This window comes from Sceloporus occidentalis, unplaced genomic scaffold, assembly GCF_023333645.1.
Source record: "Sceloporus occidentalis isolate IW3139 unplaced genomic scaffold, rSceOcc1.0.p SCAF_66, whole genome shotgun sequence".
NCBI classification, from domain to species: Eukaryota; Metazoa; Chordata; class Lepidosauria; order Squamata; family Phrynosomatidae; genus Sceloporus; species Sceloporus occidentalis.
Genome location: NW_028317046.1, coordinates 2,015,361 through 2,130,835, shown reverse-complemented (window position 1 = coordinate 2,130,835; position 115,475 = coordinate 2,015,361). Strand labels below are relative to the sequence as shown.

The window sequence follows — 115,475 nt, the reverse complement described above, 5'->3', positions numbered from 1 at the left end:
TAATTAACTGGACACATAAAAAATAATGAAAAATGTAATACAGAATTGGGCACTTTCATTCATTTTATGGTACTGTTTCTTTTAAAACCCTTTTTTTAGGGGCCCCTCTTCATGTATTTATTTTGTTTTGGCTCAAAACATTATGGGGCAAATAAATGCAATAATTAAAAGTATCAGCCAATAGAATGTCAACAAACAACTTGTGCATGATCAGTAATAAAAAAAAAAACATAATTAGGAAGCGATTGGAGATATATTCAAAGGGCGCCAAGGAGCCTTGGGGCCCTTACACATAGGGGCCCCTGCACTGCAAGGGGGGGGGTGCTTTATGCCCTTGGATGGAGCGACTTCTGGTTTGTAGGGTGTGGTTAGAGGCGTAGTTATGGTAATAAATATATTCCTTTTATATATATATATATATATATATATACTCCTTTATTTAATTTAACCCATTGTGTGCTGTTTCTATACATATCATTGTGGCTTTTAGATATTTAATGAGTGATCAAAAACAAAAATTATTCAAAACTCTTAACAGCATAAACGTGCAAATTTGTGTTATTGTCCTCAATTGTGACAAGACTGGGAGAGAGAAATAAAGTCCTGGATGCTAATGTGACCCCCGAGTTCACAAATACCAAAGTATGGCGAAGTCACCATGCGCACACCTACTGCTCCACGTCTCCAAGCGGGGTAGACGAGTCAGGACCATGCAAAGACCACCGTGCTGCAGACCCTAATTCGGGCAGATCTCATCTAAGCCGTCCTCTCCTACCGTTTCACTTCCCCTCAACAGCCGGCTAGATTGTAAGCTCACAAGATCAGGGCCCTCTTCTCCTTTTATAGCAGTTTGTTATTGTGCGTGACTTTAAATTATTCCACCGATTGTAACAGCGCTACGGAATCTGCTGGCGCTACATAAATAAATACAATGTAAATGTAATGTGCCAAGGAAGTATCCGTCCGATAACGAGCTCGAAGCTGCACGCAGCAATCCTTTCCTCATGGCGCACACCTGGTGATAACGAGGTGGCGCTGGTACTTTAAGGCCGGTGGCCAGCTAATGACCTTCTGTGTAGGATGCACGCTACACTGTGCCCGATGGCCAGTCCCTCACATCCAGAGCAGGGAGGTAGCATGGCTTATGACAGCGGGGCAGCTCAGGCTACTACAACACTACAGGACAGGGAGCTGAACCCCGTCGTCAATACCCCACTCTGGGGCAATTGCTCCATGGGCCCCTTCTTCCACACTTAAAACAGCTGCACTTTTTGTGGGCGGGGCTTGTGCGGTTGCATAGAACGCTGCCCGGGCGGGGCTTGTCGTCATGGGCGGTTTTCGCACTAGTGGCCGAACTTCTGTGTGGGCGGGGTTTATGGTGTATGCTGTCTGTCCGGTGCTGCCCGTTCTCGGTCTCCGCCATGCCGCCCTCCGCGCTCCTCTCCCGGTTTCTTGTGCTCGTCGCCGCGGCTCTCCTAGGGCTGGTGGACGCCATGCTGGAGCCCTATGATTCCCTGTATGACAGTGGGGTCGAGGCGTATCACCGCGGGGACTGGAACTCCGTTATCCTAAACATGGAGAAGGCGCTGCGGAACCGGGAGACCCTCAGGCGCCACCGCATCTCCTGCCGCTTGCACTGCGCCAACCAGACCGGCTTCACTGAGCCCACCCCCGCCGGCTGGGGGCCCCTGCAGGACCTGGCCTTCTTCCAGAAGGTGCTGGCCCGGACCGAGTGTCTGAAGAGTTGCGAGCAGGAGAGGATCGGGGCCCCCGCCATCCAGTATGTGGCCGCCGAGGAAATGGAGCTGGAGTTCAAGAGGAGGACCCCCTACAACTACCTGCAAGTGGCCTACTTCAAGGTATGTGGCCCCCTGCCTAGGGGCTCTCAGACCCTCAAAGGAGATCTTGTCTTGTGTTCCTGCTGAAACGATTGCAAGCTCTGCGGGACAGACGTGATGAGCTGCATCAGGTAGCTGTAGAGCTTTACATTTGTTGTAAAACTTCAACTCCGATGATGCTCAGCCAGTCGGTGCCATGGTCTTTTTCTTTTAAAATGCAAGTTGGAGTTATAGGAGTAGCAGTCCCCGGGCTGTAATGATGGATCGCATGCATTAAATTATTCTGGGTCATCAGCGGTTAAAGGGACAGCTCTGCAGATTTACCCGCGACGTGGGGACTTAAGTGCTCTGATCTGATTGGTAACGTGAATAAAGAGAATATAAGGGGTTAACATAGTGACACGTGTCTTCTAGTTCACCCCAAAGTACATTGTCAGAATATGTTACTGCTGAAGACGACTCTCAGCATCCTGAGCCAGCCAGATCTTGGCTCAACACGCTGGGAGCTCTGGTCCATAACACTGGAATGCCAGAGGTTGCTGTGGTTTAGGTGATGCCTCTTCGGCCAGATGTGTTATCGCTATGTGGGAATGCAGTTCTCCTGCTTGACGTCAGGTGTGCCCACTGGGTCTGAGGGCTGCAGGTCTGGGCTGGAATCTGCTTTCCATGTGTTAAGATGATGCTTCCCTCCCCCCATTCAAAGCACTGCCACGTATTGAGGTGGGGAGAGCCTCCGGAGCAGGCTGTGGGCTGCCCTCCTTCCCACACTCCGCTGAGGAATGTTAAAGGGACCTTCCCCACGCAGACACCCCCTCCCATAAATCCATGGCATGCAGCCGGCCATCAAACAGTTAATGTCTAACATTCTGATTCACCCTTTCATTACCTCCCCCCCATAAATTGTTTCCTTTTTTTGTGTTTGTTTTCAAACTGCCACAGTTACAATTGTTTCCAAATAAAAGATACTTTGTAACGAATCCTCATTGTCCTGCCTGACGGGTCACATGACTTTGGGCTTTAGGGAGCCCTGATCCTCCGCTCTCTATCCCCATTGGGGTAGTATAGTGGTCAGTTTAACCCTTCCACTGCCAGGGGGGTTATTCATGTTCTACAGCCCCTGCTGCTCAAAGAGTGGATGCCCATATACAGTGAATGTTGGTTAATCTACCCCCCATACCCCCCCCCCCGCACTTTCTCTGTAAGTTTTGTCCATAAGGCACCAGACAATCATTTTCACCCTGACATGGTCCTTTCTGTGCTCCTTTTATGTTGTTTCTATGCAGCCCCTTTTGGTGAATGTACGCAGGTTGGGGTAGATCGTGCTCATTCATTATATTGTCTGCCAAATGATGTTTGGGGCTTTTTATTACAGAGGGGCAATTCGATGGACTGGTCCTTCCCTGACCTTCCTGCAGATCATTGCACCATCAGTTAATGGTTCACATACCTTCCCCTGGCACCTTTTGTGATATTGGTGATAAAACTATTAGAAAGTATGGGTCTCAGTGACAGTCCCTGAGATAAGATCACTTGGAACGCTGCAAAAGGGGGTCTGTGCGCATGTGCGGGAAGTGCTGCCATTGCTTTCAATGGAAGTACTTTCCTGTGATTGACTGACAGCTTTAAGCAGCCAATCAGTGGCAAGAAATGTCAGATCACGGAGGAGGGGGAGGGCAGATTCTCCTGCTTTAAATGCATTCTTTTATGGGATGTCATTAAACTGTCCCTTTAAATATACCCCCCCCATTGTCTTTAAATTTGTAGATTTTAGGGTAAATAACATCTATTTTTATTTATTTTTTTTAGATCCACAAGATTCAGAAAGCCGTAGCCGCCGCTTACACTTTTTTTGTGGGAAATCCGGATCACATGGAAATGAGGCAGAACTTGGAGTATTATCGCATGATGGCCGGCGTCAAGGAGTCCGACTTCAAGGACCTGGAAGCCAAGCCGCACCTGGTAACCGCGTGGGATCCCACGGCTGCCGCTCGGCGTAATGAAAGCGGCTCCGTCTGAATGATCTTCTCTTGTTCTCCGCGCAGGAGGAGTTCCTCCAGGGGGTGAGTTTCTACACCGATGAAGAGTTTGCTCCTTCCGTGACGCACTTTGAGAAGTCTCTGGAGGGGTATCTGGTGGCGGACCTCGAGTGCCGGAGTCTGTGTGAAAGCCCCTACGACTACGACGGCTACAACTACATGGATTATAACGCCGACCTGTTCCAGAGCATCACAGGTATCCGGGGGGTTGCCGGGTGCAGTTTAGTTCCTCATCGGTTCAGGACCCTCATCGCCTTTTGAGCCCAAATTATTATTACTTAAGGAGCTTTGGGCCCTGGCGCAATTATACACAAAGGGGCCCCTTCTCTGAATTCACTGGCATAGCGGTGGCCCCCACAGCCCCTGCATTGTCGGGGCCCCCAAACGCCAGTGCAGCCCCACCGATCCCATTCCCACCCTCGCCTGTGCGTACTGCTGGGCTGGAGAGGTACGCTGAGTACGAGTGCTGGGATACGATGCCATTTCCTTAGTGTGTATGTGTGCAAGCGTGTGTGCAAGCGTGTGTATGGTAGTATGTTACTGTGGTTGTGCTAGTGTGTACATGTGTTATTGTGTCTGGAATGTGTTTAGTGTGTGTGTGTCTGTTATTATATTACGAAGTGTGTGTTTGTATGATAGTATGTTACTGTGGTTGTGTTAGTGTGTGTGAGTGTGTAATATGTTAGTGTGTGTAAGTATGTTACTGTGAATAGGAGCTTGCCCCCCCCCCCATGTAAGTCCTGGCATTTTTTAGGGGGTATTTTTGCCCCCGTTTTTCTGCTTTCTGCCCCTCGGGGTCCTCCCCGTTCTGCTCTTCTTTTGCTGGTCTCTTTTTGCACCTCGCTTGCCGACATCTCTTCCTCACTTTTTTTTCATTAGCCTTTCTTCTCTGCCTTTCACATGTGTTCTCGCACGTTGTACAGCGCTGCAGCATACGGCGGCGTTATATAAATGTATAAATAACGGACGGTCGGACTCTCTCTCGTTTCTCAGATCACTACGTGCAGGTGATGAGCTGCAGGCAGAGCTGCGTTTCTGAACTGGCTAAAAAACCAGCGGTTGACAAACCCATCGAGGATTTCCTCCCCTCGCACTTTAACTACCTACAGTTCGCGTATTACAGCAGTGAGTGCCCGTGCCCTTTATATGTCGGGCGAGTGCCCGCTTCCTATTACTGTCCGCACATGTCGCGCAGTTTTACATAAAACATTCATGTCTGTTCCGCAGCTGAAAACTACACGCAAGCCATTGAGTGCACGAAGACGTACCTTCTATTCTACCCCGAAGACGAGGTCATGAACCAGAATTTGGCTTTTTATAATGCGGTTCTTGGAGAGGATAAAGCGAGTTTAATCCACGCGAGGGAGGTGAGCAGGACTGGATGTAAAAACCTGGGTTTACTTATCTATAAACAGGGATTCTAAGGAATCTGCCTGCGCTATGTAAATGGAGGAACAGCCTCTCAGCAGAGGTGGTAGAGGGTAATACAGTGAGGGGATTTAAACACGCATGGGATAGACATACGGCTCCTGAATCTAAGACGAGACCAACGGCTGATTAAGGTTCAAGTCTACAGCGGAGAAACGGGCGACTAGACGGGGGCCGGATGGGGCCGATCTGCCACCAAATTCTATGCCTATCCCATTCCTTTTTAAATCCCCTTACTGTATTAGCTGCTACCACTTCTGTTGGGGGGCTGTTCCACTTATCTACCACCCTCTCAATGAAGTAAAAAAAAAAAGCGGTTGTAAAGTAGATGTTTAAAGGGGAAAATGCCTCCCAACAAAGATCCGCTTATGAGAGCCGCGTAGAGCCTGATATTTAAATGCTGCTGCTTTTTGGCAGGACGTGAAGAAGTACATTAAGCGCAGTCTGCTGGAGAAAGAATTGCTCTTCTTCGCCTACGACAGCTTCGGAATCCCGTTTGTTGACCCGGTGAGTCCCAGTACGTTGTAGGATGTGTGACTTCGTGGAAGTCCAATTTTAAACGGCAAAGTTGGATCCAACAATTTATCTGACGTGGAAATCCTGCCCCCCCCCTCCCCCCCCCCGCGGGAGAAGCTGGTCAGAGGTGACTCTTCGGAAATGTGGGATTTAATTTTCCTCTGTGACTTTTGTAGGACTCGTGGACTCCTGAAGGTGTCATACCAAAGAGGCTCAGAGAAAAACAAAAGTAAGAACGCAACGTGTCTGCCATGTAAGGAGAGCTTGTTGAGTGCAGAGGATGGGGTTGGGGAGGACCCCCCCCTGCAGCACTATATACTGTATCAGTCATGTGACTTTCCTGCTCAAACACCACACTGAGCTGATGCTTTATGGCAATGCTAATGAAGTCTGTTCCTCCACAGACTTTCATTAGTCAGAAAGTCCAGCTGAGTGATTAAGACCTAGCTATTCTATTTACCACAGGCAGTATAAGGAGTCAGGGTGTTTGTCAAGTAGATTGGGGCTCAGATAACTAATAACTCATACAATTGGCTAATAAAAAGGAGACGATTAACTAAATGCCCCTTTGCCCCCTCAGGGTTCAGTTGGTTTTAAATACCCCGGGTATGTTTCTAAGCAGTGTTACTCCCTTAGGGCCGAGCGCGAGACGGCAGCCAGAATTTCAGAAGAAATCGGGAACTTGATGAAAGAGATCGAGATCCTCGTGGAGGAGAAAACTAAAGAAACCTTTGATTTGTCTAAATCGCTCGTACAAGAAGGTACGTCTCTCTCGTTTATGTCATGCGGTCGGCGACTAATCAACTAAAACGGAGACACTTGTATTGGGTGGGGTGCGTTCTGCAAAGAGAAATAGGGACTGCCCAGCAAAAATAGGGACTCTTGGCAGGTTTGACTATTGCTAATCATCCAACCTCTCTTTCAGGGGGGCCGGTTTTGTTTGACGAAATCAGCGTGGTTATGAACTCCAACACTCTGAATGGGTCTCGGCGAGTTGTGGCCGATGGGGTCATCTCAGAAGAGGAGTGCAGAGACCTTTTAAGGCTGACCAATGTAAGTCTGTTTATTCCTGAAAGGGAAACATGCGCAGAATGCCCTGCAAAGACATTCAAAGGCACATATGATAACCGGGGGGGGGGGGGGGAGCGGGGTCTTTAAAACGAGTCTTTAACACCTTTTAGTAGCCTTTGTAGAGACTTAATACGTATATCTGGAGTGGAGGCTGCATCTACGGCTTTCGCTGACTTCTGGAAAATTCCGGTGCTTTCTGTGACCTCGTTAATTGTTTTTATCCCCCCCCCCCCCCCCGTCTCCCAGGCAGCTGCCTCAGCCGGTGACGGCTATCGGGGTACGACTTCCCCGCACACTCCTAATGAGAAGTTTTACGGGGTAACCGTGTACAAGGCGCTTAAGGTAGGTCTGGTTGGGCTTAAATAGTCCTTTTATTAACAATTTATTTGCTGTATATTTCCAGTCTCTGTATATTTTGTAAATCGAGTGCAAGCGTGTGTGTGTGCATGCGTGTTTGGCTTCTGTGGCGTGTGCGTGTTTGGCGGTGTGATATTTAAATGGGTTCCATTGCTGGAAAGAGATCCGATTTGTTTGTTTTGATGCACAATGGCTTCTCTTTCATGAAATGTATTTATTATGACAGAATCGGTAGTTATCAGGGTTCTCTCCTCTCGCTCCTCCTCCTCTCTCGTCAAGGCGATAGGGTTCCCTTCACACCCCATGCGATGCGTTCCGCGTTCCGCTTCTCTGTTTACTCTCTTTATATGTGTGTTTTGGTTTTTTTTCTGGGTTCTAGATGGGGCAAGAAGGGAAAGTCCCCTTAAAGAGCGCGTACCTCTACTATAATGTCACAGATAAAGCGAGGCGGGTGGTGGAGTCGTACTTTCGCTTGGACACCCCGCTCTACTTCTCGTATTCCCACCTGGTCTGCCGAACCGCCATCGAAGGTACCGTAACTACTTCTACCTGGAGCCTCCCAGAGCTCGCCCTCTTCTGGGGGTGTGGCCTCATAAAGGGGCAGGGCTGTGGGCTGGGCTAGCTGTGCATAGGGTAAGTGGGTGGGGAGTAGGCGTGGATAGACGCAGCTTCCTCTAGCTGGAAAACAGAGAGGTAACCCGGAGACTCCAGGTCAAACCCCGAGTTAATTAACTCTTTACGTCCACGAATACAATGTTTCTTCTGCTTTAGGTTAAATTATACTTTTATTAAATATATTTTCTTTTTATGTCCTATAACAATTCACACGCCGTATTTTTTTGTGTTCTGTTAAGTGAGCTGCAGATGCGACTTGGGGTAAGAATAACGTCTCTACGTTTTGCCAGAAAAGCAAATGTTTTGATCAAACCACAAATGAATGGCGTTCCTTCCGAGACGTTTTTAATATTTCCGTTAAAATGTATTATTTCAGACAAACAGAAAGAGAGAGATGACCTCAGCCATCCGGTGCATGTTGATAACTGCATTTTGAACGCGGAGGCGATGGTCTGTAAGAAGGAGCATCCCGCCTATACGTTCCGGGACTACAGGTAACGCCGTCACGCCTTTTACAGCAAACTCGGGTTTTTGGGACATTCTGGTTTGATGACATATTTTGTATTTTTCTTCCTCCGTGTCTTTCTTACCTGCTTTCCCCAAAAAACGGGCTGATTTGAAGTCTGAACTCATCCCTTAAAGAGTTATAACTAAATACCTGTATAATAATAATTTTTTTTTTTTTTTTTTTTTTTTTTTTTTTTTTTTTTTTTAGTGCTATATTGTATTTAAACGGAGATTTTGAAGGAGGAAGTTTCTATTTCACAGAACTTGATGCAAAAACTGTGACTGTGAGTATAATGCATTTTTAGTGTACTGTTTTTAATACAGATATGGAAATAAAAAGATTATTATATATTATACTTTTTTTTTTTTTTTTTTTTTTTTTTTTTTAACCCTTTTGTTCCTGCGCAGGCTGAAGTGAAGCCGCAGTGCGGGCGGATGGTCGGGTTCTCTTCCGGAGAGGAGAATCCCCACGGTGTGAAAGCGGTGACCAAGGGCCAGCGGTGCGCCGTCGCGTTGTGGTTCACGCTCGATCCCAGACACAACGAGAGAGTAAGTATTTAGGATCTTCCAAGCGCAAACCGACAGATTCCTGGTACTTTATATATAAATATTCAACTTTTATCACGTGTTTCGTCTCGTTCGCCCGTCTCGGAGAGCAGCTACATTTATATGTTAAAGTTTAGTAAGTTTGAATAGGGTTATAACATTAAATAATATTAATTTGTCTTCATTTTAATACTGCCTTATCCAAACTCTAGTGCGTGTCTCTTATTGCCTACTAAAGAAGTATTATTATTATTATTTTTATTATTATTATTATTATTCATTATTTATTCATTAATAATAATAATATTATTATTATTGTGAAATATGAAAAGAATCTTGACTACAAAAAAAGTTTTTGGTGAAATTTTATATATTTTTTTTTCCAGCCGTCATAGATCTCTAAGCGTAGATTAAATTCACACGAGTAAATAAATAAATCGTTATAACCGAAGGATCTCCTGTCCACGACTCCTGAAGTCGTATGCCTTAAAGCATGGTTTTGTGAATAATGTGAATCGCCCCCTTTTTAAGGAACATTATATATAATTATATATATATTCTAATTACTTAATTCATTTTTTTCTAGGAACGAATCCAAGCTGATGATTTGATTAAAATGCTCTTTAATACGGAAGACGTGAATTTGTTTCCGGAGAACGGGCAGGAAAAAGCCCCGGCAGACGTTTCTCCCCCTGAAGACGGCGCAAGACAGCAACAGCCAACATCAGAATCGTCTGATATCGACCGGAGTCCAGATCCTATAGATTCCGGTGCGATCCAGAACCAAGAAGGTCCAAAAGAACCCGTGTTGAGCCGTCCATTGGACTCTGTAAAAACAGAATTATAACATTGACATGGACCTGCGCGTGACCCGCCGATTGGTGCTTTATGGAAATCTGTGGATCAGGGACGTAACGTTTCCATGGAAACTAGAAAGGAAGAAAAGTTTTTTTGGGAGATTTTTTGTTTTTTTTTTGTATCCCCCCCCCCCCCCCCCATTTAAGAAACTCAAAGCATTTTTTCCAACCATTATACGATGGCTGCTCACAAAGTATTGTCCAAGCGGCTCGAACCAGCGTTTGGCACAACATGGGTGCTGCAGGCTGTAGATGCGTCCCTTTATTAATTAACTTGTTAATTATTCCTTCCAGATGTATTTGGACATCGATGAAAGTGTCACGCCGTGACAGAATGCAACGTTTCTGTCGTCTGTCCCAAGATGCCGCGATCTGGCAAAAAAAGCTATTCAAGGTTTTAAATACAGACAAAGTGTGTTTTTTTTTTTCTTGCAACAATATGAAAATTACAGTATTAGACTCGACCAAATGAACTTTTTTTGCTGTTTTTTTTTTTAAGGGTTGAAAGAAAATAAAATGTTTTAAAACTTTTTTTTGGGATAATTTGGGTAAGGAGGGGATGCACTTGCAATTTTTTTTTTTATTTTGAAAAACTAATTTTATGAGGGGGGGGCTTTTTTTTTTTTCTTTTCTGCTTTAAATTAGGTCTGGCCTATCTCTGTGACATAAGGTCAATTGAACAGAGTATAATAAAAAGAAAAATCTTATCGGGTTTCAACCCACCCGAGGATATGGCGCTTTGAAATACCGAAATAATTAAAAATAGTGGGAACGTTGTGGTTATTGACTTGTGCAACTAAAAAGTCATTTTCTTTCATAATCCTGTTTGCATGTTCAATCGCTTATTTAAAGCCATCATCATTTTCTGACGGCACATAATAAATGACTAGGATAATAATTATGGGATGTAGTCCAAGATCATCATGTCATTGCTGTCATCAAAAGAAGAACGCATGACCTTGTAATAGGCATTGATATTCAGCAACTAAGATGCTACTTCAAACCCATTTAGTGTTTAATGCCCTTATAACTCAATATATCCCCCCCCCCCCCCCGCCCCGCAGATTTCATAAACTGTGTTTTGGAATCTGGACCCAAAATATTAATCCTAGTGGCCTCTGAAGGTTACGTTTTTTTAATGCATGAAAGATGTAGAAGTTACATAAATGCAAGACTTAGTAGCCACATTTGGGTATTGCCATAGGATGCAGTTTGTGTCTCCTTTTCTTTGGGGACGGCTTCGCAAATCTTCATGGCTGGCCTCCTTCAAGAGGTCTTGTCACCATTTCTAATCTAATGTTAAGCATGTTTCTCTGGTGAAATGGCAATTTTTTGGGCCTTATACAAGTCGTTGGGAAATGTAACTCGTAAACCTGGCCATCGGGAACCCAAAGCCACCACCTTCGGGGGTTTCTTGACCTGCAATGATTGGCAGGGGGGGGGCATTTTGGGCCAACGCGGTTCCAGCTATTGTTCCTTCCTAATGTAAGACCAAGGACCGAGCAGGAAGGGCCAAGGGGGTCTCATCTGCCTTCAAATGATATGTTTCTAAGCCTGCACTGGTTCACCCAGCTCCGTCCATATACAAAAAACGCACATAAGAAGTTCCCTATGGATACCGTATATAATTATTCCCGCAGTCTGCTATCAACCAGTAAAAAATGTTAATTCAGGGAATACATGATCGGGAGCCTTCAGCCAAAAAATGTAGGCTGGCTTTGACCATAAACTATTTATTTTTAACTTGCTTATCTTGCATGCATTTCTTACTTTATTTTTTTTCCAAATTTTATTAAATTTTTGGAAATTTTAATTTACACTGGAAAAGCCCCAATAAATAGTAATTAGTGATACCAGTTAAAGAGCATTCCGTGCGGAGATTTCAGGTTCTAGACTGAATGAGAGGTATCGGCGGAGTCCACTAGGGGGCAGTAAATCTTCAATTAACCTTCATGCAAAATGAGTTTTAATGAGTTACCCCTTGAGACCCTTAATCACAGTAAGTCTTTTTGGAGCAGAATTTGTGAAATGTGTGAAAATCCCGCTTCTTTCATCGTGTCTCTTTTATTTATTTGTGTATTTTTATTTATTTTTTCACCGTGTACTCTGATCTAATTTTCACTGATAATAGAGAAATTTATTTAATTTTAATATTTTAGGGTTGATTGGATGTTTTTTTTTAATTCCCATTTTTCCCATTTGTTTAAAGGTGTTCTAAGGTCTGTCCGCTAAGACCATGCGCTGGGTTAAGTTCTTGCTCCCTGCAGGGATTCCGGAGTCTTTGTTAATGGGAACTCGTAATAGTACGGCCGAAAGGATCTCTGCGATTTACCGACAAATTATAGTCTAGAACAGCGGCTTTCATATTACAGACAATGGAAACATTGAATTCCCCTCAGATCGGACCCATTCGGCCCCCGTCTAGTCTGCCTGTTCTTCCTGCTGTAAAGACCCTAATCAGTCGTTGGTTTCATCTTAGATTCAGGAGCCGTATGTCTATCCCGCGCATGTTTAATACCCTCACTGTATTACCCTCTACCACTTCTGCTGGGAGGGTATTATTTAATAACCCCCAGCGCTGTATACAGTAATAACCCCAGCGCTGTATACAATAATATAACCCCCAGCGCTGTATACAGTAATATAACCCCCAGCACTGTATACTGTAATATAAACCCCAGCACTGTATAGAGTAATATAACCCCCCAGCGCTGTATACAGTAATATAACCCCCCCAGCGCTGTATACAGTAATATAACCCCCAGCGCTGTATACAGTAATATAACCCCCAGCGCTGTATACAGTAATATAACCCCCCAGCGCTGTATACAGTAATATAACCCCCAGCACTGTATACAGTAATATAACCCCCCAGCGCTGTATACAGTAATATAACCCCCAGCGCTGTATACAGTAATATAACCCCCAGCGCTGTATACAGTAATATAACCTCCAGCGCTGTATACAGTAATATAACCCCCAGCGCTGTATACAGTAATATAACCCCCAGCACTGTATAGAGTAATATAACCCCCCCAGTGCTGTATACAGTAATATAACCCCCCAGCACTGTATACAGAAATATCACCCCCCAGCACTGTATACAGTAATAACCCCCAGCACTGTATACAGTAATATAACCCCCCAGCGCTGTATACAGTAATATAACCCCAGCGCTGTATACAGTAATATAACCCCCAGCGCTGTATACAGTAATATACCCCCCAGCACTGTATACAGTAATATAACCCCCAGCGCTGTATACAGTAATATACCCCCCAGCACTGTATACAGTAATATAACCTCCAGCGCTGTATACAGTAATATAACCCCCCAGCGCTGTATACAGTAATATAACCCCCAGCGCTGTATACAGTAATATAACCCCCAGCACTGTATAGAGTAATATAACCCCCCCAGCGCTGTATACAGTAATATAACCCCCCAGCACTGTATACAGTAATATAACCCCCAGCACTGTATACAGAAATATCACCCCCAGCACTGTATACAGTAATAACCCCCAGCACTGTATACAGTAATATAACCCTCAGCGCTGTATACAGTAATATAACCCCCAGCGCTGTATACAGTAATATAATCCCCCCCAGCGCTGTATACAGTAATATAACCCCCCAGTGCTGTATACAGTAATATAACCCCCCAGCGCTGTATACAGTAATATAACCCCCAGCCCTGTATACAGTAATATAACCCCCAGCGCTGTATACAGTAATATACCCCCAGCGCTGTATACAGTAATATACCCCCTGCGCTGTATACAGTAATATACCCCAGCGCTGTATACAGTAATATAACCCCAGGGCTGTATACAGTAATATAACCCCCCAGCGCTGTATACAGTAATATAACCCCCAGCGCTGTATACAGTAATATAACCCCCAGCGCTGTATACAGTAATATCCCCCCCAGCACTGTATACAGTAATATAACCCCAGCACTGTATACAGTAATATAACCCCAGCACTGTATACAGTAATATAACCCCCAGTGCTGTATACAGTAATATACCCCCAGCGCTGTATACAGTAATATACCCCCTGCGCTGTATACAGTAATATACCCCAGCGCTGTATACAGTAATATAACCCCAGGGCTGTATACAGTAATATAACCCCAGGGCTGTATACATTAATTTTGATCGGTGACAAAAACCTGGTTTTATCTCATTGTTCCTATAAACTCCCTTTATTTGCAGACCTGGGGGCCGCCATTGCTGTCAGTCATGTGATATTTTGGGTGACTTTCCCTACTGGTTCACCACACTGAGCTGACGCTTTATGGCAATGCTAATGAAGTCTGTTTCTCTCTAGGCTTTCACAGTCAGAGAGTCCAGCTGGGTGATTAAGACCGAGTCATTCCATAGCACAAGCAGTATGAAAGGCAGTCGGAGTGTTTGTCTAGTAGATTGGGGATTCAAATGGCTGATATGCAGCTGCCATAAAAAAGGAACCACATTTTAAAAATGTATTTTAATCTGATACTTAGTAATAAATATAATATATATAAATAAATATAAATAAAGTAATAAATGATGGGAGCGCCTCTTTAAAAATCCTGCTTATGGAGTGGGAATGATTTAAGGCCGCTTCTTCACACACAACGCGTCTCCCAGATTGCAAGCTCTTTGAGCAGGGCTCTCCTCGCCGTTCTGTTCCCCTAAGTCCACGTTGTTATGTGATGCACTACTTATCATGGTTCTGTTTCCCCATTGTACATCGCTACAGAATACGACGGTGCTATAAAAATCAATGAATCCAATAAAGTCACTAGTATTATCATTAAATGGCCACGGGGGTCTCCTCTTCAGTAAGTAAATAGAAACACTTTGTTTGGATGGGGGCGATAGTAAATATATTGTGTTCAGTCCGGTTTCTTTAAACATTCTGGCATGCTGGGCTCTCTTCGTCCTCCCACCATCCGTGCGTTGGAGAGGGAAATTCTCCACGGGTTATAATATTAGCATTGTTACCCCTCTGAGTACAACAAAACAATGAAAAAAAAGAGGATTGTTAGCCTTCTGTCCAAGTTTACATAAAAATGTGAAAAATGTGGGTTAATGACTTATTAACGCTCGGCAGCTCGGTGATTTTACTCCAAATAAATTTATTTCAGAAAAAATTATTTATGGTCCGTAATAATTTCTATACAAACTTGGAATATCTTTATATTGGGCTTATCCAATGTCCTTTGTACCGCGCCGCGGAATATGATGGTGCTGTATAGATCTATAAATATATATATATATATCAAATAATATTTAGATTTGACTCTTTATGTTCTAAAGAGCATTCTTCTCTCCAGTAACAAAATAGCGAAATGTATCCGTTGGTATAGTAACGTTCTACTGTCGTGAGGTCATCGTGAGGTCATCACTGAGATGATAAGGTTCTACTAAGAAGCCTGAGTTATTTTTTTAAGTAAAGTTGGGCAAAATTTTGAATTTTTGAACTCATCGTCAGACCTTCCAGTGCCCTCTCGGCGTGACGGGTGACACCAAGATGGTATTCAGGAAGCCCGGGGCGAGGAGCTTGGCTTGGTGGTGTGAAGTCACTGAACTCAAGGCTTTTTTTGGCCTTTTTGGTGGGATTCAGTACAGAACTGGCCTTGGGACAGCGTGTCCACAACACTGATGTGTGGTAAAGGCCAAGGAAGGATCCAGTCTTGGCGTCCAATTCTTCAATTGTCGAAGCAGCCAAGGTCCAACCAAGTCCAAACTCCGACGGACGGGATCAGGAGATACTGGACCTTCTTCTTTTCTACGTAAACCCTTAAATAATAATAAAAATGTAATTTGAATTCATTTTTAAATATCAAATATGAATGGCGGACCCTTTCAGTGCCTTTTTATCCTCGTTTTTAGGGTACAAACATATATATTTTTTAATTGATTTGTTATTTGTTATTGGTGTTTGAAGACTCAATGACAGACAGGCAGAACGAAATGAATCGAAATGTCTTACACGTGTTTGCACGAGACACGGGCACGGCTTGGGTCTATACGTGGATTCCTGGACATGCTGTTTTTTTTTCTTTATTATTCCTGGTTTTTAGGTTCAGCGAGTCTCGAGGCGATTTGTTTTCCACGGTTTATTTAGCTCGCCATTAAGTGCTTTTCGCGCACATTAACACGGGACGTATTCTAAATCACGTGTCAATGTGCCCATCGGTGCGGTTACTGGAGCAGGGAGAGTGTGAGGGGATTGCTAATGGAGCGTCCGGCCGGTTAAACATTTCCAGATCAGATACTTAGAAGTTGGCTTCATTTCATTAAAATAAATAAAAAAATAAATACAATTACGGAAAAAAAAGAAAATAAATTCAAATTTTTGCAAAATGAACCAAAATAAATGTCCTGATATCTTGTAATTCAGACGCCTCCCGCCGAAGAACTCCCTGGGGATTCTAGAATCTTTTTTTTTATTAAAATCCTGTTTTTGCCTTTTTTTTACTTAAAAGTTTTTATTACTGTCGCCTAAAACATCGTACATAGTGAAGGTCTCATTGCAAGGACGTTCTACCATGCATGATGTCATAGGTCCATCTTAAAACGGAGGTAGCCTCCCACGTTATGACTTCAAGGGGAACCCCATCTCTGCCCTCTTTTTCTTTACACCAGACCCGATTTCACAGCAGACCATGCGCGACCTTATCCAGCCCAACTAGAAAACACTGAGCAGCTCGGGACGTTATGACTTCATTCCCGGGAGGCAGACTCCCTCTTTTACGTCATTTCCAATAATAATAATAAAACATGATTTATCCAATCGTTCCCCAAGAGTCGTCTTCCGCCCCGGCAGGTGATGCAGGTCTAAGGGGAGAGGGTTTAGCGTTTACCCTAAACGTCCCATAATTGTCATAAAATATATATATATGAACTGACGAGCCATGGAATGAAGTCGTTCCTTTCTCTGTTCGGCTGGGGGTTTGCGCTCGCCCTCCCTATTAGCAGTTCTCGTTTAATGTGATAGACCAATTACTTTTGAGAATTTCACGAAACTAAGATTTCGGTTGTCACGGCAACCCTTTGAACATGAAAGGTTTAGATCTTCACAGCGAGTTAAAGATTAATTTAATTCTCAAGCTGCTCGAGAAAATAAATGAATGATGGACAAAATAATAATAATAATAAATAATAATAATATTAATAATAATAATAAATAATAATAATAATAAAATAATAATAATATTAATAATAATAATAAATAATAATAATAATAAAATAATAATAATATTAATAATAATAAAATAAATAATTATAATAATAATAATCCCTATTTAATTAGAGTTAGAAGTCATTACACATACACTGGTACCGAACGATTAGCTATGGAGGAATCCTCGTGATTAGGAGGACATGTTCTGTTACACGTTAGTCATTGTTTAATATGTAATTGTGTAATACAGGGACACGCCAGGCATAATACGCACTTTTAACACACATGTTCCTTTTACATTTACGTGGGTTGTCTCCTTGATCTCCCCGATCTCCACCAACCGACCGATTAACACTATAGAGGGTTTTGTCGAGCCGCCTTCCTTCCTCTCCGCGTTTCTTTAGAAGTGGGGCGCTGATTTATGACATCATATCCTGACACTCAGAAGTAAGGACAGAGGCTTGGAGGGGACGGCAGGCATCACCACCAGTAAGCTCCGGGGCTGGCTTCACGAACGCTTGGAGGGATCTAATGAGACCCCCTGTGCATCAAAACCTCTATCATTGGGCCCTTAAGTTGCAGCCCTGGAGCTGCAGCTTCTCCTTAAAGTTCTTTTAAAACATGGAAGGCCATGCTTAGGGCACCAACAAGCATTGGGGCCCCCGAGCCTTCCGACCCCCCGGCACCCAGCGAGCGGCTGCCTTGTGACGACGAGGTGCCAGACGTGGAGTCATGAGAACGCCCGCGCTCCGATCCTCGCTGCCTCTGTAACTGCGCTGACCGAGCTCCTCGCTCCACCGAGTCCGACGTACAATAAAGCCGCGGGATGTAAAGTCTGTCGGGGCCGCCAGCTGGAACCCAGTAATCCCCCATAACTCAACCGCTGAACCACAAAGTATTCACCCCGCTGGCCGCATGGGGGGCCCCGGCGCCTGCGCCTCCCAAAATGCAGCCAAAATTCACAAAAACACCATTTCTTTTCATTAAAATGCTTCCAGCCCTGCAATGTTTTTAAAGGTTCTGTTCCACTTAGACGCCCTTCTCTAACGTGAGTCTTCATAGCTCTCTCATTGTATTCTTTCCTCTGGGGATTAAACCACAGAAACAACAAGGCATGTTTATGTTTTATCATTTTCTACGGCAATAGCCAATCAGTAAAAGCGTTTGTGTCACATGACAATTGAGTGTCCCCCACACAATTAAGCGATCCGGTGAATATCTTTAAAGTTGAGGCATATGTCAGGCTCAGATCATCGGCATATGAGGTCATAATCTAAAACAAGAGGGTCGGAGGCTTAGATGGAAAGTGAGGAAGATTTACTTTACTGAGGGGGTGGTGGATAAGCGGAACAGCCTCCCAGCAGAAGTTGTAGAGGGTAATACAGTGAGGGTATTAAACATGCATGGGATAGACATACGGCTCCTGAATCTAAGACGAGACCAACAACTGATTAAGGTTTGAGTCTTGAGGCGACTAGACGGGGGCCGAATGGGGCCGATCTGCAGACAGAGTCTATGTTTCTTTTTCATACTTTTTCTGTAATGCAGATGCTAAATTAACCCTTTGAGTGTCATGCCCCCCTGCCCCTTATTTTAATAAGATGAATAATTAAAGTTGAAGTTGTGTAAATGAAGTAACCCCCGCTTACATTAACCCCGTCCTCTGCTGTGATTTCATTTTGCGAATCGCTCGGACCGTTTAGTAAATCTCTTTCAAAGGCTGGCTTTGTTGAGTGAGTCTGACGTGACTGAGTTTTGCTCCCACTCAGTTTCTTTTACCCACTCCGTGGACAAAGCGAGTGTGTGAGCACCGGCAGCAGGGGCTCGAGGTCACGGATTATGCCACCCTGTCGCCGGCACACGTCTTCACTACATTTACATTCCAGACACTATGGATCGGGTAACGTTCTGATGCCAAACCTCCTATAACCGGCAAATGAATTATTCATCATCATCAACGAGGGCAACGAGTAGGCAGAGAAAAAGTCTACAAAAAATATTTTTTTTGGGGGGGGGGCTACGCGATCAAAAAACTGAAATCTTAAATCTTTCTTAATATGTAGGATCTAAAACACAGAATGATCCAATTTCAAAGAAATCTGCCAATTTATCTGTTGGGTGGGTATATTGTGATATAAAACCAACCGGGGTAATTATGTCTTCCCTTTTGACTGAAAGGGTGGTAGAATCAAAGGAACAGCCTCCCAGCAGAGGTGGTAGAGGGTAATACAGTGAGGGTATTAAACACGCATGGGATAGACATACGGCTCCTGAATCTAAGATGAGACCAACGACTGATTAAGGTTTGAGTCTTTACAGCAGGAAAAAAAACGGGCGACTAGACGGGGGCCGGATGGGTCTCGTCTTAGATTAAGGATCCAAATGCCTATGCGGTTTATTTTTTTAATTCTCTCACTTTGTTAGCATCTACCACTTCTGTTGGAAGGCTGTTCCACGTATCTACCGCCCTCTCGGTAAATTACTTCCTGACGTTGGGTCCGCGCGTCGAGCTGGGGGTCCGTACTGTAGACCAATTTCCAAAAGAGTTAAATGGAAAGTCCTGGTGTTCCGTCCTTTGTTCTGTGGGAGTTTCCATGAAATGCCATTAATCTGAGGACCGGCCCCCCCTGCATTCTCCAAGCTGCTTACCCCTCAAGACATTAATGTGTATTTTCTTCTTGATAACCGCTTTGTCCCCTGAGTGCCCTCGACAGAGACTCACTGGAGTGTGAACATGAAACACTCAACACCCTACCGTTCCTTTCACATCTCAGCCTGGGACAGCCTTCTCCTCAACTACTTCTGAAGCCGGGTCATCCACTTTCATCGATTTGTGGACAAGGTGCCTCTTAAATTGTTGGAGAGAATCGTGTGACCTGCGTCCGACTCGCAGATCCCCCGAAAACCAAGCGGATATTTCTGGACTTCAATCTCCTAAACTCAGCCAACGAACCCAAATATTCATCAAAGAGAACTTATGGCCAATTCCGGGTTCCAGCTTCTTGGCTATTTCCTTGCCCTGGGGGGCTGGATCGGCATCATCTCCACCACGGCTTTACCCCAGTGGAAGCAGTCGTCCTACGCGGGGGACGCCATCATCACGGCGGTGGGACTCTACGAGGGGCTGTGGATGTCCTGTGCTTCCCAGAGCACCGGCCAGGTGCAATGCAAGGTCTACGACTCTCTGCTGTCCCTGGACGGTATGTACCTCGTCATGACTTATATCATATGTGCCCACAGACATGTATGTCATTTGGTGCAATCACCATAGCAACCCAGAGATACCCCTGCTCCAGCCAATTGATTGATAAATGCATAGATGGTAGATAGCGATAGATAGATAGATAGATAGATAGATAGATAGATAGATAGATAGATAGATAGATAGATAGATAGATAGATGGATGGATGGATAGATAGATGGATGGATGGATAGATAGATAGATAGATAGATAGATAGATGGATGGATGGATAGATAGATGGATGGATGGATAGATAGATAGATAGATAGATGATAGATAGATAGATAGATAGATAGATAGATAGATAGATAGATGGATAGATAGATGGATGGATGGATAGATAGATAGATAGATAGATAGATTTACTTACTAATTGAATGTGAGTGATATATATATATATAGGAATCTGCTTCAATACTATTTATTAATTAGATCTCATCACTTATTGCGCTAAGTTGTGAAGATCAATTACCTGTTTGTGATTCTGTATAGATTTCTTTACTTATTTAATTAAATTAATTACACATGGACATCCCGCCGTGATTACAGGGAAGATATTCTTGTAGAACTACACAGCACAGAAACTTTTTTACAGACATTGCTTTGTTTATTTGTTTATTTATTTATTATTATTATTAATATGAAACAATAGTAGCTCTGATACAATGTTGCGCCTGAAGATTTGGTGTCAGAGTGATGCGTTAGACATCTTTATTCGAAGGGATCATACATATACTGTGCAGTTAGATTTGTATCTTGAGGATCCTTATGAATTCAGTTAGGTTTTTATTTATTAAAAGTTTGTCCATTTTTCATTTTATTTAAACATCTATTGTTAAGAAGACTTTTGATATTTTGGATATTTTGAGTTGCTGTGCAACCTGCTTTTTTCAGTCATTTACCTGGAGAACACAGACATTAAGTATGGCACCCAACCCAACCCTATGTGCTTTTCATTGATTCTAAGGGGTTCCTCTACCAAATATTGACTACCCTTTCTGTTGGACAGGGGGTTTCATGTTCTTGTAGGGTCTGGTTCCAGTTTTGGCTTTGGCTCGTGCTCCACCCAACGGCACCGAGCAAAGTCAAGTGGGACTCAAGCCCAACTCAAGCCCAACACAAGCCTACACCGGTCGACCCGGTAGGCACGAGCAGCTCACCAGTTAGTTAATCACAACTGGAATACACCAGCTTTGCTACTATAAAACCAGTATGATCTCTTTGCCCTACTGGTTTGCACTTTACTATGGACCATATGGTGTGTGGACACATACGTTTCCTATCGTTGGGCTCCATGGCCAACTTCCACTCATGGCCTCACTCACCACGCTCACTATGGGCCACCCTGACTACATTAAACCCTTAACTAAAAGAGTTGAGTGACGTCTTGAGCAACTACCCGGGTTAACGTACGGCTTTGCGTGTCTTATTAATATTTTATATACATAATCCAGGGGCAGGGCAGGTTAAATCCCTCTGGCTTGATGCCCTATTCAGTTTGCTACTCCATGATCCGGGGATCCTTTCCCCAAAATTAGACTAAATGTCTCCCTCAGATCTGTGCCTGAATTCATTAAAAAAAATTAAAAATTCCTCCGACAAAGTTCAAGAAGTTTTGCAAGGGAGGAATTATAAAAACAAAGAGATTAATTCACATCCCTTCAGCCTTTACACAAAGGAATTTGCTTTATACGGAGACCAAATCCATTTCTACTATAATACCCTTTTTTGAAGTTGGCAAGCATAAAAAATTAGCGGCGTTCTAGTAAAATTAGCACATTCCTAAAATATTTTCTCTGGCGGAGATATCGCTGAGAAGTAGTATGGCGGTCAGCGTACCTTGTGACGTTAGATGCTATTAATCCATTTGGGGACCAAACGCATGACTTTTGGCTCATAATCATAACTTTACCCGCTAGTGCTAGAAGCTCATGTTTTATCGGTTCAAAAAAAAAAGTTATATTCCAGAAAGGCGATAATGGGAAATTATGGAAAATGTTCATAAAATGAGCTGATTTTGCCCTTTTTTGGAGGCACTCAAATGATTGCCCAGCCAGAAAATAAAAAACTGAAAGAAAATCCCTAAACAATTGTATATTTAATAAAAATAATAAAACGTTGGAAATGGTTTTATCTCGGATGTGATAGTTTTTTTTAAATAAAATGTATCCATTTTTTTTTATTTTTTTTTGCAGGTCACATCCAGTCCACGCGAGCGCTCATGGTGGTCGCCATGCTTTTAGGTTTTATTGGCATGATTATCAGTGTCGTGGGGATGAAATGTACAAAAGTCGGAGACAATAATCCAATTATTAAAAGCAGAATCGCTGTGTCTGGCGGGGTCCTCTTCGTGCTGGCAGGTAATGAACGCTTGGAAGACATTAGGAGTGATCTTTATTATTTAATAAACACATTTCCTGGTTATATCGGCCAATTCTACCTCGTTTTGGAGCAGCTGTCACTCCCTGATACCCAAACCCTCTTTGCCTCTCTGTGTATTCCGCTGTCTCCTTCCCTAGGAGGGCAAAAGATTTGTGGTGCAAGAGTGTATCACGGTGTTCTACAAAAGTAACAAAATAATGTAAATCAGGTTAAAATAACCCTGTGGTTAAAGTCCCAAAAGGTAATTATCGCTAAAGCACTCAATGGCCTAGTGCTCCACATCTGGCACTTAAACAGTTAAAGCTTTTAACCTAAATACTAGTTTCTAGACTGAAAATATTAATATTTCTTTGCATTCTTTAAGGAACAGCAAAGTATGTTGCGAAAAAAAGTGGAGCGTTTTTATTCATTTTTATTCTAAAGATGGACGTCGCACTAATGGGTTAATAAACTCCAGAGAATAATAATCCCAATTATTATTATAGAGGAAATGTTTCTATAAGGCGGATCTCCAATATTTTTTCTCTCTTTCTTTGTTTTTCAGGTCTTTGTACATTAATAGCTGTTTCGTGGTACGCCACGCAAGTCACCCATGACTTCTTCAATCCAAATACACCGGTCAACGCTCGGTATGTGGTGTTCTTTTGTTATTTTGTTTAGAATGTTGCTTTTGACCACATTCCATTATTTGTTTTTTGTTCATAGTCGGTCTGTAACACGCGTGTGTCCGGTGGCAGCCCAAAGTATATATATATAAATTGTAGGGTCCCACTAGTTAATAAACCTGGGATATATGTGAAAACGTAATGACGTCAATAGAATTGGCCGGTGGTGGCCACACTCGTCACAATGTTACGTGTTTGTATTGGTCGGTCAGGAAGTGATTTTCTAAGTACATAAAAATCTATAAAAACAATTCTAGGTCTCATCAGTCTGGGCTTTTGTTTTTATTGCGGAAACCTTTGTTCACCCCAGCAGTGTCGTCTGCAGCCGTTGTCACTGGATTCCAAGACTGGGATTTTATAAAGGAGCTGATTACGTTTTATTAATAATTATATATTATTACTAAATTAAATTATTATTATTTATTTATCATTTCATTATTAGTGGAAATATATTTATGAATAATGATATAAAGTTATAAAAGAAATTTGAATCAGATAAAATATGTAATATAACTAAACTAACTTTGTTTAATGATTTATGACATTTTATTTGACATATTATAGAAATATAATAATGTGCCGGTAGGACTGACCAGTGACCCCCCTCCCCCGTCTTACCCCACAAACCTTATTTTTTTGTGCTTTAGGTACGAATTTGGCTCAGCTTTATTTGTCGGATGGGCCGCTGCCAGCCTCACGATGCTCGGAGGGTCTTTTCTTTGCTGCTCGTGCCCCAATGAACAAAGAAGAGGGCAACAGTACTACAGACAGTCGCAGCCGTCCGCCACGACTAGAGAGTACGTCTAACTCACAGCCCGTAGCTAGCCGCCAGCGTCTGCAGGTGTCCCATTTCAAATAATAATACCCATTCTTTTTACTTTTTTTTTGTAAATAAATCTATATGTTTAACAATCGTTTTACTTTTTTTTTTTTTTTTAATCAATAGAGCAAGATATATATTTTTTCAGAGTATATTTTAATCTTAAATACTAACAAATAGGGACGCCGGGCTGCGTGCGAGCCGGTCTATAGCCACCAGACATGGAGAGTCCTCCAGAAGAATAAAGGGAGGGAAGGGGGTCTTGGTGGTCTAGAGGTCAGTTTCCAGATCTCCTCAACGCGAGCACAGGTGGACGGAGCACCATCTCAAACTCAACTGTGCTTGTTACATTTCATGGTGGTGCCCATATAGAATAGATAGATATATAGATGCTGATGGGCGTCCGTGGCTTGGTCCATTGAGCCGCAGTTCAGCACAGAAGGGGGATTATTCTACAGTAAGGGCAGTTGAGACATAGAATTTACCGCCGAGCAAAGCGAATTCCATTGATATCGTCACGGAGTCTTTAGGATACTTTTATTTTGATTAGACACGGCGGGCCATGAAAGAATAATTCTTTAAGTAGCTTCCCTGCGTACAGAAGGACAGCCATATGTCGAAGTGGTTGATGAAGGGTTAATTCGGAGTGGATTCATTTAATGGTTTTCTCGAATATAATAGAATGGTGAATGGGGCACAATCCCCACCCCCCTTCCCAACGCGGATCAGATATTTCCCCTGGTTTTGGGGTTACCGGGGAAAATATTTATTTTTTATATGAAAAATATATTAGTTATTTCTCCGGACGGTGTGACGGACGTCTCGTTCCTTTCTTAATTGTTGGAGGGTTTTTAGATTTTAGAACCGTGCGACCAACAAGCAAAAAAAAAAAGGCAATTTAAGAAAATGTTATGCAGGAATTTCATGCATTTTTTAAAACCTGATTAACGGCGCGCGAGAGGGGAAGTCAGAGAACGGAGAATAATGAAGCTGGAGAATTCCCCATACACAACGTCCAAGTTTTTTCGGCAGAGACGTTCCGCAGGCAGAATTTCCATATTTATGACCCCCGGCGTCTGTGACTAAGCTTCTAGAACCTCGTGGACTTCGCAAAGCCGGTTATTACCCCCGGTACGGTCACTCGGTGATATCGTCTCGTGACGGGCATTATTACAGACGAGTAACCGCAAATAACAGGATCTGTCCCAAGTTACAAATAACAGGTTTCATACTGATCCACCGGGGAACATTTGGTGCAGCGCTGCACACACTGTCCACGTAACACAAAAAATTTTTTTTAAAGTAAACATAGAGACTGCCGGCAGGTCGGCCCCCCATTCGGCCCCCGTCTAGTCACCCGTTTCTCCTGCTGTAAAGACTCAAACCTTAATCAGTCGTTGGTCTCGGCTTAGATTCAGGAGCCGTATGTCTATCCCATGCATGTTTAATACCCTCACTGTATTACCCTCTACCACTTCTGCTGGGAGGCTGTTCCACTTATCTACCACCCTCTGAATAAACTTTCCATCTCAGTCTCTGACTCTCTAGTGTTGGATTCCGGTCTCTTGTTGTAATTTTTCTCCTCCTTTGAAATAAACGTCCCGTCTGTACTTTGTTAAATACCTTTATGTATTTAAATGTTTCTATCCCACCACCTCCTCTTCTCTCTCTCTCCTCTCCTATTTTTTCTCTCTTCTCTACCTCTCTCGTCTCTTCTCTCCTATATTTTCTCTCCCTTTCTCTTTTCTCTCTCTACTGTCCCCCAAGCCAGAGATATTGAGACCCCTTAGCCTTTCCTCATAATTTTTATAAATATTTTGAAAATCTTAATCCAGATACAATGTTACCATTTTTATTTGCGTACAGATTTTTTAAATTAATTTATTGTTTTATATAGAACTCCAAAACTTCCTACCAAGAGAAAAGAAGAAGCGAGTTAATCCCAGGACTCAACCAGATTCGCACGAACTATCAGCTTCTGGAGAGAGCTGATCATTTTCTGCTGAAAGGGCAATGGAGAGGAATGCGAATCAGGATTCAGATGCGTTCAGTCTGTGTGAAGCCTGTTGCTTTTGCAAGGACTGTCAGGCCAGCCAAGCTTGTATGAATGCCCCCGGTAGTCTGCAATAAGCTTTAATATATGGGGAGGAACCAAGTATTTCCGCTGGAAATATTGGAAGATGTGACCTGATTGACACGATTTCTTCTGCATTCTTTTTTTATGATTTTTATACGGCTAATTTATTAATTCCAATTTCATATTAGAAGACGCACGGGAGTCTGATATTTTTTTTAACACAACTAACTTTTGTATCGATGCGAGCGATACATTGTGGATGAATACAGGAAGGGGGGGTTGTTATACATGAAGCTTCTCATTTAAATAACGCTATGACTTATATGACTTTTTCATATTATTTGTACATTATGGATTTAGAATCTTGTAACTTGTTGACTAATAAAAATAAAAAAAAAATTAAAAAAACGTTTTATTTCAATTTTTATACACGTAAAGTATTCTCATTGTACAATTGCTGCAATGTTATATGATGACATAATAATATTAATAATAATAATAATAATAAGCAAATAACAAGTAAACCAGACGTGTTAAAAACAAGATTAAAAAAAGGTTTAATAAAATAGAAATTGCACACAACGGGGAGGGCTGGCAATGGTGCAAGGTTGGGGGAATTGCCCTCCGGGATGCGCTGATGTGAAGATTTGGGGCAACTGTCTGGGAAGCTTTTTCTTCTTAATTGCAATACCACACACAGCCACCAGGGTGTCCAGTATTACAAAGATCTACCCCAGACAGGATCCTTTCTGTGCTCCTTACATGATCTCCCTTTTGCTGAAGGAGGGCATGACAAGCCCGGAAAGTGCCCACTGGGCATGATGTCTGCCAAATGTTGTTGTGAAGACTACATTACTGGGCCATTCTGTGCACTTGCCCCCTGGGTTGAGTGGTGGCAGCTTTGTTTGCCCAGGGAGTCTGGCTGAATATAGAACCAGTTTGGTCTTTGTGAATACCATGTCTTGAGGATATAACAAAGACCCAAGTGGGTCTTAACATTGACTATTCGGTTATGACGATGGAGGGCATCTGTTTTGTCTTCTGGAGTTGTCTTCTTTTCTTTGAACATAGAGACATAGAATTTGACGGCAGATAATAACCATTCGGCCCCATCCAGGGCATTTGTTAATAAGTGTTTTGGGCAGAAGCTGATACCCTGTCTGGAATACAGAAAGAAATCTTTGTCCAGTGAAGAGCCATCCAAGCAGCAATGATGGAGTCATTTCCAGGTCCTACCATCAAAGTCTACTCCCTATCGAGAAAATGGGACCCTTCGTCTTGCATTAACCTGAAGACCACTGTGAACTCCAGACGTGACACGCTAACACAGACAGGCTCCACGGGACAATTCATCATCTAACTAACAGAGCAAAACTCCGAAACTCTTAATTAAAGCAAAACCCATCCCCCGCCAATCAGCTACGCCTTCCGCATCATTATATCCTTCAGCAGTTAAACCCAGGGAACTCCTCTTGGATAAATGATATACCCGTCCCGGGGGATGCCGGCGTCGTGTGATTTATATTACAAATAACTTTCTTCTTCTGTAGATGAAATAATAAACCCGGCACCGACGATTTCATTTCATATTAAGGGACGCTCACGACGTTCTGCCTGGGAGATGACTTTGTATCGGGAGCCAAGAAGAATCGTCCATTGTCCGTTCAGACATAGTCCTAAAAAAATCTGCCCTGCGTGCCGAGCACCGGGATTACCCAGATTATTATCTCGGGACATGGCACAGAATTTTGACAGTCATGGAGTTATATAGATAATTAGGTTAAAAAATGGCATTTAGCCCATCAAGTTCAACCATCCCGCAAACCCATATTAGTTGGTCCAGAAGAAGGCAAAAAAACCCCCACTGAGACAAAAAAATATTTCTCGACTCCAATTGACGATTAAAGAGTTTTCAGTGGATTTTCTTCCGCCATTTTGTGTTTCATTGGGAACACGAGCATTATTCCCAGATATATTTATGATAAACAGGAACATGATGCAATCCATTCTTCCGGGGCGCCCATTTACTTGGTCAGGTATTCACTAAAGAGGAGTTAACCTCAACGAATGTGGAATTGGTGACAGAGAGCATGGGCTCTTCCGATGGACCACGAATGAAGGCCACGGAGTTCAGGTCCAGGGTTTTGTCGGATGATCATAGTCGTGACCCTAAAAGTTCCATCTCCTGCATTTAATGCCTCATGGTTCCACGAGTGTCATAGGAGTTGTTGTGAATCGGTAACCCTTACCTGTTCCAGAAGGTCCTTTCATAGGCTGGAGGAACGTCATAAATATTATCTACATGGACTTTTGGGAAAAAGCAAATTGATAAGAAAGCTGGCAATCCCCCACCTGTTTGCAATATTTAACTCTCCTCGAAGTGCCCTCATACATTATTAAGCGTCTCTCACCTTTCCAGCTGTGACCAGCACTGACCGTCTGCACAGGTGACACAGTTCGCAGGTATAAAGGGCTGTTTCTATAAACAGATAAGAAAGTTGCGTTTTCCAGTGAAATTGGTTCTTTTGTCTTAATTGAAAGGCCGTGAATTCAAAAGGTGAAGAAGTGAGTAACGTAAAGTCCCAGAGAGACACTTGGATAGAGGAATACGTTGGAAGTATGATTAGGGAGGGTGTTTGACGAGATAAGAAGGAAACTTAGTTGGGAGATATTAATAATGATGTCATCGTTTGGAAAAAAAAGAATAACGACACCAGAATAGTAACACCGAGGGGTTCAGATGGCAAAAATGGGTCCTCTCTACCAGGGCTCGCGGTGATGGGGCATTTCGGGTCATTTTGACATCTTTCACAGGGACCTTTATGGTTATTTATAGAAATGATTCTTTGGAACCCAAAATAATAATAATATTTTCATCGGAATAATGTTAGCTCCTCAAACCTTTTGTGTGGAACCTTCTTCTGTGTGGCCCCAAAGACAATGTCCTGGTCTATCCTTCAAACCCAGGAAAATAACTGAGAAGGAAGTCCCTTCATGTTGGACCCTCCACAATCAGCCTTCGCCACATCATGGGTTCTCGTGCCGCTTTTATAAAGATGGCGGCCGGCGGAATTTCCGTTGGATTCTAGCTCTGTATACGATATCTCCGAGATCGATATAGGAGGCTGTTGGGATTTTAAGGCAAAGGATCATTCCTTCCCATGACTCGCAGCAGTTAGTCCAACCTTTCCAGATGCCAGGACATGTTTCTCTCGGCATTGCACGCAATTTCCACACCATTTCCATGTTAATTAGGCCACAAATCACATTGTGAAATGCGAGGCACATCAGACATGACTTGGAAAGGCTTAAAATAGCAGGACGCGGATATCGGCCTCCGTAACTGCCCACCCCAGGTAAGTTTGGGTTTTTTTGCCCCATCCCCCCTCTCTACGCGCTCTCTACGAGATCTACTCGTTGGCTCTGCCGGATTAGTCTAGTTTGACTTTGTTGCCAATTTGACTTTTTCTGAAACAAACTCTCGTTATTACCGTTCTCTGGCTCCCGAGAGGTCAAACAGATTAGTTTTTTGCCATTTCGAGCGCATGGAATAGCGACAATGAGTCCTGTTTCCAGAAAGTGGAGGTAATTTAACAAAATTCCTACTTTCTAAAAGGATTCCAATAAATGTGGTTTGGATATTTTCTAAATGCACGAATCAGCTAGATATTCCACAGTAAATTTTTGTCTTCCAAATCTATAAAACAATCACTTTTTGTCCATAATATCTACAAATTCTCAAATTAACTTAATATCCAAATGGAAACAAAGTTGCTATCTGGAACTTCTTATCAGAACTTCATTATTTAAAAAAATATATATTTTTTGTTACAATAGCAATTCCGAAGGTTTCCAGTTATGGGGAAAGTTATAAATTTTCTTTGGAATCATTTACTACTAATACCATTCATTATTTTATATTGATTTTTTTACTGTTCAGACAAACAGTTCAGTTTTGTCGGAAACTTTGTGTTTTTATCCTTTAAATTTTAATAAAAATATTTTGTATTGTATGCATTAACACAGAGGTTATAAAAATACTTATATTACCCTTTTATCTGATTTATTATTATATTTCACGTTCATATAAGAATTTCTCATTAAATCTCTAGTTCCTTGGAGAAAATGATCTGATATAAGCTCACTGTAAATGTTTACTAAAAAGCAAAAACCAGATTATAATTGTACATTTTTACTAAAATTACTTGTATTTACTAAAAATATGTTACATAAGCATTAAATATTTTACCAATTGAGTTTTTTCTGGATCGGAGGGCAAAAAAAATATATTACAAAGTTAAATTTAAAATAATATAATATATTCTGGATTCTGTACGGGTATTTTGTCTACTTGTTTGATTTGGAAACAGGCGTTGGCTGCCTTTTAATGCTAAACTGCAGAAAACATTGAGGTCTATAGTATCAGAGCAAAAACTGGATTGACCGTTTCTCCGTTGTCTCTTCATCCCTGAAATACACTGATTTATTTTTTTAAAATATAACTAAAATTCATCAGCTTAAAAGATGAATGCCAGATTTATTAAAATATGTCTTCAGAGTTCAGATTGTTAATATCAGAAATTTGTATATAAGTATTAACCATGTACGAAAAAAATATAATATAATATATAATATATATAATAAAAAATAACATCCCAACGTAAACTGTTAAATATATATATAAATATGTAATAATTTAATTTTTACATTTTTATATTTAATTATTATTTATAATTTTATATATTTTTATATAAAACAGGGATCATAAGAGAATAAAATTAAAGATAGATAGGAAAAATAGATGACAGATAGATAGATAGATAGATAGATAGATAGATAGATAGATAGATAGATAGATAGACAGACAGATAGATAGATAGATAGATAGATAGATAGATAGATAGACAGATAGAGAGAGAGATAGATAGATAGATAGATAGATAGATAGATAGATAGATAGATAGATAGATAGATGGATGGATGGATAGATAGATAGATAGATAGATAGATAGATAGATAGATAGATAGATAGATAGATAGAGGGATAGATAGATAGATGGATAGATAGATAGATAGATAGATAGATAGATAGATAGATAGATAGATAGATAGATGGATGGATAGATAGATAGATAGAGGGATAGATAGATAGATAGATAGATAGATAGATAGATAGATAGATAGATAGATAGATAGATGGATAGATAGATAGATAGATAGATAGATAGATAGATAGATAGAGGGATAGATAGATGGATAGATAGATAGATAGATAGATAGATAGATGGATAGATAGATAGATAGATAGATAGATAGATAGATAGATAGATAGATAGATAGATAGATAGACAGAATGATAGACAGACAGATGATATAGATAAGCGTTTCTTTCTTGTATGCTCTTTTTGCTCGGTGCCCCCACTGCACAGAACTCCTTGGCAAAAACAAATGCAGATACAATAGACCGTTATGACTTGAAATTGGATTAGAACGTCCTCAGTTATTACTCAATGAAGCTTTGATTAAAATGTTCTGAATCGTGGCTTTTATTTTTTGTCCTTTCATTGTCTTTTCTGAAGTCGGGCAAATGTCTGCCGATTCCCAGAAACATTTACTTACGTCGGGCAGACACGGATCTCACACTCATGCTGATTTCCCATGAAATAATTGACTGCATTCTCCGTTCCTATTTACTTTTAGTCTAGTATAAGCAAGCATTGAGATGTGTGCTTTTAAATCAATAACCGATGACATCAGGCTGTGACGTCATACCTAGTCACTCTTAGCCACTGGAATGAAGACGTTTGGCACAGGGCCCTCCCCCGAGGAGTCACACCTCCGTCTTGAAAACTGTAGCTTCCATTACAAAAGTCCAATAGAAACGATCAAAGAAATATGATTTTGTATAAATCTTTAAGGTCGTTCCTCAGTGTGTAAACATTTATTTGTGTTTTTGGAGTCCTCCAGGCTTGAGAATGATTGTGGTGCTGCAGTTCGTGGCTCTTTGCCTGGCTTTTGTCTCCACCGTCTTCCTGATTGTAGCCACGTGGACCGACTGCTGGATGGTGAATGCCGATGACAGCTTAGAGGTCAGGAAAATGCAATGAAACATGCATTCTGTACCCTCCTAAATATTTTGTCTTAGGACCCTAAAGTATTCTATGCCTCTATTGTAACAATACTATACAATATTGAATAATTTTTTTTAAATATCCTTTTTTTACACAAATGAGTCGCCCCCGCACCATTTAGCTTCACTGCGCCCATGGGTTAAAGTTATACCGACAATCCATATAGATAGATTTCATCACCACAGGAACTTTTTAAAGAGGGGGCAAAAGTGAACATAGAAAGTTGATTTATTAACAGTCAGGTTGTCGTTCGAGTTTTAAGATAATTACTCCAACTCAACACCGCCCGGTGGCACCAGCTTGGACCTGAGCTGGAGTTTTCGCCATGAGCTGATTGGAGTTCTCGGTGACCCAAGCTGCGGTGAGCGTAAAATACAAAAGTTGTGGCCAAGTTCAAGTGAGTTGTGAACCTGATTTGAACTTGAGCTCAATCACCAGTTAACAAATAATAGACCTAGGCCTTAACGTATAGAACGTTGGGAGTAACCCAGAATTCAATGTTTTATCTTTCATTCTAAATCGCTTTGATCTTAATAAAGGAGTCATTGTTCACCGGAGTTTCTTCGGAGGTCATCACCATCAACGATATTCACTGTAAAACGTTCAGTCCTCCTCATTTATAAACAAACCACGGTTATAAAGCATGGCATCAAAACTCTATTATTTGCTCAGGAAGTTCTCTTCTCCGCAGGTCAGTCAGAAATGCCGTGGACTCTGGTGGGAATGCGTCACCAACACGCAAGATGGAATCAAAACGTGCGACCAATATGATTCGATTTTAGCCGAGCACCCCTGTAAGAGTCCTCACGGGAGGGTAACAGAGCGACGTCTGCCCTGCTTCATCAGTAGCACGCTTCTTTATTATGAATACCTTTGTAGAATATGAACATGGTTGACATTGTTACAATGTTGTCGACCACTTGATAGATAGATAGATAGATAGATAGATACGTGAGCGTTTTGGTCTCTGTATATTATTCTAGAACGTTACATTTGTATTATACGCTGCATTGTGCTTTATCCTCAGTGAAGATCGTACTCACCAGGGCCCTGATGATCACGGCAGATATCCTGGCAAGCTTTGCTTTGATCGTCCTGGTCCTGGGTTTGGACGCCGTGAAGTTCCTGAAAGAAGAACCTCATATTAAGCTACGTATGTGTTACATGGCCGGCTTTATTTTTGGAATTGGAGGTATGAGATCTCTGATACTTCTGTGTTCTCTCGGCTGACCGATACGTAGCCATTACATGTATAGCATTGGCCACCTCTCTAGGTTCTTTCCCTCTAGTCATCAAATAATGATATGTGTATAAATATGAAAACATTTGTTTATTGTGTGTGTTAATTGTTAATTGTTAGACATATCTGTGTCTCTATGGACGGCCATCAAAACTGCTTCTAATAATTACCCCAGTCATTAACCCCTTAATGACAAAGCCCGTACATGTACAGGCTCAAAGTGCATTGTTTTCAATGGGTTTAGGGACTGCCCATGGTCCTTAAGGGGTTAACATATATTATTACAAAGCTCGTCGGGGCAGTTAGATCTGGGTTCTCGGCTTGGCTGCCAAAAATCAGAATTAAAGGGGAAATATATATATAATGATATTCAATACTGGTGTATAATTTATTCAAACTGTTAAAAAAAATTTGAAATTGAGGATTTTTAATTGCGTCCATTTTTTTTTCTTTTCGGTCTCTTCCTTTTCTTTTCATTGTAAAATATATTTAATAAAAACAATATTTATAAAGATTAGAATTAAAGGGAAGGTAATTATAGGGATACAGAGTAAAGTACGTACGCGTTCCGTTCGAATGCCGATAATAAAGTGGCGTGGTTACGTGGTTCTACGCTGTGTTGCTATCTATACGAAGGGTTAATCTGAGCGGTTTCTCTCCGTCTCTGTGGTTAAGGTATCCCGGGCATGATCGGCTCTGTGTGGTACGCGGTGGACGTTTACGTGGAAAGGGCCACCCTCGTATTGCAGAACGTGTTCCTGGGAGTTCACTATGAGTTCGGCTGGTCGTGCTGGCTGGGGATGGCTGGGTCTACGGGCTGTTTTCTGGCATCGATAGTCCTCACGTGCTGCCTTTATATATTCAGAGGTCAGTGATGTCATAGTTCTCAGCAAATCAGTTCGGAGAGGTTAATTTATGGGGGGTATTTCTTCTTGGCCCCCTTAGTGACCAACCAAGGGAAATTGGTTGACGTTGACTTGCATCAGTAGACGGGGTCCACCGGGTCACTATACATGTGTATAGAAGTAAAATATTCTTGAGGGTCCACTTGGTACCCTGTTGACCCGACTTTCCACCCGTTCTTAATCCTTTCTGTTCCTTCTTCATAGACATCGGCTCATCCTCAAGACACCAACGATCTATTTATAAATACGGAAGGACCGCCACCGGCAAAATGTACGCCATAGACTCCAGAGTGTGATCGATAAACCCCGCGGAGCCAAACGCGGCTTCCAATGTGACGATTCGTCCCGCGCGCATCTGAACGTCCACATGTATGAAGATGCGACGATGTAAATGTCTGATCTCGTGCTACCCGCATAGTTGTCTTTTATAGAGACTCGCGCAGTGAAAGGGTTACATTGCATCCTTTATGATGGGATCTCCGTTCCTTTATTGATATGAATATATTGTTACGGAATCATGAAAATGGGAATGTATATTATGTGATCGCTGTCCGTTAATTATTGAGCTGCGTCTGTTTAACGAAAATGATTGGATGTATTTTATATCGCAATACGATAAGAATGAGAATAAGAATGAGAATGAGAATAAGAATGAGAGAATGAGATTACACAATTCGTAATTGGCTGTGGATTGTGTTATTGTGAAGCTGAGTTTATGGAAAGTAAAATGTTGTCTTCTATTCCGTTTATTTATATAGCGCCGGCAGATTCCATAGCGCTGCACAATTGAATTTCCCTTCGAATAACAAATCTGTGGCATGAAAGAGATCTAAAATGCTTCAGGATTCCAATGTTCTAAATCAGAATGGTTTGTGAAGGCCAAGTAAGCAACAACACACACACAATGTGTCGCCAACGTCCATGTGATGGGGTTCATTTGAACCCCGCTTTGTCCCTTTCTCAGCTATTTATGCCAATGCCGTCGAAAATATGTAATTTCCATACAATGTGACAACTACCCATTGAGTGGTTAAGGTTCAGAAAGCAGTGAGCTGATAAGATTCATGCCGTTCTGCGCACAAAATCAAACAATATCGCCAAATCTTAAGATAATTTATTTTGTTTACATCATTTAGTACACATTATCCGGGCTTATAGGGCAGAAGAACTCTGAGATACCCTCATACCAGCAAACATTCTGCGCTCCTAGAAAAAAGGGGCATCAAGGGAGGAAAAGGGCCAGTGGGATCTGGGGGGGACAAAGAGGGACTGTGCCTCCTGAAAAGAGACACTCGGAAGTTATGCTGGTATTCCTAATCATTACACTTAAGTGCTAATTGCTCTTTAAAGAAGATGCAATAGAAACATTTAAATACTGAAGAAGGGTACAGGAGGGAAGTTTATTTCAAAGGAGGAGAAATGTAACAAGAACTAAAAACTAGAGGGTCAGAGACTAAGATTAATTTTGCTTTACTGAGAGGGTGGTAGATACGTGGAACAGCCTCCCAGCAGAAGTGGTAGAGGGTAATACAGTGAGGGGATTAAACACGCATGGGATAGACATACGGCTCCTGAATCTAAGACGAGACCAACGACAATTTATCTGTTGGGTGGGTATATTGTGATATAAAACCAACCGGGGTAATTATGTCTTCACTTTTGACTGAAAGGGTGGTAGAATCAAAGGAACAGCCTCCCAGCAGAGGTGGTAGAGGGTAATACAGTGAGGGGATTAAACACGCATGGGATAGACATACGGCTCCTGAATCTAAGACGAGACCAACGACTGATTAAGGTTTGAGACTTTACAGCAGGAGAAACGGGCGCACGGGGGCCGAATGGGGCCGATCTGCCAGAAGATTCTATGTTTCCGTATTTTAATGTAACCAAAAAGTCTTGTTTTTCTGGCCGGGGCCCGGATCTGAAGCTTCTCTCCGTGAGTTTGTTGGTAACGGCGACGTTTCATATTCCTTAAAGCGCGATTGATAATTTATGTGAAATGATCAGAAATCCGGGTTTTTTCCTCTCCCTCCTGCTGGCGTTAAAATATTATATTATGCATATTATTAAGACGCTGAGTTTATTAGACGGACCTAACGCTAATTCCCCTTGTCCCAGCGTTAAGAAGCTGAGTGCTCGCCGCGTCCAGCACCGGCCCTCCGCGAGTTCAGGGTGAATTAGTTGTGTGTCCCGTGAAACATCCGATTTCTTTGATTATAATCGTTACTTAAAGTTACTTAATCTCCTGCTTGCGCACGTCTCGATTCCTGCCAAATACCGCAGGAGGCGGCCCGGCGGGGCATCTCGGCCACTACAAATCTGTCCGTTTATTCATCATTGATGTGCATGCGCTGCCGTGTCCGAGCTACTCGATGGCGCGTCGTTAGGAAGGTTTTTTTTATTTTGTCTTCTCCGAAAAAAACAGCGACGTTCACAAACATAAGATGTATTAAGGCTGGGGAACCGTAGGCGGTCGCCCGGTCCCTCAAATTCTACTCTGATGGGATCCGAGCGTCTCTTTTCTCTCTGCTATGCCACAGCTGAAATCCCTGCTTGAATTCAGGTGACTTCAGGATATATTTAGTGCCCAATAAATCACGACTTTCATAGAACTGTTTGGCTTCCACCATGAGTAACAGTAGAACTTTTGTGATGAGCGTAGCTGGGAACTCTCCGGGGGCCGCTTCTCCGGGTCGACAGAATTTGTAGCCGGATAATTTGTATTCTCCAGAAAAATCCAAACCCCCCTCCTTCCCGGCAGTGGATGGTCAGAATATATGAGGGAGCCCCATCGCCCCCTCCCAGCCTCGCTTCTCGTCGAGTGCGCGCTCTTTCGCGTGAGTTCGCGCTCCGCGGAGTCACAGATAGGTCGCCGCGTTGTGATGGCTTCTACATTGAGAAGCGCGGTTGGCTTCTTTATCCGCCGTAGGATTCCTTCTGCAGTTTAAACCAATCAGCAGCAAAGCCGGAACGCAGGCGCCCGCGGCAGAAGCTGCAGCCAACCAGTAAGAGTAGCCAAGCTCATAGGTGATACCCGGCACTGCCAACCCCACCTGAAAGAAAACATTAAAAAGAGATCAATTAAAGGGACAGTTTAGTGCCCCTGCCCCCTCCCCCCACTAAAGAACCATGCATTGAAGTGCACTTGATCACTGGAGTGTCCCTTTAAATTTTAACTCTTTAGAGAACAGACCCAAAGAGTTGGAATGCCGGATTCATACCCACCTCCGCCCTGTATTTCAAAGCCGTGTCGACCGCGAACCAAGACACTGCGACTGCCCCGGCAATCCCTGCACAGAGAGGCCAAATATCACAATACAGAAAGTGCCGGATCGCTGCCAGCAAGCGATCACAAGCGTCATCTGAGCAAAAAAATACTTATTATATGTTTATAATCATCTCCGCCTGTCAATATACCGTGTCGATTTCTGATTATTTCACACCATATGCTTTTTATTGATGTTTTCTTTATTATGATTTTTTTTTCCTTGAAAAAATAAATTGTGGAACAGGAAAAAAAAAATGAAAAAAATAATTAAATAAAAATAAATTCCATGAAAATTAAATTAGTACGAATAAGGAGGAAGCCAACTTAAAAGTCCCAGCTAAAAGATATTCAAACCAATCCTTCGGGATCGTCGTTTACCTCCGACTAGAAGCATTATTCCTGCCGCTCTGGAAAAGCGGACTTTACGGCGGTCTGCGCTGCTGATAAATGTCGTGCATTTCATGCCGAGAAGCAGAACCGGTGCGGCCGCGATGCAGAGAACGCCCTTTATAATCACCAAAGCCCGAGTGATCACCAGACCAACTGTCACACGAAAAGAAGTTCATAAATTATCATGGTTCTTAATTCTGCTGATTATGAGTTTTTATAATGAGTTAAAAAATATGGTTTTAAAAATATTGCGCTGTTTTCTTTTTTAACCCTGTTGTAGTTTTTGCCCCATAATATAATATAACGTCTTCAGGCCGCTGCATAGCAGCCATTTGTATGGTTCTCGCTCTGTTATCTGATCCCCAATTTACTTAACACCCCGACTCCTTATCATACTGCCTGTGGGGGGCAATAGAATGGCTCAGTCTTAATCGCCCAGCCGGACTCTCTGACTAATGAAAGTCTATGGAGGAACGGACTTCATTAGCATCGCCATAAAGCATCAGCTCAGTGCGGTGTTTGAGCCGGGAAAGTCACCCAAAATATCACATGACTGCCAGCGACGGCGGCTCCAGATCTGCAGATAAAGGGAGTTTATTGGAGCAAAATGAGATAAAACCAACAGCGCTGGGGGGTTATTAGAGTATCCAGCACTGGGGGTTGTTACTGTTCACGGCGCCAGGCGGGGTTATCACTGTATACAGCGCTGGGGTTTATTCTTAAGAAGAAATAAATTCCACGCGACTTCCTCGTTTAAGGCGAACGTACCTGGATGGTCACTCAGGTAGGAGACGGGAATATCACAGGTCCAAATATCAGCCATATTATCATAAACGCATTCGCTCCAGAGGCCACGGCAGCGAGAACTCAAACCCACGGAGGAGAACGGATCCTTCGCATCCTCCTGGGTCAGAAATCGCATGGTGTTTAGTGAATGGCGCGCAGATGAGTTGTTATTCGGCTTCCAGGCAGATATGAGATAATTGCATTTACATATCACAGTCTGCGAGCGCCATCCTAATCCCCGCGGGGAGAATCCAATTAGCGGATCGCGCAGATAAAAGGAGAGTTCTGTGCCGCAGCCCCTACCAGGGGGGAATTATGGAGGGGGGGGGGTTTATGGATCAGCGTTATAGAGGTGTTTTTTTCCTGCGGGAGAAGAAAAGTTGTGGGATAGAAGCGAAAAACATTAGGCGCGATAGAAGGTGGGGATGAATTGGGGAGGAATAAGAGGAATAGTGAGAGATTTACAAGAGGTGAATGAATTAGACGCAGGGAACAAAGGGACATGTTGGGTGTGGGGGGGGTAATTCTATTTGAGACGCTGTTGGTAGAGGATTATTTTAGACTAAATGGCACCCCAGCTCCGGAGCACATGGCACCCCAGTTGGAAGTAAGCCCAGGACATCCCCCCGATAGACAGGAGACAAATGCGACGCACGACCCACTCCTTCAACTAGCAGACATATTAGGTGTACTTTGTGCCGGTCACTGATTTTATACAAATTAGCTTTTATGAGAGTGGAGCCACAGCAGGGGACACCTGCATTCAAGCAGGGATTTCAGCTGTGATATAGCGGTGAGAAAAGCACCAATTGGGATGCTCTGATAGCCGTAAACCAGAACAGAATATTATTAAGAATGGTAGATGTGTGGAACAGTCTCCCAGCAGAAGTGGGAGAGAATTGAAACTGCAGATTTCATGCAGGAGAAGCTCTGTAATTGGTTTGATGAATATCAATGCGCTGATAATTAGCCTGGAAGCGTCAGTCGCCTGCTACAATGTAATAAAAAAAAAAGAAAAAGGACAAAAGGCTCTCAATATGCAATCAAGTTATTCCAAAAGAAGCCAAAAAACACTAATTACATTTTTTTTAACTCCAAATTAGCAATTAGCCGCATTATATTGATATCCGTTACTTTCTGTAGTCATTCTAGCGAATACGGAATCCAGGATGTTTTTAATACATATTTTCAGAATATTATTAATAATAATAATGATATAATATTATTGGCCCTCGTCTGATTGGATATTTGGATCCGTAAAAGTACTTTTAATAATAGGGTTAAAACATTTTATATCAGGAAGCCAAACTGTGTTCAAACAGCAGCTTATACCTCTGTGGGACGCCTGACATTTCCAACCGGTGTATTTAACAAGCGGACATTTACCCCTTCCCTGCCAGAGGGGTATCAAAATCTACCATGTGAAGTGCTATGACCTAAACTTAAATTCTATGTATTCCACCCAAATAAAAAACTTATGGTAATGTCTCAAAACGGTTACAACAGGCCATCCTCTAAAACTGAGAGGGTGGTAGATAGGTGGAATAGCCACCCAGCAGAAGTGAAGGAGGTTAATACAATGAGGGAATTTAAACATGCATGGGATACGACTGATTCCTGTAAAATCAAAATATCCATGAAACATTCATTTATTCCTTAAGGAACCTGCAGGTGCTTATAAAGTCTGTTTAACGATAGATTCCCTATTGAATGCGACATAAGATTAATGTTTTGTTTGGCAGTGAGGGGGTTAACACATGTTATACAACTTCTTATTAGATCCATAAGATCCCCGACGCATTTCTCATCAGGGATTTTTTTTTTTCTTGCTGCATCCGGCCAAATCTTTCTGGCATCTTTGTAGAATTATTTTATATATTAGATATTATTATATATTAAGGTTATATTATATATTATTATATATTAAGATTATATTATATATTATTATATATTAAGATTATATTATATATTATTATATATTATATTATATATTATTTTTTTTATCCCCAAGACCCAATATTTAATTCTAGGGGGGTTACTAGTATGAAATATTCAAATTTATCTTATTTCAGTAAAAATCATATAGTTAATTATAAAAATTTAAAAAAAAAAGAAAACTTTGGAGAAAGGAAGCGCAGCTCTTACCCTCCAACAGTCTGTTGTGCCGGACAGAATGAAGGAACCGATTGAGAGAATCACCAGGACAAAGCTGAAGATTTCGGCTGCCGAGTTACCCATTCCGGACCGCCGGCTGCCACGTCGGAGTCTATAAAATACCCTCCCGATAAACAGACCCGAAAGGAAGAAAATCCCAGCCGCGGCAGCGGATTCACGCTGTGTCTGGCACAGTCTCTACTACTTCACGCAAACCAAGAAATGAAAAAAGAACCTTTAAAGGTTCCAGCCACCTTCTGCACGTTAATGTATATGATGAGCCAATGTCAGATGCATTCTTTTTGGGGGGCATTAGTTGCCCCTTTAACCCCCACACATGGGATTTGTCTTTCAGCAGCACACTCCATACACCCTTTAATGCACGTGACAGCTGTGCGGCCCCTTTACATTTCCATGCAAATCATTTCAGAAAATAATTCTAACCAAATCCGTCATTTTATGATTTCTGCTAAAGGTTCATTTGCATGAAAACAACATAAAAACATTCAAGAAGCTTCCCCCTCCCCATTTCTATGGCAACACCCTATCGATGCCTGCTTTTGTGTCCCATGACAATTAAACATTCCCTAGAAAATGATAAACGAGGCAGAACTATACCCTGAATCCCACTGTCCCAAAAGCAGGACAGAGGTAGAGCTCGGTGGGATAGTGTCAGGGGCGTAACTAGAAACCACGGGGCCCTGGTTCGAAAATTGCCCCGGGCCCCCCAACTTCAACAGCTAGTCTGTGCCGTCATTGTCCCCCAAACAGCTTGTCTGTGCCTTCCTTGACGTTTGCTCCCCTTCCAGCATACAACAATTGTAGACACACTTACACAAATTACATACACTTACTCATACTAACACACATCCATGCTCACACACATACACATCCATACTCACACACATACACATCCATACTCACGACTGTTTTCTCCCCTTTAAAGTGTGATTGCCCTGACAAGAATGCATTTCACTGCCTTGGAAGAAGACGGTATGTCCTGCAATAAGGCTGTTGGGCTCGGGACAGTTGGTATGTATGACTGAGAAGAACTCATTACGGCAGAAGCAGGAGGTCTCCCGGGAACCCGCTGAGATGGCGGCTCGGTGCCGCTGCAGCCTCCGATCTACGTTAGTAACTATTTCAAAGTATTTCTCACGCATTCAGGACGTCTGTAAGCGGTTTGGAGTAAGATACATCCGTGATCCGTCTCATTTCAGGGTTTTTAGGGGCTTTTTACATATTTGAATCTGGGACGAGACTGCCACCAGGAGGCAGAATTCACACGTTCTACGGGGAACGGAACTCTCGGTCGGTGCAATCACCATCACTGTTTATATTGTTAATTCTGGAGTAAAACCACATCTAAAATCAGATTCTCTCCCAGATATGCCTTGCTTGTCCACTGCTTATGGCATATGGAATGGAAGAAAAGTCTTTTTAGTAGGAGGCCAGAAAGGTCTGATCTGCCGGTAGACTTCATAGGCGTACAGAGGCCCTTTATCACTCCCATCACTCCTGTGTTCCAATGGTCCTTTATCACTCCCATCACTCCTGGGTTCCAATGGCCCTTTATCACTCCCATCACTCCTGGGTTCCAATGGCCCTTTATCACTTCCATCACTCCTGGGTTCCAATGGCCCTTTATCACTCCCATCACTCCTGGGTTCCAATGGCCCTTTATCACTCCCATCACTCCTGAGTTCCAATGGCCCTTTATCACTCCCATCACTCCTGGGTTCCAATGGCCCTTTATCACTCCCATCACTCCTGTGTTCGCTGATCCAAGTTTAAGTTTAAAATGATAATTGATGGTTAGAAAACTTTTGTAATTATGTTACAGCCAGAAATGTCCTCGTTTTCCATGAAAACAGCTCAGTGGCCCCCAAACCTTTGAATGGTGGTGTATCGAATAAGATACATGTTTTCATAGTGAAAACAAATGTTTTTAAAAGACAAAAGGAATTAATTTACCATCCATAAATTTGATCTTAAAATGTGTTAAAACGTTTAAAGAGAAAGTACAGATTTATGAGAAACGCGCTCACCTATTACTGGTCTGTGGGGATCTCGTGCGCCAACTAAACACGAACTCGATAATCATCATTGGTGAGGATAGAATCCAGTCGCAGTTAGACGGTTCTTCCCCTTTAACTGCGAGTTAAGCGCTCCGCCGTCATGCCAAAATAACGCGATTATCTTCTTTTAGCAGGTAATCTGGGATTTGGATCCTGATAATACACGCGGAGCTAATAATATTCCTTCGCGTAAACACTAAGAACGTGATTGTCGTACATATTTTAACCTGGAGGTTAACGGAAAAACCCGTGAATATCTAACGTTGCGTGAAAAATAGCCTGCTGTGTCCCGCATCTCAGAGCCGTATCGCGACCGCCACTGCTGCGCCATGTATTTATGCCGAGTTCGCACTCACAAAAATACTCGTTTATACACGGCCCAATCCATGTTAAGTCACAAGAGCAGGACTCTCTATTATGAACCAATGCGTTAATGGTTAATATTGTAACCGCATTACAGCATCGTTGGTGCTATACAGGTTGGGTGCCGGACTCACACAGCACACCTGAGAAGCCGCCATCAGCGTGAGCGATACGAGACGCTTGCAAGGAAGCCGAGGCCATTTCTGCATAAAGGAGGGAGAGCAGCCAGCCACGGAGCTACGAAAACATCGCCTGATCCATGACGCCGCGCAACCGGGAGACCAGAAACGGGAAGTCCGACGCGTTTCATACATACGAACCGGTACCAAGGTGCCCTCAAGGTGATGTATCGACTGTTAGATTGTGAACGCTCTCCTCGTCCAATCCATGCAAGGGGATTAGAGGAGACCATTTGTTTTTTGTGTGGTTTCTTTATTTTGTTGCAGTTGGGGGAAATGGGGAGGGGGGGTGTTACCTGTTCAGTTAAAATGTTATCTACCTCCATTTGCAGCTAAATAAAAGGTTTTAAAAAGCAAATGTATTTTAGTTACCGAGTAGGCTGAACTTTTGTGCGACTTATATACGCTGCATTTCATGGTCCCAGTGTAACAAAATAAACGTTATATTCATAAAACTACTCGCACTGCATTTTGTTTCCCATTCCCCCCCCCCCGAAAAAATAAGTTTTCCCTAAAGCTTCAAAAAATGTCCAGAAATGTTACATCTCTACAGATGTTACCTTGCGACATTGATACCTTTTACTTAACACTCAGAAACCACGATTCACACAAATATTGTTATATTGAGACCTTTATTAACCGATGCTTGCAATTTGTTGACTTTGAAAAAAATCAGGTGTACATTTTTATTACAAATTAAAAATTAGGTTCTTAAAAATCTTTATAGTTTGACCAGATAGGAAACAATTTAAAAACCTTTGAAGGTACATTGAGAAAAAATATGCTTTTAAAAAATCGTTGTTCCCAAAAGGAGACTTTAGATAAAAAATAAAAAAATCATCTCTGCGAGATTCTGCGCAGGATGACGACATTATCTGGTCAACGGCAAAAAGCAAGCACTTAGGTCTTCAGTTCCAATTCTTTGTTCATTTCTTATTGCTGGAAATTTCAATCTTGTTTTGATGACAAACTGCAAAGAGGAGAACATAAAAAAGGGAACATACTTTGCTTAAAATGTACATAGGATTTTTTCACCCCAGGAGGGGTCACTTTCAGAGGGCTGTAGCCATAACAAAGTTCCTTTTACAGATTTTTACAACTGCATTAAAAATGTGCAAAAAAATATACATAAAAATATGAAATTTAATGAATTACGCAAGTGTCGCACTTGCTTTAGAATAAATAGGGTTAAAAAAATTCCCCTATCGAACTTTTTACAATTATAAATAGTAACGAATGAATGAGCGAGCGAATGAATGCATTTTGCTGGCCAGAAGCGGAGACTAACCCGGATGGTGGTAGAGTTGGTAAGCCGGTGTTCACTCAGCACCGCCCTGCTCAGCCTCGGGAGCGGACGTGTTCTCAGCTGATGTTTCGGCTGCCTTGGTCTCTTTACCATCTTGTGGCTTAGGGTTTCCTGGGCGTCTGCGTCTGTAGTTGAAATTACGGCGGTATGGACGTTGAGGTGGTTGCTGACCCTGGGATCCATCCCCCTGATTCTCTTTGTCTTCTTCGTTTCCGTCTTCTCTGGGTTGTCTCTGACGAGGGGGTCCCCTGGGAAAGAGAAAGGAGCCGGTTATCTACTGCGCGAGAGAGAAGAGACGGCCGACGGGCGCTGCGGGAGAGACGGTTACCTGCGGAATCTTGGTCTGTAGCCTCTGAACATGTTCTGTCGCACTGGTCTGCCTTGATCGCCTGCACCTTGATTGTCTGCTCCCTGAGGGCGGTAAAAACAAACATTAAACATTAATATTAAGGGCACGCGTAACATTTTAAGGTCCCCCTTTTTAACTGGGACACAAAATCAGGGGCGCAGCCGGTTTCTTCCACAACTATCTACCTAGAACAGTTGTCACCAGGAAACAGACAAGGGGACAAACGTAATGCTTAGAAGAGTTCAGGAAGAGCTTCCCATGACACTTAATCCGGGTAGCTACATTGGACAAAAGTCACATTTAACTCAAGAACTGCTCATTACAGATCCGGCCCCCCGGGGTCTCGTGGACTAACATGTTTGACACGCATCAAGTTACCTACTAACCCACAAAGTGGTTTATCACCAACATCAAGTCTAAGCACCACTGAAAGTATGAACACAAGAGCTAAGCCCAGCGAATGCGGATCAGTGGGTTACGGAAGAGAGTTTTAGAAAGTCCGAGTCTCACCTCTACAGCTTCTCCCTGGGGTGGTGCATTAGTATACTGAGGTCTGCGTATATACGGTCTCCGGAAGTATGGTGGGTATTGCCTCCTGTGGTACTGGCGCTGCTGGTTACCCCCCTCTCTCTCTGGTGCACTCTCCACTTCTTCTGGCTTCTCTCCACCTTCGCTGTTTTGGTAATTCTGCTGGTAGTTACGTGGACCCCGGCGACGTGGATAGCGCCTATAATGGTTACGGTCTGCTGCATATTTGCTACCTTGGACTGGAACACCACCAGGACCAGTTACATTAGCTGCTTCTGCACCCTGTCAGACACACAAAATCACATTAAATCCAAAGTCCCGCAGTAAAGGGAAGCGTCTGGTAACAGGTTAACGACCAACTTGTAGCCACAGTAGCCAATAACGAAGATGCCCACCCAGGCACCTCCAATATTAATGTGCCACCTGTATCCAAGCCGCAGCCAAACTAACTTTACACAAAGATCAGCCCAATGTGACGCGGGTCGTCGGTTATATGCTCAGCAGGTAAAAAAAACAACCAAATATATTATATGCACTCGAAAGTTATAACCTCACCTTCTCTCCTTCCACTACATCAAACTCCACAGTCTCTCCGTCACCCACACTGCGAAGGTACTTCCTAGGGTTGTTCTTCTTAATGGCAGTCTGGAAAGCGAATATTAAAGATTAGCACGATGTACCCCGTCAGGCTCCAGTAATCTGTTGGGGGTTTAACGGGGGTCACTCGGTACTTGAAATGTTACCCGGCAGCTTTAAACAGGAAGGCAAGCGAGCCGCAGCGTTGCGGTTGGGCAGACATACGAAATACGGTAAGATTTTGGAAGATCTGTTTTATTGATCAGTTTTTTTGTTTTTAATTTATTGGCCAATTGGGGAATTACAGGGATTGTTGAGGCCACCAACATATTATAAAGATATGCAGGGGATCGGGTGACAACCGGGTGCCGCTCACTGCAGCCGAGACTGGTTTATGACAGTTTGGACGTTGATACTTTAGTGCAAAGTGACAAACACATGGTACGTGTATTGGGGAGGAATAAGTCTTACCTGATGTACAAACACATCTTCCTTGGTGTCATTCCTACGGAACAAAAAAGGCAATTTAGCGACATGAATACACCTGAGATATGAGACCCTCCATAACCCCAACTGGCCTGAAGACGCGGCGAGTTTCAGAATTTAGAACGAGGCCCGTTAACTCGATTGTCGGACTCACACGTAACAAACCGTCACTTACAGAAATTCAAGATATCCTTATATATAAAATAATTACCGCCGGTACCCGGACAGAGTGTCGCGCCGTGTACCGCAAGCCAGACAGAAACCTACATCATTACTAAAGAAACCTAGAATATAACAGCAGATCAGACCCTCTCGGCCCATCCGGACAGCCTGCTGTAAATCCGTACATTTAACCTCTGTGCAGCGTGAATATAACGCTCGTTACAGACAATCTTACCTGTTGATGAAGCCGTATCCGTTCCTCACATTAAACCATTTCACAGTCCCCAAAACCTTGGTTGCTGGAGGAAAATAAATAAATAAATAAATGTACATTTGTATACAGATCGTGGCGATAAACTGAAACACAACGTAACACTAAACACAACGCACACAATATTATATACCGTATATAGAGGGAACCTAAAGCTCTGACGGGATCCGGGCTCCCCCGCGCTAATCCCGGCCCCGAAGCGTGCTCCCGGCCTAGGAAATGTAATTAATCTACCGGGCGGAAAACCTCAATCTAGCTTTATTAAGACAGCACATGACAGAGGGAACAATTAAACACGTGCCCCGATCACCGAAAGTCACGCTGCCCGCTCAAGCACCAGGGCCCGAAAGGCTGAGCCACCACGTGGCTGACTCCAAGCCAAGCCACTACCCTGAGCCCGCAGCGGGGCAGGCACCGGGTCACAGGGCATTCCCCCGGCCCGATATCAGAACAGGGGGGAAGAGTTGGGTGGTTTATGGAGGGAACGGGGCAATGGGAACGGGTGGGCTCAGACACAAAAGCGGCGGCGGGGGAAGAGTAGGCCGCAGGCGGCGGACATTTTGAGGCCCTGATAGCTGCGAGGACACGGGGAAGCGGTGACGTCACGGCGCGCGGGGTGGAATGTCGCGAGGGTGGGGGGCGCGTGGCAAACGTTCCACGACGGTTTAAAGCCGTTCGGTTCAAACCCAAGGACCCGCCTTAACCCCCTCAGCTCCAGGACGGTGACCAACGTTTTGTTCTTTTTTTAAATTAAAACATTTTTTTTTACAAAAAAAAAAAAACAAAAAACGGTGGTCCGACTGCGGGACGCTAAAGCGATACGGCAGAGAAAGGGCGAAGCCGCCTCACTCACCGATGACCTTTTTCTCTCCCACAGTGGCCGCCGGTTCTGTGACGGGCTTGCTGTCCAAGGCGGCTGGCTGCTGCGGCGGCTGCTGCTGCACGGTTTCGACCTCACTGCTCATGATGGTTTTCTTCTGGTGATGACTCGGGCCGGCGGTGGCTCGTTTGTGTTATCGTTATTTTTCTTCTCTTCCCCCGGGTGTTGATGGTAACTAAGCCGGCGGTGGGGGGGGCTGGTGCCTTCGAGCTCCCTCGCTTGTCCGCTTTCCGCTCCCGCTACCGATCGAACTGCCTAGAATGACGTGACAGACGGGTTAATCCTCGCAGACGGCCCCGCCCCATGCGGCATCTGGTTGGACCAGCTTTGCGTCTGTCTGAGGGGGCTGCGCGAGCCCGCCCGCTAATTGGCCGCGATGAGTTGTCAGTCAAAAAGCAGCGGGGCTGTCGTTGGGCTGGGTGTTTCGCGGACGGTCCCTATTGCCTGAAGGCTCTGTCAATCACAGAGTGGGACGGCTTAGTCGCGACCGTGGCCTCAGACGGCACCATATCTGTCCAGAATACTAACTAAAACAGAGCGGAGGGAGGGGGGCGAGCCCGCGGTACCCGCTGTGTCAGTCCGTAGCTCGGTGACACACGGACTCCATGCCCGTGACAAACGAAACCCTATAGCATTTACACATAGAATCCGGCAATTCAGCGACTCGCCGGAAATACACACGATGACTGAAGTGTCCCTTTAGATATATGATCGTTAACATGTTTCATCTGTATGAGCCGGGCCCTCCTCACCTGTAACTCCTGGCATGTGATGCGCTAATTGTTATATGGAACATGATGGTGCTAAATAAATAAATACCAATAATAATAATAAAATAATAATACATAATAACAATACTAATTGAAATAAAATAATTATGATATAATAAATAAAATACATAATAATAATTACAATTATGATAAATAATGTAACCTGGACCACGGTTTACTTATTAAGCCCCATAAGAGGGAGTGAGTGAGTGCTCACTCGGAATGCGCATCCGTTTATGCTTCCTGCCTCCGGTATCCTCCGGACTGCCCCCCCTCTCCGAATAATCTGTTTCATTCTCTAATTCTGGTTCATCCTGTAAAGGTTGATTAGTCTGATGCAATTGTTGGTGGGGGGTATTATGCATACATTGCATGATAAACATATAAAGGAGGCTCCCTGCGGATCTGGGAGCGTGAATGAGACTCTCTCGTGATTTACAAGGGGTGAGTTTGCGCCGTGTATACATAGAGAACCCCTGCCGGGCGTCCCCGCGGTGCCGTCTCCCATTGATTGTTTCGGGTTGTTATAAAGCGTGTGAGCATCGGGTTACTTTACATCCCGGAGAGCACATTTATAAACGTACAGAAAGTGTATATTTATTTAGGCTAAATCAGTACAATGTATGGACCACGGGTCCCGGCCGAGACTTAAACCATCACTTTTTTTTTTTTTACAAACATTCTGTGAAAATGATATACCTCGCGCGGGTAAAGTAGGCAGAGAATACGAACCGATCCAACACTTTGATCCAGTAAGCAGGGCCGTTATCCAGCGATAAAGAACACTAGAGCTGTAATATAGCACCGAAAAAATGCACAAATTGATTAATCGGCCGTTTACGCTCTTTTCCACAGTAAGGAATGACACTAGTAGCCAGGTACAAACTGGTGGGGACAATCATGGTGGCACTCGTGTCCCGGCTTCTATCCCAATCTCCAGAGATGTGTTTAGTGAAATCAGAGACCGGTGAAACAATATAAACTTCTATCCACCGCCGGTCAAAGGATTCGGGTCACTCATCTGTTTTCATAGAAAACAAGGACATTTCTGGCAAAAAGGGTTTCTAACGTTCAATTAGCCTTTTAAACTTTAACTTGGATCAGTGAACACAACGTACCATTGGAACACAGGAGTGATGGGAGTGATAAAGAGCCATTGGAGCACAGGAGTGATGGGAGTGATAAAGGGCCATTGGAGCACAGGAGTGATGGGAGTGATAAAGGGCCATTGGAACAAAGGAGTAATAGTTTAAAAATATCCTCCCCCTGCTGCCTATCCTGAAAGCAGGAAGCATACTTACGTACACTTCCTGCCCCTACGCGGGAGTTCATATAAGTCAACAGGAGCTTATCTGAAATCGAGGAGAGTAGCAGCAGCCAATTGCACGTATTCTATCTGAATACTTATGTCTGGGATCATTACTTCTGCTGCAAAACCAGACTGCAGTCTGCACAATTTATGAAACTGTTTCCCAGACATACATCTCATTGCCATAAAGCAAGATAATAGTTATTTTGGAAAGCCAAACCTACGTATCAACCCCTTAACCCAAGAAATATGTCCGAATACGTGGAGGGCCGCTCATACCAACACAAAACCAATCATTAAACACAAAAGTTGTTTATTAGAAAAATATAAGTAAAAAAGAAAATTCCAACACACAGTTTTTTGCTGGGATTTCTACAGTCTCTGAATCCAGAAAACGTAGGTGAATTAATTTCAATAGTCCGTCAGTTTTCCACGTGACGTACAGAACAGCGAACGTGTACATGTAATAGACATACATGTAAACATAGGCCTCTGGTATCTTGTGTAATGGAGGGGGTGATATTATCTGGAAATAGAAGCATAAAACATGTCAGCACTTAAGATCTAGAAAAAAATCATTAGACAATACATTCAAGAGGCAGATATATGAACTACCCGACGGTGTGAAGAACAGTAATCGGCAAAGTTGATGTCAAAATATAAGAAGTTTGGCTTGAGTGGTAAAAGTAAAGGGGGGAAAAACATACTTCGCACTCAGTTTGGGGTTTAAATGTTAACGAGGGCAAACGAGGTCACAAAAAAAAGGAATTACTATTTTTGATAACTTATCTAGCCCTGGAGATTTTTCCTGCCCATAGCCAAACATCAATTTATTTACCAGCTATATTTATCACTCCCATCACTCCTGTGTTCCAATGGCCCTTTATCACTCCCATCACTGTGTTCCAATGGCACGTTGTGTTCGCTGATCTAAGTTTAAAAGGCTAATTGATGGTTAGAAACCCTTTTGCAATTATGTTACAACCAGACATTTCCTTGTTTTCCATGAAAACAGCGAAGTGACCCCAAACCTTTGTAATATATATATATATATATATATAATGTACACACACATGAAACAGATTTAATACATCCAACTGAAACCTCTATCTCAGTCGTCCACATATTGCTCAGTTAATTACATATCGTTATATTCTGTACTAACAGATAAAACCTCATAGGTCTCACGTGTGCTGCTTTGACACCACAGGTTAGTATTTAACAGAGTAACTCACCTTCCGTTACATTTCTCCACACTGGGCTATCACAACTGGTAATTTGGGTTTATTGTTAGGACCCGTTGGCACGTTCTGAAAGACACAGATCAGATATTCAAATGCATTTTCAAAACACAATTTTGTTGATCCTAATAAGGTACGGTTATTGTTAGGAAGAGCTTTTTTTCGGTGCAAAGCATGTCACAGATCGTAATCTACAAGAACAGTCCAGAGGTTTCCATGGTAACTGCACCACATTTAGCCCCAGAGCGTGTTACTGCAGAGCCTGGATGCTTTCCCTGCTCAGACACATCCTACACCAAGAAACTATAATAAATGTTATTTATGTAATAAATCCTTACACGCTCCTGGTTTTAAATCCTACGGCACAGAGGTGGTTGCGTTTTTCTTTCCTTTTGTGCCACCACCTTTACCAAACACTATAAAGTGCTTTATCTGCTGAGATGTTTACTGCGAGAGGCAGCATTAAGCCAAACAATCCCGCTCACAACTGCTGGAAGGCCTCTCCCACGTTAAGCAAACAGCACAGGCTGATATAATGTCCTGTTGGAAAGCCAAGTCCCCAAACAATTCGCCTTTTAACCAAAAGACCTTTAACATGCAGGGCTTTGCGGAAGGAAAGAGGTGGCTTCAGAAGGTTTTAATTGCTTTGGGAAAGATTTACTACTATTCTGTTTGTACAAACGGAAGACTGTGTAAACATTGGTATCAATCGGCAATATCCTCTCCGTAGCTTTCTGCATCGTGGCGCAATGGTGGTCTTGCTGTCTTGGGTGGGTTTACTCCAGACAGAAAACAGACCACACGCACAGACCTCTGCGATGAGGCACAAAACAGGTCCACGACACCAGTATAATCTGAGACAGACAGGAATGCTGAATAAGACTAACCAGGTCCAAGTCAGTCCCTTGACTTAACACATCGGGGTTTATTCACCAAATTGAGAGTTTGCAGGAGAGTTATGTTTCAGCTTCTTGACTTCATCATACATTTTGAAAGTCCAACGCCAATAAGGTTCTTTTGCTGGAAGAGCCTAGCTGGTCCTATATAATATATAATTATATATATATATATATATATATATATATATATATAGTAAAATCAGGGACATTTCTTCAAAGTCTCCTTACACATTGAATTATGCATTATACAGGGACAGCTCGGCTCTTACAAGTGTTGGGCCATCATGATTAATTGTGAAATGAGAGCATTAAAAACACAACTCTCCACTGATCTATTATCAAAAGAACCGGTCTCTCTGTCTACAAAGAGTCCTAAACAGAGTGAGACGATGACTTTGAGATGGCTGGACCTGCTCATCTCCACTCTTGATGAGCTCAGTCAAGCCAGGGATTTTGCTTGAGCTCATGTTGGCCCATCAAGCAGAATAGGAGGATCTAACAAGCTGGCAAAGAACACTATAAAATAACATCCTCCACTTACTAAAGAAAGATACAAAAACAACATTGTTTCTCCTAAGGTTAATTCTATGAACATTTGGTACTCTAAGTTATCAAACGAGATAAAGCTGTTACAATAATGTTCCAGTGTTAACACCAAGTGGTAATAAACCAGTACGCTACAGTCCACCCCACTATTAACCATTTGCAGTTTGCCGTTACAGTTGCCTGTACATAATTTCTTCATGAAAAGAAACTCTCTTACCTCAATTTTCCTCATTACTAGGAGTCCATCAACGACCTTACCTGTGGACACAAACATGTTAGATCAGACACAGCATGCAACGGTTACGGGGCTTGTCTGCTGAGCAGTGCGCCTGATAAGTAAAAATGACTCGGGTGGAATTGAAAGAGAATATATTTTGAACTATACATTTTGTTATATTTTGCAAATGTGCGTTACTCATACCCGACAGCGCAGCGAGAGCCTCTGCAGAGCCGGTAATTATAAAAACCAAGAGTAACACTGATAACAATAACTATACGACTGTTCCACCAAGGTGCTGAACACTCACCAAAAACCACATGCTTTCCATCCAGCCAATCGCACTTCGAGCATGTGATAAAAAACTGGCAGCCGTTCGTTCCGGGGCCGCTGTTAGCCTGAAAACGGAAGAAACCTTTAAACCCTTCAGGACCGGCATCTTCATGCTGCGTCTTCCCTTGAAGACCGCAGTCTTATTTAAATATTTTTATTCAAAAAAACATTGAATCAAGTGGCCAGTTCTTATAAACGTGGAGTCAATGTGTAGTTTGTCTTAAAACGCCTTCACACTCGTCTTTCTGCCCAAGTCACACATATTTTTAGCAGATATTAGGTGATTATTAAGTTTTATAAAGATGCCAGTCAGAGGGCATACATTACGACAGTATTCAGGACCAATTGTGTGCAACATATTAAATTTAATATTAAATATATTATTTATTTAATATTAAATTTAATATATTAAATTTAATATTATTTATTTAATATTAAATATTTATTTAATATTAAATATTTAATATTAAATTTAATATATTTAATATTAAATCATATATTTAATATTAAATTTAATATTACATTTATTAAATAAAAAATATATTTAATATTATATTTATTTAATATTAATTATAAAATGTAATATTAAATTATTAAATAAATAATGTATTTAATATTAAATAATGTATTTAATATTAAATAAATAATATAAATATATTATTAAATTTAATATTAAATATATTAAATATATTAAATATATTATTAAATTTATTATTTATTTAATATTAAATATATTAAATTTTATATTCAATATATTAAATTTAATATTAAATTTAATAATATATTTAATATTAAATATATTATTATATTTAATATTACATTTAATATTAAATATAATTTAATATTTCACTTAATAATAATATATGCTCTAGATCTCGCCATGTTAACTAAGTGTGATTCAAGCAAATTTGGATCTTCACGCAGGAGAAACTCACCAAGTTAATGTGGCAAAACAAAACGGGTGCTGTAGTACATACCATGGACAGAAGGCCAGGGGCAGAGTGCTTTAGCTTAAAGTTCTCATCTGTAAATGGTCCTCTGTATATACTTGCAACTCCAGTGCCATCTCCCTTTAAAGGAACCAACATATTAAATAGTGGAAAGAATACTTAATGATGTAGCTTACATTGTATGCAACCAGAAATGGACACCGATGGACAAGCAATTCACAGACACATATCCATTAAAGGCATGCTTTCCAGGTGGTGGAGTGTCTGAGCCGAGCCTGACTCGTCCTCACGTAACAGACGCAGGTTTACGCCAGCTACAATTGCTGCTTCAGGAGATTCTTTTCATAAAACGTTTACTTTTTTCAACAGAAACTTACATTAACAAAGTCGCCGCCTTGGATCATGAAATCTTTTATTACCCTAAGGAAAAACAAAAAAAGGAAACATTAAGAAAGACATTGAGAGGAAAAACAATGATACAACAGAACGAGGTAGCCCCCTGTACTCACCTATGGAACGTGCTTCCTTTATATCCTATAGGGACACCGTCCTTCCTGGAACAAGATGCACATTAGACAAAATAAACAAATGGAAAGAAAAAGTGAAGTCTTGTATATCCAGTTTTTTAAGGTGAAATAAGGTCAGATTTAGAAAATGTTTAGGGTCAATCTGAACACCAAAGAAATGGCCCTTTTTGCATATTTGTTTATCGCGCATGTGGATACATTTTTTACATACAAGGGCTGGTCTTATGTGGAGCAATTTGATCTGATTACTGAAAACATCAAGCTGATAAATTCATGTCTTTGCTCCGGCTGCAGGAAGATCTTTCTCTTAATATTGCACAGATATATGAGTGAGATTCATTGTATTACATGCATTATACAGGGCCAGCCATTTGTTGCTGAATGAACCTGCTGGTATCAGCCCTTCATAATGAATTAAAGGATTCCCATACCACCCCCTTTGTGTTACCAAAAGCAAAAAAAGCGGTCACACCACACGCTCTGGATAATTACCAACAAAGACTTTCTAAGGTTCTAAGTGACAAGAAAAAAACAAAAAAACATGTTTATACTCTTATTCTTTAAAGTAGTAGCATCTTCGATATTTTTGAATTCTACAAGCACATCGATACATTGTTTCTTGAAATAAAAAAGTGGTAATAAGGTAACAGATGCAGGATGATCATTAGACAATATAAATACGTAAGCATGCAGTGATGCTGCAAAGTTTCCAGTTTTGAAGACACAAACCTAAATTCACCGGTGCAGAACTGCCTGTAATGAAGAAAGAAAAAAAAAGAAAAAATAATGGGTTAAAAAAATGTGTGAAGCGGTACAGGCGCATATAGGACTCTGCTGTGAATGGTAACCCCCGCTGACTGTGAATAAGTAATTGGTTCATTTACATATAGAAAATAAAAGACCAGAAAGACTATGTATATTTATGTTTACATATAAACATCTCCCCGTTGACTATATATATATATCCTGACATGATTTAAGTTTCAGTATAGCACACAAAAACGCACAGCATGGAGTAGTTGTAGGAGGAATGTGACTTCATGCTTCCGTCCATGTTTAACGTGGATGGAGGTAGAAACGTGCCATTAGTGGGTTTTTCCCGGTAAAATCACCTGAAATTCTCTGCTGTTTTCGGAACAATATCTGCAAAGAGTTCAATTTTCATCCGGCCGACCTCCTGGAAAAAGCACAAACATTTAGCAACATGAAAGAAAATAACACTGCAGACCATACAGTCCACGCTGTAGCTGAACATCAGAATCACTCTCTTATTATATATATATTTATACCTGTTGTATATTTTACCAACCGAAATGGCCAAAGGAGGGACACTTAATTTCATGGGGGGGTAGTGATGTGACTGCCAGACACAGACTTTTTGGCTTATTGATAGCTATTTAGTGAAGCATTTAAAAAGAATGTATTTTATCCACGCCATTTAATTGATAAATATATAGACAATATTTGGGCTTCTAGGGCTGTAGAACCCTGTGTTACCCCCACTCCCAACAAACATTCTGAGCTCCGAGAGAAGAGGGGCATCAGGGGTTTAGGGCCCAAAGAGGGACTGAGTAAACAAAACAGGGACACTTGGGAGTTATGGAACCCCAAACCGCATGTTACATGAAAACAAGCCTTTGGCGGCAAATATTTATTATAGGTGACCAGTATACGGAAAATAATGAATGAAAAGGGCTGCTAAGAAAGGCCACGGTAAAGCGGGGCAGGAACACATTGTACAGACCCCGCCACACCCCCTATACCTGGCGACCCTGACACCACGCAGGGCAATAACATAAGAAACCAGGGGCTGTCGCTAACTGCACGCCCACAAACACGCGGTCCGTTACCTGTCCTCCGATGCTGACATCGAAGAACACGATTGGATTGTTGGAGTTGGAAGCCGGTGCCGCCATGTCTATCTGTGGCAGATCCGGAAGAGGCGGGGGAAGCTAGATGCACTACATCCGGTTCTGACAGCGCGTGGCAAGCTAGAGCCAGTTGCGCATGCGCAGATACTGCACTTGTCTAAAGCCTTTCCGGAGTAGCCTAGACACGCAGCAAGAATAGTATTGGGCTGTGTGCGGGGGCATTCAAATGCTTATACTACAGCGATAGGATCACGATTAAACTCTGCATCTATGTAATATATATATATATACACACACACTATATATATATATACACACACGTGTGTGTACATATGTACGTTATTTACTCTCATGAAGGGGGACCTTGCATGTATGTGGCAGGATGTGGCATGGCATACAGTCCTTTATATTACTGCAGCATTTACATACAGTGAATCATGTTAAGGTACATGTCTACTATATATCCACTCCCACCTTTTATTCTATTGTGCTGGTCTATGTGCTTAGAACCCCCTGCCTCTCCCCATTTATATAGGGGAGTGTTCAAGACCATCTACTCTCATCTGTTGAAGGGGGCCAGGAATCGCTTGCAGCGGCATCAAAATTGCATGTAATTTCATGGATTTCTTTCTAGACTGTGCACTCTCGCAAGCAAAAAATGCTTTATTTCATATAACTTTTACTGTATGTCCACCCCCATTAAATCACACAACACCGTGAAGCAGGTAGGAACCTTCACACATTAACGCATTATTTATTGCAACATTAACGTGATGGAGAAAAGGTTTAATATTTATTAATAAAACCAATAAATTAGACGGGGTGCCGAATGGGGCTGATCTTCTGGCAAATTGTATGTTTCTATATGGATAAATTATGTTATTTAGGCTGTGGGGTCAGACAAATTGTAAATACAAGTCCATTTGTTCAACAGGTGATATATTTGGTCAATAAATCCCGGAAAAGAAAGCTGACTTTTGTGTGTTTATTAAAAAAAAAAAAAAAGGGATAATAAAAGTTACCCAAAATAGAATAGTGTTAATAACAAATCAAGATAAAAATCGGGAAAAGTTTATTTTTTAACTTTTAATAAAGTAGTAGAAAAATACAAACATCAATAAAAGTTACGCATTGTATACAATAACATTAGTGATTTCTCGGATCCTTATTCTACAATTAGCAGCATTTTGTCATCCCTATTCTCAGAAAGGCACCGTATTGCCGTCCTTTAGATCCTCGGAAACGGTTTCACGCATCCTCAGGGGCTGGGTGTGGAGTCTGTTCTGGGGAAGTGACATTAACCCCCGCTGGAGCTCCATTCAAATATCCAACCTCTGAAACCTGGGTGTGTGACAAAGACTGGGGGTCTGCCGTTTTCTCATGATTTCTGCCGCTGAGAAATATCCCGCTGTAGTTGGACAGCCCTGCTGCGGAAAAACTGAGGAAGAAGATATGTTGGAGACGCAGTCCTATGTATTTTGAATCATTTATTTTTTTTTACATATTAAAGTCCCTCCTACCCATAACCTGGGTGCTTCCCAGGGCAGGCTACCCGGAGCGCTCGCTCTTCTGGGGAGTGGCTATCTGGTTGTGTAGGCAGAGCTGTTGGTTAGCACCAGACATTCTTGAGTAGGGTGGAAAGCGGTCATGGCTAAATGCCGCTTCCCCTGCCCAGAAAACAAGGAAAATTACTGATTTAGTCACCGGGTAAAGGAATGAGCAGCATTTGTCACCCAGAACCCTCCAGAAATCGAGCCCTTCACATGGTTACCTACCATGACATGCTCGTTTCCTGAACAAGCTATACTTCAATGGAGCCAATCTGCATAAAGGTTTTCATACCACCTGTGCCTGTATGATGTCACATATTAACAAATACAACCTCGCACCTTCTAAGCGTGTGATTTTAAAAGCAATCCTTCGGCCGCCATCTTTTACGCACTTTACTTCAAAGAAGTATTTGTTCTCACCTTCCCATGGGCAGATGTAACATTGTATCCCTCAACAGCAGACATTCGGACGGTATAAGTTTTCTGATTTCCTTTCAGAGAAGAAACAAAACAAACATGAAACAGAAATAAGCGGTCTAAATAAAGCAATATCTCTTTATAAAGAAGCTCGTACATGGAACGAAACATGCAGAGGTTCCCCTACGGCTCCAAGCCTGCGGTCAGTACCCCGGAGCACTAAATGCTAGCCATATATAACTGTATAGGGAGGAGACTGTCCCGAGGGGGTGGAGCCAGAACAGGGATTAAAGTAAAATATTGGTGGAACTTTGCAGCAAGTGGGTGGAGCTCGTTTTTTTTTTTTTAAATTGATGTTATAAAAGCCAAAGGGAGTATAAAATGTAATCTAACCTCTTAAGGATATTAATGAAATCTTATTTACGTTAACAGAAAGTCTACAAAGCTAATTACTGGTCTGGGTCACGCTGATTATTGACTCACCTCGGAATTAAGGGCTTGGATCTTCTTTATAACCCGATCCAGCGAGCCAGCCTGGTTATAAAGCTGGAGCAGACATTCCTGTAACTGTTTGTTCTCTTCATCTAGAATATGAGCCCTATAAAAAATGTATATTTATATATACACCACCATTCAAACATTTGCACATCTATAATAACACTAACTCAGTGCCTGCTGACTGCGTAGCGGCCCCTCACATCCCACTGACGGGGGATCGCTCTTCCTACCTGTTTCGAAGGGACAGCAGCTCCCACTGGTGGTTTCGTTCTATGGCTTCTTGTTCATTTATCCGCTGTAACATGTGCCTGTTCTCTAGGTGAAGATGGTCATTCTCTGCTGTGATCCTGTTAATCCACTGCTGATCCTAAAAGAAAAAAAAATACCCAATTAATATAAAAGGATTGTTACCAAAAGACTTTACGCTGCCAACGTTACAACCACCCTTGGATTCCTCTGCATTCCCAATCTAGGTTTCAATAGGTTTAGGTGTTGATGGATGCCAACGTATAGGGAAGAGTCCCTCACATCCCTGCCAGGGCCTTTTTGGATCTAAAGGTTATTCACAAAAGGAGACACATTATGAAAGATCAAGCCCTGAAACTTCTCCTTTTAGTAGGACAGAGCCTGGTCCAGATAATGCTTAGATCAATAGAATGTATTGTAGGTTATACGTAACGTAAGGAAGTTTTATTGTACTAAGAGGGTTGGTAGATGAGTGGAACAGCTTCCCAGCAGAGGTGGTAGAGGCTAAACCAACAAGGAAATGTAAACACGCATGGGATAAACATATGGCTCCTGAATCTATGATGAGCCATATGTCTATCCCATAGAAGCGCTAGGTGGGCCGATTGCAATTTAATAGATTAATTGATCAATTTCATAGATTAACCCCTGACTGGTTTTACCAACCAAGCTACGTGTACCTTTTCTGCTTGGCTCCTGCACAGTGCGATGTCCATTTCCAGTTGTTTAACCCGAACGTCCCGCTGATTTAGTTCATTAAAGTGAACGTCCTTCGCTCGGTCGAGCTTGGCCTTATGCCGCAGCTGCTTCTCATTGTATTTTCTGAAGGGGAATAATGTGGGGCAGGGATACGTATTAAAGAAAGCAAGAAGTAACAATGTAAATCTGTTGCAAAATGGGAAAGTGAATACTTTGTAACATTTACAAACATTTCTGATCTAATTGGAATAGCTGGAAGGTTTTTTGGATCTTTTCTGGAAGCCCTGGATCTGACAGCTGAATTCAGGGGTCATGAATATCTGGGACGGCGGTGAGATGGGTCAAAAGGAGCAGCTGCATCAGTTCCCTTAGGGGGAAAAAGCATGTGCTCCTTCAGCCCCCTCAACAGCAGCTGGGGCAACTAACACTGGTGCACCGGGTGCCTGTTGGGTTCCCAAGCAATGCCATTCCATAATTCAGTGGAGAGAGAGGTCTGTGCAACCAGCGATAAAACCTCAAAAGCCCGTTTGGGAAACCCAATGTAAGGATATATGGCTTCCTCCTTATCCTCCTTCACCTCTGTTGTGACATCATTCCTTTTATTGATATTTGCATAATGGCTCTAGGTGAGATCAAGGACATCAAGAGACATCTGTGATACTATTCAATGGACCAACATTCATACGGAAAGCCTTCTAGACCTCAGAGGTTTGTTCTTTATCACTAAAGGCTGCCACAAAAAACAAAACCTTCAAGACATTTATATTTTAGTGAGATAGTTGTCTTCACACTTGTGTTTAATATACCTGATATATTCATCCAACTGTTTCAAGATCTTGTTGTATTCCTTATGCAATTCCTCCTTCTCTTGCTGCGCTTGCAAAAGGTCTTCAGAAAGCTTCTGGTTGTTACTTTCACAATAGATACGCTGAAAAGCCAGAGAAAATAGTTTACTTAAGCCGCGTAAAGCAACTTTGATGGACAAGAACATAAATAAAGCATAGAGGTCCAAACTTCATCTGCCATTAGTTGCTCCTATATTCTTATACGCGCTCTTTCAATGCGTCCCTTTCTTCTCTCTCGACACTTCAGTGTCCCCGTCTCCTTTTCCGCAGCTCCGCTTTATCTCTTGACTCTTTTTCTTCTTCTGTCTTCTTTCTTCGTCCGCTTCTCCCTGGCATCAGCTCCGTCAACCAGGCACCCCGAAGCACTTCCGCGAAAGGGCAGAGCTTCCACACTATTGTGCGAGTACCCAGATAACGGAGCTGATCAACGGAGGGAAGCGAATGAAAGAAAACGGAAGAACGAGAAGACGGAGAAAAGGAGACAGGGACAACGGAAACGGTCAATGGAGAAAGTAGGGAGAATAGAATAGAAAGCCGTCCCAATTTCACTTACTTTATATTGAAACCCGAGGGGCAGTGTCTTTATATGAAGTGAAGAAAAAGAGCGGTGCCAAAAAGTGCCCACGGTAATGGTCACAATGGATCACCAGACCCCCAAATCTTCATCTCCTGGAGCCCCCCGCAGGTATCTGCAATCCCCCTACATACGACTAACCTCTTTGGCTGATGTGGTTTTTTCATCGTGAAAACTTCGTAGAAGTGACTCCTGCTGATTGAGTTTAAACTTCAGTGCAGAATTATTTTCGGTCAGTAATGTCTCCTGGTAACGAAGAGTTTTAATGGTTTGCTTTAACTCTTCTATGCTTTGATCCAAGACTTTTCTAGAAGGAATAAAAACCAAGACTGCAAGTCAACCCATTTTCACATACAGAATTACCACGGATACTTTGGGTGGGTGACTGTATATAGTGATAAACCCCAGCGCTGTATACAGTAATATAACCCCCAGCGATGTATACAGTAATATAACCCCCCAGTGCTGTATACAGTAATAACCCCCAGCACTGTATACAGTAATATAATCCCCCCCAGTGCTGTATACAGTAATATAACCCCCAGCGCTGTATACAGTAATATAACCCCCCCAGCGCTGTATACAGTAATATAACCCCAGTGATGTATACAGTAATATAACCCCAGTGATGTATACAGTAATATAACCCCCAGCACTGTATACAGTAATATAACCCCAGCGCTGTATACAGTAATATAACCCCCAGCGCTGTATACAGTAATATAACCCCCCCAGCGCTGTATACAGTAATATAACCCCCCAGCGCTGTATACAGTAATATAACCCCCAGCGCTGTATACAGTAATATAACCCCCAGCGCTGTATACAGTAATATAACCCCCAGCACTGTATACAGTAATATAACCCCCAGCGCTGTATACAGTAATATAACCCCCAGCGCTGTATACAGTAATATAACCCCCAGCGCTGTATACAGTAATATAACCCCCAGTGATGTATACAGTAATGTCGGTTGGTGACAAAAACCTGAAAAAATAGACTGAGCCATTCTATTGTTCCCCACAGGCAGTATGATAAGGAGTCGGGGGGTTTGTCTAGCAGATAACAGAGCGAGAACTCATAAAAATGGCTGCTATACAGCTGCCTAAAAACATCATATTATGGGGCAAAAACTAGAAAACTGCGCAATATTTTTGAAAATGTGTTTTTAATCCGATACTAGCAGTGAAACAAATTGATGGGAGATCTCCTTTAAGGAATAACGGCGTATAAAGATCCCAAGAAAGATCACCTGACTTCAGAAGTCTGATGGGAAGGAACGCACAAGCCGTACCATAATCCGTGTAGTGGAATGAAAACAGAATCCAGTTTCCTCCGGGATTCTTGCGATTCTTTAGCCATACTTTTCTCCTTACCTCCTCAGCTGCTCCTCTTGACACTGGGCTCGGATCTTGGTTTCATTTTCTTTGACCTTTTTCAGTTCTTCTTCCAGGCGTTTCCGCTCAGCCGCGTGCGTCTGCGACAGCTGGAGCTGGTGCTGGGAGGATCGCAGTTGTTGCTGCAGCTCCGAGACCTGAAGAAACATGATAAAAACGACTGCTGATGGCTGACATATAATACCCGACTACACGTGACTAATATTTCTATTGTGGGTTTTAAAGGTGGCACCCAAAAGGTACAGAAACATAGAATCTGCCCGCAGATCGGCCCCCGTCTACTCGCCCGTTTCTCCTGCTGTAAAGACTCAAACCTTCATCAGTCGTTGGTCTCGTCTTAGATTCAGGAGCCGTATGCCTGTCCCATGCATGTTTAATACCCTCGCTGTATTACCCTCTACCACCTCTGCTGGGTTCATATAGAAGCCGTTTCGATATGCAATACAGATAACATGGGTGAGGCCCTGCTACTTAGCATTTCCACTCTTTCCTACCTCTTATTATTTAATGATTTCTATAGCGCCGATGTATTCCGCAGCGCTGTCCAACGACCAATCAGGGTATAACAGAAAACAGGTGAAGAGGCCGCTGCTCAAGTTACCTTACAATCTAGTGGGAAGATTTTCTAGTAGCCTGTGGATGATCTATGAATCCAGTAGTCAAAATCCTCAAATCTATAGCATGGCTTTGTATGCGTAGTAATTTATGGACCAGGATATGATGTCACATACTAGAGTCATCAGTCAATGTGACTTAAGAACAGTCATATTAAAGCTCTATTGCCCCTGCTGTATGTTTTTGGCAGAAGGTAAAGTCCAGACCCAGGCACGGCTGCTACTTTAGTTATATATATATATATATATATATATATATATATATATATATAAATGGAAGCGATTTCCTCGCGGTATCGCTGTACCGTCCAATCGCAGAGGAGCCACTTACCATTTTCTCCGCGTGGACGGTTCGGGTTTTTTCGTGCTCTAGTCTTTCTTGCCAGTTGCTTTGCAACTTGGAGTTTTGGTTTCTCTTTAAAAGCTCCAGTTCCATCTCCTTCATCTTCTGCTGCCTCTTCTCCAGTTCAGCTTCAAGGCCGGAGCAGCTCGCCGTGACGCTGGCCAGCTTCTGTTTGACGTGATTTAATTCTCCGCTGATCTGTGTTGGGACGCAAAGAGGGGCAGCATATACTAATCCCAATTACACTTTTAAATGATTTAGGACAGAAATCCAGATAACGTGGGTTTTGGGATAACACCTAAATACGTCAATAGCGAAGCAGTGAATTGAGGCTAAACTGGGAACCCTGAAGAGTCAGAGTGTACAATGAGAGCAGCATCTTCACTTTCTGTTCTCAGGATCTGCCTGATTATTATTAATTATTATTATCTTTTATTTATATAGCATCCCCCCTTTTTCAGCTGCTCTGGAGGGAAAAAAAGGATTTGGGTAAGGTAGCTTATTATAGTTTTCCCAAAATAAAAAAAACAGTCCCTTTCTTTTGAACCCAATGTTACACAATTTATTTATTATTTTTTTAATTATAAATGTATTATTTTTTTAAATTATAAATGTATTATTATTATTATCCTGATGATAATTTTCCCTATTTGGCGTAATATTTGCGCATACCTTGGTGTTCTCTTGCTGCAGAGAAATATGTTGTTTCTTAATCTCCAGATTTTTGTCCCGTTCGTATCTCAGCTCCTTTTCGGCCGAGCCGCACACGTTCTGAACCCTGTGAAGGTCTTGGCGCAGTTGCCGAATTTCCTCATATTGCTGTTGGATCAGAGAATCGCCTGTTAGAAACTGCCAAAAAAAAAAAAAAAAAAAAAAAGAGAAATCACAATAACAGCTGGGTAACCTATCAACACGTCAATGACACGTATGAACACGCGAGCATGCGCTACCTGTATCACTAACCAGATAATTATCTAATCAACTTCCAGTTCTGATGTTCGCGCTGTTCCCCTATCTTCTATTTTTAAAAAAGGCTGCCTGACCCAATCAACAGCAATCAGTAACTAAACAACAGGGCAGATATAACTTAATGGGGCGGGATAATCATACCGATCCATTGCGCAGATATTAGGATATGTTTAGATCTGTTCCCAAATTAAACCCACAGAGATGTATTACTATTACGATCAAGCCTTGCGTTTTTACAAAGGCCGTTTCTGACCGCATTTAATAGAAACATTGATTTTACCGGCAGAGATCTGAGACTGTAAAAAGCTTTATAAACCCCAATCCCGTCGGAGACTTCTGGCTACGGAGAGGCAGCGCATAGTATTTCACGCTGCGTAGAATAGTGAGCGAAAGGGCATCTGAGGACACGGGGCGGAAATATCCCAAAACGCTCAGTAAATCTATATGGGAACCAGCTGTGCCTGTTACAGAAACCCCCCTTATCCTAAACCTATCAATGTGAGCCAAAAATTCCATAATATATATATATATATATATATATATATATATATATATATATATATATATATATATATATATATATATATATATATATATATCCTTTATAAGTGAGAACCTCCGGACAAGAAGTTGATTAGATCACGGCAGGCATTTGTCGCAGACCTTAATCAAACTAGTCCTTTAATTTAAATTCAAATACCTGCAGTGACTTTTTGACAAGCTATATGTAATTTCAATTAATTTCATTAATACGATTATATAATAGATATATATATATATATTATATAGATATATATATATATTTTATAATATTATATATTTTTATATATATATATATTATATATCTATACACAGGACAGCACCCAGTGTATAATGAGTATTATGATGGCTTGTTGTGTCGGCGAGTACAGACAAAGCTCCACGTGTTCGCAGGGAATGCAGAAAGGAGAAAAGCTGGATCAGCCGGATAAGAAGCTCACAGAACTTCTTCCAACAACTTTAAGCTAAAGATTATTCCTCGTACGGCGATCAGACGCAGAACTACGCTAATTCAGGGTTCTATAACGTGATAGCGACTTAAGGGGAATCTAACGAGAAAACCTCTATGAATGAAAAGTGCGTAAAGACAAACAAGATATGTATTTCAAATATACATTTAATGACATATAATAATATAGTTATAAAAAAACCTTTATTTATATTTGTAGATGGTCCAGGTATCCGAGGGCAGCTTCATTTTACAAATTGCACCCATGCTGCTGTTTAACGTAAGATCTCATTGCCTAGAGGCCTCACTGCCCCTTTAACAGCCATTTAAAGAAATGTAAATAGCTATAAAAGATATAAACTCGTCTATAGATACTGGGAACCGTTCTCTGAAATGATGCCAACCTTTGGGACGATCTCTTCCGCGCCGTCTCCGCAGCTCTGAGGTCTGGGCATCTTATCCTGCATGTCCGCCATCTCTCGCTTCAGGCGTAAATTCTCGTCTCGCTTGCTTTGAAGGTCTTGTCTGGCGTTTTTCATCTCTTGCCGAAGCTGTAGGGTCTCTTCCCAGAGCTTCTGCTTCTCTTCCATCCCTTCGTGGATTTGCTTTTGAAGAGCTTCACATTTCTTTTTACTCTCGGAGACTTGGATACTTTCAAAAGAAAATGAAGCGGAAAAAAAAGGAATAAACATTTGATAAAAAAAAACCCTCTAAAATAGAAATAAAGAGTGGAACGTCACCGGCGTAATAACATTCAGCACTTAAATTGTAATAAAAGGGTGTGTTTTTTTTAATGGGAAACAGTTTTAGTTGGATGGGAAGATACCACAAAGTATAAACTGTTCCGAAATATTTGGTGACCTTCCAAGCATGAGCTGCTCTAGAACGAAAAAACTAAAGGATCAAAACCAGAGGCTATGTAATAATCAGCATCCGCTAGAAAAGGTGATCTGATTCATGTGCAAGGATCATCATTACGTTACACATATCATACAAGTGTCCCTGTTCAGTTTTGCCAGTCCCTCTTTGGATCCCAAATCCCCCCCGCCTTCAACTGATGCCCCTCTTTTCTAGGCGCTCAGAGTGTTTGCTGGGTATGAGGGTATCACAGGGTCCCACAGCCCTAAAAGCCCCAATAATGTGTATAGAAACCGCAGAAAGTGCCCCACTTACACTTACACTAAATATCCAGCAATGGGACACAAAGACATCTTGGCAACGCCACACCCATAGCCACACCCACTAAAACAAATGTCCAATATGCTTCATATAGAATGTCCCAACCTATCCCATAAACCTATATGCAATATCACTATTAGTAAATTTGAGTTAAATATTGCACTGCGGAAGAAACAGAAAGAAGAAGAAGAAAAAAAAGAGAAAGAAGAAAAAGAAGAAAAAAAAAAGAAAGAAAGAAAGAAGAAGAAAGAAGAAAGAAAGAAGAAGAAAGAAGAAGAAAGACATGTTTACCTCATTGTATGTATTTGATTCTCTAAATCTGAGATCTTCCCTTCTAGTGGCTGACAGATCTTCTCCTTGGCCATCAGGGCCTCACTGGCCAAGTTTTGTGCGCCTCGTCTCATCTCCAATCGTTTGCATTCTTCAGCGAGTTCCAAGATCTAAAAGATAAAGGGATCCATTAGCTTCACAAGATAATCACCTGTATCAAAGTTTGATCTTTTATTTATTTCTAAAAATGACTAAGGAAGTAAAAAAAAAAAAATATTTGGTCAAAGTGTGAATATTTCACAAAAATAACAGCGAACAGCGACGTGTATTCCGCATCACCTTGCCGTCTTGCGTCTTCTTTTCCTTTCGCAGCTGTTCATTCTCCGCACGTAAACTCTTTCTTTCCTCCTCCAAGTTTTTAAGGCTCCTCAGGTCATTTTGAAGACTTTTCACCCGAACCGTCGATGCCTGCAGTTCCTGGTAAGAAGAAGACTAACTGTGAGTGGATGCAGCCCTGGCCCTCCTCTCTTACCTTCCCGGGTCATTGTTTGCGGTTCCTTCTCTCCCGAGGATAACTGAGAAAGAAGGAACGATCCCAGAAGGTCTTCTCTTTCAACCGTGGGACCTAAAGGTGCCGTTCCACCGACCCGGCTCAATTAAACACTTTAGTTCCTAAATGCAGCATCATAAACAGCTATCAACATCTCGGAGGTAAAAGGGAAGGATCGAGAGAAAAGAAGAAGGGACACAGCAGGGGGAAAAAAATGGACAAAAAAAGGGAAACAAAGGTGGGGAGTGTGACAGGGCCAGGCTAGCTGGCTCATGTGTCATATGAAGTTTAGCCGGGTCACGGAGCACTTTTGTGTCCGGTTCTGTATACCGTGACCCGGTAATATATTATATTGTGTTTATTGTGTAACCGGCCCAGAGACTGATGTGGATTCAGCCCCAGCCTTCAAAGAGACGATCCTATAATCTGGCTGGGGCTCTTAATCAGCCAGCACAGCCCTGTCTGCCCAGACGGCACCCGCACTACAGGGGGGATAACACAGGTGGGGGAACCCATTGTATTCTGTAATCCCCTCACCTGATACATCCCCTGTATACTGATGGGATTTGTGATGGGATGTGGCTGATGGGATTGGGGGTTGGGTTCGGTACACATTGCATTGAGATTGTATATAAGTTCTGTGTGTTTGTAATAAAGAGAGTTCTTCTTGGTTTGCTACGAATGGTGGTCTGGATGATCCGTGGATAGCTGAGTGCTATCCGTATGAGGGACTGACTGGTGATTCCTCAGCCCTCAAACAGGGGGACCCAGCCTTGGGTACGGTGACCCTGTAACAGGGAGGAATCTATGAAACGGGAAAACAAAAAAGGAGAGGCACAGGACGGAACAAAATGAAGAAAGAAGGAGGAAAGGAAGCCAATGGGGTGAGGTCTATACGTTACAGTGGAAACTCAGATGTTTTCCACCCATTTTTAGAAAAGAACGTGAGTATCTGTCACGTTTGTTGCGAGGGAGGGGAACGGTGGCATTAGCGCACATGAGCCCGGGACCACCTGTTCCATAACTATCTATACAACAAGCTGCGCTCTTATACGCCCCCCCATTAACAAAAGTGTAAAGTCACTGTAACCTCTTTTCCGGCTTGCAAAGCATTCTGGGTATTTCTCAGTTCCGCGGCCAGCCTCTCGTTCTCCTGCTTCTCCTCTCTTAAGTTTCTCTCCAGGATTTTCACCTTCTCCGTGTGGCTTTCTGCAATCTGCAATGTTAAAGAGACATTTTATTATAAAAAAAAACAAAAAACTATTATAAATATGTTAATATCGCTGTTATTACTATATATTTTTTAAAGCATAAGAACAAAAAAACACACAAAAAAGCGGATATCTGAAAGTATTTTGCAGATCAATAATATCAAAAAGTAGCAAAAAGGCATGAAAATGTAAAAAAAAAATAAAAAAACAATAAAAAGACAAATTTTAAATTTAAATGATTCACAAAGTAAATATTATTTGTAAGGCACTGGTAATCTGTGTCATAAACACGCATTCTTGGCATCGATGCGTGACCACAGTCTGGATCCGTGACTACCTTCTGTCACGCCTTTGCTTTGACATATTAAGCTTTGTCTGACACGGAGCTCCGATACACGCTTATTACACGCATTTTGGAGAACTTCATGCCAAGCGTGAAACTTTTTTTATAGACAGGTACTATCGTTTCTAAATACAATTGTAAAAAGTTGCACGCTTAGTGGGTTTTTTTGTTTGTTTTTTCTTTTTTAGAAATATTAGAATTTTTTTCCCCATTTTCCTGTAAATTAATTAATCTCACCTGCTGAGAATCTCCCCGCGTTGTCAGACCGCCGCGGTCCTCCCCGTCCATCGCCGAGACTCCTTTCTGCGTTTCCCGTAGTTTCTGCAGCTCGGCTTCTAAATTCTTAATCTTTTTTTGGGGAGTAATTACAAAAAAAAATCAGAGCAATTCTTCAGTTTGAAGTTTTTCACGAGAGTAAATCTCCACGGACATCCAATAAAATGTTTTATTTTACGCTCCTGCGCCGCCAGCACGCTGTCCAGTCTTAAAAATTGTATTAAAAAAAAGACATTTGACAATTTATGCGGCTATCGGACGAATCATCGACGAACGCCCAAAGAAACGAGGTCCTCTGTCTGGGCCGTAAACCGAAGGATCAGAGTCTGAAATCACTTTTTTGTTTGATGTTGCTTAGCAACTACATTCCACTCTCTGTATTAGCAGCGACCCCCCCAACACACAGATAACAACAATACTACTACTGTACAGCACCGTGCTTACTGCATGCAATCAACTCTGATAGAATAACCTGATATTATTAGATCAGCTTCTTTCTTCTCTTTCTGGGCTTGAAGTCTGAGAAGCATAACCCCCCAGCGCTGTATACAGTAATATAACCCCCCAGCTCTGTATACAGTAATATAACCCCCAACGCTGTATACAGTAATATAACCCCCCAGCGCTGTATACAGTAATATAACCCCCCAGCGCTGTATACAGTAATATAACCCCCCAGCTCTGTATACAGTAATATAACCCCCAACGCTGTATACAGTAATATAACCCCCCAGCGCTGTATACAGTAATATAACCCCCAACGCTGTATACAGTAATATAACCCCCCAGCGCTGTATACAGTAATATAACCCCCAGCGCTGTATACAGTAATATAACCCCCAGCACTGTATACAGTAATATAACCCCCCAGCGCTGTATACAGTAATATAACCCCCCAGCTCTGTATACAGTAATATAACCCCCAACGCTGTATACAGTAATATAACCCCCCAGCGCTGTATACAGTAATATAACCCCCCAGCGCTGTATACAGTAATATAACCCCCCAGCACTGTATACAGTAATATAACCCCCAGCGCTGTATACAGTAATATAACCCCCAGCACTGTATACAGTAATAACCCCCCAGCGCTGTATACAGTAATATAACCCCCCAGCGCTGTATACAGTAATATAACCCCTCAGCGCTGTATACAGTAATATAACCCCAGCGCTGTATACAGTAATAACCCCCCAGCGCTGTACCACAGTAATATAACCCCCCAGCGCTGTATACAGTAATATAACCCCCAGCACTGTATACAGTAATATAACCCCAGAGCTGTATACAGTAATATAGCCCCCAGTGCTGTATACAGTAATATAACCCCCAGCGCTGTATACAGTAATATAACCCCCAGTGCTGTATACAGTAATATAACCCCCAGCTGCGGGTTTAACACTTACTGTCTTGTGAAGGCCGTCTATCTCGCACTCGGAGTATTCAGTCTGCTCTTTCGTCCGGTTCTGCGTCTCCCCCAGAATGGATTCCAGCTCCTCGTTGCGTTCGGTGGTCTCTTCCAGCTCGTTCTGCAGCTTCTGGAGCTTGTGAAGCAGCTGTTGGTTCAGACATTCTCTCTCTTCGATGGCGAGTTGGCAGCTATATAAAGAGTTCATATACATGACCGGCCAGATGGAGTCACTCGGCCACCCCGCGAAATAACTTCACGGATCAGAACAAGAGAGTCTCAAACCAATCTTTTTTTTACCGAGACAGAGCGTATGCGATGGCCAACCCTAGGGCTGCGATCAGTACTTTAATAAGGCAGCCAATGAGAGGCAAAGCTTTGGTCCTGCTGCTCATTCATTGGTTGAAAGCAGGGAACGTTCCTGCCACAAGCTCCTTTATCGGCCAATGTGGAGAGTTAAAAAAAAGTAATTTCTTACACTGATCTCTTGTTAAAGGAATGGTCTAATCCTCCGAATTGTATTTAGATTTCTTAGCGCGTTAGAGTACATTCTGCATGGACCCCAACGCATTTTACGACATGCGCCCGATATGACCCCTCCCCTGGCTGCCTTTGCTGAAAACAGGAAGCGTTTGTAGGTACAGCCAATCACAAGATAGCAAAACATCGGCGTTCAGCTAACAGACATGTGATTGGCTGTTGCTACCCCTGTGGATTTCAGCAGAAGCTCGGCTCCCATTGACTGTAATGGGGGTTTTACTGAGCATGTGCAAGAAGTGTACTCTGGTATGCTTCCTCCTTTCAGTAGAGGTGGCCGGGGGACGATCCTTTCCTAACTCCGGTAAATAAAGAATCCCTGCATGGATCTGTATTCGGACTCCATTAAACACGACTGGGGTGTTACTTTACTAAAATTACATTATCTTTACAATAAAGATAATGTACCTCTTGTGAAGCAGCTCATTGTCCTGAAGGCTTTCATTTTGATGAGATGGTGAGCTTGTTGATACACTTGGACTTGTTTCACTCTGTAGGTAGAACAAATACATATTAGAAGGGAAAATTCTGAGCTTAAAAATGCAAGAAAAAGGCACAGATAAGTTCTTCCTATTGGTGGTCATTTTTTAATTTACAAAGAGGGTGGTAAATGGAACAGCCTCCTAGCAGAAGTGGTAGAGGGTAATACAGTGAGGGTATTAAACATGCATGGGATAGACATACGGCTCCTGAATCTAAGACGAGGCCAACGACTGATTAAGGTTTCAGTCTTTACAGCAGGAGGAACAGGCGACTAGACGGGGGCCGAATGGGGCCGATCAGCCGGCAAATTCTATGTTTCTTTGTGGTGAGCAGTTAAATCTGGGACTGTATGGAGAAAGCCTGCAGGGTCTCGGGTTCTGAAGGATCAGAACAGCTTCACCTCTATATTGCTCTCATTACTGTTGAACATCCTTCCTTCTAGACCCAAAATGTTACCATTTCTATAAATTTTCTACAATCTTGTATTCTTTTTTTGCAAAACCCATAAAGGTTGATTTCTACAGCGCTGGTAAAATACTCTTTATTACAAAGTTACTGTGACTCCCACGTGGTTTTTTTTGTCCCACCGGATTCATAGAAATTCGGACCGGTGACCGACCCACCTGCTCCATGTACTTTTTCCTCTCGGCGTCCAGTGATTTGACGCGATTGCGCAACGCCAGGATCTCTTTATCCAGCCTCGTGCAATAATCTTTGGCCTTTTGCAGTTCCGAAGAATCTGTATTTGGAATATTGGCAATAAAGAAGCTTTTAATATGAAACAAAAGGAAAGGAATGAACAAGCCTACCCTATATTATGAATTAAGATATAACCTTTATGGTAGACACACTACTGTCCAAAAGTTTGGGGTCACTACGCGGTTTCCATGGAAAACAAAGACATTTCTTGCTGTAACATAATCGCAAAAGGGTTTTCTAACCATCAATTAACCTTTTAAACTTTAACTTGGATCAGCGAACACAACGTGCCATTGGAACACAGGAGTGATGGGAGTGATAAAGGGCCATTGGAACACAGGAGTGATGGGAGTGATAAAGGGCCGTTGGAACACAGGAGTGATGGAGTGATAAAGGGCCATTGGAACCCAGGAGTGATGGGAGTGATAAAGGGCCATTGGAACACAGGAGTGATGGGAGTGATAAAGGGCCATTGGAACACAGGAGTGATGGGAGTGATAAAGGGCCATTGGGACACAAGAGTGATGGGAGTGATAAAGGGCCATTGGAACACAGGAGTGATGGGAGTGATAAAGGGCCATTGGAACCCAGGAGTGATGGGAGTGATAAAGGGCCTCTGTACGCCTATGACGAGATTCTATTAAAAATCAGTCGTTTTCGGCTACAATAGTCATTTCCAACATTAACCCCGTCTGTGCTGGATTTCTGATCCATTCCATGTGATTTTAATGGACAAAATTTGCTTTTCTTTCAAAAACAAGGACATTTCTAAGTGACCCCAAACTATTGAAAAGCAATGTATTTAAAACTTCTTTTTTTCAGCCATTCGGAAATTGTTCCTAAATTATAAATGAGCCAGATTTGAAGAAGCAACGATATGGATTAATGTTTAATAATAATGTTCTATTTGCTACTTGTTTGGGTAGCACAATGATAAAAAAATAAACAAAATTCTGCTGCAAATATGCAAAAAACAAATCTGTTTTACTTGACAAATTTTAATCCGCATCTTTACAAATTGCTCCATATAAAGGGATTATATGTATTTATTTCTATTATTGGTACCCTGTCCTCATTGAAATGTGACGGTCCCATTCAATATAATTTATTTTAATTGTTATTCACAGTGCACAATATGTAGAATAAAAAAAATAAAAATAATAATAAAGCAAAACTTTTATTCAGTGTATAAACTATGGTAGCACAAGTACTGCCAGATGGATACATTTAAGTGGTGGATAAGTGCAACAGCCTCCCAGCAGAAGTGGTAGAGGGTAATACAGTGAGGGGATTAAACATGCATCGGATAGACATACGGCTCCTGAATCTAAGACGAGACCAACGACTGATTAAGGTTTGAGTCGTTACAGCAGGAGAAACGGGCGACTAGACGGGGGCCGGATGGGGCCGATCTGCTGGCAGAGTCTATGTTTCAGCTGTCGGCTCCCAAGATATTAGGGTTACTGAAACAGGGACACCTAGTGGAGGGTTGGAGTAATGCAATAACAAGAGATCAGATTTCTACAGGGTGCGGTGGATTCGTTCATTAATTCATCTTAAATTATTATATGAAGCAACGACGCGGAGCAGTAATTAAGAAAACAAAAACAAACAAAACAAACAAAAAAAAAAAAACCTCTCACCATTTTCCAGAGCGGCCTGAAGCTCCCGTCCGGCCTCATCTCTCTCCTGCTGTGTTTTTTGCAAAACAAGTTCTGGAAAGACGGGTAAAAACACGTTTGATTAGATGAAAAACTGTATGCAGACGCGCCCTCTCAGAGGCTTCTCCGTGCACAAAACATTCATCTAACCTTCTGCACAAACAGAATGAAAAACAACATCAGAAAAGTCGCGGGGAGATTCCTATACAGCTTGGGGGAGACGAGGGGGGGGGTAGAAACATTTAAATACATAAAGGGGTTTAACAAAGAGGGAGGTTTATTTCTAAGGAAGAGAAACGTTACAACAAGAGACCGGAATCTAACATTAGAGGATTAGAGACTGAGATGGAATTGAAGGAAGTTTTACTTTACTGAGAGGGTGGTAGATAAGTGGAACAGCCTCCCAGCAGAAGTGGTAGAGGGTAATACAGTGAGGGTATTAAACATGCATGGGATAGACATACGGCTCCTGAATCTAAGACGAGACCAACGACTGATTAAGGTTTGAGTCTTTACAGCAGGAGCAACAGAAAGACTAGACGGGGGCCGAATGGGGCCGATCTGCCGACAGATTCTAGGTTTCTAAAGAAAAGTGGAGTTATTTCCTCGTGTCACATGACTATAGCCGGAAGTTACTAGGACAGGATTTGGAACGGTTACAGAATTATTTACCGAAAGGGCAATATTTTCAGGGTCATTTTTTTAAACTAAAAAAACGGCAGGACTAATATAATATATTCCGGTCCTAAAGCTCTCTCTCTTACATCCCTCCTCTCCGCTCTAACAAAGCCTGCCTGAACCAATCAACAACAATCAGCAACTTAACAATAGGGGAGAGATAATGTAACGGGGAGGAATAATCATGCAGATACTGAGGACAGGAGGCTACAATGGCTGCCCCCATGGTATTCACATAAGGTGGGATTCTAATAATAATATATATATATATATTTATTTTAATATCTAAACAGAACTAATAGATATTTAGATTATGGATCTATACAATATAACGAGCTTGTCTGAGCCGGACCCCTCTTCACCTGTTGTTTTTGTAAGTAAATTGTTATGTTACATAGTAGTTTGTACAGCGCTACAGAATATGATGGCGCTATATAAAACAAATAATAATAATAATAATAATATAGAATTTAGGACAGAGATATTCGACGAGGCCCCCGCCAGAGGAATCGTTTGGTTCTCGGTTACCCAGCTCGCTGGTCTCCTGCTGTTTGCAGAGTAAGTCTTCGGTCAGCCTGCGGATCTCGTCGTGAGACATCTGCAGCCTCCGCGCCGCTTCTTCCAAATCTCTCTCCGCACCTTCCCTCAATCTCCTCTCCTTATCGAGTTCTTCATCGCACGTCTGGGACACAAACACAATATTTACAGCCTGATGCGTAGCCGCTGTATACAGTAATATAACCCCCAGCGCTGTATACAGTAATATCCCCCCCAGCGCTGTATACAGTAATATAACCCCCCCAGCGCTGTATACAGTAATATCCCCCCAGTGCTGTATACAGTAATATAACCCCCAGTGCTGTATACAGTAATATAACCCCCCAGCGCTGTATACAGTAACATAACCCCCAGCGCTGTATACAGTAATAACCCCAGTGCTGTATACAGTAATATAACCCCCAGCGCTGTATACAGTAATATAACCCCCAGCACTGTATACAGTAATATAACCCCCCAGCGCTGTATACAGTAATATAACCCCCCAGCGCTGTATACAGTAATATAACCCCCCCAGCACTGTATACAGTAATATAACCCCCCAGCGCTGTATACAGTAATATAACCCCCCAGCACTGTATCTCGTTTTAGATTCAGGAGCTGTATGTCTGTCCCGCGCATGTTTAACCCCCTTGCTGTATTAGCAGAAACCCTGAATTTCCTAATCCATGGAATCTGAGATATTTCCAAACGTTTCTAATAATAAAATAACTGAGGCCGCCGCGCCGCTTTGCTTAGTGAACAAAGCATTAGAGTTAAAGAGCAAGTGACAGCTGCGTTTAGTAATCCTCTGTCAGACAGGCCGTAACGCGGAGTCACCTTTCAGTCTACGACACCGAGGGCCGTTCACGTTATTACGAGCGCCGATCAGGGCTTCCGCGCATGGAAAATTCTTCGTTTTTCCAAATTAGATTCTCCCAGCGCAGAAAATGCTTTTTTTAATTAATTTTTGGGATTTATGTTAAAAAGGAAGCCCCATTTGAATAAATCACTCAGGTGGCAGATCGGATGTGCGGCTGCCGGCTCGATATTCCCAGCTGAATGCCACGTGAGAAAAAACACATGTGGCCTGTCATATCCAGCCGCCGGCCACCAGCACGTCACACACCGGCCACCGGCCTTAAAGGGCCAGCGTGGCCTCATTATCCCCAGTCCGGTCCTGAGCTTTAGAAAGACTTTCTATGCAGACCTGCGACCCAATGATTTTCCCGCAGGGTGAAGAAGAAATGTATTTATTTACAGGATTTATTCTGTAAACCCTCTTTAGGCATCGGCCAGGGAGGGAAGGAACGGCTGCAAATCCCCACGCCGGGAGAGCGGCCACAGACAGGGATCTCGTCTCCACTCTGGACCTTTATTCACATGACGAGGGGACGCATGAGGCGCCTCTGGCTTTAAAAGGAGAAAAAAAAATGGAACCCTGAACAGCTGAGACGGGGTCCTAACAGCTGAGCTTTTACCAACAGCTGCTGGATTCATACTGAAAAACCAACAACACGGCCACGAATATTTTAAGAAAGATGCAGGAATGTGAACTGAGATTCACAACATTATATGGGAGTGATAAAGGGCCATTGGAACACAGGAGTGATGGGAGTGATAAAGGGCCACTGGAACGCAGGAGTGATGGGAGTGATAAAGGGCCACTGGAACGCAGGAGTGATGGGAGTGATAAAGGGCCACTGGAACGCAGGAGTGATGGGAGTGATAAAGGGGCATTGGAGCACAGGAGTGATGGGAGTGATAAAGGGCCATTGGAACACAGGAGTGATGGGAGTGATAAAGGGTCATTGGAACACAGGAGTGATGGGAGTGATAAAGGGCCACTGGAACGCAGGAGTGATGGGAGTGATAAAGGGCCACTGGAACGCAGGAGTGATGGGAGTGATAAAGGGCCACTGGAACCCAGGAGTGATGAGAGTGATAAAGTGCCATTCTATCACAGTAGTGATGGGAGTGATAAAGGGCTATTGGAGCACAGGAGTGATGGGAGTGATAAAGGGCCATTGGAATGCAGGAGTGATGGGAGTGATAAAGGGCCATTGGAACGCAGGAGTGATGAGAGTGATAAAGTGCCATTGGAACACAGGAGTGATGGGAGTGATAAAGGGCCATTGGAGCACAGGAGTGATGGGAGTGACAAAAGTCCATTGGAACACAGGAGTGATGGGAGTGATAAAGGGCCATTGGAGTACAGGGAGTGATAAAGGGCCATTGGAGTACAGGAGTGATGGGAGTGATAAAGGGCCATTGGAGTACAGGAGTGATGGGAGTGATAAAGGGCCATTGGAACATCCTCTTCCAAGCTGTCCTCTCCTACTGTTTCCCTTCCCCCTGAACCACCAACTAGACTGTAAGCTCACATGATCAGGCTCCTCTTTTCCTTTTGTACCATATTGTGATTTTAAATGTATATGTGTGCAGCTATATAAATAAATGTAATGTGACACAAAAAATGTGGATTAGGAATAAATCCAGAAAAATACGATTCCAATGCGTGAAGTTAATGAGGTGGATGTACAGAGGTGGGTTACGGATGTTAGTTACTTAATTTGCATTTTTTTGGATTTGTTAGTTTTGTTATTTAGACAAAAACGTGAAACGTACGGAAACGTCCGCAGACATTCTGCCTGCCTTTTTACGAATCCCAAACAACTTCTTCCAGGGAGTTTGAACAGGGGGTAGTTGCTCCTTTTGGGGGGAAAAATATTGGAAAGATTAATTTTTTTTTTTTTTTTTTAATACATGATTTTTAAGAAGAATGCTTTATTTTGGGTGGAAATTGACCCAGACTAAGTGTAAGAGCTGTGGGGCCAGTACTAACAACTGATTTATTCTATGCAAATTTGGCTGCAAGATTGTGAATACAATTATTATTTTACTGTCAAGCAAATCATTTAAACCAAAAATATGTGTTTTTACAACAAAATGCTCAAAAAGTGAAAGGGGTGCAATCTTTTTCCAAATGCTATCGCTGTGTTCACTATAATGTGTATAAAGTTATTTTAAATCTGCAGTTCCAGATATGAGAAATCTAGAAATCGGGAGTTTTAAAGAAAAAAATGCCTAATTTTTACAGTGATCGTCTAGTTTAGTCTCCCCAATGATTGCGACATTTCCTTTCTTTTGGAGAGAAAATTTAAATATTAATTCTATGGAATCTAAGGAGGCAAAGAATCAGCGCAAAACAAAAGGTGAACATTTGTGCAACTTCTGGCGTTAGAACTACGACCCACGCAGCTGTACCCTTCTCCAGCACTGAAATGGTTAAGATGACGAGCCCCATATTCACAGATCTTTAACTCAATCAGTTAAAAGGCTGCGCTTGTTACCCGGACTGGCCGCTGATGCACAATGTACTTAATGAATGTATCTCTTAGTTTTCGAGGGCCATATTGGCTTTTAACCCCTTCATGACAAAGCCTGCTCACAATGCATTGTTTTAAATGGGTTTAAGGACAACCCATTGTCCTTAAGGGGTTAAGGGAATAAATAGGACCCCCCCCCCCCCCTAAAAATTATTATTGCAAATCAGTTACTGGAAATTTGCTCACGACGGGATGATTTACCTTATTCAGTGTTTCCTTCCCTCGTTGCAGGTGAAGTTCTTCTTCCAGCGCTTGATGAACGTGTCCCAATTCATCCTAGAAAAAGAAAAGGTCGTCTTCAGAATTAATCAGAATCGGGGAATTCATTGGAAAACCTGTAGCTCCGTCACTGGGGCATCACCGGGGGCATCTCCAGACCAAAAGGCCCCATGAGTGTAAATCCAGTGCCCTCCACATTATTGGCCTAAAAGGCACCTGCGGTTTCAGGTCATCCACGCAATCCAAGTGGGAGTCCAACTTTTGTTCTAAAAGTTCCAATTTCTCCAATAACGTCGCTCTTTCGACAAGTAAGTAAGCGATCTGCTCGCTGGGGCTGCTCTGGGCGATCTCAATCAAACCCTCCTGGTCCAGCATCTCCTCCACCTCCTTCAGCTGCGATTCTGAAATTAGAGAAGGCGATCCTTTAGAAATATGAGCGTTTGCCTTCCAAGGGATCTTCTTACTTTGAGATCTACAACTGCCCCCCGGAGTGATGCCGTTATCTTCACTTCCCAGCTACAAGATCGCCCCACTTCACAAATCACTGCAGACTACGTGTTACAGAGACGACGCTCTCTAATATGTCCTTGACTGATTGTAAAAGGCGTTTTTCATTTACTGATCCCGCTGGCCATAAAGATAATGCATGCAGTCATCTCTTTATAATTTAATTCAGACTTAAATACAATTACTTATTTATTTATAAGAACAAACACGACCACCGCAATTAGCCGCATACTGCATCTGAATAACGTGCTGCACGCATATCATTTTTAACCATTCAAAAGTTTGGGGTCACCTGGAAATGTCCTTGTTTTTGAAAGAAAAGCATATTATGTTCATTAAAATAACATGAAATGGATTGTAATGACTTTTAATGGAATCTCTTCATAGGCGTACAGAGGCCCTTTATCACTCCCATCACTCCTGTGTTCCAGTGGCCCTTTATCACTCCCATCACTCCTGTGTTCCAATGGCCCTTTATCACTCCCATCACTCCTGTGTCCCAATGGCACGTTGTGTTCGCTGATCCAAATTTAAGTTTAAAAGGCTAATTGATGGTTAGATTATGTTACAGCAGGGAATGTCCTTATTTTCCATGAAAACAGCTCAGTGACCCCAAACCTTTGAACCGTTGTGTACGTCCAAACTAGCTTGAATCTGACATAAGAAAGACATTCTTCACCTTGTAGAACCTGCAGTTTTTCGAGCTCAATTCGGAGTTGTATATTTTCTTTTTCAAAATCCGTAGTGAGAGCTTCTCTCTCCTCCGTGAGGCTCCTGATGTGGGCCACATAGCTCTCCACCTAGAGAATTGAATACAGCAGCTTACATATAGAAAAATGATCATTATCACATCTGCTGGAGACACAGAAAACCCACAACATAAAGTCGCATGGGCATTTACTTAGGGAGAGGAGGAAATCTCTACATTACTATATCCGGGGTCCCGAGCGGCACTGCAGGAGGTGGGCAGGCTGGGCACTGGATTTAAACATTGGAAACCGCTCTGTTCTGGTACCTTAGTGTGTCCCGTGTATTGCGACCCTCGGCTTGCCTGACTACTCTCTTGCCTAGTGATTCTGCTCCCATTTGATCTACCTGCGCACCATACCTGGCTCTGTTGACTACCTGATCTGTGATTTAACCTTTGGCTTGTATGACGACCCGTTAAGCGATCCGATCCCTGCTGCGTCTGACTATCCGTCTTGCACCCCGTGTTCTTCCTGCGGTATATCTATACAGGTATCCGGCTTCTCTGGTGCTTTGCCCATTATACTCCGTGCCGAACCTTACCTGGCTACACCTGAGCCTCATCACTGTTGGGATCATCTAAGTCCCTGTCCTCTTAACTTGGGGTTCAACCCCCTCGTTCAGTGTTTCAGGGCTGTCTGTGCATTCGGGTGACGGCGGACGTGATAATATAATTCGGCACGAAGCTCGTTGGTGCATCTAAAGGAACTCACTTCTTTCATTTCGTCTTCCTGATGCTGTCTGAGCTCCTCCAGGCTTTTTGTGGCAGTTTGTAGTTTGGCTTGGGTGCCTTGGTACAGATTCCAGAGGAACGTCAAGTGGTCTTCTGTAGAAGATCCAGGATTCAGCCCACCTTCTTTAAGTCTGTCGAGGATCTCTTGGTACCGGACCTTCATATAATGAGAAAAAAAGAGGAAAATTATAGCTTGGTTTATTGACATGACTATTTAAAAGTTTGGGATCTCTCAGCGGTTTTCATGGAAAGGAACCATTGGAACACAGGAGTGATGGGAGTGATAAAGTCATGTATTTGTATCTTTTTACAAGAGCTGTCCTCTATTCTTGTACCCAGGAACCTGCTTGGTTTGGCCCTGGTCTGCTTACCCAATCTTGCCCCCCCCCTTATTACCGGCAGCTAGGCACTGGCATGGATTACTCTTTGTGGAGAGTGTATTGGGATCAAGAAGATGCCTGCGCATGCGCGGTGTTGCTTGCGCATGATGAAGGTCGCAGCCACTACATATAATTGCTTGGAAGGCATCTCGTTGTCGTTTCCATCCAGTTTCTTACTAGAATTCCCACAGAATACATTTTTTGCCCGGTCTAGAAATAGCCCAGCTCTGACGTCACGCTCCGTCTCCGCGCGGTAACCGGGTTAATGCCGCAAAGAACACGACATTCCCAATTTAGGAAACAAAAGACCGGCCTCGGCATTCCAACGGAGCGTTAAGTTAAACTAAACAGCGTTTAACGGAGATATACAGCCAGCTGCCGCTGATACAATAACGGAGAAGACCCCAGTGTGCAATGAAAGCTGATGCTGCAACTCTCATCATGCTCAGCCAAACAGGGTGAGGCTCACAGGATCCATAGACCGCAGCAAGTGGAGCTTGAACCACATACCGCATACAGATACCAAATCACTCCTATAATTTGGAGTTGCTGGGTTTTTTTTGTTTGTTTAAAAAGTATATTTAACTATTTAAAGTCCACATAAGTCTAACCTACCCAATGAAAGGGCCAGAAAGCCCACAAATTTATACATATCCACTGCGGAATACGACGGTGCTACATAAAACAATAAATAACAATAGTAATCGTCTAAAACACAACCAACGATATATGTTTTTCTACTTTTGCTGCATTTTCGCCCAGTTGTAGTCGCAGAAATAAGTAATGAATAATACATCTGCCGGTGATGACAGGTACGCGGCCTTAAAGAGAGCCGGGACAATGCATGCGGGTATAACGTTACCACGGAAACAGCTGGAATTTGGGTTTTTAAAAGACGAAAGGCTATATTTTAAGGTGTAATTCTGTGCCAAAGTTCTAAATGGGGAGTGATCACGTGGCAATCCTTTGGACCATTCCACTGGTTGCCATGGTGACAAGACCACTTTTAGACTCTTTACCCATTAATACGCACTATCCTTTATAGATACAACATTTTTAAGACGCCTCCGGTAACTCATGCGCGGCTTGTCGGCCAATACAAGGTTCTTACGAACATTTGGCCAAACTCACGAAAGTTTACGGCAAAATTCTAAGTGTGAAGCAATCACCATGGAAACCAAAGGAATATTTCTGCATCTATCTTCCAGAAGATCTTATTAATGGCGGTGCACAGGAGACGGGCAGACGCTCCTTACCGTATCCATTGTGTGTTTAAACGGCAGTCCCGGATCCTCAGCGCTTGATCATCTCGCATAATGTGTTTCTGGAGGGGGATCCGCTTCGCGCCATCACTGATCCAGACGGGGGGTCCTTAATGGTGGGCGGCAGAATACGATCATAAAGGTAGTGTCAAGAATTTGCACCCGTCCACCATGTTTAGTTGGGAAAGGTGGGCATTTGTGGCAGTCAGAGAATCGATGATCTTTAGACTGCGCTCTGTCTACACCGCGATCCAAGCTTCTGTCTAACTCTCAGCGCTCTCGTCAGGCGGCGGTCCAGCTCTTCCACCGATCACCTGAAACAACACAAAGCCTCCGACTCTAAATCCCCTTCAAGGTTCCCGCACCCCGGTACTTACTACCTAATCCCGCTCACCCAACGCTCCTTACTATCTAATCATGCTCACCCAAATTCTTATCACAGCACACTCCTTGCACCCTGATAGTGATGACTGCACTCCCCCCCGCACCCTGACCCCGTTTTACCCCCGCTTCACACCCGGCTCGGGGCACTGACCCAGCTTTCTAATACCGTCCTGTATCCCCCGGGGGTTTTCGTGGATGAAGCTGAGCTCCACTCCTGTGCATCAGGGATTTCTCTCCCTCCTCCCTATTGAGCAGGGGGGAAGGCTGTCGGTAGTCATGGCAACGTGGGGATCCCAAGCCGCCTGGAGGAAGTGTGCACCCGATAACCTCTCCGGGTAGAACAAAAGATACCTTAACACTAGCGGGGGTTCTGGTGATCATGATTTGTCTGGGGGCAAAGGGGCACTTCCTGAGCCTTATTTACATTCTGATGGCTCAGTGTGGTGAGAGTAGAGGTTCACAACATCTGGAGACTGGAGTAGCATAATAAACCTCCTCGTATTTATTCGTTCATTCACATGGTGCCATTAATGATGTTATATATAGACACATATGTTATATACATTTACTCTCCAGGCAGAGCTGATGCTGAAATATATTTCATTCGTATTCATTGAAAGGTTGAACTAGAAGTGTGAGGGAACTGCGGGCTCAGCCGCGGTTTTCGAGGGACTGCATTCGGAAACGGACCGGATATTGCGTACACGTGTATGGAATCTCCCTGAGAAGGCAGCATGGGGAAGTTTCGCAGGTGACCAAAGTAGATTAGAGAATGAGGGATCTGGGCTCGCAGTTTGGGTTGTTCTCTTATAGAACTTTAGATTGTAAGCTCTTGGTAACAGGCCATTAACATCGACAGCACCGACAGCATATTAGTGCCTTCCCCATATGCAGTGCTCTATGGATAGCATTGCTGAGTGTATCTAGGGGTTGTAGCAGTTAAATAAATTAACCATTTATTTACTATGAGAGTTGTGTTTCAGCTTCTTGACATCCCTGTATATCGTACAGACCCAACCCCAGGGAGATTCTGCTGCAGAAGAATCTTGGCTGGCCCTGTATAATGTATAGTTAAATCAGTGACTCTTTGGAGTGTTCTTATGCAATGGTTTGTACATTATACAGGGCCAGCTCAGCCCTTGTAGCTGGAGAAGCCTGCCAGTGTTGGATAGTGAAGCGACAAAGTTAAATCTCTCCATTTAGCAAATAAACCCCTTTAGAGCCCTGAAGATGAACAGCATGTTACTATTTCTGCTGAAGGGTTAAGAATAACATTGGCTTTGGGCACTGTAATTAAAAACGAGTTATTTTCATTGGGTACTAATTTAAAACCGTTCTAAACAATCCACTGTGAATCATCTTTATTGTGGTATACATTTCTGTGTTATTTGCACGTTAAGTGTAGAACAGAAAATCTGCCAACCCTGGTGATGATCCTGTAAGCGCAAAAATGTAAGGAAAAGTGGGTATTCCCAGGGGCAATATTTTAGTTTGGGCGCTGGATCTGGTGACGTACGTAATAGTGTAGGATTGGTAAAAAAAATGTAAATTCTAGGCAGTCATGTGATTGTTGGGTACCACCCCTGATAGCGGCCCGAACTTAGCTGTGGTTTTCTGCTAAGTTTATAAAGTCCTTTTCCCATGGATCATCATCAGACGATCACCCCGTGAGATTAAGGGTTGGCACACTACATATGTAGAGTAGATTGTGACAGAACACCGTCGTTAGTAAAACACGTAACACAAATAAAATATATAGCAGTCGTATGACGTGAACAGCCATTCAAAGCAGAAAAGTGTGCATCATGAGTTTTATTAAAAGCTACCGTTAATAATTAAACACAAATACAATGACATATATTGTATGTTACTGTATATAATCTGAACTCTAAATGTTTCTGTTGCAGGAGTCAAAGGCTCCAGAAACCCAAAGCAGATCAGAAAGTGTACGATGAGTCCCTGGCTAACGCAGATATCCCTTCAACTGAAGATGTAAGTTTATGATGTAGTGATCCCTTAGAAATAAAAAGTATTAGTGCAGACTTTTGTGTCCAATCAGCACAGCCGATCTTTAAAGTTGATCTTTTTTTCACAATTATCATACCTTTCTTTGTATTGGCCACCAGTTTTAATCTACTGCCGTGGCCCGTCTCCTGCACCGAGATGCTGTTGTGACAGTCGTTTTATTTTATAGATGTGTGCAGGGCAAATACGATCAGCGAGATTCTTACTTGGATCTCCAGTAGGGAGCCTTCTAAAGTTTTGAGGTTTATCAAATGTGTTTTCCCTCCATTATAACCCGATATTCACTATTACTCTTCTTACAGATCAATTCAGATTATTTCAATGATGATGTTGAGAAATTCCATGAGCAAAAGTTCCAAGTGAGTCTGACTGCTTCGTGATACAAACGTCCATCTCTTGTCACGATTCGGGGGAGATCATAATACACTACAAATTCCAAAAATGTGCTAAGGGATTATTTTCTAAATATTCAAGACTGTATATATATATATATATATATATATATATATATATATATATAGCGGATGCTGGATCTATAAATCATATTGCTGTTATTGATTCAGTGGCTTCAACTGATATAAGCAAGTCCTTGAAACCTGGTTTGGATGAGATAGTGAATACAATAATATATAGCTATTGAGATGATGGTATCTTGAGTCTCAAGTGGCCTTTCATAAAAGAAACCGTTCAGAACCACAACTTGGCAACGAAGTTCAAAGTACTTCTCCATAGACATTTTGGTTTGTGCAAAAGACTTAATATCTTTCCAAAATGGGTAATTGAACATTGATGCCTTGAGGGACTGATTTTTATTTGTGTTTTCTCTGTTTTGTTTTTTTTTGTTAAACTTGGTTTAACAAAAAGCACCTTCCGTATAAAACTGTAACTACATTTTATTTTATATTTTTTATTTTATTTTTTTTAACCTTGTTTAGCGTCTGATAAAAGAAGGAATGAACTTTGAAAGTGATGAAGAACCGATCGATAGTGAGGTTCGTACAATTAATCAGGAATGTGACCGTGACGCAAGGAAATGAGTAACAATCCATTCTTAAGGATTTTTATGGGGCGACGTGGTGTCACAGACCACTATTACAGGGTCCTTGTCTTGGGAAGAACTCTTCTTTCCCCTAATAATGCATGGACTTGGAGTTCCTGGTGTATACTGCTCAGGTGTCCCTTCCTCTTATGTCGTTAGTAAATCTGTCCTCATGGGAGTGGAGGAGCCGGGTTCAGCCAATGATGGTGCAGAGTGATGGAGGGTGAGACCACTAGGCCAGGGGAAAAAAGGGGTGCTATACCCCTATAGTTACACTTACTGTTTAAGTGTGCGTGTTTCCTCGGAAGCATTATAAATGTTTGGTCTTTCCTTTGTGTAGGAAGAGGTCATGCCTCTGGATATTGTAGATGATGAAGATGAAGAGGACCAGGAGGAGGAAGAAGCTGATGATCATGGTTCTATGGCAAGTGACCTAGAAGACCGGCGAGATGACGGTTAGTTCTGCTTTCTTCTTAATGTGATCTTGCGGTAACTTATAATGTTTGGCTTCCTTTTAACAGATGGATTTAGTTTTGTCTCTCTCTGATCTCAGCTGTATTTGACTTGTTGGCTCTGATTGTTATCCACCACCAGCTGTTCAATAAATATTCTATATGTGTGCGTTAGATGACTGCGTGTATTTGATGGATGTTCTAATTTGTTTTTGTCTTTTTTGTTTCTAGGTCTTCCAGATGAACTGGCTTGGGGTCAGAAAAAGAAGATTTATTACGACACAGATTACACAGAGAAGAGGAACAAAAGTACGAACTAGTTTAATAGTAAATAATGCAGAGAGATTCACACCTGTTGTGGGAATATGTTTCACATAAAACCTGATGTGTCCAAACGGTTAAATTCTAGCTTATTTAGGTGTCTGTATATGTATATATTATCTAGTATGATGGAAATCTGCGGCTTATTTTCTTAATGGTTTTCTTTGGCAGCTTTTAGCTGGGAGCGGGACACGAGTGCCTTTTAATGCAGCTCTTCATGAGCTTCTAGTTTTCCCCTTTGATATTTTGTCTACTCGCTGCCGTGACGGTCATTCCGCTCGCTTATGTTTTTAATTTGCGTCTCCAGAGGTGAAGAAAAGCAAAGAGGAGCTTGAAGCTGAGGCAGAAGAGGAAGAGGAGGAGGCTCAAAACATCCAGAGGCGTCTAGCGAACAACCTAAATGAAGAAGACTATGGCCTGGATCTTATTCAGGTAACAAAATAAAAGTCTAAACTTGATTGGCACTGGGACCCAAAGGTTTCTGTCATCATGCAGCTCCTTATGCTCTGTTCTTTTGTTTTTGTTTTTTTTCATTTTAGGAATTTGGAGAAAAACTGCCCGAAGAAAAAAAATCAGAAGAGAAAATTGTTAAAGATTTGGACAAAATGACGGAAAAGGAGAAAAGAAAGCTGCTGAAGAAGGAGTCGCCGGAGTTGCTGGAACTGATTCAGGATCTGAAATTAAAGGTAACTTGAGAAGTATTTCTCATGTGAATGTATAGCACGTTGCATTATTTAACCCCTTAAGGACAATGGTTGCCATGGTGATAAAAAAAAAGCTTTAAATGCTGGCATTTGCCAAATTTATTTTTGCTTCTCAACCCATATTCTGATTCGTACTTTTTGTCACATCTTTAACAGTTGGCAGAAGTGAAAAATGACCTGGATCCGCTCATACAGATGGTAAAGGATGGAAGCATCCAAGGAAAGGTAATCATAAACAAGAATTATTGTGTATTTAGTTTTTTTCCCATTATTTTTCCCATTTTAAACCTATACCTACCAGCGCACGTTAATTATGTTTCCTTGTCTCAGAAATCACAGCTCATACCTTCCATGTATATTTACCTTCCAGGGCAGCGCGTACCTGCAGACAAAGTACCAACTTTATTTAAAGTAAGTATACTTTAAATATGTATGATCCGTGCGTTAATCTCCTGTACGCTCCTTTTATACCCTGCTCTGTGTTTTTTGCAGTTATTGCACCAATATCAGCTTTTATTTACTTTTGAAAGCCAAAAGGATCCCAATCCAGGGTCACCCTGTCATAGAAAGACTCGTCACCTACAGAAATGTGAGTGGTTTGTTTTAGTTTTTTCACCTGAGATTTAATAACTGTGACTTTCCCAAAAGCTTCGTTTTATAGTTTGATAAATCTAGAGGGTAATTTTACCGTATTTAGAAATCACTCTTCTCTGTACGTTGCTAGGATCACCCGAGTACCCCTATCAACGCCTTCTATTTTTGTCTTTTTTTTCCCCCCAGTTGATAAATGATTTAGGAATTGTAGATGAAAGATTATCTGGGCAAATCCACCTACTTCTTAATCAAGATTTAGTAGAAAACGAGTCAGTGGAGGAAAATTCTGCCAGTCTACCCAAGGCTTCCAAGAAACCTGTGAAAAAGGTACGAACCCACATTACCTTGTGTCTATCTCACAGATTGCCCACTATAACGAGGCGGAGGGTGCTTACAAACATCCCTAATTATCCTCCCTCTGTAATTATTAGACACAGAGACCTCTTTATTCTTCAAACCTCTTTTTTTGTGTGATTGTGTACCATTTTTGTGGAATTCTCTGTAAACGTGATTAACTTCATAGAGGCAGCCCACCTAAAAGACCTGAACAAGTCATTTCACAGTAGATTCCACTAAATAAAACTTACACTTTCAATAATAAATAATCCTAAATGGACAAAGTGCTATCTGGATATGGGAAAGGTTGCTGTATATATTTTTTTTCCCCCCTTTTTGTCTCAGACGCCTGTACTTGACGCACCGTCCGATGAAGACTCTGATCTGGATGAGGAATCTGCTTTGAAATTCTACAAGGAGATGGAAACCAAATTACAGAATAAGAGAAAGCGTGCGTCTGACGACACAGTAGTGTGAGTAGCAAAACTAACGCTAGCTTCTTCCGTTAAGGAAATTCAGTAATTAACTTGTCTTAAAAATAAAATTGAAAATGTGTGTTTGTGTGTATGTATGTGTGTGTATATATATATATATATATATAAACATTCTTTTTTCCATTTCTAGTGCTGATTTGCCTTCTGAAGACATTGATCCAAATGCAAAGAGAGGCATCACATATCAGGTAATATAATACAGCAAAGAGTGGGGGAGAACCAGCCCATCCTTGGGTGCTTAGGTATATATATATATATATATATATATATATATATATATATATATAAAAAATTATTTTGTTTTCTCTGTATTTCAGATTGCCAAAAACAAAGGACTCACGCCTAAAAGAAAGAAGATCGACCGCAACCCAAGGGTTAAACACAGAGAGAAATTCAGACGGGCCAAGATTCGCAGAAAGGGCCAGGTCTGTACCTTATTTGTGCTTAACATACAGCTGAGGAGCCATATGCATATCATATACGTGTTTAAATTCCCTCACTCTATTAACTCTTCTGATGGGAGGCTGTTCTATTTTTGTCCATTAAAATAACATGAAATGGATCAGAAATCCACCGCAGATGAGGTTAATGTTATAAATGACTATTGTAGCTGGAAACAGCTGATTTTTAATAAAATCTCCTTATCACTCCCATCACTCCTGTGTTCCAATGGCACGTTGTGTTCGCGGATCCAAGTTTAAGTTTAAAAGGCTGATTGATGGTTAGAAACCCTTTTTGCAATCAAGTTACAGCCAGATATGTCTTTGTTTTCCATAAAAACAGCTGAGTGACCCCAAACTGTTGAAGGATAGTGTTATATGTACTATAAAAATACAATTTGTTCTTGGGGTTCCCCCAACAACTCGTGTATTCAGATCTTGTACATGACACGTGTGGTTCACTCAGAGTTTTATTTATTTCAGGTCCGAGAAGTTCGGAAGGAGGAAACCAGATATTCCGGGGAATTATCCGGAATCCGAGCCGGGGTTAAAAAGAGTATCAAACTTAAGTGAAACGACTCAAAAATATTTTACACTTGATTGTATAATAAACATTTTTCTTTATTATTTTAATTGAATATTTTGTATCTTTATTAATCAGCAGCACAATGTATCAAAATAGCTTTTATCGAATAATTCGTCTTAAACAAGCCTAATGGAACATCGACCTACATGGGTGAAGCCGAGCATCTCCGCGGAGTGTTTTTCACAGAGACAGCCTGCCGCCGGTGATGTCACCTTCCAGTTTTTGGTTAGAAATATCTAAATTTCTGCTTCAGTGGAGTCACTGAAGTTTCAAAGACTAACAGGTTACATTTTGTGGCTGGCAGACATATTTCTTCTTGGCCAGAGAGTGAGGCCCGTCGTTGGTCTCGTCTTAGATTCAGGAGCCGTATGTCTATCCCATGCATGTTTAAATTCCCTCGCTGTATTACCCTCTACCACTTATGCTTGAAGACTGCTCCACTTATCTACCACCCTCTTAGTAACAGAAAACTTTCTTGTGTTGCATCTAAAATCTAGAAAAAAAAACGTTAATGACCGAAATAAAAAGAGGGGAAGGTTAACAATACAGACTGCACCGCTTTAAAGTCCAGGAGGCAGCAGGATTGATACGATTAACATCTCTGTCACCAACTAGGATGGGAGACGGCGCCGTAATATAATATCACTCACAGCGATGAGCGTGTAAATACATTCAATTCAACAATAAGAATTAGAACACATACCGGTCCATCGTGTATTTAAAGTGTTAATTAGCAACTTGGAGATTCTCAGATTGTATTTCCCCCCCCCTAGTTCTAGCTCCAAGTAAAAGTTTGTTATTGACACCAAAGCATGCTGGGAAACCCGGGGCAAACCACAGCAGTCTTTGATGTATAAAACGAGTACAGCACAGCCCCTTTTATAGTCTGCGCCCTTTTAAATCGGTGCCATTATAAAGAAAATGTAATGTAAGGGCTATACAGTTTGAGGCTACAATACGTAATAACCATTTAAAGGCCCCCCTAATTCATGATGCATCTTAGAGAGGTCATCATCTTAAAGTAAGGGGGGCTAAAAGAGTATGGGGCTCGCGTTGGCAGGGAAACGCATTACGGACGGATCCTGCTAGAGGGAGTGCTCCATTTCATCAGGCTCCGCAAAGGAGAGGAAAAAATGCACTGCCCCGCATCCTGAATATCTAAACTATAATCGGAACATATAGTATATACAGCGTTTAACGTAAAAAATCCTCTGCTATGGATAGCTTTATTTATGATGTCCCGACATACAACTGTTAAGTATTCGACAGACTAAAGTCTCATCGCAAGAAGGCTTGACATCCAGTTGTGTATAAATATTTCTATCATACATAGGACGGGGCAGTTCAGGGTGAGAGACAGAAACCGGCAGATTAACAGCAGACAGACTACCCCGTTTAATAACATTGGGCTCTAGGGGGTCACTGCCTCTTACTGCAGACCCTCTATGAAACTCAAGTGCCGGGAGGTTAAATCGTCTACTATTTTGTGCTCGATCTCCACTCCTCGTGTCTCCTCGTCGTCCGAGACGGAGAGTTTACTCTCAGAGACGTCCGTTACGACCACGACATACGATCGGCGAGTGTCCAGGACGTTGGCCACGACCACCTGGTGGCGATACGTCTTCAGAGCCTTCCGCGCTCTCTCTATTAAGATTGAGGGGTCGGTCTCCAGTTTAAACGAGATGACAAATGCCTTGGGGGCCCAGTCCTTCACCAAAGGAGACAGCATTTTTGGCACCATCTTCATTGTTATCTGAAACCAGAAGGTAATCATTAAAAGAAAAACAATTAATCGGGCAATTAGTGGAATATAATTACATTTTACCCAATTGAAAGTACCTGTAAGGGCCCGCTGGAGGACTGGATCTTATGTTCTGGCATTTCTGAAGCTGGTATGTAGAAGTCTGAAACTGCGGCTGCCAAATAAAACATGGCGTTTGCCCCTAAAATATAAACAAAAATGTTGATTTTCAGGAAAGAAAAAAAAAACATTACAATAAATATTGAGGAATGTTGTGTCTTTTCAGATAACCAATAGCAGTGATAGGTGCAACCCCAGAGGAACCGATAAATTCCACATCTTTAAAGCAGTAATTATATAAATATGTAACATGGTCAGGGGATGGAGGGACTCCTGGACTGTTTATGGGATGCTACCCCAAAATATTTTGTTAAATAGTCTCTTACAGGGGTCCACACCGTCCCCTCTGCGGAACCCACCTAAGGGGCTGAGGGCCTTTGCTGCTGCCAGCAGGAGGTGCAGGTAGTCAGACAGGGTGTTAAACTCCACAGGAAGCAGCCTGCCTGAGCCCTTCATGCTCTGGTGATCCTTTAGCACCCCGACTATTCCTGGTAGATTGGTCAGGTCAGCTTCAACCTTAAGCCTATGTTCCGTGAGGGCGGAGTCAGTCTGAGGGGCGGGGACTATTTGCAGGGCGTCCAACCAGTTAACCGCGGTGTAGCGGCGGCTGTACGGGTACATGGAGCGGTGGCGGTGCAGGAAGATGACGGCGTAGCCGGCCTGCAGGAAATACTCTGCCGATGCGGCTCCCCTCCGCCCGCTGCTGAAGTTATCTAGGAAGCGCACTGTGCGGGACTCCAGGGGCACCTTAGTGCCGCCCGAGGTGATCAGAACCACCCTGCGCCCCTCCGAGCCGTGTGTCTTTGCGAAGACTTCCATGGCCCTGGCCGCCTCCTCTACTTCGGCCTGGGGGGCGAACTCCCGCCGGATCCGCTCCGCAGGCTCGGCCATGGCTCCCAAACACCACCGGATACGCAGGTGTCACCGAGAGTCTGAGCTGCAGCTCGTGGACTCTGCACTTCCGGAAGCGACGGAATTCCTCTACCGCCATGTTAGATTTGGGCGGCTAACCTGATCCCTTAACCACTTCATTACCAAGACGAGTTAATAATTGATTATTAAACGTTTTGATGGCAGCTTTAATACTATTACAGTGCTTAATATATGTGTAATACTGTTATATCTCCAGGTCTTGATATATCATTTCAGGATACATACGGGATGTTGCTATTAACCCATTGTGTGCCATACCATGTACCTCATAGACACATTATAAAAGGTCACGCGGAAACGTGTATTCTCGTGTATCGTTCCGGATAGATTTGTATTAGAATGCAGCTCACACGCAGGGCTCCGGGATGAGTAATGTGTATTGGAGAGGCATGACGGGATCCTGCGGTGCCTTGTTACCCCTGTCTCCCGGAGATTAATGCCCCACGCAGGGCTCTGAACGTGTCTGAAATAATAATACACACACACACACACACACTCAGACCCGCCCGGTCCCTGCACTGGCTCAAGTCACGCCCATGTGCTCAGGAGCGACGAATCCGGTTACGTCCCTAGCAACCGAGTCCAGCGTCCCTAGCAACGAAGCATCTGTTCGCACAGACGACCCTACAATGGCGGTGAATCCGCTATCAAACCCCAAGGGTGTAAAGTTAGTGTGTGAATTATGCCGCAGCCCCGCATACATCCGGTGCTCCGGCTGCAAAGTCACATATTACTGGTGAGTAGCGAACTGCCTGAGACTTCCCTTCTCTACCTCATGGAATGTGAAGCCCTGTGTATGGTGTGACGTCATATTACCCGCAAATGTCCAAAAAAGGGTGATTTCTATCTGATATAATATTAAGCAGTTACTTAGCATTGTAGCCAAATAATGCAGCAATTATTATACAGGGACTGTATGGGGATGAGTTATAAAGAGACACTGAGCTGTAAACATAACTATTGATTGATTGATTTGTGAGATGCACAAAATTCAAATGGCATGAAAAGTTCTTTATATTACGTCATATCTCACAGCCTACAAGGAATATCGCATCATTTTTTCCTTATTCTTAGCATTGGATTTAAAGCTGTATATCAGCCATTTGTATGAGTTCTTGTTCTGTTATCTGATCCCCAATCTACTAGACAAACACCCAGACTTTTTATCATACTGCCTGTGGGAAACAATAGAATGGCTTAGACTTAGACTTAAGACTTATTACTGTATACAGCGGTGGGGGTTATATTACTGTATACAGCGCTGGGGGTTATATTACTGTATACAGCGGGGGGGGTTATTACTGTATACAGCGCTGGAGGTTATATTACTGTATACAGCGCTGGGGGTTATATTACTGTATACAGCGCTGGGGGTTATATTACTTTATACAGCGCGGGGGTTATATTACTGTATACAGGGCTGGGGGTCATATTACTTTATACAGCGTGGGGGGTTATTACTGTATACAGCGCTGGAGGTTATATTACTGTATACAGCGCAGGGGGGTTATATTACTTTATACAGCGCGGGGGTTATATTACTGTATACAGCGCTGGAGGTTATATTACTTTATACAGCGCGGGGGTTATATTACTGTATACAGCGCTGGAGGTTATATTACTGTATACAGCACGGGGGGATATTACTGTATACAGCGCTGGGTGTTATATTACTTTATACAGCACGGGGGGATATTACTTTATACAGCGCTGGGGGTTATATTACTTTATACAGCGCTGGGGGTTATATTACTTTATACAGCACGGGGGGATATTACTGTATACAGAGCTGGGGGTTATATTACTGTATACAGAGCTGGGGGTTATATTACTGTATACAGCGCTGGGGGTTATATTACTGTATACAGCGCTGGGGGTTATATTACTTTATACAGCGCGGGGGTTATATTACTGTATACAGGGCTGGGGGTTATATTACTTTATACAGCGTGGGGGGTTATTACTGTATACAGCGCTGGGGGTTATATTACTGTATACAGCGCTGGGGGTTATATTACTGTATACAGCGCTGGGGGTTATATTACTGTATACAGCGCTGGAGGTTATATTACTGTATAAAGCGCTGGGGGGTTATTACTGTATACAGCGCTGGGGGTTATATTACTGTATACAGCGCTGGGGGTTATTACTGTATACAGCGCTGGGGGTTATATTACTGTATACAGCGCTGGGGTGTATATTACTGTATACAGCGCTGGGGGTTATATTACTGTATACAGCGCTGGGGGTTATATTACTGTATACAGCACTGGGTGTTATATTACTTTCTACAGCGCTGGGGGTTATAATACTGTATACAGCGCTGGGGGTTATATTACTGTATACAGTGCTGGGGGTTATATTACTGTATACAGCGCTGGGGGGTTATTACTGTCAGAGCCGGCCTTAGGCGTTGTGGCGCCCTGTGCGGACTACTCCTCTGGCGCCCCCCCCCTCTGCCCCTTCAAACTACTCCCCCTCTCTACCCCTTCAAACTACCTCTGCCCCTTCAAACTACACCCCCCCGCCACTTCAAACTACACCCCCCCTTCAAACTACTCCCCCCCCCTTTCCCCCTTCAAACTACCCCCCCCCCCCACACACTTACCTTGTTGCCGGAGTCCTGCGGTGAGAGCGGGAGGCATCCGTCTTCTCGCTCTGCCGGCATTTCATGTTGAGCGCCGGCACAGTGACGGAGTCACGGAGAGTAAGGGGCGCCGAGCGGTTGCTGAGAACTTCACGAGCAACCGCTCGGAGCCCCTGACCAGGACTTGGATTAAAGCATCGTTTTTTTCTTTAAAACTTTATTTAACATGAATGATGTTAAATAAAGTTTAAAAAAAAAAAAACGATGCTTTAATCTAAGTCCCGGTCAGGCGCCCCTGCAACCATGGCGCCCTGTGCGGTCGCACAGGTCGCACACCCCTAAGGCCGGCCCTGATTACTGTATACAGCGCTGGGGTTATATTACTGTATACAGCACTGGGGGTTATATTACTGTATACAGCGCTGGGGGTTATTACTGTATACCGCGCTGGGGGTTATATTACTGTATACAGCGCTGGGGGTTATATTACTGTATACGGCGCTGGGGGTTATATTACTGTATACAGCACTGGGGGTTATATTACTGTATACAGCACTGGGGGGTATATTACTGTATACAGCACTGGGGGTTATTACTGTATACAGCGCTGGGGGTTATATTACTGTATACAGCGCTGGGGGTTATATTACTGTATACAGCGCTGGGGGTTATATTACTGTATACAGCGCTGGAGGTTATATTACTGTATACAGCGCTGGGGTTTATTACTGTATACAGCGCTGGGGGTTATATTACTGTATACAGCGCTGGGGGGTATATTACTGTATACAGTGCTGGGGGGGTTATATTACTGTATACAGCGCTGGGGGTTATTACTGTATACAGCGCTGGGGGTTATATTACTGTATACAGCGCTGGGGGTTATATTACTGTATACAGCGCTGGGGGTTATTACTGTATACAGTGCTGGGGGTTATTACTGTATACAGCGCTGGGGGTTATTACTGTATACAGTGCTGGGGGTTATTACTGTATACAGCGCTGGGGGTTATTACTGTATACAGCGCTGGGGGTTATTACTGTATACAGCGCTGGGGGGTTATTACTGTATACCGCGCTGGGGTTATTACGGGACACAGCGTTAGATGTTATAATTCTATACGGTATTTTTCCCTTCTCTTTTTGATAGCGATGTGAAGCACCAGCAGGCTGATTGGCTCAGTATCCACGAGAAAATCTGCCAGTTATTGATCCCTCTGCGTACTCCGGTGCCGTTCTTCAACTCTGCAGAGGAGCGTCAGCATTGCGTGGGGCAGTTAGTACAGAGAAAGGTGTGCTGATCACATACAAAAGGGTGCATAGCAGGGACTAACAGCAGATCCACAATGGACCTAATCCTAATACCGGAGTGTATATTACATCGCTGTATATGCAGTGTGTATTTATGAGCTGTAACCATACACTAAAAGCTTCCACGCAGAGATCCCTCCTCTCCTTTTATTTGCTACGACCTATTTTTTGGTAACATAACCGCTTCGCCCTAGCGTGGGTAACAAGGCCCCAGTATCGCGTCATCTAGATATTTCTTTCCGCAGAAACATTTGATTGAAGTTACCATGAAGGAGGCGCAGAAGTTCCTTTACGAGGGAAGACATGGTGCCGCGATCCCCGCGGCTGCGCATTCCCTTTCCTTAGTGATTGATGTGTACGGACTGACGTCCATAGAGCTGGTGCCTGTATACCTCGTCCTGGCTGAAGCTAATATTGGTAAGCGTTGGATGACACATGGGGACTGCAGTGCACACTCTCTGGAATGGTAGATGAACGCTCGTTCTATACGGCTTGTGTAACGAGTCAAAGCTTCTGAAAATATGGGTGCCGAAGCTCCGTAAAACATCAAAACTGATTTAAAAATGTTAACGTTCATATTCTTACTTGCTGAGGATTAAGGTTAAAATTGTGTATAGGACAGTTTAGGTATGATGTTTGAACCTTTTTTTCCTGTCTCCTTCCTTTAACCATTACAAGTTCAACCAGAAGGCTTTAGCTACACCACCATTCAAAAGTTTGGGGTCACTCAGCTGTTTTCATGTAAAACAAGGACATTTCTGGCTGTAACATAATTACAAAAGTGTTTTATAACCATAAATTAGCCTTTTAAAACGAAAACTTGGATCAGAGAACACAACGTGTCATTGGAACACAGGAGTGATGGGAGTGATAAAGGGCCATTGGAACACAGGAGTGATGGGAGTGATAAAGGGCCATTGGGACACAGGAGTGATGGGAGTGATAAAGGGCCGTTGGAACACAGTAGTGATGGGAGTGATAAAGGGCCTTTGGAACACAGGAGTGATGGGAGTGATAAATGGCCATTGGAACCCAGGAGTGATGGGAGTGATAAAGGGCCATTGGAACCCAGGAGTGATGGGAGTGATAAAGGGCCTCTGTACGCCTATGAAGAGATCCCATTAAAAATCAGCCATTTCCAGCTATAATAGTCATTTACAGCATTAACCCCGTCTGCGCATTTTAATGATCAAAATGTGGTTTTCTTTCAAAAACAAGGACATTTCAAAGTAACCGCAAACTTTTGAATAGTAGTATATATATTCAGTTCACTGAATGGAGAATTAACGTTGGCAAAAGGTTAATGGATCAGGGTCTTTATCTCATACGGTCAGGGCCGGCCCGACAATGGAGCCGAGTGGGGCAACCGCTTAAAAAAGCGAAAGAGAGAGAAAGGGGCGCCGAGTGGTTTTCTCTTACCAAGCTGTCAGTACCCGCTCGGCGCCCCTCGCTCTCTCCTCTGCGGTGAGTCTTCCTGTTCGGTCTCGGTGCCGGCTTGTAATGCTGAGTGCCGGAAGATTTCCTCAAACAGGGAGACTCGCCGCAGGACTGCTGAAAGGTAAGTACAAGGGAGAGGAAGGGTAGATAATGGGGGGGAGGGGTGGCAGGGACGGAGGGAGAGGAAGGGTAGATAATGGGGGGGGGTGGCAGGGACGGAGGGAGAGGAAGGGTAGATAATGGGGGGGGCGGCATTTTAAAATTCGCCCCAGGCGGCATTTTGCCTTGGGCCGGCCCTGCATACGGTACGTCAGGTTTCATTAGATCAGGCAGCCTGTGATTAATCGATTTATAACCTGTGTGGTTCAGACCTCCATGCTGCATCTTGCTCTTTATACAGGACTCGGCCAGCTCACCCTGGCAGAAGAATACCTCTCACAGGCTTACTGGACTGTGCTGAAAACCAGTGACTGCACCAGTAAAGTGAGGTCCAAACTGCACCGGAACCTGGGTCTGCTCTACTCCGCCAAAGGGGAATTCGAGGAATCGCTGCGTCATTTGTCCAATGATGTAAGATGATTCCGGAAAATGTATCTCATAACAAATACACAAAAATGGACGTTGTCTTAATGTACAGAGTACGATGTAGATAAACAAGCTTTAAAGAGCTCAGCCGTCCATTCCCCAACCAGAAATGAAACCGGAAACCTGCAAGCCCCAAATACCCCACAATGAACATGTTTTATTTAACCAGTTTCCTCATCTCCAGGTTTACTTTGCAAGCTTCGAGTCTGGACCGGACAGTATCTATACCTCCGGGGGCTACTTCCATATGGCAAACATCTTCTTTCGGCAGAACAAAATGGACATAGCCGATTCTCTGTATACAGAGGTCAGGTGCTCTGTTTTAAATATTTGTTAAGATTAAATGTTTTCTAGGATACATTTTATATATATATATATATATATATATATATATATATATATAGTTCACAGAAGTAGGAGATCCAGCTGGCCCACGGCATGAGCCGAGACTGTGACCGGGTCTCCTGGCTATAGCACCAACTCTTCCATGTATAATGAACATGTCACTTTCATGAAAATGTTGTTTCTATGTCATCTCTTAGGTGACCGATATATGGCATAGGCACCTTAAACGGCTGGTGGATCTCCAGGTGAAAGCATCGTTAAGAAAAGGCCCCGCGTGGTTTGATGATCCTGATCAAGAAAGTCTAGGTATCTGGTTTGTGAAGAGATATTTGATATCAAGCAAATGCATGTTTGCTCCCCATAAATATTCTGGTGCCTTTAGGGCTTTAGCCTAAATGTCCACTGCAACGCCCACTGTCAGCCGCTAACTCTTATCATTTTCCTTACCATAGATGAAAACCAAGAGGCAGAAGCCCTTCAGATCCTGAGCGCTATCTGCGATATCAGAGAGCAAGCGTCCAAAAAGGACTCTTCGAAGATGGTGAAGGTTCTGCATGCTCTCACTATGCTGTACTTTCTGACCATGGACCTACAGAAGGTAAGTGGAGCTCATGGTGAGTGGACTCGTAAGGACGATTAGTGTATTTCTATACAAAAGTTTTAGAAGTGGCCATACTCTTCTACCATAAAGCCACCACAGGACCTCTATCACTTGATAAGGCAGGAGAGCACACCACTTTATTGTTAGCTATGGGGTTCCTGAGGACACCTAAATGGCTTATTGATGTATCAGAAAATGTGGCCAACAGAATTTCCTAGGTCACATACTCGTGTGTTGATTCTCGCATCCGCTGGTCTTGAGCCTACACAGGGACATGTGGAGTGGGACCGCTGCTCTATTTTAGGGTAAAGTACAGAGGTTTCGTGGAATGACAAAGCCATTTCCATGTAGTAAAGCGTGTTATTGCCAGGTCACGGTGATGCTACAGTTTTCTGCGCCTCTGTCTGGCTCTTCTCTTTTCGACGTTCTTGCTGCCTCCAACATTCTCCAGAGAGCTGCTCATCTACCAATAATTCTTATAGGGAGAGCAGTATGAGGATTCTTAGGAGCGTTTATTGGCAGCCTCACCAACAGTGACATTCAGGACCTTCTGGCCAAAAACAGGCCCGATATACTTAATGCTGGCGGGGGGTGTATACAAGGGTCATTTTAACCACTGTGCAGTTGACAAAAGGAAGACAGTTTCTCACTAATGGTCATCACCAACCCAAAATGTTACTGCCAGCACCCACGTTTCCGTAATGCTGATCTCTTCTAACGCCCTTAGGAAGTCAACTTGAGATATTAAAGTAGATGTTATCACTTTAAACATTGATGTTCAGCTGGTTTCTGCGTCTGGTCCTTATCACTCCAGGCAGGTCTCTTTATCATGGCTGTGGTGTTAAATCTTTCGCTTGCACTCTCTGCCGTGCCTCTTCCTTCATGAATAATATACGTCGTTGTTATTAAAGTGTAGGTCTGGTCCGTGTATCATACAGTCGTTATAAATATCACTGCCGGTAACATCATGGAATTTCCTAGCTGTTGATCTCCCCCGTTTAGCGGTTTGAAGAGTCTACGTTATTTATCGAATGTTAATGAAGGAGAGAAGAGAGCACCCAATGACCATCCGACTGCAGATAAATCCATCAATCCCCAGCCGCCCAAGGCTGAAAGGTCATAATCCATCAAAAGCAACCATAAAGCGGCTTTCTATCCGAGGGAGACATAGTTCCAGATACTAGCGGAACCTCCACTCTGAAAACTACATCATATTAGGTTTTTGTGGGATAAACAATAAGCTAAGAAATTTACTGGAACCTTTGAGATAAAAATCCTGACCTTACTGGTTTTATTTATTCACATTTTGTTTTTTTAGGCTCAGGAAACAGGGAAGAAACTACTGGAAACCACCCAACAGCTGCCCCAGGAGGACACATCTGAGGATATCTCTGCATTAATAACGTTAATTGACCTGAAAATGAAATAAACATTCATCCCGAGGCTCTGCTTCACGATTGGCGGCGGATTTAAGTCGTTTAGGATATAACTGGTCCCCAAAATAGGAAGTGGGCGGAGCTTGGCTTAGCGCTCAGTGAAAATGGATATTGAAATTGCAAAAAAAATGTTCTAATTTTTTTATTTTTTATTACAAATATCCTATGCCATCATATAATTATTTTTATATTTTCTAAGCTTTATTTTAGTTTATTTTGGGTAACTGATACATTCCGTGAGCTCGCCAAATGTCTATCATGCAACTACACATAATGGGGGGGGGGGCACAGTTTTTCTTTGTATCAGCAACTTTATTAATAATGTAAACTTTTTAGCATACAGTAATTTGGTGTCCCAGTGTTATTGTGACTTTACATCATTATCAACCCAATTAAGTCATAGCGACATCCAAGCAAAAAAGGTCCTTTTAATTCACTATATTCACACATTTTTGTTCATTGTTTCTGTGAATTATTTACACGCGTGACACGCTTATTAACACGGGATAATATTCATTACAGGCACAGAATTTGCTTTACAATGTTACTACAGGTATTACAGATAGGGTTTCATTTCTACTTATTTATACTCATTCGATTGTTCATGCCGTTTAAAACATACAATACACGCAATGCTTCGATGTGAGGTGACACCACGGCTGCTGGAAAGTTGACTACTTATTGTGACTGTGAGTGTGAGTGTGTGTGTGTGTGAGTGTGAGATTATTTCTGTGCATAACTTTCACATTGTCTGAGATTAATACTCTTTGTTACATTAAAAAAAAAAAGTGCAATTTATGGCAAAAGTTCCCAAAGCTGGCAATAAGCGTTCCGAGGCGCAAAGGTCATTATTACGCCATGATATCCGTTGGCGCTGATGACAGCGGGGGAGGTACTGGGTATTGAGGAACCTTTATAGAGCATTTAAATGGGATTTTTATATTTTATGAATTATAGAATACAAAAGATATTCTAGTTCCACTATAAAGAGTTTAAGGCTACTATCTACCCAGTATATGCATTTTAAGTCAATCGTATAGCAGCTTGGGGAAAATAATTTGCATTGTATATATTTTCCGTTGGCCACGTTCCGTATTGACTTGACTATGAGGACCGTGGCCCCTTTCCCCAATGGCCAATGTTGTACAACGATGAAAGGGGGCCCCAGGTTTACTCTATATGCCACTTTTTGATATTCTTTAAAGTATAAGCAAATTTTGAGTCTAAGCGTAGCTGGAAATATAATTGGATGTCATGAATATGACAATTCAACAAGCAATAATCCTTTCATTGGTAATTAAATCCAACTATACCTTAGATATTAGCTGACAGGCAGCAAAGTACCAATTGTATCAGTTAGGTAATAAACAGCAATTCAAGAACAAAGAGTGCCAAGAAAGTAACAATTAAATGATGTTTGCAACAAAGTAACAACAAAACAGCAACAATAAAACTAAGTCTATAACAGAAAAGCATGAAGCTTCTCGGCCTAGTTGGTTCCAGCCAGTGGGGTATTCTGGACAGCCTCACAGTGGAAATACTGAAACGAATTTTATTTATAATAGCAGTAGATTTTTTTTTAGGTGTGGTGATCGGCCATTTTGGCTACAGAGGCCCCGCCCACTCTGCTCATCACCACTCATACCGTTGATTGCCTTGCTTTATGGCTGTGCTGGGGATTTCTATTCCTGTGACCTACCAAAGCTGTACAGTTTGGCACACGAGGGATCAAAATGATATAATTTACACAAAAATTAGCACCATCTCCTTTTTTTAGCTCTTATTTACGCAATTACACGTTATTGCATACATTATTTTCATCATGTGTGTAATTGTCGTAACAAGAACCCTACATCTATGTTAGTTTCCCCTTAATTCCTTCAGCGGTAACATATAATTAAACACAGCATTATGCATAATATTTTACATTACCTGAAAAAAAAATGTAAATGTTCCGATGAGTACTTAAAATAAAATAATGCCTTTTTGCATTATATTGCATAACTATTATTATTAACCTTTAACACAGTTTAAAAAAAAATAAAAAAATCAGTAGCTTATATTTCTATGATGTCACCCAGTATCTTCATTGGTCACCATAATGATAATATGTAAACGGTGATCATAATGATAACGTGCAAATAAATGTCACTTACATTTAAAGGGATATGATCGCAAATGACTTTAAAGGGATATGATCACAAATCTTCTGTTTGATTGCTTGAGACCCTGTGAGCATCCCTGGTGCTCTTGCCAGTACAGTTAACCATTCGTATATCAAAAGGGTGCCCGGTACATTACACCCATTCAGCACATAAACATTAAATTACAATTATTAAATAACATTATTATTATTATTCTATATTATTAATCTTGTAAAGTATTCCTTTCTGGGGACGGATGGCTTGCTGTGAGTTGGAATCTGCCATCCAATTTTCACTGTAAAAAAAAAAAATAAAGCCAAATTCTGTACAAATATGTCAAGTTCCCAATTGCAACACATTCTATGTAAGTGTAAAAAAAAAGCGCCTTGTTTCAGTTCTGCTTTCAAGATATTAGGTAATACTTCTGAGACGTAAAGATAAATATTTGTAACAAAAAAAAAGCCAGTTACATTCCAATTTCAACTGAAAATAATCTACTTTTCGATGTTCGGAGATCTCCTGGTATTATTTTAGGGCCAGTCACACTCCAGAATTTTAACCCCGAGATGCATTCCATTCTTTTTTATCATGGCCCCCATATCTAAAAAAAATACATCTGTCATCTCTCAGGGGTCCTTTCAATAACCCCCCCCAAAAAGACCACCGTCCCTCCCCTGCCTTACCATATTTAACAAGCACATTTAAACAAGTATCTTTTTAAAAGGCACCCCCACTGGCCCTTGTATTCTAAACAATGCATTGATGTTATACTAGGGATGTGGGGGGACGCGTTGGAGCAGTGTGGGGCCCCCGGAGATGCCCCAGCGACTGGTCCCCGATACAGCTGCACTGGTGCCAACCCTGGTCATATCAGTGATATTCCACATGTGATATATTATTATATTATTACTATTAATTATTATTACGTCAGGGAAGAGCGGGCTGCGTGCGTCTCCCTGCTTAATGCTGCCAGCGATATGTAGACCGGCACTAAAAAGAATCTCTGCTTCCAACGGCGAAAGTCTCTCTTCTTCTGCCCTGACTTCCATCGCAGGGGCATCAGAACCTGTCCCTTAATACGCCTCGACCCGAGTGACACACAGGCTATTCCGGCCTCTATCTGCCAGCAGTAACGTGGCGCTCACGACAATAAATAACTGAAATAATTGCACATATCTGCAATCTGTCTATCGTCTGCGGATATAGATTAATAATATATATATATATATATATATAGGCTTTTTTGGGGTATTATGGGTGCAATGCACTTAGCAGCCTGTTCATATATAAACATTATGTATGTGTAGAGGCGGGAGAGCCAATCAGCATTTTAATTAAAACCCGGGCCTGACTCATTGGGCGATACGCGGGCCAAGCCGGACGCGCTTGCTGAAGACCATGACCAAGCATTTTAACCGGCTCGGCCAACCTGGCATGCAGCTGGAGCCCACGCAGACTACCCCAAAACTAATTATAAGGGACAAAGGGCTCCCCACCAGCGATACAGGGGGTCACGTGTTATCACATTTTGTGCCCGTAGACACATAAACCCATTTAATTAGAAATGGCCAATCCCTAGAATCTAGATCCGACACCAGAACAAGCTTTTCTGGATTCTGCAGGATAACTTGCAGAGCGAGTGACAATAGAATCATTTTACGCGTGGATTACACAAAATCGGTGACACCTGGGGTCTTTCAATGCCCCGTATCACTGAACGCTTCGAATCTTTGGGGTGTATTCACTAAACTGGGAGTTTGAGGCAACCCTCAGTGAGCTCGACCTTTAAGGAGTGAGCTGACCCTGCATAATGTATTGTTAAAACATGCCCCCTTCCCATAAATTATACATTACACAGGGCCAGCTCAGCCCTTTTGAAAGCAGAAGCTCACCCGCAAACTCCCGGTTTAGTGAATACCGCCCTTTCAAGATGTTTTTAAGAACAGGAAGGCTGGTATGAGACCAGACATGGTTCCGAGTCCCCTCTTTAACCATCGCTGTGCAGGTAAGCGTTTGTAATACATGTCAGATAGAAGGAAGCAGCTTTAGTCTTTTTAGAGAGGCTAAAACATTTGTCCATCAGCCCCCGTGTCGCCGCGGAGGTCCCCGCAGGTTACATACACCATGCGTAAGGAGGTAGATTACTTGTCCGTGTTGTGAGTGCAATCAGACGGGGCCGGAGGACGCGGCACGTTCGGAGAATCCTTGATGTCCTCTATACGGCTGCAGCTTGCGGACGGCTCCTGTCCTTTAGTCTCCTGGGTTTCCTCGGCCCCGGGGGCTGCAGATAGCGGAGGCGTCTCCTGCGGTATCTTCCCGGGGAGGAGGGATAGCGCGTAATCCGCTATAACGCCTCCCAGATCTAATTTACACGCCTGGTCAAACTCGGTAAAGCTGACGTTCGCATCAGCATCGCAAACCACGAAAGATCCATTATCCTGCAGGAGAAGATCGATGGCGCACACGTCCACATCGAGGATGGAAGAGACTCGCGAGGCTAACAGCTTCCCCTGCTCGCTGAGGGCACAGCTGACACCCGTACCTCCTGTAAATAATATATATTTTACAATAAATGAAAGTCTCCAATCTAATCTAGAAGCATAGACTCTGCCGGCAGATCGGCCCCATTCGGCCCCCGTTTAGTCGCCCGTTTCTCCTGCTGTAAAGACTCAAACCTTAATCAGTCGTTGGTCTCGTCTTAGATTCAGGAGCCGTATGTCTATCCCATGCATGTTTAAATCCCCTCGCTGTATTACCCTCTACCACTTCTACTGGGAGGCTGTTCAACTTATCTACCACCCTCATTTTAATCCTGCAAACCTTTCCCCGTTTTACTGGCCGGCCTTTAAATGTCCATTTTCCACCATTTTTCACAATACTGCCAGTGAATTCTAGAATATAATAAATAAATTGCTGTTTTTTAGACTTACCTAAACAGCAGTTACTTTGCATTCGGTCATCCGTGGAGCAGCACAGTATGGAGCCAATCAGTCTCCCCCCGACAATCACCACGCGGACCCCCTTCCCGTGCGATTCCTTCACATACTTCTGGAACAGGTATGGCGCGTCGTGCCGCATTAGGTGGGATAAATCCAGTAAGTGGTGCTTATCCCTGGCAAGAAATACGGCTCTTCCTACAAGCAGAACAACAAATCGGGGGGGAAATGTGTTACGGAACACATGATTTTTTTATGTTTATGGATTTACACATTTTTCACTTCAAACACAGGGGGTCTCCATGCCTAAGCATCCGCTCAGAGGGTGGTAGCTAAATAGAACAGCCACCCCGCAGAAGTGGTAGAGGCCAATACAGTGAGGGATTTTAAACATGTACGGGATGGGTATATCGTTTTGGCATCGAGACCAATGGAGGGCTTACTCCGCGTGAGGCTTTATTAACCATTTAAGTGATGGCTCGTTGGGTTATGACAGTGAGCTGCCCTTTTTCCGTGTGACGTTATTGGAAATACCTTGATATCCTCGTGTGTTTTTCACAACAACAGGATACCCGAGCGGTTCGGCTGCTTGTATCATTTTGGAGAAGTCGTCGTGGCCGCCTACCGAGAGAAAAAGAAAAAGGTCAGAATTTGACAAATCTGCTGATTCTAAATCAATTACCGCAAAAAAAAAAAATGGGTTTATTGGCCCAGATACAAGATGGACTAAAGCCAGAAACAAAGCTGCTAAGTATCCGGATCGTTTTTTAAGAAGCATCAAAACCCGCCATAAATCATATGGTAGAGAACACGTTCTCAGCAAGTTCTAGAACAGCCTCGATTGGGCTGGGGGGGGCAGGTCCCGGGGTCCCCATTATGTTAAACGGGTCTCTGAAGCTCTCCTTCTACACTGGTGTCTCTTAACCTGTGTTACTCCTATCATCAAATTGTATCAAATTCAATGCAATTGTTACTTTTCCTGCCCCCTTATTGCGCAATGGTTTTTGGGGCGCTCTGTGAACAGCCAATGAGCTGTGAGGTTGTATTTTAATTTTTGGGGGGCAAATAGCAAACCAACCATATCAGTGGAAGGAGCGGACTGCGTTCAACTTAGAACGTCAACAAATTCTTGATGTTCCTCCAGCTTTTGGAGACACCAACTTCAAGTAAATCATTTTAGGATAAATGAGCTCAGGTTCTAAGTAAGTTTCACCAAAGAGGACAGCTGGCTACATGCCACGGTGGCTTCCATAACAAAGATAACTCAGTGAGCGAGCACTGTGTCTATGCGATGAAGTTGAGTTGTGTCTCAGACATGTGATTTCCACATTTTATGAAAATGTATCAATTACCGACAAAACCAACCCTCCCGGGACCTGTTTCTCCAATGGAGTATTCAGAGGGTCATCCTTTGAGTCGTGAGAAACAAAACTTTCGAATTTAACAGTGGAACGAACAGTAAAAAAATGGAGTTCGCTACCTACAGAGGTGTTCCAGTCATTGAACTGATACACTAAAGAAACCGATGGATACATTCTTACCGAAGATGAATATACAAAGCTGTATAAAGTTGGACCAGAAGACATTTTTCTTTTGAATCCCATTTGGAGTAAAATTATTTCAACAACATTTTTTGTTACCATTTTTGGGTGAGGTGAAGCAAAATGAATGTCTTATGGGTCAAACATATGTCATTTATTAACCTAAATTATGTAACAATTTTAGAATAAACCAGGAATAGGTAAAGTGTCCGTACCTGGACACCGGTGACCAGGCTTGTGGAAGTCATTGTTGCTCATGGGGCATTTGGTCAAATGTCCTTCACAAAGAATGTTGTTGTCTAACCCTGGAGTCAACTTTAGACCTGAGCAGATGTCATCATAACAAGTTCAGAGAAGACTCTAAAATAAAAGGGATCACTCTGTGCGAGGCAGGCATTGGGGTGACCTGATCTCAGAAGACCGATAATGTTCTTTCTAAAGTGATAACTCAGTTCTTGTGCTCTTCTGAATCATTTGGCATCTTCGAAAGTCTATGTCTAGTCTACCTGAAAGATAGACCTTCGTCTTGTACGTTGGATTTATTATTTTTATTTGAGGCAACAATTATATTTGGTAGAGCTCTTATTTGGAATGGTGGTCAACGTCAACAAGCTGTTGGCCAAGGAGAACCTCTTAACCTGGGATTCCTGCTCCAGAACACATGATATTAAAACTTATTTTGAAGGTTGCGGATACCAAAGACTAGGAACTCCCGAACATGTATTTTCTTGGACTTACCGTATGAGAAAGTGTCAGGTAAGGGTATCCCGTGGCCCGCGAGCTCTTGAAATGTCCAGAATTTATTCACACAGTTTAAAATGGCTTTTGGATGATTCACTAGACGGCAACCTAGCTTTTCAAGGTGTCTCAAAACCGTTATAGCGCTATCAGACTGCACCGTTGGGGTTGGCAACCGAACCAGTATCACCTGAGGGTAAGCAGTCACAATCTTCTGGTTAATTTGCAAGCCTGGAAACAAGATTTTATGAGAGATGGGATCCAACAAAAAAACCAAAAACATGATCTATATCATCATATATGTGCGTTGCCATACGTTAAAGGTGCAGTTCCACTTACTCGGCTAATTCTAACATCATTCAAACTAAAAATATTTTGCCTCATTCCTAATTTCCACCTACTATATAACTCAATAAATGTCTTGTCTAAAAGGAACAGCTACTTAATCTGTCATACTTTGTATCTGGTACATTTTGCCTTTATGTTTTTAAAATCATCCATTGTTCCAAAAAGTCCACACAGAGATTGTTCATAAAACATAAATATATATAAAGCATTTTTACTGGGGGGTGGTAGATACATGGAACAGCCTCCCAATAGAAGTGGTAGAGGGTAATACAGTGAGGGTATTAAACATGCATGGGATAGACATACGGCTCCTGAATCTAAGACGAGACCGCCGTTAAAGTTTGAGTTTTTACAGCAGGAGAAAGTGGCATATGTATGAAAATAAATATTTATACATTTTGATACTTTCTTAACATTTTCTTTACGCTTTAGCAGGAAATCCTCTGCCACTTTATTTTCTATTCTCAGTTTAGACCGCAGCAGTATCTCTGACTCATCCTACCCTAGAAATAAGATTTTGTGCAAAAAAACTAAATAAATAAATAAAAAACCACTGAATACTTCAACCTAAAGTTAACCAGAAAAAAATCCCTTAGCCGCTCGAGCGATTTTCTACGGTTTGTGAATCTCACGCTGCGGGATAACCTTATACTGCAGAATTATGAGACGTGCGCTTGGAAGATAAAAAGGTTGAGTTAATCTGATTTAAAGGGACGTTGAGCCTGTTCAACAGGCGGAGGTGGTATTCTGATGTCTCCTTATTGCCTGATCACTTGGTCATCATCATCATCAGTTCCTCCTTAGCCGGTCCCCAATGAACCTGGGGGGAAATTATTAACATAAAACGAGCAGATCACCTGATTTTAGGACTTTAATATCCCCCAAGGACCCCAATGTCCAGTGCGCAATAAGGTCCTACAATCTCTAACTGAGGTTCAGCAAAACCCTCGACATGTTGTCCACGTTGCCTGAACCTGCTGAAAATCATAGTAAGTCCGCGGGTCAAAGGTGATCCATACAGAAGCCCGGATCATCGGCATAATAGTTAAGAAAGTATTAAAAAAAAAAGGTATTTTTGTTGTTTAAAATAATTTACCTTCTTTGTCTTTGCTACGATCAGGAAGTCTCTGCCGACGCAGCAGGGAATAAACTACCTGCCGCCCCATTAGCAGCTTAGAATCTCATCAATCCATCACGAGAAGTGTCCGGTCTCTCAGAAAGTGCCGAGCGTGCTGTTTTTTTGTCAGGCGCTGGCTCGCCAAGATCATTTCAAGGAAATTCCTGAGTCTTTTACTCTCTTTTTCCAATACATGTCATTAAAAAGGTGTATTTTAAAACAAAGCACATGAACGGGACGACATTTGGTGAAATGAATCCATACCCTCCAACTTCTACCCTCCCGCAATATGAATCCCGCTCTCCCGAATCCTGCTGTCCCCCCAAAGCCAGTTGTAGAGGTCAGTGGGACAGCGGCATGGAGTGGCAAAATTGTGACTGTACCATGCAAAGCGGGACAGTTGGGAGGCATGCGGATCTCAGCTTTGTAAAATATGATTAAATTAATGGGGAGCTGCAGGCTGTCCAATCCAACTTCCAAGCAAGTGAGCCTTTCCTTGATTATTATTGATTAGCTCATTGGAGTGATTATTCATTGGGGCCCTTCGGACATTCTACAAGGGCACGAGCTTTCTAGAATGTCAAGCAACTAGAATAGAATTAGAAGAATAGAAACTTAGAATTTGCCGGCAGATCGGCCCCATTCGGCCCCCCATCTAGTTTCCCTGTTCTTCCTGCTGTAAAGACTCTCTACAACTTGTGCTGTTCCACTGATCTACCCCCTTCTCAATAAATCAGACGGTTCATGTCATAAAAGCGATACACAGAGACCTTTCAAAAAGCACTTTTTTGTTTCTATAGGAACAAAATATCAGTGCCTGCTTTGTGTCACATGACAATTAAGAATTCCCTGAAAAAAATATGAAGGACGCAACATTCTACATCCTTAAAGGATTACTTCAGGGAATGTCACAGACACTCGGAATTAGGATTCTAATGCTGCACAACGATCTAGAGGACATTTTTCTAAAAGTTGCCCAAAATATTCTATGGAAAATGTAAATTGGAAACTAAAAACCAGCCTGGGTTATCCTTTCCAGATCCCAGAGTATAAAATTACCCGTCCTACCCCTGTTAATTAGTGCATTGACTGCGATGAAGCCAGATTTTCCTATGAGTAATCTCTGACTAATTAACAGATCTGATTATTCTAATCTCTTTTGGGATTTTTTTTAAAGTTTTCTTGGTTTTGAGCGCCATGTACGTTAATTATCCCACCCCACGCAAGGAGGCGTCAAATTGCATTACATGGGATACATGAAAAAAAAACAACTAAATAATGGGGGCATAAGTTGTATTGGTTGGCATTGGTTGGCATTGCTTCCCCCAGCTGTGATACCTACCTTAACCTAATTCTTTATACTCATATGTATTTATTTATGAAATGTATCAAAGGCCTGTATGTATGGATACATTTATAAAATAACTAGGAGGACATACAGGGCTATAATTGATACAAACAACGTTTATCGCTTAGAGCTTCTTCATGCAAGGAGAAACCTGATTTAAAAAAAAAAAAAAAAGCCTATATGGGAAAATAGCTTCAATTTTGCCTTCTTTTGGATCAAAAGCAGAAGGGATCGGTAGGAGGGTTGAACTCGATGGACTAAGGTCTTTTTTTAACCTTAATGACTATGTTACTGGCGCGTGGTTTTATGACGGGATCCTGCACTTTCACAAACAAATATACAAGGAAATTATTTTTAAAAAAAACCTAACTGATTAGCTTGTGTTGTAAGTATTTTGTGTTAAAAGCCACAGATTACAAAATCAGCTCCAATGCAAATATCCTCCTACTCCGACTCATCACACAAGAAATGCTTCGACCTACGTAGTTCACCGTGGATTACGATTGAGGGGCTGATTTTACTCCGCGAGGATTACCACCTCCTCATGAAATGTACATTATTGTCCAAAAAATAAAGCACATTTTGTCTATTAAAAAAACATGATATGGATCAGAAATCCAGCGCAGACGGGGTTAATGTAGTAAATGACTATCGTCAGGGGAAAGAATACAATTTCATATCTGATGAAATGTACTAAAGACACTAGAAAGCACCGATGAGAGGTGAGGGTCTCTGGGTCCCTGCTCTGCCGCATTACGGGGAGCCTCCTGCGATGCCACAAATCAATGGGGAATCTTCCCAAACAGCCCATAAACGCTATGGAGGACTGTGTCAGATCACCACAGGGTCTCCACAGTCCATGCTTGAATATGATGTCACCACAGTCCATGCTTGGATATGATGTCACCACAGTCCATGCTTGGATATGATGTCACTACAGTCCATGCTTGGATATGATGTCATATCCCGATGGCCAGAAGTAAGGACAGCGGCGCGGAGGGGCACTAAGGTTAAGCCTAGGGTAGCACCGAAGGTTAATACATGACGATACCTGGGGACTTTATGGGTAAGGCTACCCTGCAGGCAGGAAGTCCTGCGGGATACGGGCAGAAGTCTAGCGGGATACGGACAGGAAGTCCCACAGGATACCGGCAGGAAGTCTAGGGGGTACAGCAGGAAGTCTAGCGGGATATTGGCAGGAAGTCTAGGGGCTACGGGCAAGAAGTCTAGGGGGTACGGGCAGGAAGCCTAGCGGGATATGGGCAGGAAGTCTAGCAGGATATGGGCAGGAAGTCTAGCGGGACACGGGCAGGAAGTCTAGCGGGATACGGGCAGGAAGTCTAGCGGGATACGGGCAGGAAGTCTAGCGGGATACGGGCAGGAAGTCCTGCTGTCTACCACATCCTGGAAGTGGCGCTTCTCAAGGCATCTCCAGGCAAAACCCAGAGAGTTCCCATGTATGAATCACTCGATGCGCTAAAAGGTTTGTCTGAGAAGTAAAAGCTCATTGTATTATATTTCTTTTCTTACTCCTTTCTTTACTCATCAGAATACCTCACGACTTCTACCCCAGGAGAATTGGGGCGCTTGTGAGGCAGCGATACTGTTCTGCACATGCGCAGCATGCACAATGAAATTGGGACCATGGGATTGCGGTCCTGAATCCCGCTGTCCCGGGAAAAAGAGGGACAAGTAGAGCTCAGCGGGATAGCAGCAAAGAGTGGCAAAATCGGGACTGCCCTGCTTAAAGCGAGCCAGTTGGGAGGCACGCATTAATAATAAGTGGATACTGTTTCATGCTGTTATACCTGCCTGAGCTGTCGGTAAAGAGGTAGGGTTTTATGCGGGGCTCCTTTATTTCAAGCTGTTTCCCGGTGTGGAGAGCCCACGCTGTCTCGTGCCCACTCTGGGCTGATGCCTCCCGAGTGTCACCCTCTGGGCAGATGGCACAGAAACGCTCTGCTGTAATTCAACTGCAACGCCGAGTCACTTAATACCCAATATCTCCTCTAATGCGAATAAAGATCGTAAAGATGGTTGTGGAGTCGTTAATGCGATAAATGATGTCGTGCGACACAAAAAATTCAATACAACCAAGAATACCATAAATTATAATGTTTGGGCTCTTTAACTACATTCCCCATCATCCATATACAAGGTGGGTAAAGGCTGAAGGGGATCATAGTCCACAATAGTTTCATACTGAACATTGCAGATAGCTCATAATTTTAATATTAATATTAATATTTCACGAGAAATATTTTCTTTATATTATTTTATAAAAAAATAAAAGCACAGAATCTGCCGGCAGATCGGCCCCATCCGGCCCCCGTCTAGTCTGCCCGTTTCTCGTGCTGTAAAGACTCAAACCTTAATCAGTCGTTGATCTCGTCTTAGATTCAGGAGCCGTATGCCTATCCCATGCATGTTTAATACCCTCACTGTATTACCCTCTACCACTTCTGCTGGGAGGCTGTTCCATTTAGCTACCACCCTCTCAGTAAAGTAAAACTTCCTTCCATTACATCCAAGCCTAAAAATAGTCAACTTTTCGTGCCTTTTTTTCCGAATTGCCATATACTCCTCAAATCATCGCTCGCCTTGCCAACCAAAGGAGAATTATAAAGAAAGGAGACATTTTCCAATGAGCCCAGTGCCTGTTTATGTCTGGGAACCGGTTCCTTAGAGAAGCAGCTGCTGCAGAACATCTTGGAAAACGGACCTTAATTAAAAAAGAAGGACCGAGACATTTGTTTCCTAGGGGTTCTGCCGAAGATGAGACCATTTTCACAAACTAACCTGGTTTTCCTGTGTGTTCACAAAATATGAATTCTAAAAATTCTAAAAAATATATTTTGTCCTCTAAAACATATATTTTTGTCTAAACACCCCCAGACCCCCCCCCCAGCTTCTCCTGATGCTTTTTTTAAGTTTCAGTTCTACAGAAATTCCAGATATCTTACCCAAGTGTCCGTCGGTGACAGTGAGGGCTATGTGGTCCATTAAAACCAAAGCGAACCCCACTTCTTGTTCCCGGCATCTCAGCTTCAGCGCTTCCGAGATCCGCGCCTGTGGATAATCCTCCAGGATCTGCCTGTCTGTGAGAAGCCACAGCTGGGAGCCCATGGTGAACGGAGCAAAAAAAAAGAAAAAAAGGGCAAAAGAAAAAAAAATAATACCCAAATGCAATAGGAGGGGCGCAAGAACGGAGCCAAGGTCAGTCCCTTTAAAGCCCTTTAAAGGCCTGAGTGCAGCACCGAGACGTCTGTACAGGAACACATGATGAGCTGCATTGGACCAGCACCCAGAGATGGGGCATCAGAGGCAGATTCTAATACCCTCCCCAGCTCACAGCCCCCAGCTCCATGCGCAGCCAGGGTACATCGCCTTCATGCAATCAACACTGAAGGAACCTTGACAAATCCACTTTAAATGTAGGAAACGTTTACTAACGCCATGCTCATTAGCAATGCTGACAATTGGCTCATTTTTCCTTTTTCTGCATGTTTTTCATTCTTGCTATATCTGCATCACCTGCTGCCCCACATCGCATCCTGCAGCTGCGGACCCTGCGCTTGCCCCCGTTACCTGCAGCTTACCTAAGGAAAGCCAGAGCCGCGTCCAAAGAAAGGTTATTATTATAGCAATCATTACTGGATTCCCCCCGGCCAATCGGCAGCCTGGATGCCAGGGACCTATCATTTTGCAGGGATGGCAGTCTTGAGACTGCAGATTGACCAATCGCGGACCTGGGATGCGAGTGATGCTTAC

The 115,475-nt window shown here is 42.6% G+C and overlaps 9 protein-coding genes across 9 annotated transcripts; 4 read left to right on the top strand and 5 right to left on the bottom strand.

Moving 5' to 3' along the window:
- Positions 1-1,421: 1,421 nt before the first annotated feature.
- LOC149286845 (prolyl 3-hydroxylase 1-like) lies at positions 1,422-24,046 on the top strand. Its single transcript, XM_089493665.1, has 20 exons — positions 1,422-1,859; positions 3,645-3,797; positions 3,881-4,070; positions 4,868-4,999; positions 5,102-5,241; positions 5,720-5,809; positions 5,995-6,047; positions 6,455-6,579; positions 6,744-6,871; positions 7,136-7,231; positions 7,626-7,776; positions 8,238-8,355; positions 8,577-8,652; positions 8,777-8,917; positions 9,501-9,743; positions 19,948-20,149; positions 21,235-21,333; positions 22,388-22,552; positions 23,119-23,203; positions 23,887-24,046. The coding sequence occupies exons 1-20, from the start codon at positions 1,422-1,424 to the stop codon at positions 24,044-24,046; spliced, it is 2,985 nt and encodes a 994-aa protein (XP_089349791.1).
- An 8,065-nt stretch (positions 24,047-32,111) lies between these two features.
- LOC149286844 (claudin-16-like) lies at positions 32,112-34,708 on the top strand. Its single transcript, XM_089493664.1, has 5 exons — positions 32,112-32,225; positions 32,959-33,061; positions 33,295-33,459; positions 34,183-34,374; positions 34,617-34,708. Exons 1-5 carry the CDS (start codon positions 32,112-32,114, stop codon positions 34,706-34,708), a joined length of 666 nt encoding a protein of 221 aa, XP_089349790.1.
- Positions 34,709-37,270: 2,562 nt separating this feature from the next.
- Positions 37,271-41,094, bottom strand: LOC149286843 (claudin-16-like). The gene is made up of 5 exons (XM_089493663.1): positions 41,002-41,094; positions 38,839-38,974; positions 38,059-38,223; positions 37,638-37,702; positions 37,271-37,465 (listed from the first exon to the last, which is right to left on the bottom strand). The coding sequence occupies exons 1-5, from the start codon at positions 41,092-41,094 to the stop codon at positions 37,271-37,273; spliced, it is 654 nt and encodes a 217-aa protein (XP_089349789.1).
- A 3,416-nt stretch (positions 41,095-44,510) lies between these two features.
- On the bottom strand, positions 44,511-48,404 carry LOC149286842 (Y-box-binding protein 1-like). Its single transcript, XM_089493736.1, has 8 exons — positions 48,162-48,404; positions 47,273-47,336; positions 46,861-46,894; positions 46,369-46,458; positions 45,796-46,095; positions 45,265-45,347; positions 44,919-45,184; positions 44,511-44,600 (listed from the first exon to the last, which is right to left on the bottom strand). Exons 1-7 carry the CDS (start codon positions 48,271-48,273, stop codon positions 44,950-44,952), a joined length of 918 nt encoding a protein of 305 aa, XP_089349862.1. The 5' UTR covers positions 48,274-48,404; the 3' UTR covers positions 44,511-44,600; positions 44,919-44,949.
- Positions 48,405-51,508: 3,104 nt separating this feature from the next.
- On the bottom strand, positions 51,509-56,896 carry LOC149286841 (peptidyl-prolyl cis-trans isomerase H-like). The gene is made up of 9 exons (XM_089493749.1): positions 56,831-56,896; positions 56,093-56,157; positions 55,710-55,733; positions 54,963-55,007; positions 54,831-54,873; positions 54,481-54,573; positions 53,481-53,568; positions 53,171-53,211; positions 51,509-51,577 (listed from the first exon to the last, which is right to left on the bottom strand). The coding sequence occupies exons 1-9, from the start codon at positions 56,894-56,896 to the stop codon at positions 51,509-51,511; spliced, it is 534 nt and encodes a 177-aa protein (XP_089349875.1).
- Positions 56,897-84,179: 27,283 nt separating this feature from the next.
- LOC149286840 (something about silencing protein 10-like) lies at positions 84,180-89,393 on the top strand. The gene is made up of 12 exons (XM_089493662.1): positions 84,180-84,196; positions 85,353-85,437; positions 85,773-85,829; positions 86,850-86,964; positions 87,193-87,270; positions 87,590-87,714; positions 87,822-87,968; positions 88,143-88,211; positions 88,357-88,397; positions 88,479-88,575; positions 88,767-88,907; positions 89,262-89,393. The coding sequence occupies exons 1-12, from the start codon at positions 84,180-84,182 to the stop codon at positions 89,391-89,393; spliced, it is 1,104 nt and encodes a 367-aa protein (XP_089349788.1).
- Positions 89,394-91,865: 2,472 nt separating this feature from the next.
- On the bottom strand, positions 91,866-93,116 carry PPCS (phosphopantothenoylcysteine synthetase). Its single transcript, XM_089493661.1, has 3 exons — positions 92,657-93,116; positions 92,276-92,379; positions 91,866-92,189 (listed from the first exon to the last, which is right to left on the bottom strand). Exons 1-3 carry the CDS (start codon positions 93,114-93,116, stop codon positions 91,866-91,868), a joined length of 888 nt encoding a protein of 295 aa, XP_089349787.1.
- Positions 93,117-93,766: 650 nt separating this feature from the next.
- Positions 93,767-101,525, top strand: ZMYND12 (zinc finger MYND-type containing 12). The gene is made up of 8 exons (XM_089493660.1): positions 93,767-93,966; positions 96,968-97,109; positions 97,374-97,545; positions 98,966-99,135; positions 99,335-99,457; positions 99,693-99,801; positions 99,948-100,093; positions 101,415-101,525. The coding sequence occupies exons 1-8, from the start codon at positions 93,767-93,769 to the stop codon at positions 101,523-101,525; spliced, it is 1,173 nt and encodes a 390-aa protein (XP_089349786.1).
- Positions 101,526-105,817: 4,292 nt separating this feature from the next.
- Positions 105,818-114,830, bottom strand: LOC149286837 (N-acetylaspartylglutamate synthase A-like). The gene is made up of 5 exons (XM_089493659.1): positions 114,668-114,830; positions 108,892-109,122; positions 107,147-107,233; positions 106,607-106,810; positions 105,818-106,221 (listed from the first exon to the last, which is right to left on the bottom strand). The coding sequence occupies exons 1-5, from the start codon at positions 114,828-114,830 to the stop codon at positions 105,818-105,820; spliced, it is 1,089 nt and encodes a 362-aa protein (XP_089349785.1).
- Positions 114,831-115,475: the final 645 nt, after the last annotated feature.

Coding starts and splice junctions, on each gene's coding strand:
- LOC149286841 (XM_089493749.1), bottom strand. CDS start 56,896: ATGGCGGCACCGGCTTCCAACTCCAACAATCCAATCGTGTTCTTCGAT. Junction 53,569..54,480: donor CCCCTGGCCTTCTGTCCATG/GTATGTACTACA, acceptor TTCCGTTTTCAG/GCTAACAGCGGCCCCGGAAC. Junction 51,578..53,170: donor TAGTAATGAGGAAAATTGAG/GTAAGAGAGTTT, acceptor TGTGTCTTTCAG/AACGTGCCAACGGGTCCTAA.
- ZMYND12 (XM_089493660.1), top strand. CDS start 93,767: ATGTGCTCAGGAGCGACGAATCCGGTTACGTCCCTAGCAACCGAGTCC. Junction 99,458..99,692: donor CCGATTCTCTGTATACAGAG/GTCAGGTGCTCT, acceptor GTCATCTCTTAG/GTGACCGATATATGGCATAG. Junction 99,802..99,947: donor TCCTGATCAAGAAAGTCTAG/GTATCTGGTTTG, acceptor TCCTTACCATAG/ATGAAAACCAAGAGGCAGAA.
- LOC149286845 (XM_089493665.1), top strand. CDS start 1,422: ATGCCGCCCTCCGCGCTCCTCTCCCGGTTTCTTGTGCTCGTCGCCGCG. Junction 8,356..8,576: donor TATACGTTCCGGGACTACAG/GTAACGCCGTCA, acceptor TTTTTTTTTTAG/TGCTATATTGTATTTAAACG. Junction 20,150..21,234: donor CTCTCTGCTGTCCCTGGACG/GTATGTACCTCG, acceptor GTCTGGTTCCAG/TTTTGGCTTTGGCTCGTGCT.
- LOC149286843 (XM_089493663.1), bottom strand. CDS start 41,094: ATGGGTAACTCGGCAGCCGAAATCTTCAGCTTTGTCCTGGTGATTCTC. Junction 38,224..38,838: donor CTACCTGAGTGACCATCCAG/GTACGTTCGCCT, acceptor TTCGTGTGACAG/TTGGTCTGGTGATCACTCGG. Junction 37,466..37,637: donor CTTTGAAATACAGGGCGGAG/GTGGGTATGAAT, acceptor GTTTTCTTTCAG/GTGGGGTTGGCAGTGCCGGG.
- PPCS (XM_089493661.1), bottom strand. CDS start 93,116: ATGGAAGTCTTCGCAAAGACACACGGCTCGGAGGGGCGCAGGGTGGTT. Junction 92,380..92,656: donor AAAGGCCCTCAGCCCCTTAG/GTGGGTTCCGCA, acceptor TTTATATTTTAG/GGGCAAACGCCATGTTTTAT. Junction 92,190..92,275: donor CCTCCAGCGGGCCCTTACAG/GTACTTTCAATT, acceptor TTCTGGTTTCAG/ATAACAATGAAGATGGTGCC.
- LOC149286842 (XM_089493736.1), bottom strand. CDS start 48,273: ATGAGCAGTGAGGTCGAAACCGTGCAGCAGCAGCCGCCGCAGCAGCCA. Junction 46,459..46,860: donor AAGATGTGTTTGTACATCAG/GTAAGACTTATT, acceptor TTCGCTTTCCAG/ACTGCCATTAAGAAGAACAA. Junction 46,096..46,368: donor ATGTAGTGGAAGGAGAGAAG/GTGAGGTTATAA, acceptor TGTGTCTGACAG/GGTGCAGAAGCAGCTAATGT.
- LOC149286844 (XM_089493664.1), top strand. CDS start 32,112: ATGATTGTGGTGCTGCAGTTCGTGGCTCTTTGCCTGGCTTTTGTCTCC. Junction 32,226..32,958: donor ATGCCGATGACAGCTTAGAG/GTCAGGAAAATG, acceptor TCTTCTCCGCAG/GTCAGTCAGAAATGCCGTGG. Junction 34,375..34,616: donor CTGCCTTTATATATTCAGAG/GTCAGTGATGTC, acceptor CCTTCTTCATAG/ACATCGGCTCATCCTCAAGA.
- LOC149286840 (XM_089493662.1), top strand. Junction 87,715..87,821: donor ATGGCCTGGATCTTATTCAG/GTAACAAAATAA, acceptor TTTTCATTTTAG/GAATTTGGAGAAAAACTGCC. Junction 88,212..88,356: donor ATGGAAGCATCCAAGGAAAG/GTAATCATAAAC, acceptor TTTACCTTCCAG/GGCAGCGCGTACCTGCAGAC.
- LOC149286837 (XM_089493659.1), bottom strand. CDS start 114,830: ATGGGCTCCCAGCTGTGGCTTCTCACAGACAGGCAGATCCTGGAGGAT. Junction 107,234..108,891: donor ACCTGACACTTTCTCATACG/GTAAGTCCAAGA, acceptor TTCTCTCGGTAG/GCGGCCACGACGACTTCTCC. Junction 106,222..106,606: donor GCAAAGTAACTGCTGTTTAG/GTAAGTCTAAAA, acceptor TATTATTTACAG/GAGGTACGGGTGTCAGCTGT.